At 47.4% G+C, this 144179-nt stretch overlaps 2 protein-coding genes and 1 non-coding gene across 3 annotated transcripts; 2 read left to right on the top strand and 1 right to left on the bottom strand.

The window, feature by feature from the left end:
• Window positions 1-39741: 39741 nt before the first annotated feature.
• LOC123724369 (mitochondrial import receptor subunit TOM70) lies at window positions 39742-77178 on the bottom strand. Its single transcript, XM_045687205.1, has 10 exons — window positions 76795-77178; window positions 62260-62433; window positions 61198-61324; window positions 60939-61048; window positions 53129-53277; window positions 51763-51970; window positions 42174-42308; window positions 41626-41733; window positions 40031-40147; window positions 39742-39872 (listed from the first exon to the last, which is right to left on the bottom strand). The coding sequence occupies exons 1-10, from the start codon at window positions 77038-77040 to the stop codon at window positions 39771-39773; spliced, it is 1476 nt and encodes a 491-aa protein (XP_045543161.1). The 5' UTR covers window positions 77041-77178; the 3' UTR covers window positions 39742-39770.
• Window positions 76097-76170, top strand: trnai-gau (transfer RNA isoleucine (anticodon GAU)). Its single transcript has one exon. It is a non-coding gene; the product is annotated as a tRNA-Ile (tRNA).
• A 6723-nt stretch (window positions 77179-83901) lies between the features above and the next one.
• LOC123724368 (chromodomain-helicase-DNA-binding protein 1-like) lies at window positions 83902-106616 on the top strand. The gene is made up of 10 exons (XM_045687204.1): window positions 83902-83966; window positions 86582-86694; window positions 86952-87058; window positions 90732-90843; window positions 94153-94184; window positions 94273-94354; window positions 97187-97349; window positions 100326-100481; window positions 100750-100843; window positions 106519-106616. Exons 2-9 carry the CDS (start codon window positions 86671-86673, stop codon window positions 100764-100766), a joined length of 693 nt encoding a protein of 230 aa, XP_045543160.1. The 5' UTR covers window positions 83902-83966; window positions 86582-86670; the 3' UTR covers window positions 100767-100843; window positions 106519-106616.
• The last annotated feature ends 37563 nt before the right edge of the window (window positions 106617-144179 follow it).

The raw sequence follows: 144179 nt of genomic DNA, 5'->3' as shown, positions 1-144179 counted from the left end.
GTGGACGTATGTTGTAGCGTTGTCCGACTAACTCACCCCTTGTGGGCGTTGTTGTGGTTGTCCGACTAACTCACCCCTTGTGGACGTATGTTGTAGCGTTGTCCGACTAACTCACCCCTTGTGGACAGTTGTGCGTTGTCCGACTAACTCACCCCTTGTGGGCGTATGTTGTAGCGTTGTCCGACTAACTCACCCCTTGTGGACGTATGTTGTAGCGTTGTCCGACTAACTCACCCCTTGTGGGCGTGCGTTGTCCGACTAACTCACCCCTTGTGGACGTATGTTTGTAGCGTTGTCCGACTAACTCACCCCTTGTGGACGTATGTTGTAGCGTTGTCCGACTAACTCACCCCTTGTGGGCGTGTGTTGTCCGACTAACTCAACCCTTGTGGACGTATGTTGTAGCGTTGTCCGACTAACTCACCCCTTGTGGACGTGCGTTGTCCGACTAACTCACCCCTTGTGGACGTGTGTTGTAGCGTTGTCAGACTAACTCACCCCTTGTGGACGTATGTGGTAGCGTTGTCCGACTAACTCACCCCTTGTGGACGTATGTGGCGTTGTCCGACTAACTCACCTCTTGTGGACGTATGTTGTAGCGTTGTCCGACTAACTCACCCCTTGTGGACGTATGTTGTAGCGTTGTCAGACTAACTCACCCCTTGTGGACGTGTGTTGTAGCGTTGTCCGACTAACTCACCCCTTGTGGACGTGCGTTGTCCGACTAACTCACCCCTTGTGGACGTATGTTGTAGCGTTGTCCGACTAACTCACCCCTTGTGGACGTGCGTTTGTCCGACTAACTCACCCCTTGTGGACGTATGTTGTAGCGTTGTCCGACTAACTCACCCCTTGTGGACGTGTTGTAGCGTTGTCCGACTAACTCACCCCTTGTGGACGTATGTTGTAGCGTTGTCCGACTAACTCACCCCTTGTGGACGTGTGTTGTCCGACTAACTCACCCCTTGTGGACGTATGTTGTAGCGTTGTCCGACTAACTCACCCCTTGTGGGCGTGCGTTGTCTGACTAACTCACCCCTTGTGGACGTATGTTGTAGCGTTGTCCGACTAACTCACCCCTTGTGGACGTGCGTTGTCCGACTAACTCACCCCTTTGTGGACGTGTGTTGTAGCGTTGTCCGACTAACTCACCCCTTGTGGACGTATGTTGTAGCGTTGTCAGACTAACTCACCCCTTGTGGACGTGTGTTGTAGCGTTGTCCGACTAACTCACCCCTTGTGGACGTGTAGCGTTGTCCGACTAACTCACCCCTTGTGGACGTATGTTGTAGCGTTGTCCGACTAACTCACCCCTTGTGGACGTATGTTGTAGCGTTGTCCGACTAACTCACCCCTTGTGGACGTATGTTGTAGCGTTGTCCGACTAACTCACCCCTTGTGGACGTGTGGTTGTCCGACTAACTCACCCCTTGTGGACGTATGTTGTAGCGTTGTCCGACTAACTCACCCCTTGTGGACGTATGTTGTAGCGTTGTCAGACTAACTCACCCCTTGTGGACGTATGTTGTAGCGTTGTCCGACTAACTCACCCCTTGTGGACGTGCGTTGTCCGACTAACTCACCCCTTGTGGACGTATGTTGTAGCGTTGTCCGACTAACTCACCCCTTGTGGACGTGGCGTTGTCCGACTAACTCACCCCTTGTGGACGTATGTTGTAGCGTTGTCCGACTAACTCACCCCTTGTGGGCGTTGTTGTAGCGTTGTCGGACTAACTCACCCCTTGTGGACGTATGTTGTAGCGTTGTCAGACTAACTCACCCCTTGTGGACGTATGTTGTAGCGTTGTCCGACTAACTCACCCCTTGTGGACGTGCGTTGTCCGACTAACTCACCCCTTGTGGACGTATGCTGTAGCGTTGTCCGACTAACTCACCCCTTGTGGACGTATGTTGTAGCGTTGTCCGACTAACTCACCCCTTGTGGACGTATGTTGTAGCGTTGTCCGACTAACTCACCCCTTGTGGACGTATGTTGTCCGACTAACTCACCCCGTTGTGGACGTATGTTGTAGCGTTGTCCGACTAACTCACCCCTTGTGGACGTTTGCGTTGTCCGACTAACTCACCCCCTTGTGGACGTATGTTGTAGCGTTGTCCGACTAACTCACCCCTTGTGGACGTGCGTTGTCCGACTAACTCACCCCTTGTGGACGTATGTTGTAGCGTTGTCCGACTAACTCACCCCTTGTGGACGTATGTTGCAGCGTTGTCCGACTAACTCACCCCTTGTGGACGCGATGCGTTGTCCGACTAACTCACCCCTTGTGGACGTATGTTGTAGCGTTGTCCGACTAACTCACCCCTTGTGGGTGTCGTAAGCTTTGGGCGTTGTCCGACTAACTCACCCCTTGTGGACGTGCGTTGTCCGACTAACTCGCCCCTTGTGGACGTAGCGTTGTCCGACTAACTCGCCCCTTGTGGAGCGTGCGTTGTCCGACTAACTCGCCCCTTGTGGACGCGTGCGTTGTCCGACTAACTCACCCCTTGTGGACGTATAGCGTTGTCCGACTAACTCGCCCCTTGTGGACGTGCGTTGTCCGACTAACTCACCCCTTGTGGACGTGTGTTGTCCGACTAACTCACCCCTTGTGGGCGTATGGTAGCGTTGTCCGACTAACTCACCCCTTGTGGGCGTGCGTTGTCCGACTAACTCACCCCTTGTGGACGTATGTTGTAGCGTTGTCCGACTAACTCACCCCTTGTGGACGTGCGTTGTCCGACTAACTCACCCCTTGTGGACGTATGTAGCGTTGTCCGACTAACTCACCCCTTGTGGACGTATGTTGTAGCGTTGTCCGACTAACTCACCCCTTGTGGACGTGCGTTGTAGCGTTGTCCGACTAACTCTCCCCTTGTGGACGTAGGCGTTGTCCGACTAACTCACCCCTTGTGGACGTGCGTTGTCCGACTAACTCGCCCCTTGTGGACGTGCGTTGTCCGACTAACTCGCCCCTTGTGGACGTTAGCGTTGTCCGACTAACTCACCCCTTGTGGACGTTTGTTGCGTTGTCCGACTAACTCACCCCTTGTGGACGTGTGCGTTGTCCGACTAACTCACCCCCTTGTGGACGTAAGCGTTGTCCGACTAACTCGCCCCTTGTGGACGTGGCGTTGTCCGACTAACTCGCCCCTTGTGGACGTATGTTGTAGCGTTGTCCGACTAACTCACCCCTTGTGGACGTGGCGTTGTCCGACTAACTCACCCCTTGTGGACGAATGTTGTAGCGTTGTCCGACTAACTCACCCCTTGTGGACGTATGTTGTAGCGTTGTCCGACTAACTCACCCCTTGTGGACGTATGTTGTAGCGTTGTCCGACTAACTCACCCCTTGTGGACGTGCGTTGTCCGACTAACTCACCCCCTGTGGACGTATGTTGTAGCGTTGTCCGACTAACTCACCCCTTGTGGACGTGTGTTGTCCGACTAACTCACCCCTTGTGGACGTATGTTGTAGCGTTGTCCGACTAACTCACCCCTTGTGGACGTATGTTGTAGCGTTGTCCGACTAACTCACCCCTTGTGGACGTATGTTGTCCGACTAACTCACCCCTTGTGGACGTATGTTTTAGCGTTGTCAGACTAACTCACCCCTTGTGGACGTGTGTTGTAGCGTTGTCAGACTAACTCACCCCTTGTGGACGTGCTTTGTCTGACTAACTCACCCCTTGTGGACGTATGTTGTAGCGTTGTCCGACTAACTCACCCCTTGTGGACGTATGTTGTCCGACAAACTCAACCCTTGTGGACGTATGTTGTAGCGTTGTCCGACTAACTCACCCCTTCTGGACGTATATTGTAGCGTTGTCCGACTAACTCACCCCTTGTGGACTTATGTTGTAGCGTTGTCCGACTAACTCACCCCTTGTGGAGGTGTGTTGTCCGACTAACTCACCCCTTGTGGGCGTATGTTGTAGCGTTGTCCGACTAACTCACCCCTTGTGGACGTATGTTGTAGCATTGTCCGACTAACTCACCCCTTGTGGACGTATGTTGTAGCGTTGTCCGACTAACTCACCCCTTGTGGACGTATGTTGTAGCGTTGTGCGACTAACTCACCCCTTGTGGACGTATGTTGTAGCGTTGTCCGACTAACTCACCCCTTGTGGACGTATGTTGTAGCGTTGTCCGACTAACTCAACCCCTTGTGGACGTATGTTGTAGCGTTGTCCGACTAACTCACCCCTTGTGGACGTGCGTTGTCTGACTAACTCACCCCTTGTGGACGTATGTTGAGCGTTGTCCGACTAACTCACCCCTTGTGGACGTATTTTGTAGCGTTGTCCGACTAACTCACCCCTTGTGGACGTATGTTGTAGCGTTGTCCGACTAACTCACCCCTTGTGGACGTATGTTGTCCGACTAACTCACCCCTTGTGGACGTATGTTGTAGCGTTGTCCGACTAACTCACCCCTTGTGGACGTGCGTTGTCCGACTAACTCACCCCTTGTGGACGTATATTGTAGCGTTGTCCGACTAACTCACCCCTTGTGGACGTATGTTGTAGCGTTGTCCGACTAACTCACCCCTTGTGGAGGTGTGTTGTCCGACTAACTCACCCCTTGTGGGCGTATGTTGTAGCGTTGTCCGACTAACTCACCCCTTGTGGACGTATGTTGTAGCATTGTCCGACTAACTCACCCCTTGTGGACGTATGTTGTAGCGTTGTCAGACTAACTCACCCCTTGTGGACGTGCGTTGTCCGACTAACTCACCCCTTGTGGACGTATGTTGTAGCGTTGTCCGACTAACTCACCCCTTGTGGACGTATGTTGTAGCGTTGTGTGACTAACTCACCCCTTGTGGACGTATGTTGTAGCGTTGTCCGACTAACTCACCCCTTGTGGACGTATGTTGTAGCGTTGTCCGACTAACTCACCCCTTGTGGACGTGCGTTGTCCGACTAACTCACCCCTTGTGGACGTATGTTGTAGCGTTGTCAGACTAACTCACCCCTTGTGGACGTGCGTTGTCCGACTAACTCACCCCTTGTGGACGTGCGTTGTCCGACTAACTCACCCCTTGTGGACGTGCGTTGTCCGACTAACTCACCCCTTGTGGACGTATGTTGTAGCGTTGTCCGACTAACTCACCCCTTGTAGACGTATGTTGTAGCGTTGTCCGACTAAGTCACCCCTTGTGGACGTATGTTGTCCGACTAACTCACCCCTTGTGGACGTATGTTGTAGCGTTGTCCGACTAACTCACCCCTTGTGGACGTGCGTTGTCCGACTAACTCACCCCTTCTGGACGTATATTGTAGCGTTGTCCGACTAACTCACCCCTTGTGGACGTATGTTGTAGCGTTGTCCGACTAACTCACCCCTTGTGGAGGTGTGTTGTCCGACTAACTCACCCCTTGTTGGCGTATGTTGTAGCGTTGTCCGACTAACTCACCCCTTGTGGATGTATGTTGTAGCATTGTCCGACTAACTCACCCCTTGTGGACGTATGTTGTAGCGTTGTCAGACTAACTCACCCCTTGTGGACGTGCGTTGTCCGACTAACTCACCCCTTGTGGACGTATGTTGTAGCGTTGTCTGACTAACTCACCCCTTGTGGACGTATGTTGTAGCGTTGTGTGACTAACTCACCCCTTGTGGACGTATGTTGTAGCGTTGTCCGACTAACTCACCCCTTGTGGACGTATGTTGTAGCATTGTCCGACTAACTCACCCCTTGTGGACGTGCGTTGTCCGACTAACTCACCCCTTGTGGACGTATGTTGTAGCGTTGTCAGACTAACTCACCCCTTGTGGACGTGCGTTGTCCGACTAACTCACCCCTTGTGGACGTGCGTTGTCCGACTAACTCACCCCTTGTGGACGTATGTTGTAGCGTTGTCCGACTAACTCACCCCTTGTGGACGTGCGTTGTCCGACTAACTCACCCCTTGTGGACGTATGTTGTAGCGTTGTCAGACTAACTCACCCCTTGTGGACGTGCGTTGTCCGACTAACTCACCCCTTGTGGACGGTGGCGTTGTCCGACTAACTCACCCCTTGTGGACGTGAGTTGTCCGACTAACTCACCCCTTGTGGACGTGCGTTGTCCGACTAACTCACCCCTTGTGGACGTGCGTTGTCCGACTAACTCACCCCTTGTGGACGTATGTTGTAGCGTTGTCCGACTAACTCACCCCTTGTGGACGTGTGTTGTCCGACTAACTCACCTCTTGTGGACGTATGTTGTAGCGTTGTCCGACTAACTCACCACTTGTGGACGTGCGTTGTCCGACTAACTCACCCCTTGTGGACGTACGTTGTAGCGTTGTCAGACTAACTCACCCCTTGTGGACGTATGTTGTAGCGTTGTCTGACTAACTCACCCCTTGTGAACGTGTGTTGTCCGACTAACTCACCTCTTGTGGACGTATGTTGTAGCGTTGTCCGACTAACTCACCCCTTGTGGATGTGTGTTGTAGCGTTGTCAGACTAACTCACCCCTTGTGGACGTATGTTGTAGCGTTGTCAGACTAACTCACCCCATGTGGACGTGTGTTGTAGCGTTGTCCGACTAACTCACCCCCTGTGGACGTATGTTGTAGCATTGTCCGACTAACTCACCCCTTGTGGACGTGCGTTGTCCGACTAACTCACCCCTTGTGGACGTATTTTGTAGCGTTGTCCGACTAACTCACCCCTTGTGGACGTATGTTGTAGCGTTGTCCGACTAAGTCACCCCTTGTGGACGTGTGTTGTCCGACTAACTCACCCCTTGTGGACGTATGTTGTAGCGTTGTCCGACTAACTCACCCCTTGTGGACGTGCGTTGTCCGACTAACTCACCCCTTCTGGACGTATGTTGTAGCGTTGTCCGACTAACTCACCCCTTGTGGACGTATGTTGTAGCGTTGTCCGACTAACTCACCCCTTGTGGAGCGTGTGAGCGATGTCCGACTAACTCACCCCTTGTGGGCGTATGTTGTAGCGTTGTCCGACTAACTCACCCCTTGTGGACGTATGTTGTAGCATTGTCCGACTAACTCACCCCTTGTGGACGTATGTTGTAGCGTTGTCAGACTAACTCACCCCTTGTGGACGTGCGTTGTCCGACTAACTCACCCCTTGTGGACGTATGTTGTAGCGTTGTCCGACTAACTCACCCCTTGTGGACGTATGTTGTAGCGTTGTGCGACTAACTCACCCCTTGTGGACGTATGTTGTAGCGTTGTCCGACTAACTCACCCCTTGTGGACGTATGTTGTAGCATTGTCCGACTAACTCACCCCTTGTGGACGTGCGTTGTCCGACTAACTCACCCCTTGTGGACGTATGTTGTAGCGTTGTCAGACTAACTCACCCCTTGTGGACGTGTGTTGTAGCGTTGTCCGACTAACTCACCCCTTGTGGACGTGCGTTGTCCGACTAACTCACCCCTTGTGGACGTGCGTTGTCCGACTAACTCACCCCTTGTGGACGTATGTTGTAGCGTTGTCCGACTAACTCACCCCTTGTGGACGTATGTTGTAGCGTTGTCCGACTAACTCACCCCTTGTGGACGTATGTTGTCCGACTAACTCACCCCTTGTGGACGTATGTTGTAGCGTTGTCCGACTAACTCACCCCTTGTGGACGTGCGTTGTCCGACTAACTCACCCCTTGTGGACGTATGTTGTAGCGTTGTCCGACTAACTCACCCCTTGTGGACGTATGTTGTAGCGTTGTCCGACTAACTCACCCCTTGTGGAGGTGTGTTGTCCGACTAACTCACCCCTTGTGGGCGTATGTTGTAGCGTTGTCCGACTAACTCACCCCTTGTGGATGTATGTTGTAGCATTGTCCGACTAACTCACCCCTTGTGGACGTATGTTGTAGCGTTGTCAGACTAACTCACCCCTTGTGGACGTGCGTTGTCCGACTAACTCACCCCTTGTGGACGTATGTTGTAGCGTTGTCTGACTAACTCACCCCTTGTGGACGTATGTTGTAGCGTTGTGTGACTAACTCACCCCTTGTGGACGTATGTTGTAGCGTTGTCCGACTAACTCACCCCTTGTGGACGTATGTTGTAGCATTGTCCGACTAACTCACCCCTTGTGGACGTGCGTTGTCCGACTAACTCACCCCTTGTGGACGTATGTTGTAGCGTTGTCAGACTAACTCACCCCTTGTGGACGTGGCGTTGTCCGACTAACTCACCCCTTGTGGACGTGCGTTGTCCGACTAACTCACCCCTTGTGGACGTATGTTGTAGCGTTGTCCGACTAACTCACCCCTTGTGGACGTGCGTTGTCCGACTAACTCACCCCTTGTGGACGTATGTTGTAGCGTTGTCAGACTAACTCACCCCTTGTGGGCGTGCGTTGTCCGACTAACTCACCCCTTGTGGACGTGGCGTTGTCCGACTAACTCACCCCTTGTGGACGTGCGTTGTCCGACTAACTCACCCCTTGTGGACGTGCGTTGTCCGACTAACTCACCCCTTGTGGACGTGCGTTGTCCGACTAACTCACCCCTTGTGGACGTATGTTGTAGCGTTGTCCGACTAACTCACCCCTTGTGGACGTGTGTTGTCCGACTAACTCACCCTCTTGTGGACGTATGTTGTAGCGTTGTCCGACTAACTCACCCCTTGTGGACGTGCGTTGTCCGACTAACTCACCCCTTGTGGACGTACGTTGTAGCGTTGTCAGACTAACTCACCCCTTGTGGACGTATGTTGTAGCGTTGTCCGACTAACTCACCCCTTGTGGAACGTGTGTTGTCCGACTAACTCACCTCTTGTGGACGTATGTTGTAGCGTTGTCCGACTAACTCACCCCTTGTGGATGTGTGTTGTAGCGTTGTCAGACTAACTCACCCCTTGTGGACGTATGTTGTAGCGTTGTCAGACTAACTCACCCCATGTGGACGTGTGTTGTAGCGTTGTCCGACTAACTCACCCCCTGTGGACGTATGTTGTAGCATTGTCCGACTAACTCACCCCTTGTGGACGTGCGTTGTCCGACTAACTCACCCCTTGTGGACGTATGTTGTAGCGTTGTCAGACTAACTCACCCCTTGTGGACGTGCGTTGTCCGACTAACTCACCCCTTGTGGACGTGCGTTGTCCGACTAACTCACCCCTTGTGGACGTGCGTTGTCCGACTAACTCACCCCTTGTGGACGTATGTTGTAGCGTTGTCCGACTAACTCACCCCTTGTGGACGTATGTTGTAGCGTTGTCCGACTAAGTCACCCCTTGTGGACGTATGTTGTCCGACTAACTCACCCCTTGTGGACGTATGTTGTAGCGTTGTCCGACTAACTCACCCCTTGTGGACGTGCGTTGTCCGACTAACTCACCCCTTGTGGACGTATATTGTAGCGTTGTCCGACTAACTCACCCCTTGTGGACGTATGTTGTAGCGTTGTCCGACTAACTCACCCCTTGTGGAGGTGTGTTGTCCGACTAACTCACCCCTTGTGGGCGTATGTTGTAGCGTTGTCCGACTAACTCACCCCTTGTGGATGTATGTTGTAGCATTGTCCGACTAACTCACCCCTTGTGGACGTATGTTGTAGCGTTGTCAGACTAACTCACCCCTTGTGGACGTGCGTTGTCCGACTAACTCACCCCTTGTGGACGTATGTTGTAGCGTTGTCCGACTAACTCACCCCTTGTGGACGTATGTTGTAGCGTTGTCCGACTAACTCACCCCTTGTGGACGTATGTTGTAGCGTTGTCCGACTAACTCACCCCTTGTGGACGTGCGTTGTCCGACTAACTCACCCCTTGTGGACGTATGTTGTAGCGTTGTCAGACTAACTCACCCCTTGTGGACGTGCGTTGTCCGACTAACTCACCCCTTGTGGACGTGCGTTGTCCGACTAACTCACCCCTTGTGGACGTATGTTGTAGCGTTGTCCGACTAACTCACCCCTTGTGGACGTGCGTTGTCCGACTAACTCACCCCTTGTGGACGTATGTTGTAGCGTTGTCAGACTAACTCACCCCTTGTGGACGTGCGTTGTCCGACTAACTCACCCCTTGTGGACGTGCGTTGTCCGACTAACTCACCCCTTGTGGACGTGCGTTGTCCGACTAACTCACCCCTTGTGGACGTGCATTGTCCGACTAACTCACCCCTTGTGGACGTATGTTGTAGCGTTGTCCGACTAACTCACCCCTTGTGGACGTGTGTTGTCCGACTAACTCACCTCTTGTGGACGTATGTTGTAGCGTTGTCCGACTAACTCACCACTTGTGGACGTGCGTTGTCCGACTAACTCACCCCTTGTGGACGTACGTTGTAGCGTTGTCAGACTAACTCACCCCTTGTGGACGTATGTTGTAGCGTTGTCTGACTAACTCACCCCTTGTGAACGTGTGTTGTCCGACTAACTCACCTCTTGTGGACGTATGTTGTAGCGTTGTCCGACTAACTCACCCCTTGTGGACGTGTGTTGTAGCGTTGTCAGACTAACTCACCCCTTGTGGACGTATGTTGTAGCGTTGTCAGACTAACTCACCCCATGTGGACGTGTGTTGTAGCGTTGTCCGACTAACTCACCCCCTGTGGACGTATGTTGTAGCGTTGTCAGACTAACTCACCCCTTGTGGACGTGTGTTGTAGCGTTGTCCGACTAACTCACCCCTTGTGGACGTGCGTTGTCCGACTAACTCACCCCCTGTGGACGTATGTTGTAGCGTTGTCCGACTAACTCACCCCTTGTGGACGTGTGTTGTCCGACTAACTCACCCCTTGTGGACGTATGTTGTAGCGTTGTCCGACTAACTCACCCCTTGTGGACGTATGTTGTAGCGTTGTCCGACTAACTCACCCCTTGTGGACGTATGTTGTCCGACTAACTCACCCCTTGTGGACGTATGTTTTAGCGTTGTCAGACTAACTCACCCCTTGTGGACGTGTGTTGTAGCGTTGTCAGACTAACTCACCCCTTGTGGACGTGCTTTGTCTGACTAACTCACCCCTTGTGGACGTATGTTGTAGCGTTGTCCGACTAACTCACCCCTTGTGGACGTATGTTGTCCGACAAACTCAACCCTTGTGGACGTATGTTGTAGCGTTGTCCGACTAACTCACCCCTTCTGGACGTATATTGTAGCGTTGTCCGACTAACTCACCCCTTGTGGACTTATGTTGTAGCGTTGTCCGACTAACTCACCCCTTGTGGAGGTGTGTTGTCCGACTAACTCACCCCTTGTGGGCGTATGTTGTAGCGTTGTCCGTCTAACTCACCCCTTGTGGACGTATGTTGTAGCATTGTCCGACTAACTCACCCCTTGTGGACGTATGTTGTAGCGTTGTCTGACTAACTCACCCCTTGTGGACGTATGTTGTAGCGTTGTGTGACTAACTCACCCCCTTGTGGACGTATGTTGTAGCGTTGTCCGACTAACTCACCCCTTGTGGACGTATGTTGTAGCATTGTCCGACTAACTCAACCCTTGTGGACGTATGTTGTAGCATTGTCCGACTAACTCACCCCTTGTGGACGTGCGTTGTCCGACTAACTCACCCCTTGTGGACGTATTTTGTAGCGTTGTCCGACTAACTCACCCCTTGTGGACGTATGTTGTAGCGTTGTCAGACTAACTCACCCCTTGTGGACGTGCGTTGTCCGACTAACTCACCCCTTGTGGACGTGCGTTGTCCGACTAACTCACCCCTTGTGGACGTGCGTTGTCCGACTAACTCACCCCTTGTGGACGTATGTTGTAGCATTGTCCGACTAACTCACCCCTTGTGGACGTGCGTTGTCCGACTAACTCACCCCTTGTGGACGTATATTGTAGCGTTGTCCGACTAACTCACCCCTTGTGGACGTATGTTGTAGCGTTGTCCGACTAACTCACCCCTTGTGGACGTATGTTGTAGCGTTGTCTGACTAACTCACCCCTTGTGGACGTGTGTTGTCCGACTAACTCACCTCTTGTGGACGTATGTTGTAGCGTTGTCCGACTAACTCACCCCTTGTGGACATGCGTTGTCCGACTAACTCACCCCTTGTGGACGTGTGTTGTAGCATTGTCAGACTAACTCACCCCTTGTGGACGTATGTTGTAGCGTTGTCTGACTAACTCACCCCTTGTGGACGTGTGTTGTCCGACTAACTCACCTCTTGTGGACGTATGTTGTAGCGTTGTCCGACTAACTCACCCCTTGTGGACGTGCGTTGTCCGACTAACTCACCCCTTGTGGACGTGTGTTGTAGCGTTGTCAGACTAAGTCACCCCTTGTGGACGTATGTTGTAGCATTGTCAGACTAACTCACCCCTTGTGGACGTGTGTTGTAGCGTTGTCCGACTAACTCACCCCTTGTGGACGTGCGTTGTCCGACTAACTCACCCCCTGTGGACGTATGTTGTAGCGTTGTCCGACTAACTCACCCCTTGTGGACGTATGTTGTAGCGTTGTCCGACTAACTCACCCCTTGTGGACGTATGTTGTCCGACTAACTCACCCCTTGTGGACGTATGTTTTAGCGTTGTCAGAGTAACTCACCCCTTGTGGACGTGTGTTGTCTGACTAACTCACCCCTTGTGGACGTGCGTTGTCTGACTAACTCACCCCTTGTGGACGTATGTTGTAGCGTTGTCCGACTAACTCACCCCTTGTGGACGTGCGTTGTCTGACTAACTCACCCTTTGTGGACGTGTGTTGTAGCATTGTCCGACTAACTCACCCCTTGTGGACGTGTGTTGTAGCGTTGTCAGACTAACTCACCCCTTGTGGACGTGTGTTGTAGCGTTGTCAGACTAACTCACCCCTTGTGGACGTGTGTTGTAGCATTGTCCGACTAACTCACCCCTTGTGGACGTGCGTTGTCCGACTAACTCACCCCTTGTGGACGTATGTTGTAGCGTTGTCCGACTAACTCACCCCTTGTGGAGGTGTGTTGTCCGACTAACTCACCCCTTGTGGGCGTATGTTGTAGCGTTGTCCGACTAACTCACCCCTTGTGGACGTATGTTGTAGCATTGTCCGACTAACTCACCCCTTGTGGAGGTGTGTTGTCCGACTAACTCACCCCTTGTGGGCGTATGTTGTAGCGTTGTCCGACTAACTCACCCCTTGTGGACGTATGTTGTAGCATTGTCCGACTAACTCACCCCTTGTGGACGTATGTTGTAGCGTTGTCCGACTAACTCACCCCTTGTGGACGTGCGTTGTCCGACTAACTCACCCCTTGTGGACGTATGTTGTAGCGTTGTCTGACTAACTCACCCCTTGTGGACGTATGTTGTAGCGTTGTGTGACTAACTCACCCCTTGTGGACGTATGTTGTAGCGTTGTCCGACTAACTCACACCTTGTGGACGTATGTTGTAGCATTGTCCGACTAACTCACCCCTTGTGGACGTGCGTTGTCCGACTAACTCACCCCTTGTGGACGTGCGTTGTCCGACTAACTCACCCCTTGTGCACGTATGTTGTAGCGTTGTCCGACTAACTCACCCCTTGTGGACGTGCGTTGTCCGACTAACTCACCCCTTGTGGACGTATATTGTAGCGCTGTCCGACTAACTCACCCCTTGTGGACGTATGTTGTAGCGTTGTCCGACTAACTCACCCCTTGTGGACGTATGTTGTAGCGTTGTCTGACTAACTCACCCCTTGTGGACGTGTGTTGTCCGACTAACTCACCTCTTGTGGACGTATGTTGTAGCGTTGTCCGACTAACTCACCCCTTGTGGACGTGCGTTGTCCGACTAACTCACCCCTTGTGGACGTGTGTTGTAGCGTTGTCCGACTAACTCACCCCTTGTGGACGTATGTTGTAGCGTTGTCAGACTAACTCACCCCTTGTGGACGTATGTTGTAGCGTTGTCCGACTAACTGGCCCCTTGTGGACGTGCGTTGTAGCGTTGTCCGAATAACTCGTCCCTTGTGGACGTGCGTTGTCCGACGAACTCGCCCCTTGTGGACGTGCGTTGTCCGACTAACTCACCCCTTGTGGATATATGTTGTAGCGTTGTCAGACTAACTCACCCCTTGTGGACGTATGTTGTAGCGTTGTCTGACTAACTCACCCCTTGTGGACGTGTGCTGTCCGACTAACTCACCCCTTGTGGACGTATGTTGTAGCGTTGTCCGACTAACTCACCCCTTGTGGACGTTCGTTGTCTGACTAACTCACCCCTTGTGGACGTATGTTGTAGCGTTGTCCGACTAACTCACCCCTTGTGGACGTGCGTTGTCTGACTAACTCACCCTTTGTGGACGTGTGTTGTAGCGTTGTCCGACTAACTCACCCCTTGTGGACCTGCGTTGTCCGACTAACTCACCCCTTGTGGACGTATGTTGTAGCGTTGTCCGACTAACTCACCCCTTGTGGACGTATGTTGTCCGACTAACTCACCCGTTGTGGACGTATGTTTTAGCGTTGTCCGACTAACTCACCCCTTGTGGACGTATGTTGTAGCGTTGTCAGACTAACTCACCCCTTGTGGACGTGTGTTGTAGCGTTGTCCGACTAACTCACCCCTTGTGGACGTGCGTTGTCTGACTAACTCACCCCTTGTGGACGTATGTTGTAGCGTTGTCCGACTAACTCACCCCTTGTGGACGTGCGTTGTCTGACTAACTCACCCTTTGTGGACGTGTGTTGTAGCGTTGTCCGACTAACTCACCCCTTGTGGACCTGCGTTGTCCGACTAACTCACCCCTTGTGGACGTATGTTGTAGCGTTGTCCGACTAACTCACCCCTTGTAGACGTATGTTGTAGCGTTGTCCGACTAAGTCACCCCTTGTGGACGTATGTTGTCCGACTAACTCACCCCTTGTGGACGTATGTTGTAGCGTTGTCCGACTAACTCACCCCTTGTGGACGTGCGTTGTCCGACTAACTCACCCCTTCTGGACGTATATTGTAGCGTTGTCCGACTAACTCACCCCTTGTGGACGTATGTTGTAGCGTTGTCCGACTAACTCACCCCTTGTGGAGGTGTGTTGTCCGACTAACTCACCCCTTGTGGGCGTATGTTGTAGCGTTGTCCGACTAACTCACCCCTTGTGGACGTATGTTGTAGCATTGTCCGACTAACTCACCCCTTGTGGACGTATGTTGTAGCGTTGTCAGACTAACTCACCCCTTGTGGACGTGCGTTGTCCGACTAACTCACCCCTTGTGGACGTATGTTGTAGCGTTGTCCGACTAACTGGCCCCTTGTGGACGTGCGTTGTAGCGTTGTCCGAATAACTCGTCCCTTGTGGACGTGCGTTGTCCGACGAACTCGCCCCTTGTGGACGTGCGTTGTCCGACTAACTCACCCCTTGTGGATATATGTTGTAGCGTTGTCAGACTAACTCACCCCTTGTGGACGTATGTTGTAGCGTTGTCTGACTAACTCACCCCTTGTGGACGTGTGCTGTCCGACTAACTCACCCCTTGTGGACGTATGTTGTAGCGTTGTCCGACTAACTCACCCCTTGTGGACGTTCGTTGTCTGACTAACTCACCCCTTGTGGACGTATGTTGTAGCGTTGTCCGACTAACTCACCCCTTGTGGACGTGCGTTGTCTGACTAACTCACCCTTTGTGGACGTGTGTTGTAGCGTTGTCCGACTAACTCACCCCTTGTGGACCTGCGTTGTCCGACTAACTCACCCCTTGTGGACGTATGTTGTAGCGTTGTCCGACTAACTCACCCCTTGTGGACGTATGTTGTCCGACTAACTCACCCGTTGTGGACGTATGTTTTAGCGTTGTCCGACTAACTCACCCCTTGTGGACGTATGTTGTAGCGTTGTCAGACTAACTCACCCCTTGTGGACGTGTGTTGTAGCGTTGTCCGACTAACTCACCCCTTGTGGACGTGCGTTGTCTGACTAACTCACCCCTTGTGGACGTATGTTGTAGCGTTGTCCGACTAACTCACCCCTTGTGGACGTGCGTTGTCTGACTAACTCACCCTTTGTGGACGTGTGTTGTAGCGTTGTCCGACTAACTCACCCCTTGTGGACGTGTGTTGTAGCGTTGTCTGACTAACTCACCCTTTGTGGACGTGTGTGGTAGCGTTGTCCGACTAACTCACCCCTTGTGGACGTGTGTTGTAGCGTTGTCAGACTAACTCACCCCTTGTGGACGTGTGTTGTAGCGTTGTCCGACTAACTCACCCCTTGTGGACGTGCGTTGTCCGACTAACTCACCCCTGTGGACGTATGCTGTAGCGTTGTCCAACTAACTCACCCCTTGTGGACGTATGTTGTAGCGTTGTCCGACTAACTCACCCCTTGTGGACGTATGTTGTCCGACTAACTCACCCGTTGTGGACGTATGTTTTAGCGTTGTCCGACTAACTCACCCCTTGTGGACGTATGTTGTAGCGTTGTCAGACTAACTCACCCCTTGTGGACGTGTGTTGTAGCGTTGTCCGACTAACTCACCCCTTGTGGACGTGCGTTGTCTGACTAACTCACCCCTTGTGGACGTATGTTGTAGCGTTGTCCGACTAACTCACCCCTTGTGGACGTGCGTTGTCTGACTAACTCACCCTTTGTGGACGTGTGTGGTAGCGTTGTCCGACTAACTCACCCCTTGTGGACGTGTGTTGTAGCGTTGTCAGACTAACTCACCCCTTGTGAACGTATGTTGTAGCGTTGTCAGACTAACTCACCCCTTGTGGACGTGTGTTGTAGCGTTGTCCGACTAACTCACCCCTTGTGGACGTGCGTTGTCCGACTAACTCACCCCTGTGGACGTATGCTGTAGCGTTGTCCAACTAACTCACCCCTTGTGGACGTATGTTGTAGCGTTGTCCGACTAACTCACCCCTTGTGGACGTATGTTGTAGCGTTGTCCGACTAACACACCCCTTGTGGACGTATGTTGTCCGACTAACTCACCCCTTGTGGACGTATGTTTTAGCGTTGTCAGACTAACTCACCCCTTGTGGACGTGTGTTGTAGCGTTGTCCGACTAACTCACCCCTTGTGGACGTGCGTTGTCTGACTAACTCACCCCTTGTGGACGTATGTTGTAGCATTGTCCGACTAACTCACCCCTTGTGGACGTGCGTTGTCTGACTAACTCACCCTTTGTGGACGTGTGTGGTAGCGTTGTCCGACTAACTCACCCCTTGTGGACGTGTGTTGTAGCGTTGTCAGACTAACTCACCCCTTGTGGACGTGTGTTGTAGCGTTGTCCGACTAACTCACCCCTTGTGGACGTGCGTTGTCCGACTAACTCACCCCTGTGGACGTATGCTGTAGCGTTGTCCAACTAACTCACCCCTTGTGGACGTATGTTGTAGCGTTGTCCGACTAACTCACCCCTTGTGGACGTATGTTGTAGCGTTGTCCGACTAACTCACCCCTTGTGGACGTATGTTGTCCGACTAACTCACCCGTTGTGGACGTATGTTTTAGCGTTGTCCGACTAACTCACCCCTTGTGGACGTATGTTGTAGCGTTGTCAGACTAACTCACCCCTTGTGGACGTGTGTTGTAGCGTTGTCCGACTAACTCACCCCTTGTGGACGTGCGTTGTCTGACTAACTCACCCCTTGTGGACGTATGTTGTAGCGTTGTCCGACTAACTCACCCCTTGTGGATGTGCGTTGTCTGACTAACTCACCCTTTGTGGACGTGTGTGGTAGCGTTGTCCGACTAACTCACCCCTTGTGGACGTGTGTTGTAGCGTTGTCAGACTAACTCACCCCTTGTGAACGTATGTTGTAGCGTTGTCAGACTAACTCACCCCTTGTGGACGTGTGTTGTAGCGTTGTCCGACTAACTCACCCCTTGTGGACGTGCGTTGTCCGACTAACTCACCCCTGTGGACGTATGCTGTAGCGTTGTCCAACTAACTCACCCCTTGTGGACGTATGTTGTAGCGTTGTACGACTAACTCACCCCTTGTGGACGTATGTTGTAGAGTTGTCCGACTAACTCACCCCTTGTGGACGTATGTTGTCCGACTAACTCACCCGTTGTGGACGTATGTTTTAGCGTTGTCCGACTAACTCACCCCTTGTGGACGTATGTTGTAGCGTTGTCAGACTAACTCACCCCTTGTGGACGTGTGTTGTAGCGTTGTCCGACTAACTCACCCCTTGTGGACGTGCGTTGTCCGACTAACTCACCCCTGTGGACGTATGCTGTAGCGTTGTCCAACTAACTCACCCCTTGTGGACGTATGTTGTAGCGTTGTCCGACTAACTCACCCCTTGTGGACGTATGTTGTAGCGTTGTCCGACTAACTCACCCCTTGTGGACGTATGTTGTCCGACTAACTCACCCGTTGTGGACGTATGTTTTAGCGTTGTCCGACTAACTCACCCCTTGTGGACATTCGTTGTCCGACTAACTCACCCCTTGTGGACGTATGTTGTAGCGTTGTCCGACTAACTCACCCCTTGTGGACGTGCGTTGTCCGAATAACTCACCCCTTGTGGACGTATGTTGTAGCGTTGTCCGACTAACTCACCCCTTGTGGACGTATGTTGTAGCGTTGTCCGACTAACTCACCCCTTGTGGACGTGTGTTGTCCGACTAACTCACCCCTTGTGGGCGTATGTTGTAGCGTTGTCCGACTAACTCACCCCTTCTGGACGTGCGTTGTCCGACTAACTCACCCCTTGTGGACGTATATTGTAGCGTTGTCCGACTAACTCACCCCTTGTGGACGTATGTTGTAGCGTTGTCCGACTAACTCACCCCTTGTGGACGTGCGTTGTCCGACTAACTCACCCCTTGTGGACGTGCGTTGTCCGACTAACTCGCCCCTTGTGGACGTATATTGTAGCGTTGTCCGACTAACTCGCCCCTTGTGGACGTGCGTTGTCCGACTAACTCGCCCCTTGTGGACGTGCGTTGTCCGACTAACTCGCCCCTTGTGGAAGTGCGTTGTCCGACTAACTCGCCCCTTGTGGACGTGCGTTGTCCGACTAACTTCGCCCCCTTGTGGACGTGCGTTGTCCGACTAACTTCGCCCCTTGTGGACGTGCGTTGTCCGACTAACTTCGCCCCTTGTGGACGTGCGTTGTCCGACTAACTCGCCCCTTGTGGACGTGCGTTGTCCGACTAACTTCGCCCCTTGTGGACGTGCGTTGTCCGACTAACTTCGCCCCTTGTGGACGTGCGTTGTCCGACTAACTTCGCCCCTTGTGGACGTGCGTTGTCCGACTAACTCACCCCTTGTGGACGTATATTGTAGCGTTGTCCGACTAACTCGCCCCTTGTGGACGTGCGTTGTCCGACTAACTTCGCCCCTTGTGGACGTGCGTTGTCCGACTAACTTCGCCCCCTTGTGGGCGTGCGTTGTCCGACTAACTTCGCCCCCTTGTGGACGTGCGTTGTCCGACTAACTCGCCCCTTGTGGACGTGCGTTGTCCGACTAACTTCGCCCCTTGTGGACGTGCGTTGTCCGACTAACTCGCCCCCTTGTGGACGTGCGTTGTCCGACTAACTTCGCCCCTTGTGGGCGTGCGTTGTCCGACTAACTTCGCCCCTTGTGGACGTGCGTTGTCCGACTAACTCGCCCCTTGTGGACGTGCGTTGTCCGACTAACTCGCCCCTTGTGGACGTATGTTGTAGCGTTGTCAGACTAACTCACCCCTTGTGGACGTGTGTTGTAGCGTTGTCCGACTAACTCACCCCTTGTGGACGTGCGTTGTCTGACTAACTCACCCCTTGTGGACGTATGTTGTAGCGTTGTCCGACTAACTCACCCCTTGTGGATGTGCGTTGTCTGACTAACTCACCCTTTGTGGACGTGTGTGGTAGCGTTGTCCGACTAACTCACCCCTTGTGGACGTGTGTTGTAGCGTTGTCAGACTAACTCACCCCTTGTGAACGTATGTTGTAGCGTTGTCAGACTAACTCACCCCTTGTGGACGTGTGTTGTAGCGTTGTCCGACTAACTCACCCCTCGTGGACGTGCGTTGTCCGACTAACTCACCCCTGTGGACGTATGCTGTAGCGTTGTCCAACTAACTCACCCCTTGTGGACGTATGTTGTAGCGTTGTACGACTAACTCACCCCTTGTGGACGTATGTTGTAGAGTTGTCCGACTAACTCACCCCTTGTGGACGTATGTTGTCCGACTAACTCACCCGTTGTGGACGTATGTTTTAGCGTTGTCCGACTAACTCACCCCTTGTGGACGTATGTTGTAGCGTTGTCAGACTAACTCACCCCTTGTGGACGTGTGTTGTAGCGTTGTCCGACTAACTCACCCCTTGTGGACGTGCGTTGTCCGACTAACTCACCCCTGTGGACGTATGCTGTAGCGTTGTCCAACTAACTCACCCCTTGTGGACGTATGTTGTAGCGTTGTCCGACTAACTCACCCCTTGTGGACGTATGTTGTAGCGTTGTCCGACTAACTCACCCCTTGTGGACGTATGTTGTCCGACTAACTCACCCGTTGTGGACGTATGTTTTAGCGTTGTCCGACTAACTCACCCCTTGTGGACGTTCGTTGTCCGACTAACTCACCCCTTGTGGACGTATGTTGTAGCGTTGTCCGACTAACTCACCCCTTGTGGACGTGCGTTGTCCGAATAACTCACCCCTTGTGGACGTATGTTGTAGCGTTGTCCGACTAACTCACCCCTTGTGGACGTATGTTGTAGCGTTGTCCGACTAACTCACCCCTTGTGGACGTGTGTTGTCCGACTAACTCACCCCTTGTGGGCGTATGTTGTAGCGTTGTCCGACTAACTCACCCCTTCTGGACGTGCGTTGTCCGACTAACTCACCCCTTGTGGACGTATATTGTAGCGTTGTCCGACTAACTTCGCCCCTTGTGGACGTGCGTTGTCCGACTAACTTCGCCCCTTGTGGACGTGCGTTGTCCGACTAACTTCGCCCCTTGTGGACGTGCGTTGTCCGACTAACTTCGCCCCTTGTGGACGTGCGTTGTCCGACTAACTTCGCCCCTTGTGGACGTGCGTTGTCCGACTAACTTCGCCCCTTGTGGACGTGCGTTGTCCGACTAACTTCGCCCCTTGTGGACGTGCGTTGTCCGACTAACTCGCCCCTTGTGGACGTGCGTTGTCCGACTAACTTCGCCCCTTGTGGACGTGCGTTGTCCGACTAACTTCGCCCCTTGTGGACGTGCGTTGTCCGACTAACTCGCCCCCTTGTGGACGTGCGTTGTCCGACTAACTTCGCCCCTTGTGGACGTGCGTTGTCCGACTAACTTCGCCCCTTGTGGACGTGCGTTGTCCGACTAACTTCGCCCCTTGTGGACGTGCGTTGTCCGACTAACTTCGCCCCTTGTGGACGTGCGTTGTCCGACTAACTTCGCCCCTTGTGGACGTGCGTTGTCCGACTAACTCGCCCCTTGTGGACGTGCGTTGTCCGACTAACTCGCCCCTTGTGGACGTGCGTTGTCCGACTAACTTCGCCCCTTGTGGGCGTGCGTTGTCCGACTAACTTCGCCCCTTGTGGACGTGCGTTGTCCGACTAACTTCGCCCCTTGTGGACGTGCGTTGTCCGACTAACTTCGCCCCTTGTGGACGTGCGTTGTCCGACTAACTTTCGCCCCCTTGTGGGCGTGCGTTGTCCGACTAACTTCGCCCCTTGTGGACGTGCGTTGTCCGACTAACTTCGCCCCTTGTGGACGTGCGTTGTCCGACTAACTTCGCCCCTTGTGGACGTGCGTTGTCCGACTAACTCGCCCCTTGTGGACGTGCGTTGTCCGACTAACTCAACCCTTGTGGACGTACGTTGTAGCGTTGTCCGACTAACTCACCCCTTGTGGACGTATGTTGTAGCGTTGTTCGACTAACTCACCCCTTGTGGACGTGTGTTGTCCGACTAACTCACCCCTTGTGGGCGTATGTGGTAGCGTTGTCCGACAAACTCACCCCTTGTGGACGTGCGTTGTCCGACTAACTCACCCCTTGTGGACGTATGTTGTAGCGTTGTCCCGACTAACTCACCCCTTGTGGACGTGCGTTGTCCGACTAACTCACCCCTTGTGGACGTATATTGTAGCGTTGTCCGACTAACTCACCCCTTGTGGACGTATGTTGTAGCGTTGTCCAACTAACTCACCCCTTGTGGACGTATGTTGTAGCGTTGTCCGACTAACTCACCCCTTGTGGACGTATGTTGTAGCGTTGTCCGACTAACTCACCCCTTGTGGACGTATGTTGTCCGACTAACTCACCCCTTGTGGACGTATGTTTTAGCGTTGTCAGACTAACTCACCCCTTGTGGACGTGTGTTGTAGCGTTGTCCGACTAACTCACCCCTTGTGGACGTGCGTTGTCTGACTAACTCACCCCTTGTGGACGTATGTTGTAGCGTTGTCCGACTAACTCACCCCTTGTGGACGCATGTTGTCCGACAAACTCAACCCTTGTGGACGTATGTTGTAGCGTTGTCCGACTAACTCACCCCTTGTGGAGGTGTGTTGTCCGACTAACTCACCCCTTGTGGGCGTATGTTGTAGCATTGTCCGACTAACTCACCCCTTGTGGACGTATGTTGTAGCGTTGTCCGACTAACTCACCCCTTGTGGACGTATGTTGTAGCATTGTCCGACTAACTCAACCCTTGTGGACGTATGTTGTAGCATTGTCCGACTAACTCACCCCTTGTGGACGTGCGTTGTCCGACTAACTCACCCCTTGTGGACGTATTTTGTAGCGTTGTCCGACTAACTCACCCCTTGTGGACGTATGTTGTAGCGTTGTCTGACTAACTCACCCCTTGTGGACGTGTGTTGTCCGACTAACTCAACTCTTGTGGACGTATGTTGTAGCGTTGTCCGACTAACTCACCCCTTGTGGACGTGCGTTGTCCGACTAACTCACCCCTTGTGGACGTGTGTTGTAGCATTGTCAGACTAACTCACCCCTTGTGGACGTATGTGGTAGCGTTGTCTGACTAACTCACCCCTTGTGGACGTGTGTTGTCCGACTAACTCACCTCTTGTGGACGTGTGTTGTAGCGTTGTCAGACTAACTCACCCCTTGTGGACGTATGTTGTAGCGTTGTCAGACTAACTCACCCCTTGTGGATGTGTGTTGTAGCGTTGTCCGACTAAACCACCCCTTGTGGACGTGCGTTGTCCGACTAACTCACCCCCTGTGGACGTATGTTGTAGCGTTGTCCGACTAACTCACCCCTTGTGGACGTGTTTTGTCCGACTAACTCACCCCTTGTGGACGTATGTTGTAGCGTTGTCCAACTAACTCACCCCTTGTGGACGTATGTTGTAGCGTTGTCCGACTAACTCACCCCTTGTGGACGTATGTTGTAGCGTTGTCCGACTAACTCACCCCTTGTGGACGTATGTTGTCCGACTAACTCACCCCTTGTGGACGTATGTTGTAGCATTGTCCGACTAACTCACCCCTTGTGGACGTGCGTTGTCTGACTAACTCACCCCTTGTGGACGTATGTTGTAGCATTGTCCGACTAACTCACCCCTTGTGGACATGCGTTGTCTGACTAACTCACCCTTTGTGGACGTGTGTGGTAGCGTTGTCCGACTAACTCACCCCTTGTGGACGTGTGTTGTAGAGTTGTCAGACTAACTCACCCCTTGTGGACGTGTGTTGTAGCGTTGTCCGACTAACTCACCCCTTGTGGACGTGCGTTGTCCGACTAACTCACCCCTGTGGACGTATGCTGTAGCATTGTCCAACTAACTCACCCCTTGTGGACGTATGTTGTAGCGTTGTCCGACTAACTCACCCCTTGTGGACGTATGTTGTAGCGTTGTCCGACTAACTCACCCCTTGTGGACGTATGTTGTCCGACTAACTCACCCGTTGTGGACGTATGTTTTAGCGTTGTCCGACTAACTCACCCCTTGTGGACGTATGTTGTAGCGTTGTCAGACTAACTCACCCCTTGTGGACGTGTGTTGTAGCGTTGTCCGACTAACTCACCCCTTGTGGACGTGCGTTGTCTGACTAACTCACCCCTTGTGGACGTATGTTGTAGCGTTGTCCGACTAACTCACACCTTGTGGACGTGCGTTGTCTGACTAACTCACCCTTTGTGGACGTGTGTGGTAGCGTTGTCCGACTAACTCACCCCTTGTGGACGTGTGTTGTAGCGTTGTCAGACTAACTCACCCCTTGTGAACGTATGTTGTAGCGTTGTCAGACTAACTCACCCCTTGTGGACGTGTGTTGTAGCGTTGTCCGACTAACTCACCCCTTGTGGACGTGCGTTGTCCGACTAACTCACCCCTGTGGACGTATGCTGTAGCGTTGTCCAACTAACTCACCCCTTGTGGACGTATGTTGTAGCGTTGTCCGACTAACTCACCCCTTGTGGACGTATGTTGTAGCGTTGTCCGACTAACTCACCCCTTGTGGACGTATGTTGTCCGACTAACTCACCCGTTGTGGACGTATGTTTTAGCGTTGTCCGACTAACTCACCCCTTGTGGACGTTCGTTGTCCGACTAACTCACCCCTTGTGGACGTATGTTGTAGCGTTGTCCGACTAACTCACCCCTTGTGGACGTGCGTTGTCCGAATAACTCACCCCTTGTGGACGTATATTGTAGCGTTGTCCGACTAACTCGCCCCTTGTGGACGTATGTTGTAGCGTTGTCCGACTAACTCGCCCCTTGTGGACGTGCGTTGTCCGACTAACTTCGCCCCTTGTGGACGTGCGTTGTTCGACTAACTCGCCCCTTGTGGACGTGGCGTTGTCCGACTAACTCGCCCCTTGTGGACGTGCGTTGTCCGACTAACTCGCCCCTTGTGGACGTGCGTTGTCCGACTAACTTCGCCCCTTGTGGACGTGCGTTGTCCGACTAACTTCGCCCCTTGTGGACGTGCGTTGTCCGACTAACTCGCCCCTTGTGGACGTGCGTTGTCCGACTAACTCGCCCCTTGTGGACGTGCGTTGTCCGACTAACTCGCCCCTTGTGGACGTGCGTTGTCCGACTAACTCGCCCCTTGTGGACGTGCGTTGTCCGACTAACTCGCCCCTTGTGGACGTGCGTTGTTCGACTAACTCACCCCTTGTGGACGTGTGTTGTCCGACTAACTCACCCCTTGTGGGCGTATGTGGTAGCGTTGTCCGACAAACTCACCCCTTGTGGACGTGCGTTGTCCGACTAACTCACCCCTTGTGGACGTATGTTGTAGCGTTGTCCGACTAACTCACCCCTTGTGGACGTGCGTTGTCCGACTAACTCAACCCTTGTGGACGTATATTGTAGCGTTGTCCGACTAACTCACCCCTTGTGGACGTATGTTGTAGCGTTGTCCGACTAACTCACCCCTTGTGGACGTGCGTTGTAGCGTTGTCCGACTAACTCTTCCCTTGTGGACGTGCGTTGTCCGACTAACTCGCCCCTTGTGGACGTGCGTTGTCCGACTAACTCGCCCCTTGTGGACGTGCGTTGTCCGACTAACTCGCCCCTTGTGGACGTGCGTTGTCCGACTAACTCACCCCTTGTGGACGTGCGTTGTCCGACTAACTTCGCCCCCTTGTGGACGTGCGTTGTCCGACTAACTTCGCCCCTTTTGGACGTGCGTTGTCCGACTAACTTCGCCCCCTTTTGGACGTGCGTTGTCCGACTAACTCGCCCCTTGTGGACGTGCGTTGTCCGACTAACTCGCCCCTTGTGGACGTGCGTTGTCCGACTAACTCGCCCCTTGTGGACAAATGTTGTAGCGTTGTCCGACTAACTCACCATTTGTGGGCGTATGTTGTAGCGTTGTCCGACTAACTCACCCCTTGTGGACGTATGTTGTAGCATTGTCCGACTAACTCACCCCTTGTGGACGTGCGTTGTCCGACTAACTCACCCCCTGTGGACGTATGTTGTAGCGTTGTCCGACTAACTCACCCCTTGTGGACGTGTGTTGTCCGACTAACTCACCCCTTGTGGGCGTATGTTGTAGCGTTGTCCGACAAACTCACCCCTTGTGGACGTGCGTTGTCCGACTAACTCACCCCTTGTGGACGTGCGTTGTCCGACTAACTCACCCCTTGTGGACGTGCGTTGTCCGACTAACTCACCCCTTGTGGACGTATATTGTAGCGTTGTCCGACTAACTCACCCCTTGTGGACGTATGTTGTAGCGTTGTCCGACTAACTCACCCCTTGTGGACGTATGTTGTAGCGTTGTCCGACTAACTCACCCCTTGTGGACGTGCGTTGTCCGACTAACTCACCCCTTGTGGACGTGCGTTGTCCGACTAACTCACCCCTTGTGGACGTGCGTTGTCCGACTAACTCACCCCTTGTGGAGGTGCGTTGTCCGACTAACTCACCCCTTGTGGACGTGTGTTGTAGCGTTGTCCGACTAACTCACCCCTTGTGGACGTATGTTGTAGCGTTGTCAGACTAACTCACCCCTTGTGGACCTGTGTTGTAGCGTTGTCCGACTAACTCACCCCTTGTGGACGTGCGTTGTCCGACTAACTCGCCCCTTGTGGACGTGCGTTGTCCGACTAACTCGCCCCTTGTGGACGTGCGTTGTCCGACTAACTCGCCCCTTGTGGACGTATGTTGTAGCGTTGTCCGACTAACTCACCATTTGTGGGCGTATGTTGTAGCGTTGTCCGACTAACACACCCCTCGTGGACGTATGTTGTAGCATTGTCCGACTAACACACCCCTCGTGGACGTATGTTGTAGCATTGTCCGACTAACTCACCCCTTGTGGACGTGCGTTGTCCGAATAACTCACCCCTTGTGGACGTATATTGTAGCGTTGTCCGACTAACTCACCCCTTGTGGACGTATGTTGTAGCGTTGTCCGACTAACTCACCCCTTGTGGACGTATGTTGTAGCGTTGTCCGACTAACTCACCCCTTCTGGACGTGCGTTGTCCGACTAACTCACCCCTTGTGGACGTATATTGTAGCGTTGTCCGACTAACTCACCCCTTGTGGACGTATGTTGTAGCGTTGTCCGACTAACTCACCCCTTGTGGACGTGCGTTGTCCGACTAACTCACCCCTTGTGGACGTATGTTGTAGCGTTGTCCGACTAACTCGCCCCTTGTGGACGTGCATTGTCCGACTAACTCGCCCCTTGTGGACGTGCGTTGTCCGACTAACTCGCCCCTTGTGGACGTGCGTTGTCCGACTAACTCGCCCCTTGTGGACGTGCGTTGTCCGACAAACTCGCCCCTTGTGGACGTGCGTTGTCCGACAAACTCGCCCCTTGTGGACGTGCGTTGTCCGACTAACTTCGCCCCTTGTGGACGTGCGTTGTCCGACTAACTCGCCCCTTGTGGACGTGCGTTGTCCGACTAACTTCGCCCCTTGTGGAGCGTGCGTTGTCCGACTAACTTCGCCCCTTGTGGACGTGCGTTGTCCGACTAACTCGCCCCTTGTGGACGTGCGTTGTCCGACTAACTCGCCCCTTGTGGACGTGCGTTGTCCGACTAACTTCGCCCCTTGTGGACGTGCGTTGTCCGACTAACTTCGCCCCTTGTGGACGTGCGTTGTCCGACTAACTTCGCCCCTTGTGGACGTGCGTTGTCCGACTAACTTCGCCCCTTGTGGACGTGCGTTGTCCGACTAACTCGCCCCTTGTGGACGTGCGTTGTCCGACTAACTCGCCCCTTGTGGACGTGCGTTGTCCGACTAACTCGCCCCTTGTGGACGTGCGTTGTCCGACTAACTCGCCCCTTGTGGACGTGCGTTGTCCGACTAACTTCGCCCCTTGTGGACGTGCGTTGTCCGACTAACTCGCCCCTTGTGGACGTGCGTTGTCCGACTAACTCGCCCCTTGTGGACGTGCGTTGTCCGACTAACTCACCCCTTGTGGACGTATGTTGTAGCATTGTCCGACTAACTCACCATTTGTGGGCGTATGTTGTAGCGTTGTCCGACTAACTCACCCCTTGTGGACGTGCGTTGTCCGACTAACTCAACCCTTGTGGACGTACGTTGTAGCGTTGTCCGACTAACTCACCCCTTGTGGACGTATGTTGTAGCGTTGTTCGACTAACTCACCCCTTGTGGACGTGTGTTGTCCGACTAACTCACCCCTTGTGGGCGTATGTGGTAGCGTTGTCCGACAAACTCACCCCTTGTGGACGTGCGTTGTCCGACTAACTCACCCCTTGTGGACGTGCGTTGTCCGACTAACTCACCCCTTGTGGACGTTGCGTTGTCTGACTAACTCGCCCCTTGTGGACGTGCGTTGTGCGTTGTCCGACTAACTCTTCCCTTGTGGACGTGCGTTGTCCGACTAACTCGCCCCTTGTGGACGTGCGTTGTCCGACTAACTTCGCCCCTTGTGGACGTGCGTTGTCCGACTAACTTCGCCCCTTGTGGACGTGCGTTGTCCGACTAACTCGCCCCTTGTGGACGTGCGTTGTCCGACTAACTCGCCCCTTGTGGACGTGCGTTGTCCGACTAACTCGCCCCTTGTGGACGTGCGTTGTCCGACTAACTCGCCCCTTGTGGACGTGCGTTGTCCGAATAACTCACCCCTTGTGGACGTATGTTGTAGCGTTGTCCGACTAACTCACCCCTTGTGGACGTATGTTGTAGCGTTGTCCGACTAACTCACCCCTTGTGGACGCATGTTGTAGCGTTGTCCGACTAACTCACCCCTTGTGGACGTATGTTGTCCGACTAACTCACCCCTTGTGGACGTATGTTGTAGCATTGTCCGACTAACTCACCCCTTGTGGACGTGCGTTGTCTGACTAACTCACCCCTTGTGGACGTATGTTGTAGCATTGTCCGACTAACTCACCCCTTGTGGACATGCGTTGTCTGACTAACTCACCCTTTGTGGACGTGTGTGGTAGCGTTGTCCGACTAACTCACCCCTTGTGGACGTGTGTTGTAGAGTTGTCAGACTAACTCACCCCTTGTGGACGTGTGTTGTAGCGTTGTCCGACTAACTCACCCCTTGTGGACGTGCGTTGTCCAACTAACTCACCCCTGTGGACGTATGCTGTAGCATTGTCCAACTAACTCACCCCTTGTGGACGTATGTTGTAGCGTTGTCCGACTAACTCACCCCTTGTGGACGTATGTTGTAGCGTTGTCCGACTAACTCACCCCTTGTGGACGTATGTTGTCCGACTAACTCACCCGTTGTGGACGTATGTTTTAGCGTTGTCCGACTAACTCACCCCTTGTGGACGTATGTTGTAGCGTTGTCAGACTAACTCACCCCTTGTGGACGTGTGTTGTAGCGTTGTCCGACTAACTCACCCCTTGTGGACGTGCGTTGTCTGACTAACTCACCCCTTGTGGACGTATGTTGTAGCGTTGTCCGACTAACTCACACCTTGTGGACGTGCGTTGTCTGACTAACTCACCCTTTGTGGACGTGTGTGGTAGCGTTGTCCGACTAACTCACCCCTTGTGGACGTGTGTTGTAGCGTTGTCAGACTAACTCACCCCTTGTGAACGTATGTTGTAGCGTTGTCAGACTAACTCACCCCTTGTGGACGTGTGTTGTAGCGTTGTCCGACTAACTCACCCCTTGTGGACGTGCGTTGTCCGACTAACTCACCCCTGTGGACGTATGCTGTAGCATTGTCCAACTAACTCACCCCTTGTGGACGTATGTTGTAGCGTTGTCCGACTAACTCACCCCTTGTGGACGTATGTTGTAGCGTTGTCCGACTAACTCACCCCTTGTGGACGTATGTTGTCCGACTAACTCACCCGTTGTGGACGTATGTTTTAGCGTTGTCCGACTAACTCACCCCTTGTGGACGTATCTTGTAGCGTTGTCAGACTAACTCACCCCTTGTGGACGTGTGTTGTAGCGTTGTCCGACTAACTCACCCCTTGTGGACGTGCGTTGTCCGACTAACTCACCCCTGTGGACGTATGCTGTAGCGTTGTCCAACTAACTCACCCCTTGTGGACGTATGTTGTAGCGTTGTCCGACTAACTCACCCCTTGTGGACGTATGTTGTCCGACTAACTCACCCGTTGTGGACGTATGTTTTAGCGTTGTCCGACTAACTCACCCCTTGTGGACGTTCGTTGTCCGACTAACTCACCCCTTGTGGACGTATGTTGTAGCGTTGTCCGACTAACTCACCCCTTGTGGACGTGCGTTGTCCGAATAACTCACCCCTTGTGGATGTATGTTGTAGCGTTGTCTGACTAACTCACCCCTTGTGGACGTGCGTTGTCCGATTAACTCACCCCTTGTGGACGTGTGTTGTCCGACTAACTCACCCCTTGTGGGCGTATGTTGTAGCGTTGTCCGACTAACTCACCCCTTGTGGACGTGCGTTGTCCGACTAACTCACCCCTTGTGGACGTATATTGTAGCGTTGTCCGACTAACTCGCCCCTTGTGGACGTATGTTGTAGCGTTGTCCGACTAACTTCGCCCCTTGTGGACGTGCGTTGTCCGACTAACTTCGCCCCCTTGTGGACGTGCGTTGTCCGACTAACTCGCCCCTTGTGGAGCGTGCGTTGTCCGACTAACTTCGCCCCTTGTGGACGTGCGTTGTCCGACTAACTTCGCCCCTTGTGGACGTGCGTTGTCCGACTAACTTCGCCCCTTGTGGACGTGCGTTGTCCGACTAACTTCGCCCCTTGTGGACGTGCGTTGTCCGACTAACTTCGCCCCTTGTGGACGTGCGTTGTCCGACTAACTTCGCCCCTTGTGGACGTGCGTTGTCCGACTAACTCGCCCCCTTGTGGGCGTGCGTTGTCCGACTAACTTCGCCCCTTGTGGACGTGCGTTGTCCGACTAACTTTCGCCCCTTGTGGACGTGCGTTGTCCGACTAACTTCGCCCCTTGTGGACGTGCGTTGTCCGACTAACTCGCCCCTTGTGGACGTGCGTTGTCCGACTAACTCGCCCCTTGTGGACGTGCGTTGTCCGACTAACTCACCATTTGTGGGCGTATGTTGTAGCGTTGTCCGACTAACTCACCCCTTGTGGACGTGCGTTGTCCGACTAACTCAACCCTTGTGGACGTACGTTGTAGCGTTGTCCGACTAACTCACCCCTTGTGGACGTATGTTGTAGCGTTGTTCGACTAACTCACCCCTTGTGGACGTGTGTTGTCCGACTAACTCACCCCTTGTGGGCGTATGTGGTAGCGTTGTCCGACAAACTCACCCCTTGTGGACGTGCGTTGTCCGACTAACTCACCCCTTGTGGACGTGCGTTGTCCGACTAACTCACCCCTTGTGGACGTATGTTGTAGCGTTGTCCGACTAACTCACCCCTTGTGGACGTACGTTGTAGCGTTGTCCGACTAACTCACCCCTTGTGGACGTGCGTTGTAGCGTTGTCCGACTAACTCTTCCCTTGTGGACGTGCGTTGTCCGACTAACTCGCCCCTTGTGGACGTGCGTTGTCCGACTAACTCGCCCCTTGTGGACGTGCGTTGTCCGACTAACTTCGCCCCTTGTGGACGTGCGTTGTCCGACTAACTTCGCCCCTTGTGGACGTGCGTTGTCCGACTAACTCGCCCCTTGTGGACGTGCGTTGTCCGACTAACTTCGCCCCTTGTGGACGTGCGTTGTCCGACTAACTCGCCCCCTTGTGGGCGTGCGTTGTCCGACTAACTTCGCCCCTTGTGGACGTGCGTTGTCCGACTAACTTCGCCCCTTGTGGACGTGCGTTGTCCGACTAACTTCGCCCCTTGTGGACGTGCGTTGTCCGACTAACTTCGCCCCTTGTGGACGTGCGTTGTCCGACTAACTCGCCCCTTGTGGACGTGCGTTGTCCGACTAACTCGCCCCTTGTGGACGTGCGTTGTCCGACTAACTCGCCCCTTGTGGACGTGCGTTGTCCGACTAACTCGCCCCTTGTGGACGAATGTTGTAGCGTTGTCCGACTAACTCACCCCTTGTGGACGTATGTTGTAGCATTGTCCGACTAACTCACCCCTTGTGGACGTGCGTTGTCCGACTAACTCACCCCCTGTGGACGTATGTTGTAGCGTTGTCCGACTAACTCACCCCTTGTGGACGTGTGTTGTCCGACTAACTCACCCCTTGTGGGCGTATGTTGTAGCGTTGTCCGACAAACTCACCCCTTGTGGACGTGCGTTGTCCGACTAACTCACCCCTTGTGGACGTATGTTGTAGCGTTGTCCGACTAACTCACCCCTTGTGGACGTGCGTTGTCCGACTAACTCACCCCTTGTGGACGTATATTGTAGCGTTGTCCGACTAACTCACCCCTTGTGGACGTATGTTGTAGCGTTGTCCGACTAACTCACCCCTTGTGGACGTATGTTGTAGCGTTGTCTGACTAACTCACCCCTTGTGGACGTGTGTTGTCCGACTAACTCACCCCTTGTGGACGTGCGTTGTCCGACTAACTCACCCCTTGTGGAGGTGCGTTGTCCGACTAACTCACCCCTTGTGGACGTGTGTTGTAGCGTTGTCCGACTAACTCACCCCTTGTGGACGTATGTTGTAGCGTTGTCCGACTAACTCACCCCTTCTGGACGTGTGTTGTCCGACTAACTCACCCCTTGTGGGCATATGTTGTAGCGTTGTCCGACAAACTCACCCATTGTGGACGTGCGTTGTCCGACTAACTCACCCCTTGTGGACGTATGTTGTAGCGTTGTCCGACTAACTCACCCCTTCTGGACGTGCGTTGTCCGACTAACTCACCCCTTGTGGACGTATATTGTAGCGTTGTCCGACTAACTCACCCCTTGTGGACGTATGTTGTAGCGTTGTCCGACTAACTCGCCCCTTGTGGAGCGTGCGTTGTCCGACTAACTCGCCCCTTGTGGACGTGCGTTGTCCGACTAACTTCGCCCCTTGTGGACGTGCGTTGTCCGACTAACTTCGCCCCTTGTGGACGTGCGTTGTCCGACTAACTTCGCCCCTTGTGGACGTGCGTTGTCCGACTAACTTCGCCCCTTGTGGACGTGCGTTGTCCGACTAACTTTCGCCCCTTGTGGACGTGCGTTGTCCGACTAACTTCGCCCCTTGTGGACGTGCGTTGTCCGACTAACTTCGCCCCTTGTGGACGTGCGTTGTCCGACTAACTCGCCCCTTGTGGACGTGCGTTGTCCGACTAACTTCGCCCCTTGTGGACGTGCGTTGTCCGACTAACTTCGCCCCCTTGTGGACGTGCGTTGTCCGACTAACTCGCCCCTTGTGGACGTGCGTTGTCCGACTAACTTCGCCCCTTGTGGACGTGCGTTGTCCGACTAACTTCGCCCCTTGTGGACGTGCGTTGTCCGACTAACTTCGCCCCTTGTGGGACGTGCGTTGTCCGACTAACTTCGCCCCTTGTGGACGTGCGTTGTCCGACTAACTCGCCCCTTGTGGACGTATGTTGTAGCGTTGTCCGACTAACTCACCATTTGTGGGCGTATGTTGTAGCGTTGTCCGACTAACTCACCCCCTTGTGGATGTATGTTGTAGCATTGTCCGACTAACTCACCCCCTGTGGACGTATGTTGTAGCATTGTCCGACTAACTCACCCCTTGTGGACGTGCGTTGTCCGACTAACTCACCCCTTGTGGACGTATGTTGTAGCGTTGTCCGACTAACTCACCCCTTGTGGACGTATGTTGTAACGTTGTCCGACTAACTCACCCCTTGTGGACGTGTGTTGTCCGACTAACTCACCCATTGTGTGGGTATATTGTAGCGTTGTCAGACAAACTCACCCCTTGTGGAAGTATGTTGTAGCGTTGTCCGACTAACTCACCCCTTGTGGACGTATATAGTAGCGTTTTCCGACTAACTCACCCCTTGTGGACGTATGTTGTAGCGTTGTCCGACTAACTCACCCCTTGTGGACGTGCGTTGTCCGACTAACTCACCCCTTGTGGACGTGCGTTGTCCGACTAACTCACCCCTTGTGGACGTATATTGTAGCGTTGTCCGACTAACTCACCCCTTGTGGACGTATGTTGTAGCGTTGTCCGACTAACTCACCCCTTGTGGACGTGCGTTGTCCGACTAACTCACCCTTTGTGGACGTGCGTTGTCCGACTAACTCACCCCTTGTGGACGTATATTGTAGCGTTGTCCGACTAACTCGTGCCTTGTGGACGTGCGTTGTAGCGTTGTCCGACTAACTCGCCCCTTGTGGACGTGCGTTGTCCGACTAACTCGCCCCTTGTGGACGTGCGTTGTCCGACTAACTCGCCCCTTGTGGACGTGCGTTGTCCGACTAACTCGCCCCTTGTGGACGTGCGTTGTCCGACTAACTCGCCCCTTGTGGACGTGCGTTGTCCGACTAACTCACCCCTTGTGGACGTATGTTGTAGCATTGTCCGACTAACTCACCCCTTGTGGACGTATTTTGTAGCGTTGTCCGACTAACTCACCCCTTGTGGACGTATGTTGTAGCGTTGTCAGACTAACTCACCCCTTGTGGACGTGTGTTGTAGCGTTGTCCGACTAACTCACCCCTTGTGGACGTGCGTTGTCCGACTAACTCACCCCTTGTGGACATATGTTGTAGCGTTGCCCGACTAACTCACCCCTTGTGGACGTGCGTTGTCCGACTAACTCACCCCTTGTGGACGTGCGTTGTCCGACTAACTCACCCCTTGTGGACGTATGTTGTAGCGTTGTCCGACTAACTCGCCCCTTGTGGACGTATGTTGTAGCGTTGTCCGACTAACTCGCCCCTTGTGGACGTGCGTTGTCCGACTAACTCGCCCCTTGTGGACGTGCGTTGTCCGACTAACTCGCCCCTTGTGGACGTGCGTTGTCCGACTAACTCGCCCCTTGTGGACGTGCGTTGTCCGACTAACTCGCCCCTTGTGGACGTATGTTGTAGCGTTGTCTGACTAACTCACCCCTTGTGGACGTATGTTGTAGCATTGGCCGACTAACTCACCCCTTGTGGACGTGCGTTGTCCGACTAACTCACCCCTTGTAGACGTATGTTGTAGCGTTGTCCGACTAACTCACCCCCTGAAGACGTATGTTGTAGCGTTGTCCGACTAACTCACCCCCTGAAGACGTATGTTGTAGCGTTGTCCGACTAACTCACCCCTTGTGGACGTGCGTTGTCCGACTAACTCGCCCCTTGTGGACGTGCGTTGTCCGACTAACTTCGCCCCCTTGTGGACGTGCGTTGTCCGACTAACTCGCCCCTTGTGGACGTGCGTTGTCCGACTAACTCGCCCCTTGTGGACGTGCGTTGTCCGACTAACTCGCCCCTTGTGGACGTGCGTTGTCCGACTAACTCGCCCCTTGTGGGCGTATGTTGTAGCGTTCTCCGACTAACTCACCCCTTGTGGACGTATGTTGTAGCATTGTCCGACTAACTCACCCCTTGTGGACCTGCGTTGTCCGACTAACTCACCCCTTGTGGACGTATGTTGTATCGTTGTCCGACTAACTCACCCCCTGAAGACGTATGTTGTAGCGTTGTCCGACTAACTCACCCCTTGTGGACGTATGTTGTAGCATTGTCCGACTAACTCACCCCTTGTGGACGTATGTTGTAGCATTGTCCGACTAACTCACCCCTTGTGGACGTGCGTTGTCCGACTAACTCACCACTTGTGGACGTATGTTGTAGCGTTGTCCGACTAACTCACCCCTTGTGGACGTATGTTGTAACGTTGTCCGACTAACTCACCCCTTGTGGACGTGCGTTGTCCGACTAACTCACCCCTTGTGGACGTATGTTGTAGCGTTGTCCGACTAACTCGCCCCTTGTGGACGTATGTTGTAGCGTTGTCCGACTAACTTCGCCCCTTGTGGACGTGCGTTGTCCGACTAACTTCGCCCCTTGTGGACGTGCGTTGTCCGACTAACTTCGCCCCTTGTGGACGTGCGTTGTCCGACTAACTTCGCCCCTTGTGGACGTGCGTTGTCCGACTAACTTCGCCCCTTGTGGACGTATGTTGTAGCGTTGTCTGACTAACTCACCCCTTGTGGACGTATGTTGTAGCATTGGCCGACTAACTCACCCCTTGTGGACGTGCGTTGTCCGACTAACTCACCCCTTGTAGACGTATGTTGTAGCGTTGTCCGACTAACTCACCCCCTGAAGACGTATGTTGTAGCGTTGTCCGACTAACTCACCCCCTGAAGACGTATGTTGTAGCGTTGTCCGACTAACTCACCCCTTGTGGACGTGCGTTGTCCGACTAACTCGCCCCTTGTGGACGTGCGTTGTCCGACTAACTTGCCCCTTGTGGACGTGCGTTGTCCGACTAACTCGCCCCTTGTGGACGTGCGTTGTCCGACTAACTCGCCCCTTGTGGACGTGCGTTGTCCGACTAACTCGCCCCTTGTGGACGTGCGTTGTCCGACTAACTCGCCCCTTGTGGGCGTATGTTGTAGCGTTCTCCGACTAACTCACCCCTTGTGGACGTATGTTGTAGCATTGTCCGACTAACTCACCCCTTGTGGACCTGCGTTGTCCGACTAACTCACCCCTTGTGGACGTATGTTGTATCGTTGTCCGACTAACTCACCCCCTGAAGACGTATGTTGTAGCGTTGTCCGACTAACTCACCCCTTGTGGACGTATGTTGTAGCATTGTCCGACTAACTCACCCCTTGTGGACGTATGTTGTAGCATTGTCCGACTAACTCACCCCTTGTGGACGTGCGTTGTCCGACTAACTCACCACTTGTGGACGTATGTTGTAGCGTTGTCCGACTAACTCACCCCTTGTGGACGTATGTTGTAACGTTGTCCGACTAACTCACCCCTTGTGGACGTGTGTTGTCCGACTAACTCACCCATTGTGTGGGTATATTGTAGCGTTGTCAGACAAACTCACCCCTTGTGGAAGTATGTTGTAGCGTTGTCCGACTAACTCACCCCTTGTGGACGTGCTTTGTCCGACTAACTCACCCCTTGTGGACGTGCGTTGTCCGACTAACTCACCCCTTGTGGACGTGCGTTGTCCGACTAACTCACCCCTTGTGGACGTATGTTGTTGCGTTGTCCGACTAACTCACCCCTTGTGGACGTGCGTTGTCCGACTAACTCGCCCCTTGTGGACGTGCGTTGTCCGACTAACTCGCCCCTTGTGGACGTGCGTTGTCTGACTAACTCACCCCTTGTGGACGTATGTTGTAGCATTGTCCGACTAACTCACCCCTTGTGGACGTATTTTGTAGCGTTGTCCGACTAACTCACCCCTTGTGGACGTATGTTGTAGCGTTGTCAGACTAACTCACCCCTTGTGGACGTGTGTTGTAGCGTTGTCCGACTAACTCACCCCTTGTGGACGTGCGTTGTCCGACTAACTCACCCCTTGTGGACATATGTTGTAGCGTTGCCCGACTAACTCACCCCTTGTGGACGTGCGTTGTCCGACTAACTCACCCCTTGTGGACGTGCGTTGTCCGACTAACTCACCCCTTGTGGACGTATGTTGTAGCGTTGTCCGACTAACTCACCCCTTGTGGACGTATGTTGTAGCGTTGTCTGACTAACTCGCCCCTTGTGGACGTATGTTGTCCGACTAACTCACCCCTTGTGGACGTATGTTGTAGCGTTGTCCGACTAACTCGCCCCTTGTGGACGTATGTTGTAGCGTTGTCTGACTAACTCGCCCCTTGTGGACGTGCGTTGTAGCGTTGTCCGACTAACTCGTCCCTTGTGGACGTGCGTTGTCCGACTAACTCGCCCCTTGTGGACGTGCGTTGTCCGACTAACTTCGCCCCTTGTGGACGTGCGTTGTCCGACTAACTTCGCCCCTTGTGGACGTGCGTTGTCCGACTAACTCGCCCCTTGTGGACGTATGTTGTAGCGTTGTCTGACTAACTCACCCCTTGTGGACGTATGTTGTAGCATTGTCCGACTAACTCACCCCTTGTGGACGTGCGTTGTCCGACTAACTCACCCCTTGTGGACGTATGTTGTAGCGTTGTCCGACTAACTCACCCCCTGAAGACGTATGTTGTAGCGTTGTCCGACTAACTCACCCCCTGAAGACGTATGTTGTAGCGTTGTCCGACTAACTCACCCCTTGTGGACGTGCGTTGTCCGACTAACTCACCCCTTGTGGACGTATGTTGTAGCGTTGTCCGACTAACTCGCCCCTTGTGGACGTGCGTTGTCCGACTAACTCGCCCCTTGTGGACGTGCGTTGTCCGACTAACTTCGCCCCTTGTGGACGTGCGTTGTCCGACTAACTTCGCCCCTTGTGGACGTGCGTTGTCCGACTAACTTCGCCCCTTGTGGACGTGCGTTGTCCGACAAACTCGCCCCTTGTGGACGTGCGTTGTCCGACTAACTCGCCCCTTGTGGGCGTATGTTGTAGCGTTCTCCGACTAACTCACCCCTTGTGGACGTATGTTGTAGCATTGTCCGACTAACTCACCCCTTGTGGACCTGCGTTGTCCGACTAACTCACCCCTTGTGGACGTATGTTGTATCGTTGTCCGACTAACTCACCCCCTGAAGACGTATGTTGTAGCGTTGTCCGACTAACTCACCCCTTGTGGACGTATGTTGTAGCGTTGTCCGACTAACTCACCCCTTGTGGACATGCGTTGTCCGACTAACTCACCCCTTGTGGACGTGCGTTGTAGCGTTGTCCGACTAACTCACCCCTTGTGGACGTGCGTTGTAGCGTTGTCCGACTAACTCACCCCTTGTGGACGTGCGTTGTAGCGTTGTCCGACTAACTCACCCCTTGTGGACGTGCGTTGTTGAGTTGTCCGACTAACTCACCCCTTGTGGACGTGCGTTGTAGCGTTGTCCGACTAACTCGCCCCTTGTGGACGTATGTTGTAGCGTTGTCCGACTAACTCACCCCTTGTGGACGTATGTTGTAGCATTGTCCGACTAACTCACCCCTTGAGGACGAGCGTGGTCCGACTAACTCACCCCTTGTGGACGTATGTTGTAGCGTTCTCCGACTAACTCGCCCCTTGTGGACGTATGTTGTAGCGTTGTCCGACTAACTCACCCCTTGTGGACGTGTGTTGTAGCATTGTCCGACTAACTCACCCCTTGTGGACGTGTGTTGTAGCGTTGTCAGACTAACTCACCCCTTGTGGACGTATGTTGTAGCGTTGTCCGACTAACTCACCCCTTGTGGGACGTGTGTTGTAGCGTTGTCCGACTAACTCACCCCTTGTGGACGTGCGTTGTCCGACTAACTCACCCCTTGTGGACGTATGTTGTAGCGTTGTCCGACTAACTCACCCCCTTGTGGACGTATGTTGTAGCGTTGTCCGACTAACTCACCCCTTGTGGACGTGCGTTGTAGCGTTGTCCGACTAACTCGCCCCTTGTGGACGTGTGTTGTAGCGTTGTCCGACTAACTCACCCCTTGTGGACGTGTGTTGTCCGACTAACTCACCCCTTGTGGACGTATGTTGTAGCGTTGTCAGACTAACTCACCCCTTGTGGACGTATGTTGTAGCGTTGTCCGACTAACTCACCCCTTGTGGATGTATGTTGTAGCGTTGTCAGACTAACTCGCCCCTTGTGGACGTATGTTGTAGTGTTGTCCGACTAACTCACCCCTTGTGGACGTGTGTTGTAGCATTGTCCGACTAACTCACCCCTTGTGGACGTATGTTGTAGCGTTGTCCGACTAACTCACCCCTTGTGGACGTGCGTTGTCCGACTAACTCACCCCTTGTGGACGTATGTTGTAGCGTTGTCCGACTAACTCACCCCCTGTGGACGTATGTTGTAGCGTTGTCCGACTAACTCACCCCCTGTGGACGTATGTTGTAGCGTTGTCCGACTAACTCACCCCTTGAGGACGAGCGTTGTCGACTAACTCACCCCTTGTGGACGAGCGTTGTCCGACTAACTCACCCCTTGTGGACGAGCGTTGTCCGACTAACTCACCCCTTGTGGACGTATGTTGTAGCGTTCTCCGACTAACTCACCCCTTGTGGAAGTGCGTTGTCCACCTAACTCACCCCTTGTGGACGTATGTTGTAGCGTTGTCCGACTAACTCACCCCTTGTGGACGTGTGTTGTCCGACTAACTCACCCCTTGTGGACGTATGTTGTAGCGTTGTCTGGCTCCAGGTCAATACACTTGTTGTACATCTGATCTGCCTTGCCAAACTGCTGCTGGTCAGTCAAAGCCTGAACGCAGAGACAAAGGAGAAATGGTTCAGGGTGATTCACATACTCCAGCTAGTTTTGAGACAACCAGACACGATGTACTGCAAGTGAGACATCAGGTTACGTTAGTGTGCCAGACAGGCGAGACTTGCAGTATGTGTGTGAGACGTGATGCTTACCTGAGCGTACAGAGCGTATCCCTCAGCACACTTAGGGAATCTCCTGATGACTTCCTCAAAGCCGTCCATGGCCGTCTGCACCTGGGACTGGCTGTTGCCAGTGTACGCCTGTCTGTACTGGAGGGAAATTAGCACGAGAGACTCACAGACTAGCTGGTTAAACTATAATCACCACACATTTAGTATACGCCATACTACACCAACCTTAGAGAGCTATACTCCATACTGCACCAACCTTAGCTAGGTATCCCATTTCCGATTACGGGCTCAAAATGGCCAGAAACCTAGTTTCAAACTTTTGAACGTTAGCATAGTTTACTGCAGGATATTTGGAATATGAAACAACTGAACTCGGCCTATATGAGCTTGTTGCAGATCTCTATCCCTGACCTCATCCGCCAGGCCAGGCCAGACCTCATCCGCCAGGCCAGGCCAGACCTCGTATTGTCCTAACACCGTGTAGAGCGTATTGTCCTAACACCGTGTAGAGCGTATTGTCCTAACACCGTGTAGAGCGTATTGTCCTAACAATGTGTAGAGCGTATTGTCCTAACACTGTGTAGAGCGTACCGTCCTAACACTGTGTAGAGCGTATTGTCCTAACACTGTGTAGAGCGATTGTCCTAACACTGTGTAGAGCGTATTGTCCTAACACTGTGTAGAGCGTATTGTCCTAACACTGTGTAGAGCGTATTGTCCTAACACTGTGTAGAGCGTATTGTCCTAACACTGTGTAGAGCGTATTGTCCTAACACTGTATTGTCCTAACACTGTGTAGAGCGTATTGTCCTAACACTGTATTGTCCTAACACCGTGTAGAGCGTATTGTCCTAACACCGTGTAGAGCGTACTGTCCTAACACTGTGTAGAGCGTATTGTCCTAACACCGTGTAGAGCGTATTGTCCTAACACTGTGTAGAGCGTATTGTCCTAACACTGTGTAGAGCGTATTGTCCTAACACTGTATTGTCCTAACACCGTGTAGAGCGTATTGTCCTAACACTGTATTGTCCTAACACTGTGTAGAGCGTATTGTCCTAACACCGTGTAGAGCGTATTGTCCTAACACTGTATTGTCCTAACACTGTGTAGAGCGTATTGTCCTAACACCGTGTAGAGCGTATTGTCCTAACACCGTGTAGAGCGTATTGTCCTAACACTGTGTAGAGCGTATTGTCCTAACACTGTATTGTCCTAACACTGTATTGTCCTAACACTGTGTAGAGCGTATTGTCCTAACACTGTGTAGAGCGTATTGTCCTAACACTGTATTGTCCTAACACTGTGTAGAGCGTATTGTCCTAACACCGTGTAGAGCGTATTGTCCTAACACTATGTAGAGCGTATTGTCCTAACACTATGTAGAGCGTATTGTCCTAACACTGTATTGTCCTAACACCGTGTAGAGCGTATTGTCCTAACACTGTATTGTCCTAACACTGTGTAGAGCGTATTGTCCTAACACCGTGTAGAGCGTATTGTGCGGTGTCTCAGGGTGTGTATTCCATGTACAGTGGTGGTCTCCTGATCTGTTTATAACAGATATCCATTATAGTAGTGAGCTCTAAACCTACAGTCTCCTGATCCATACTCACCAGGGCGAAGCATTTCTGAGCCTGTGCCAGAGCAGAGTCAGGTCTTAGCAGGATGCACTCATCGAAGTCCACGACGGCCTCCTCGACCTGGTCCAGAAGGATCTTCAACTGAAGGGGAAACACTTCAGTCCGTTAGGGTAAACCAATGGCAATCACCAGAGCCCTATGGGTAGTGCTCTACTTTAGACCAGAGCCCTATGGGGTAGTGCACTACTTTTGACCAGAGCCCCATGGGGTAGTGCACTACTTTAAACCAGAGCCCTATGGGGTAGTGCACTACTTTGACCAGAGCCCTATGGGTAGTGCACTACTTTAGACCAGAGCCCTATGGGTAGTGCACTACTTTAGACCAGATCCCTATGGGGTAGTGCATTACTTTAGACCAGAGCCCTATGGGTAGTACACTACTTTAGACCAGAGCCCTATGGGTAGTGCACTACTTTAGACCAGAGCCATATGGGGTAGTGCACTACTTTAGACCAGAGCCCTATGGGTAGTGCACTACTTTAGACCAGAGCCATAAGGGAGAGCGATAGAGACAGCCCTACCTGTCCCCGGTGGTGGTAGACGTCTGCGTTGCGCGTGTCAATCTCAGCCGCCATGTTGAAGTCCTGTGTTGACATCATAGGCTGCTGCTGTTGCATGTACATACTGCCACGCTTGATCAGAGCATTGGCCCTCAGCTGCAGTACCAGGACAGAGACAGGACAAAAACAGGGTTTCAGTCAAAGCATTGGCCCTCAGCTGCAGTACGAGGACAGAGACAGGACAAAAACAGGGTTTCAGTCAGAGCATTGGAGCTGCAGTCCCAGGACAGAGACAGGACAAAAACAGGGTTTCAGTCAGAGCATTGGCCCTGAGCTGCAGTACCAGGACAGAGACAGGACAAAAACAGGGTTTCAGTCAGAGCATTGGCCCTCAGCTGCAGTACCAGGACAGAGACAGGACAAAAACAGGGTTTCAGTCAGAGCATTGGGGACAGATAGACCATCTCATGGTATGTGGGGACAGACAGACCATCTCAGGGTAGGTGGGGACAGACAAACCATCTCAGGGTAGGTGGGGACAGACAGACCATCTCAGGGTAGGTGGGGACAGACAGACCATCTCAGGGTAGGTAGGGACAGACAGACCACCTCAGGGTAGGTGAGGACAGACAGACCACCTCAGGGTAGGTAGGGACAGACAGACACACAGACCATCTCAGGGTAGGTGCGGACAGACAAACCATCTCAGGGTAGGTAGGGAGAGACAGACCACCTCAGGGTAGGTAGAGACAGACAGACAGACCACCTCAGGGTAGGTGGGGACAGACAGACAGACAGACCATCTCAGCGTAAACAAGGCAGACTTGTTTACGCTGCTGTGCGTTTTGTTGCCGATCTTACTTTGCTATCTGACGGTTTTTTACTTTTTCATTACCGTATATTTTTACTTTTTCCCTCACTCAACTTTTTTCATTCATATTTTTACTTTTCCCTCACTCAACTTTTTTCATTCAACTTTTTCACCCCGGAGGTTTTATCTGGACATGGTTCGTCAGGATTTCAAACAGCCGAAGCTAAGTAACATTAACATGATGCCTTCTAATTGCAGTCGTTGTACTTATAATATACAGGAGAACGATCGCCTTACGGCAAGGATAGCTGTGCTGCAAGCCCAGCTTCAGACGCAATCGTTAGGCAAGGGTAATTTCAGTGTAGGAAAGGATGAAACAGCGTCTGTGCCACCAGTAAGTACAGATAGTAACGTTAGTATAAACCCCCTCGCACGGTCCCCGCAGCAGGACAACTTTCTCATGGCTTCTGGAGGGAAACGCTGTAGGAATGCTCAACCGGTGTCGCTTATTCAGCCGACAGAAACTTTCAACCGGTTCTCCCCATTAAGCGAGTCGGAGTCGGAGGCCGAGACTTCTCTGGTCTCTACTCCTCCCGTTGTGGGGTCTGAGATGCCGACGGCTCCCACCATTAGCTCTGACAAATTGAAAACCCTAGTCATTGGCGACTCCATTACCCGCAGTATTAGACTTAAAACTAATCATCCAGCGATCATACACTGTTTACCAGGGGGCAGGGCTACCGACGTTAAGGCTAATCTAAAGACGGTGCTGGCTAAAGCTAAAACTGGCGAGTGTAGAGAGTATAGAGATATTGTTATCCACGTCGGCACCAACGATGTTAGGATGAAACAGTCAGAGGTCACCAAGCGCAACATAGCTTCAGCGTGTAAATCAGCTAGAAAGATGTGTCGGCATCGATTAATTGTCTCTGGCCCCCTCCCAGTTAGGGGAGTGATGAGCTCTACAGCAGAGTCTCACAACTCAATCGCTGGTTGAAAACTGTTTTCTGCCCCTCCCAAAAGATAGAATTTGTAGATAATTGGCCCTCTTTCTGGGACTCACCCACAAACAGGACCAAGCCTGGCCTGTTGAGGAGTGACGGACTCCATCCTAGCTGGAGGGGTGCTCTCATCTTATCTACGAACATAGACAGGGCTCTAACTCCTCTAGCTCCACAATGAAATAGGGTGCAGGCCAGGCAGCAGGCTGTTAGCCAGCCTGCCAGCTTAGTGGAGTCTGCCACTAGCACAGTCAGCGTAGTCAGCTCAGCTTTCCCCATTGAGACCGTGTCTGTGCCTCGATCTAGGTTGGGCAAAATTAAAAAGGCGGTGTTCGCTTTAGCAATCTCACTAGTATAAAGACCTCCTCCATTCCTGCCATTATTGAAAGAGATTGTGATACCTCACATCTCAAAATTGGGTTACTTAATGTTAGATCCCTCACTTCCAAGGCAGTTATAGTCAATGAACTAATCACTGATAATAATCTTGATGTGATTGGCCTGACTGAAACATGGCTTAAGCCTGATGAATTTACTGTGTTAAATGAGGCCTCACCCCCCTGGCAAAGGCGGAGGTGTTGCTAACATTTACGATAGCAAATTTCAATTTACCCCCCCCAAAAAATGACGTTTTTCGTCTTTTGAGCTTCTAGTCATGAAATCTATGCAGCCTACTCACTCACTTTTTATAGCTACTGTTTACAGGCCTCCTGGGCCATATGCAGTGTTCCTCACTGAGTTCCCTGAATTCCTATCGGATCTTGTAGTCATAGCAGATAATATTCAAATTTTTGGTGACTTTAACATTCACATGGAAAAGTCCACAGACCCACTCCAAAAGGCTTTTGGAGCCATCATTGACTCAGTGGGTTTTGTCCAACATGTCTCTGGACCTACTCACTGCCACAGTCATACTCTGGACCTAGTTTTGTCCCATGGAATAAATGTTGTGGATCTTAATGTTTTTCCTCATAATCCTGGACTATCGGACCACCATTTTATTACGTTTGCAATTGCAACAAATAATCTGCTCAGACCCCAACTAAGGAGCATTAAAAGTCGTGCTATAAATTCTCAGACAACCCAAAGATTCCTTGATGCCCTTCCAGACTGCCTCTGCCTACCCAAGGACGTCAGAGGACAAAAATCAGTTAACCACCTAACCGAGGAACTCAATTTAACCTTGCGCAATACCCTAGATGCAGTTGCACCCCTAAAAACTAAAAACATCTGTCATAAGAAACTAGCTCCCTGGTATACAGAAAATACACGAGCTCTGAAGCAAGCTTCCAGAAAATTGGAACGGAAATGGCGCCACACCAAAGTGGAAGTCTTCCGACTAGCTTGGAAAGACAGTACCGTGCAGTATCGAAGAGCCCTCACTGCTGCTCGATCATCCTATTTTTCCAACTTAATTGAGGAAAATAAGAACAATCCGAAATTTCTTTTTGATACTGTCGCAAAGCTAACTAAAAAGCAGCCTTCGCAAATGGAGGATGGCTTTCACTTCAGCAGTAATACATTTATGAACTTCTTTGAGGAAAAGATCATGATCATTAGAAAGCAAATTACAGACTCCTCTTTAAATCTGGGTATTCCTCCAAAGCTCCATTGTCCTGAGTCTACACAACTCTGCCAGGACCTAGGATCAAGGGAGATACTAAAGTGTTTTAATACTATATCTCTTGACACAATGATGAAAATAATCATGGCCTCCAAACCCTCAAGCTGCATACTGGACACTATTCCAACTAAACTACTGAAAGAGCCGCTTCCTGTGCTTGGCCCTCCTATGTTGAACATAATAAACGGCTCTCTATCCACCGGATGTGTACCAAGCTCATGAAAAAGTGGCAGTCATAAAGCCTCTCTTGAAAAAGCCGAATCTTGATCCAGAAATTATAAAAACTATCGGCCTATATCGAATCTTCCATTCCTCTCAAAAATTTTAGAAAAAGCTGTTGCACAGCAACTCACTGCCTTCCTGAAGACAAACAATGTATACGAAACGCTTCAGTCTGGTTTTAGACCCCATCATAGCACTGAGACTGCACTTGTGAAGGTGGTAAATGGCCTTTTAATGACGTCAGACCGAGGCTCTGCATCTGTCCTCGTGCTCCTAGATCTTAGTGCCGCTTTTGATACCATCGATCACCACATTCTTTTGGAGAGATTGGAAACCCAAATTGGTCTACATGGACAAGTTCTGGCCTGGTTTAGATCTTATCTGTCGGAAAGTTATCAGTTTGTCTCTGTGAATGGTTTGTCCTCTGACAAATCAATTGTAAATTTCGGTGTTCCTCAAGGTTCCGTTTTAGGACCACTATTGTTTTCACTATATATTTTACCTCTTGGGGATGTCATTCGAAAACATACTGTTAAATTTCACTGCTATGCGGACGACACACAGCTGTACATTTCAATGAAACATGGAGAAGCCCCAAAATTGCCCTCGCTAGAAGCCTGTGTTTCAGACATAAAGAAGTGGATGGCTGCAAACGTTCTACTTTTAAACTCGGACAAAACAGAGATGCTTGTTCTAGGTCCCAAGAAACAAAGAGATCTTCTGTTGAATCTGACAACTAATCTGGATGGTTGTACAGTCGTCTCAAATAAAACTGTGAAGGACCTCGGCGTTACTCTGGACCCTGATCTCTCTTTTGAAGAACATATCAAGACTGTTTCAAGGATAGCTTTTTTCCATCTACGTAACATTGCAAAAATCAGAAACCTTCTGTCCAAAAATGACGCAGAAAAATAAATCCATGCTTTTGTTACTTCTAGGCTGGACTACTGCAATGCTCTACTTTCCGGCTACCCGGATAAAGCACTAAATAAACGTCAGTTAGTGCTAAATACGGCTGCTAGAATCCTGACTAGAACCAAAAAATATGATCATATTACTCCAGTGCTAGCCTCCCTACACTGGCTTCCTGTTAAGGCAAGGGCTGATTTCAAGGTTTTACTGCTAACCTACAAAGCATTACATGGGCTTGCTCCTACCTATCATTCCGATTTGGTCCTGCCGTACATACCTACACGTACGCTACGGTCACAAGACGCAGGCCTCCTAATTGTCCCTAGAATTTCTAAGCAAACGGCTGGAGGTAGGTAGCTCCTATAGAGCTCAATTTTTATGGAATGGTCTGCCTACCAATGTGAGAGACGCAGACTCAGTCTCAACCTTTAAGTCTTTACTGAAGACTTATCTCTTCAGTAGGTCCTATGATTAAGTATAGTTTGGCCCAGGAGTGTGAAGGTGAACGGAAAGGCTGGAGCAACGAACCGCCCTTGCTGTCTCTGCCTTGCCGGTTCCCCTCTTTCCACTGGGATTCTCTGCCTCTAACCCTTTTACAGGGGCTGAGTCACTGGCTTACTGGTGTTCTTCCATGCCGTCCATGGGAGGGGTGCGTCACTTGAGTGGGTTGAGTCACTGATGTGGTCTTCCTGTCTGGGTTGGCGCCCCCCTTGGGTTGTGCCATGGCGGAGATCGTTGTGGGCTATACTCGGCCTTGTCTTAGGACGGTAAGTTGGTGGTTGGAGACATCCCTCTAGTGGTGTGGGGGCTGTGCTTTGGCAAAGTGGGTGGGGTTATATCCTGCCTGTTTGGCCCTGTCCGGGGTATCATCGGATGGGGCCACAGTGTCTTCTGATCCCTCCTGTCTCAGCCTCCAGTATTTATGCTGCAGTAGTTTATGTGTCGGGGGCTAGGGTCAGTCTGTTACATCTGGAGTATTTCTCTTGTCTTATCCGGTGTCCTGTGTGAATTTAAATATGCTCTCTCTAATTCTCTCTTTCTCTCTTTCTCTCGGAGGACCTGAGCCCTAGGACCATGCCTCAGGACTACCTGGTATGATGACTCCTTGCTGTCCCCAGTCCACCTGGCCGTGCTGCTGCTCCAGTTTCAACTGTTCTGCCTGCGGCTATGGAACCCTGACCTGTTCACCGGACGTGCTTGTTGCACCCTCGACAACTACTATGATTATTATTATTTGACCATGCTGGTCATTTATGAACATTTTAACATTTTAACATCTTGACCATGTTCTGTTATAATATCCACCCTGCACAGCCAGAAGAGGACTGGCCACCCCTCATAGCCTGGTTCCTCTCTAGGTTTCTTCCTAGGTTTTTGGCCTTTCTAGGGAGTTTTTCCTAGGGAGTTTTTCCTAGCCACCGTGCTTCTTTCACATGCTTTGCTTGCTGTTTGGGGTTTTAGGCTGGGTTTCTGTACAGCACTTTGAGATATCAGCTGATGTACGAAGGGCTATATAAAAATAAATTTGTTTTGATTTGATATGGTAGGGGCAGACAGACAGACCATCTCAGGGTAGATAGGGACAGACAGATCCTCTCAGGGTAGGTGGGAACAGACAGACCATCTCAGGGTAGGGACAGACAGACAGACCACCTCAGGGTAGGTAGGGACAGACAGACAGACCACCTCTCAGGGTAGGTGCGGACAGACAAACCACCTCAGGGTAGGTAGGGACAGACAGACCACCTCAGGGTAGGTAGGGACAGACAGACCACCTCAGGGTAGGTAGGGACAGACAGACCTTCTCAGGGTAGGTAGGGAGAGACAGACCTTCTCAGGGTAGGTAGGGAGAGACAGACCACCTCAGGGTAGGTGGGGACAGACAGACCACCTCAGGGTAGGTGGGGACAGACAGACCACCTCAGGGTAGGTGGGGACAGACAGACCACCTCAGGGTAGGTGGGGACAGACAGACCACCTCAGGGTAGGTGGGACAGACAGACCACCTCAGGGTAGGTGGGGACAGACAGACCATCTCCAGGGTAGGTGGGGACAGACAGACCACCTCAGGGTAGGTGGGGACAGACAGACCACCTCAGGGTAGGTGGGGACAGACAGACCACCTCAGGGTAGGTGGGGACAGACAGACCACCTCAGGGTAGGTGGGACAGACAGACCACCTCAGGGTAGGTGGGGACAGACAGACCAACTCAGGGTAGGTGGGGACAGACAGACCACCTCAGGGTAGGTGGGGACAGACAGACCACCTCAGGGTAGGTGGGGACAGACAGACCACCTCAGGGTAGGTGGGGACAGACAGACCAGCTCAGGGTAGATGGGGACAGACAGACCAGCTCAGGGTAGGTGGGGACAGACAGACCATCTCAGGGTAGCTGGGGACAGACAGACAGACCACCTCAGGGTAGGTGGGACAGACAGACCCTCTCAGGGTAGATGGGGACAGACAGACAGACCACCTCAGGGTAGGTGGGGACAGACAGATCACCTCAGGGTAGGTAGGGACAGACAGACCATCTGTGTGGAGTGGAGTGCAGTTCACCATGAGATGATAGGTCTACATGCATTATGGTAACTATTTTCTTGTGACGGGTAGGTCTACATTGGCTGCCGCATAGTCTATGCTACAGTAATATAAAGACCCAAATGCTCATTTAATTCACCCATCTCCATCTGGTTTCGGGATCACCTTGTTTTTTAATTGCAACTCCAGATTACATTTTTTTGTGTACTTTTTAACCATCATTTCGTGATATCCAATTGGTAGTTACAGTCTTGTCCCATCGCTGCAACACCCGTACGGACTCGGGAGAGGCGAAGGTTGAGAGCTGTGCGTCCTCCAAAACACGACCCAGCCAAGCCGCTCTGCTTCTTGACACAATGCCCACTTAACCCGGAAGCCAGCCGCACCAACGTGTTGGAGGAAACACCGTACACCTGGCGACCGTGTCAGCGTGCACTGTTCCTGGCACCGCCACAGGAGACGGTAGAGAGCGATGGGACAAGGACATCCATGCCGGCCAAACCCTCCCCTAACCCGGACGATGCTGGGCCAAACCCTCCCCTAACCCGGACGATGCTGGGCCAATTGTGCGCCACTTAATGGGTCTCCGGGTAATGCAGTGCCTTAGACCGCTGTGCCACTCGGCTGGCCTGGCTACAGAGTTTTAAAACAATGCAGTGCCTGCCTTAGACCGCTGTGCCACTCGGCTGGCCTGGCTACAGAGTTTTAAAACAATGCAGTGCCTTTAGATCGATGTGCCACTCGGCTGGCCTGGCTACAGAGTTTTATAACAATGCAGTGCCTTTAGATCGCTGTGCCACTCGGCTGGCCTGGCTACAGAGTTTTATAACAATGCAGGCGGTAGGCTATAGCAGTTATTAATTCAGACCCATAACCATTCAGACCCATAACCATTCAGACCCATAACGATTCAGATGGTGGTAGACTATAACAGTTATTTATTCAGACCCATAACCATTCAGACCCATAACCATTCAGATGGTGGTAGACTATAGCAGTTATTAATTCAGACCCATAACCATTCAGACCCATAACCATTCAGATGGTGGTAGACTATAACAGTTATTAATTCAGACCCATAACCATTCAGACCCATAACCATTCAGATGGTGGTAGACTATAACAGTTATTAATTCAGACCCATAACCATTCAGACCCATAACCATTCAGACTCATAACCATTCAGACCCATAACCATTCAGATGGTGGTAGACTATAACAGTTATTTATTCAGACCCATAACCATTCAGACCCATAACCATTCAGACCCATAACCATTCAGACCCATAACCATTCAGATGGTGGTAGACTATAACAGTTATTAATTCAGACCCATAACCATTCAGATGGTGGTAGACTATAACAGTTATTAATTCAGACCCATAACCATTCAGATGGTGGTAGACTATAGCAGTTATTAATTCAGACCCACAACCATTCAGACCCATAACCATTCAGACCCATAACCATTCAGATGGTGGTAGACTATAACAGTTATTAATTCAGACCCATAACCATTCAGACCCATAACCATTCAGATGGTGGTAGACTATAACAGTTATTAATTCAGACCCATAACCATTCAGACCCATAACCATTCAGATGGTGGTAGACTATAACAGTTATTAATTCAGACCCATAACCATTCAGACCCATAACCATTCAGATGGTGGTAGACTATAGCAGTTATTAATTCAGACCCATAACCATTCAGACCCATAACCATTCAGATGGTGGTAGACTATAGCAGTTATTAATTCAGACCCATAACCATTCAGAGCCATAACCCTTCAGACCCATAACCCTTCAGACCCATAACCCTTCAGACCCATAACCCTTCAGACCCATAACCCTTCAGACCCATAACCCTTCAGACCCATAACCCTTCAGACCCATAACCCTTCAGACCACCCGGTGAGCCCAGAACGGGCAACAAAACAAAAACTTGGTCACTCACATCGAAAGTACGAATCGGGCTTTTCATTCGTACCAAACTTAGATTTTAGTTTGAGCCTCAAACTCAAAAGGCGCGTTGCAATCTGTATCGAAATGCGTTAGCGTGCTCCAATAAATTTGTTTTTGTGTTTAAGGTGTTGCCCTGCATAACATGTACGACAGCATGTTCCAGTTCCCGGCAATATTCAGCAACTTCGCACAGCCATTGAAGAGTAGTGGGACAACATTCCACAGGCCACAAATCAACAGCCTGATCAAATCTATGTGAAGGAGATGTGTCCCGCTGCATGAGACAAATGGTGGTCACACCAGATACTGACCACCAGTCATGTGAAATCCATAGATTAGGACCTAATGAATTTATTTCAATTGACTGATTTCCTTCTATGAACTGTAAGTCAGAATAACCTTTGAAATTGTAGCGTTTATATTTTTATTCAGTGTAGTTTTATACTATTTTGATATTGACTACTGTACTGTTGGGTAGGGCTAGTATTTCATTGTACTTGTGCATGTGACAAATTAAAATGGAAAAACACTACCTTGATGTTGGCGTCCTCCATGTTAATGACCCGGTCCAGGTCGGGCTGGGCGCCGGTGGCGTTGCCAATCAGGAGGTAGAAGGTTGCCCGTAGCAACAGGGCCTCAGCAATGTACCGGCCCCCAGACTCCACCTCCTTAGTGCACTCACTGATGATCTTATCATAGTTCTCCTCCTCCATGTACTGCTTGGCCTTCAAGTAACCAGAACTATGGACAGGACAGAGGTTAGAGGTTAAGGACAGGGTTAACGTACTGGTTGGCCTTCAGGTAACCAGAACTATGGACAGGACAGAGGTTAGAGGTTAAGGACAGGGTTAATGTACTGGTTGGCCTTCAGGTAACCAGGGCTATGGACAGGACAGAGGTTAGAGGTTAAGGACAGGGTTAATGTACTGGTTGGCCTTCAGGTAACCAGGGCTATGGACAGGATAGAGGTTAGAGGTTAAGGACAGGGTTAATGTACTGGTTGGCCTTCAGGTAACCAGAACTATGGACAGGATAGAGGTTAGAGGTTAAGGACAGGGTTAACGTACTGGTTGGCCTTCAGGTAACCAGAACTATGGACAGGATAGAGGTTAGAGGTTAAGGACAGGGTTAATGTACTGGTTGGCCTTCAGGTAACCAGAACTATGGACAGGATAGAGGTTAGAGGTTAGAGGTTAAGGACAGGGTTAATGTACTGGTTGGCCTTCAGGTAACCAGAACTATGGACAGGACAGAGGTTAGAGGTTAAGGACAGGGTTAATGTACTGGTTGGCCTTCAGGTAACCAGGGCTATGGACAGGACAGAGGTTAGAGGTTAAGGACAGGGTTAATGTACTGGTTGGCCTTCAGGTAACCAGGGCTATGGACAGGACAGAGGTTAGAGGTTAAGGACAGGGTTAATGTACTGGTTGGCCTTCAGGTAACCAGAACTATGGACAGGACAGGGTTAATGTACTGGTTGGCCTTCAGGTAACCAGAACTATGGACAGGACAGGGTTAATGTACTGGTTGGCCTTCAGGTAACCAGGGCTATGGACAGGACAGGGTTAATGTACTGGTTGGCCTTCAGGTAACCAGGGCTATGGACAGAGGGAGAACAGGGGGACAGTAGAACAGGGGGGAAAGAGGGATAGGGGGACAGGTGTGACATATTAGCATCTTTCCTCAATTCCTATCAATCCTCGGTCCTCACGTTCTCAAAACCCATTGGACAAGAAGGCCTGAGGAGAGGGACCGTGGACCTTCTCCTCCAATACGGTTGACAAGCAGCCGAGTAGACAGGATGAATCGTACGAATTGAGATCGATCCCTAGTAGTTAGGCAGGCCTTTTTTTATCCAGAGCAACATACAGGAAGTGACATCACACAGTGACTTCTGACCTTTCTGTGACCTCTGCGGCCTCGCCCTCGTTGTCCTTGTCCTCGTCCTTCTTCTCGCCCTTCTGAAGCGGCTGGCTGATTACGTCATCGGTGAAAGAGCTGAAGTAGGACTTGATGAACTGAGGAGACGGCATTAGGGGGTCACGGTTCTGGAGAGAGAGAGAGAGAGAGAGAGATGGAAAGTCAAAACTGTTCGCTGCTCTGGCACCCGATGGTGGAACAACTCCCTCACGACGCCAGGACAGCGGAGTCAATCACCACCTTCCGTAGACACCTGAAACCCCACCTCTTTAAGGAATACCTGGGATAGGATAAAGTAATCCTTCTAACCCCCCCCTAAAAGATATAGATGTACTATTGTAAAGTGGTTGTTCCACTGGATATCATAAGGTGAATGCACCAATTTGTAAGTCGCTCTGGATAAGAGCGTCTGCTAAATGACGTAAATGTAAATGAAAGAGAGGGAGGAGACTTGTTCTGCTTTCAAAGTATTTACGGTATTTTTTAAATATTTTTTTTTAAAAAGAGGCCATTGTTTATATGACCCCCTTACAAACAGGCCCACCTCTTTGACCTCTGGTATACATGCCGGGGGATAAAGTGGTAGTAAATGTGGTTGGCTGTCTATTTTAATAAATCCAGAATATACACCATCCAAACTTAATCCATTATTCATTCATTCATTTAGGCAAGAATTATATATATATATATATTTTTTATGTTTTTTTCAAAAGACTAGAACAGAATATGGTCCCGTGTGGCTCAGTTAGTAGAGCATGGTGTTTGCAACGCCAGGGTTGTGGGTTCGATTCCCATGGGGGACCAGTGCGGGAAATTTTTTTTTGAAATGTATTCACTACTGTAAGTCGCTCTGGATAAGAGTGTCTGCTAAATGACTAAAATGTAATATTTTTAGTTGAATTAGGCCCATGGTACGGGTCTGTGCAGCCATTGCTGCGCCATCCAAATCAAATCAACAGTTTGTTATTTTGTTCATTGAACAGAACCGACACACCAACCCGATCACGGTCAACGTACATATATTTTATAGTAAGAATATAATGGAATATAACAGAACAAAATACATCAAATATTCTGTCCACACAACTTGTGTCATGGGAATGTGTGGAACCGCTGTCATATATTAAAAAAAAAAGAAGTGGTATTTAGAAACAGAGCCCAAGCCCATGCTTTGATATCCACGTTTCATCTCTTTCCTACCCCATTTTATCCCTTTCCTACCCCCATTTAATCTCTTTCCTACCCCCATTTCATCTCTTTCCTACCCCCATTTTATCCCTTTCCTACCCCCATTTCACCTCTCTCCTACCCCCATTTCATCTCTTTCCTACCCCCATTTTATCCCTTTCCTACCCCATTTAATCTCTTTCCTACCCCCATTTAATCTCTTTCCTACCCCCATTTTATCCCTTTCCTACCCCCATTTTATCCCTTTCCTACCCCCATTTCATCTCTTTCCTACCCCCATTTTATCCCTTTCCTACCCCCATTTAATCTCTTTCCTACCCCCATTTTATCCCTTTCCTACCCCATTTAATCTCTTTCCTACCCCCATTTAATCTCTTTCCTACCCCCATTTAATCTCTTTCCTACCCCCATTTTATCCCTTTCCTACCCCCATTTTATCCCTTTCCTACCCCCATTTCATCTCTTTCCTACCCCCATTTTATCCCTTTCCTACCCCCATTTAATCTCTTTCCTACCCCCATTTAATCTCTTTCCTACCCCCATTTTATCCCTTTCCTACCCCCATTTTATCCCTTTCCTACCCCCATTTCACCTCTCTCCTACCCCCATTTCATCCCTTTCCTACCCCCATTTCATCTCTTTCCTACCCCCATTTCATCTCTCTCCTACCCCCCATTTCATCTCTCTCCTACCCCCATTTCATCTCTCTCCTACCCCCACTCTGCTTCGTTATCCTCGTTTCACCTCTTTCCTACCCCCATTTCATCTCTTTCCTACCCCCATTTCATCTCTTTCCTACCCCCACTCTGCTTCCCTACCCCCATTTCATCTCTTTCCTACCCCCATTTCATCTCTCTCCTACCCCCATTTCACCTCTCTCCTACCCCCTCTGCTTTCCTAATCCCATTTCATCTCTTTCCTACCCCCACTCTGCTTTGTTATCCACATTTCATCTCTCTCCTACCCCCATTTCATCTCTCTCCTACCCCCATTTCATCTCTCTCCTACCCCCATTTCATCTCTCTCCTACCCCCATTTCATCTCACCTCTCTCCTACCCCCACTCTGCTTTCCTACCCCCATTTCACCTCTTTCCTACCCCCACTCTTCTTTGTTATCCACATTTCATCTCTCCTACCCCCATTTCATCTCTCTCCTACCCCCATTTCATCTCTCTCCTAACCCCATTTCATCTCTCTCCTACCCCCATTTCACCTCTCTCCTACCCCCATTTCATCTCATTTCACCTCTCTCCTACCCCCATTTCACCTCGCTCCTACCCCCATTTCACCTCGCTCCTACCCCCATTTCATCTCACTCCTACCCCCCATTTTACCTCTCTCCTACCCCCATTTCACCTCTCTCCTACCCCCCACTCTGCTGTGTTAGGGAACAGGCATAGGGTCTTACCTTCATGATACAAATAGAAAATATTCATCCTATTTTCAAAAGCATGTCTCGTTCATATTTCACAACCTCCGTGGGTTTTTGGAGTTGCCTTTACGGGATCTAGCAAAATTATAGGCCTACACTTGATTTGGGCTACATTCTATCATCCTAAATGTTTCTGATCAGTACTAGATTAGCTGTTCCACCTACACTTATTTGCCCAAACAGAAACCAATGAACCAAATAGCCTATACAGACAGAGATTCAGTGAATCAAAATCCCATAGATTAAGACAAGTCAGAGGCTTGTGGTAGGGAGTAGGCCTGGGCTACTAAGCGACCGGTAGGGAGTAGGCCTGGGCTACTAAGCGACCGGTAGGGGAGTAGGCCTGGGCTACTAAGCGACCGGTAGGGAGTAGGCCTGGGCTACTAAGCGACCGGTAGGGAGTAGGCCTGGGCTACTAAGCGACCGGTAGGGAGTAGGCCTGGGCTACTAAGCGACCGGTAGGGAGTAGGCCGGTGCTACTAAGCGACCGGTAGTGAGTAGGCCTGGGCTACTAAGCGACCGGTAGTGAGTAGGCCTGGGCTACTAAGCGACCGGTAGTGAGTAGGCCTGGGCTACTAAGCGACCGGTAGGGAGTAGGCCTGGGCTACTAAGCGACCGGTAGGGGAGTAGGCCTGGGCTACTAAGCGACCGGTAGGGGAGTAGGCCTGGGCTACTAAGCGACCGGTAGGGAGTAGGCCTGGGCTACTAAGCGACCGGTAGGGGAGTAGGCCTGGGCTACTAAGCGACCGGTAGGGAGTAGGCCTGGGCTACTAAGCGACCGGTAGGGAGTAGGCCTGGGCTACTAAGCGACCGGTAGGGGAGTAGGCCTGGGCTACTAAGCGACCGGTAGGGAGTAGGCCTGTACTACTAAGCGACCGGTAGGGAGTAGGCCTGGGCTACTAAGCGACCGGTAGGGAGTAGGCCTGGGCTAAGTGACTGGTAGGGAGTAGGCCTGGGCTACTAAGTGACTGCAAGTGAAGAGCAACATAATCCACTTGATAAACTACACAACATGCTGACACAATGTTCTGATCAGGGCTAATGAATGAGCCAACTAGACATGTCGAGCCAGAGCATCCCAAACATGCTCAATGGGTGACATGTCTGGTGAGTATGTAGACCATGGAAGAACTGGGACACCACACACACTACGCTGTCTGCTCAGTACAGTACATCTGCTCAGTACAGTACATCTGCTCAGTACAGTACATCTGCTCAGTACCGTACATCTGCTCAGTACAGTACATCTGCTCAGTACAGTACATCTGCTCAGTAGTGTACATCTGCTCAGTAGTGTACATCTGCTCAGTAGTGTACATCTACTCAGTACAGTACATCTGCTCAGTACAGTACATCTGCTCAGTACCGTACATCTGCTCAGTACCGTACATCTGCTCAGTACCGTACATCTGCTCAGTACCGTACATCTGCTCAGTACCGTACATCTGCTCAGTACCGTACATCTGCTCAGTACCGTACATCTACTCAGTACAGTACATCTACTCAGTACAGTACATCTACTCAGTACAGTACATCTACTCAGTACATCTGCTCAGTACAGTACATCTGCTCAGTACAGCTACATCTGCTCAGTACATCTACATCTACATCTACTCAGTACATCTACATCTACTCAGTACAGTACATCTACTCAGTACAGTACATCTGCTCAGTACATCTGCTCAGTACAGTACATCTGCTCAGTACAGTACATCTGCTCAGTACATCTACATCTGCTCAGTACATCTACATCTGCTCAGTACATCTGCTCAGTACATCTGCTCAGTACAGTACATCTGCTCAGTACATCTGCTCAGTACATCTGCTCAGTACATCTGCTCAGTACAGTACATCTGCTCAGTACAGTACATCTGCTCAGTACAGTACATCTGCTCAGTACATCTGCTCAGTACAGTACATCTACTCAGTACATCTACTCAGTACATCTGCTCAGTACATCTGCTCAGTACAGTACATCTGCTCAGTACAGTACATCTGCTCAGTACAGTACATCTACTCAGTACATCTGCTCAGTACAGTACATCTGCTCAGTACATCTACTCAGTACATCTACTCAGTACATCTACTCAGTACATCTGCTCAGTACATCTGCTCAGTACAGTACATCTGCTCAGTACAGTACATCTGCTCAGTACAGTACATCTGCTCAGTACAGTACATCTGCTCAGTAAATCTGCTCAGTACAGTACATCTGCTCAGTAAATCTGCTCAGTACATCTACATCTGCTCAGTACATCTGCTCAGTACATCTGCTCAGTACATCTGCTCAGTACATCTGCTCAGTACATCTGCTCAGTACATCTGCTCAGTACATCTACTCAGTACATCTACTCAGTACATCTACTCAGTACATCTACTCAGTACAGTTGGAGCTGTGATTAATCCGTGAAGAGCACACAAGTATTTCCCCACTGAAGTCGGTTACGACGCCAAACTTGATGATGAGCATGCAGATGAGCTTCCATGAGCCGGACTGTGTTTGGTGTGGTGCATTACCACTGTCAGGCTTTGTGTTTGGTGCATTACCCCTGTCAGGCTTTGTGTTTGGTGTGGTGCATTACCACTGTCAGGCTGTGTGTTTGGTGCATTACCACTGTCAGGCTTTGTGTTTGGTGTGGTGCATTACCACTGTCAGGCTGTGTGTTTGGTGCATTACCACTGTCAGGCTTTGTGTTTGGTGTGGTGCATTACCACTGTCAGGCTGTGTGTTTGGTGCATTACCACTGTCAAGCTGTGTGTTTGGTGTGGTGCATTACCACTGTCAGGCTGTGTGTTTGGTGCATTACCACTGTCAGGCTTTGTGTTTGGTGCATTACCACTGTCAGGCTTTGTGTTTGGTGCATTACCACTGTCAGGCTGTGCGTTTGGTGCATTACCACTGTCAGGCTGTGCGTTTGGTGTGGTGCATTACCACTGTCAGGCTGTGCGTTTGGTGTGGTGCATTACCACTGTCAGGCTGTGCGTTTGGTGTGGTGCATTACCACTGTCAGGCTGTGCGTTTGGTGTGGTGCATTACCACTGTCAGGCTGTGCGTTTGGTGTGGTGCATTACCACTGTCAGGCTGTGCGTTTGGTGTGGTGCATTACCACTGTCAGGCTGTGCGTTTGGTGTGGTGCATTACCACTGTCAGGCTGTGCGTTTGGTGTGGTGCATTACCACTGTCAGGCTGTGCGTTTGGTGTGGTGCATTACCACTGTCAGGCTGTGTGTTTGGTGTGGTGCATTACCACTGTCAGGCTGTGTGTTTGGTGTGGTGCATTACCACTGTCAGGCTGTATGTTTGGTGTGGTGCATTACCACTGTCAGGCTGTGTGTTTGGTGTGGTGCATTACCACTGTCAGGCTGTGTGTTTGGTGTGGTGCATTACCACTGTCAGGCTGTATGTTTGGTGTGGTGCATTACCACTGTCAGGCTGTGTGTTTGGTGTGGTGCATTACCACTGTCAGGCTGTGTGTTTGGTGCATTACCCCTGTCAGGCTTTGTGTTTGGTGCATTACCACTGTCAGGCTTTGTGTTTGGTGCATTACCACTGTCAGGCTTTGTGTTTGGTGCATTACCACTGTCAGGCTTTGTGTTTGGTGTGGTGCATTACCACTGTCAGGCTTTGTGTTTGGTGTGGTGCATTACCACTGTCAGGCTTTGTGTTTGGTGTGGTGCATTACCACTGTCAGGCTTTGTGTTTGGTGTATTACCACTAAGCCTGACAGTGGTAATGCACCAACATTTAATTAAACTCAGCAAAAAAAGAAACGTCCCTTTTTCAGGACCCTGTCTATCAAAGATAATTTGTAAAAATCCAAATAACTTTACAGATCTTCATTGTAAAGGGTTTAAACACAGTTTCCCATGCATGAACAATTAATGAACATGCACTTGTGGAACGATCGTTAAGAAACTAACAGCTTAAAGACAGTAGGCAATTAAAGTCACAGTTATGAAAACTCTGAATGAAGAGGTCTTTCTACTGACTCTGAAAAACACTAAAAGAAAGATGTCCAGGGTCCCTGCTCATCTGCGTGAACGTGCCTTAGGCATGCTGCAAGGAGGCATGAGGACTGCAGATGTGGCCAGGGAAATAAATTGCAATGTCCGTACTGTGAGACGCCTAAGACAGCGCGGACAGTGGCAGACCACGTGTAACAACACCTGCACAGGATCGGTACATCCGAACATCACACCTGCGGGACAGGTACAGGATGGCAACACGCACAATCCCTCATCAGTGCTCAGACTGTCTGCAATAGGCTGAGAGAGGCTGGACTGAGGGCTTGTAGGCCTGTTGTAAGGCAGATCCTCACCAGACATTACCGGCAACAACGTCGCCTATGGGCACAAACCAGACAGGACTGGCAAAAAGTGCTCTTCACTAACGAGTCGCGGTTTTGTCTCACCAGGGGTGATGGTCGGATTCGCGTTTATCGTAGAAGGAATGAGCGTTACACCGAGGCCTGTACTCTGGAGCGGGATCGATTTGGAGGTGGAGGGTCCGGCATGGTCTGGGGCGATGTGTCACAGCATCATCGGACTGAGCTTGTTGTCATTGCAGGCAATCTCAACGCTGTGCGTTACAGGGAAGACATCCTCCTCCCTTATGTGGTACCCTTCCTGCAGGCTCATCCTGACATGACCCTCCAGCATGACAATGCCACCAGCCATTCAGCTCGTTCTGCGCGTGATTTCCTGCAAGACAGGAATGTCAGTGTTCTGCCATGGCCAGCGAAGAGCCCGGATCTCAATCCCATTCAGCACATCTGGGACCTGTTGGATCGGAGGGTGAGGGCTGGGGCCATTCCACCCAGAAATGTCCTATAACTTGCACGTGCCTTGGTGGAAGAGTGGGGTAACATCTCACAGCAAGAACTGGCAAATCTGGTGCAGTCCATGAGGAGGAGATGCACTGCAGTACTTAATGCAGCTGTTCAGGGACACATTATTCAATTTCTGTTAGTCACATGTCTGTGGAACTTGTTCAGTTTATGTCTCAGTTGTTGAATCTTATGTTCATACAAATATTTACACATGTTAAGTTTGCTGAAAATAAACGCAGTTGACAGTGAGAGGACGTTTCTTTCTTTGCTGAGTTTAGTTGTAATCAAACAGCATCTAAGTTCAGTAAAGAGCAGCAGGAGAGCTGGGACATCCTCTCACCTTGTATTTGTCTTTGGCCTTTTCCTTCCCTAGCAGTTTGAGGACTTTGTCTGCTAGCAGCATACTCTGCTGGTTCTGGAAGGCCTCCAGGATACACACCGCCGTCACATCTACAGGAACAAAACAGAACAGTTCCCTAGTCACTTCTATTATCCTTGTTGTGGTATCATAAGCCTTTAAAATGACATCTGTTATCTGAGCCCTATCCTCCAGGCACTCCTTCTTGTTGTCCAGTGTGTGTGTGTGTGTGTGTGTGTACCTTCCAGGCACTCCTTCTTGTTGTCCAGTCTCTCCAGGGCCTTGGCCCTCCTGAACAGGGCTTTGATGTATCGTGGGTTCATCTCTACAGCCTGGGTACAGTCCTGCACCACCTCTGTCCACATCATCTGGAAACACAGACAGTTGATGTTAACACAGCACCACATGATGAAACCCTAACCCTGGGTACAGCACCACATGATGAAACCCTAACCCTGGGTACAGCACCACATGATGAAACCCTAACCCTGGGTACAGCACCACATGATGAAACCCTAACCCTGGGTACAGCACCACATGATGAAACCCTAACCCTGGGTACAGCACCACATGATGAAACCCTAACCCTGGGTACAGCACCACATGATGAAACCCTAACCCTGGGTACAGCACCACATGATGAAACCCTAACCCTGGTTACAGCACCACATGTAACCCTAACCCTGGGTACAGCACCACATGTAACCCTAACCCTGGGTACAGCACCACATGTAACCCTAACCCTGGGTACAGCACCACATGTAACCCTAACCCTGGGTACATCACCACATGTAACCCTAACCCTGGGTACAGCACCACATGTAACCCTAACCCTGGGTACAGCACCACATGTAACCCTAACCCTGGGTACAGCACCACATGTAACCCTAACCCTGGGTACAGCACCACATGTAACCCTAACCCTGGGTACAACACCACATGTAACCCTAAACCTAACCCTGGGTACAGCACCACATTAAACCCTAAACCTGGGTACAGTACAGTCCTGCACCACCTCTGTCCACTTCACCTGGAGGTCACAACCAATGTTGTTAATGTTGGACGCACGGGGACGCACGGGGACGCACTAGCTGTCCAGTGTAAACCAGTGTTGGCTGATGACACCTTCAAATCAGAAGACGGGCTCATTGTAATGGCTGGTATGGAATGAATGAAACAGCAATCCATTCCAGCTATTACTATGAGCTGTCCTCCCCTCACCAGCCTCCTCTGCAATAAACCCACGCGAACACATACAGAGCATCATTAATGAATGGTTGCCATGGTGATAGTTGTCACTCACCTGCTGTTCGTAGGCAGCAGCTCTGTTCTGGTAGAAGGTGGACAGGTCTGTCTGGTTTTCTCTAGGACACAGACCGATGGCCTCTGTGTAACAATGGATGGCCTGCTCATACTTCCCAGCCTTGAAGTACTTGTTGCCCTTGTTCTTAGCACCCTGGGCCCGGTCCAGAGGACTCTACAGGATGGAAGGGAGGGAGACAGAGTTAGTAGCACCCTGGGCCCGGTCCAGAGGACTCTACAGGACGGAAGGGAGGGAGACAGAGTTAGTAACACCCTGGGCCCGGTCCAGAGGACTCTACAGGACGGAAGGGAGGGAGACAGAGTTAGTAGCACCCTGGGCCCGGTCCAGAGGACTCTACAGGATGGAAGGGAGAGAGACAGAGTTAGTAGCACCCTGGGCCCGGTCCAGAGGACTCTACAGGACGGAAGGGAGGGAGACAGAGTTAGTAGCACCCTGGGCCCGGTCCAGAGGACTCTACAGGATGGAAGGGAGAGAGACAGAGTTAGTAGCACCCTGGGCCCGGTCCAGAGGACTCTACAGGATGGAAGGGAGGGAGACAGAGTTAGTAACACCCTGGGCCCGGTCCAGAGGACTCTACAGGACGGAAGGGAGGGAGACAGAGTTAGTAACACCCTGGGCCCGGTCCAGAGGACTCTACAGGATGGAAGGGAGGGAGACAGAGTTAGTAACACCCTGGGCCCGGTCCAGAGGACTCTACAGGATGGATCCAGAGTCAGAGTAACAGAGGGATGTTGTGGTGTGATAGCCCCCACCAGCATAATGCTTAGCCTTCCCTGTAGCTCAGTTGGTAGAGCATGGTGTTTGCAACGCCAGGGTTGTGGGTTTGATTCCCACGGAGGGTCAGTACAACATTTTTTATAATAATAATACAAAATAATAATAATAAATGCATGAAATGAAATGTATGCATTCACTACTGTAAGTCGCTCTGGATATGAGCGTCTGCTAAATGACTAAAATGTCAAATGTAAATAATGGGTGGACTGGCGGCCATTGCCGGTGTTACCATAGAAGCAAAGCAGGAAGTGTACCCATCAATATGTGCTGTGATTTGTTGATTCAACTCAACTGACAATTCAAAAAATACGTTCCGTTGCATGAGCCACGTCAGTTATCGTTTGAACGAACATTCTGCATTACCATGGACATGACTGCATGTGTATTCACGAGTTACCAGTCAAACTCCCAGGGTAAGAGGCATCGTCTTTCAGATCGCGTCACTCCGACGCCACGCTCATCCCTCAACCGATCTGTCTTGTAGGACGTGGAACTCAAAAAAAAAAAAAAAAAAAATATGGAGATTTTGCTCATCTGACTAACTAATTCCTAATTCTGAAAATAACTCTGCTCTCGGTAGCTATGAGGCACTAAGGCAAACCATGCTCCAGCTAGCCTGTTTGAATGGCCATACGGCCAGTGCTAGCCTGTTTGAGTGGCCATACGGCCAGTGCTAGCCTGTTTGAGTGGCCATACAGACAGTGCTAGCCTGTCTGAATGGCCATACGGCCAGTGCTAGCCTGTCTGAATGGCCATACGGCCAGTGCTAGCCTGTCTGAATGGCCATACGGCCAGTGCTAGCCTGTCTGAATGGCCATACGGCCAGTGCTAGCCTGTCTGAATGGCCATACGGCCAGTGCTAGCCTGTCTGAATGGCCATACGGCCAGTGCTAGCCTGTCTGAATGGCCATACGGCCAGTGCTAGCCTGTCTGAATGGCCATACGGCCAGTGCTAGCCTGTCTGAATGGCCATACGGCCAGTGCTAGCCTGTCTGAATGGCCATACGGCTAGTGCTAGCCTGTTTGAACGGCCAGTGCTAGCCTGTTTGAACGGCCAGTGCTAGCCTGTTTGAACGGCCATGCGGCCAGTGCTAGCCTGTTTGAACGGCCATGCCGCCAGTGCTAGCCTGTTTGAACGGCCATGCCGCCAGTGCTAGCCTGTTTGAACGGCCATGCCGCCAGTGCTAGCCTGTCTGAGCGGCCATGCCGCCAGTGCTAGCCTGTCTGAGCGGCCATGCCGCCAGTGCTAGCCTGTCTGAGCGGCCATGCCGCCAGTGCTAGCCTGTCTGAGCGGCCATGCGGCCAGTGCTAGCCTGTCTGAGCGGCCATGCGGCCAGTGCTAGCCTGTCTGAGCGGCCATGCGGCCAGTGCTAGCCTGTCTGAGCGGCCATGCGGCCAGTGCTAGCCTGTCTGAGCGGCCATGCGGCCAGTGCTAGCCTGTCTGAGCGGCCATGCGGCCAGTGCTAGCCTGTCTGAGCGGCCATGCGGCCAGTGCTAGCCTGTCTGAGCGGCCATGCGGCCAGTGCTAGCCTGTCTGAGCGGCCATGCGGCCAGTGCTAGCCTGTCTGAGCGGCCATGCGGCCAGTGCTAGCCTGTCTGAGCGGCCATGCGGCCAGTGCTAGCCTGTCTGAGCGGCCATGCGGCCAGTGCTAGCCTGTTTGAGCGGCCATGCGGCCAGTGCTAGCCTGTTTGAACGGCCATGCGGCCAGTGCTAGCCTGTTTGAACGGCCATGCGGCCAGTGCTAGCCTGTCTGAACGGCCATGCGGCCAGTGCTAGCCTGTCTGAACGGCCATCCGGCCAGTGCTAGCCTGTCTGAACGGCCATACGGCCAGTGCTAGCCTGTCTGAACGGCCATACGGCCAGTGCTAGCCTGTCTGAACGGCCATAAGGCCAGTGCTAGCCTGTTTGAACGGCCAGTGCTAGCCTGTTTGAACGGCCAGTGCTAGCCTGTTTGAACGGCCAGTGCTAGCCTGTTTGAACGGCCAGTGCTAGCCTGTTTGAACGGCCAGTGCTAGCCTGTTTGAACGGCCATACGGCCAGTGCTAACCTGTCTGAACGGCCATACGGCCAGTGCTAACCTGTCTGAACGGCCATACGGCCAGTGCTAACCTGTCTGAATGGCCATACGGCCAGTGCTAGCCTGTCTGAATGGCCATACGGCCAGTGCTAGCCTGTCTGAATGGCCATACGGCCAGTGCTAGCCTGTCTGAATGGCCATACGGCTAGTGCTAGCCTGTTTGAACCCGCCAGTGCTAGCCTGTTTGAACGGCCAGTGCTAGCCTGTTTGAACGGCCATACGGCCAGTGCTAACCTGTTTGAACGGCCAGTGCTAGCCTGTCTGAACGGCCATACGGCCAGTGCTAGCCTGTCTGAACGGCCATACGGCCAGTGCTAGCCTGTCTGAACGGCCATACGGCCAGTGCTAGCCTGTCTGAACGGCCATACGGCCAGTGCTAGCCTGTTTGAACGGCCATACGGCCAGTGCTAGCCTGTTTGAACGGCCAGTGCTAGCCTGTCTGAACGGCCATACGGCCAGTGCTAGCCTGTCTGAACGGCCATACGGCCAGTGCTAGCCTGTCTGAACGGCCAGTGCTAGCCTGTCTGAACGGCCAGTGCTAGCCTGTCTGAACGGCCAGTGCTAGCCTGTCTGAACGGCCAGTGCTAGCCTGTCTGAAAGGCCAGTGCTAGCCTGTCTGAACGGCCAGTGCTAGCCTGTCTGAACGGCCAGTGCTAGCCTGTCTGAACGGCCAGTGCTAGCCTGTCTGAACGGCCAGTGCTAGCCTGTCTGAACGGCCAGTGCTAGCCTGTCTGAACGGCCAGTGCTAGCCTGTCTGAACGGCCAGTGCTAGCCTGTTTGAACGGCCAGTGCTAGCCTGTTTGAACGGCCAGTGCTAGCCTGTTTGAACGGCCAGTGCTAGCCTGTTTGAACGGCCATACGGCCAGTGCTAACCTGTCTGAACGGCCATACGGCCAGTGCTAACCTGTCTGAATGGCCATACGGCCAGTGCTAACCTGTCTGAATGGCCATACGGCCAGTGCTAACCTGTCTGAATGGCCATACGGCCAGTGCTAGCCTGTCTGAATGGCCATACGGCGAGTGCTAGCCTGTCTGAATGGCCATACGGCTAGTGCTAGCCTGTTTGAACCCGCCAGTGCTAGCCTGTTTGAACGGCCAGTGCTAGCCTGTTTGAAAGGCCATACGGCCAGTGCTAACCTGTTTGAACGGCCAGTGCTAGCCTGTCTGAACGGCCATACGGCCAGTGCTAGCCTGTCTGAACGGCCATACGGCCAGTGCTAGCCTGTCTGAACGGCCATACGGCCAGTGCTAGCCTGTTTGAACGGCCATACGGCCAGTGCTAGCCTGTCTGAACGGCCATACGGCCAGTGCTAGCCTGTTTGAACGGCCAGTGCTAGCCTGTTTGAACGGCCAGTGCTAGCCTGTTTGAACGGCCAGTGCTAGCCTGTTTGAACGGCCATACGGCCAGTGCTAGCCTGTCTGAACGGCCATACGGCCAGTGCTAGCCTGTCTGAACGGCCATACGGCCAGTGCTAGCCTGTCTGAACGGCCATACGGCCAGTGCTAGCCTGTCTGAACGGCCATACGGCCAGTGCTAGCCTGTCTGAACGGCCATACGGCTAGTGCTAGCCTGTTTGAACGGCCAGTGCTAGCCTGTTTGAACGGCCAGTGCTAGCCTGTTTGAACGGCCAGTGCTAGCCTGTTTGAACGGCCAGTGCTAGCCTGTTTGAACGGCCAGTGCTAGCCTGTTTGAACGGCCAGTGCTAGCCTGTCTGAACGGCCATACGGCCAGCGCTAGCCTGTCTGAGCGGCCATACGGCCAGCGCTAGCCTGTCTGAACGGCCATACGGCCAGCGCTAGCCTGTTTGAACGGCCATACGGCCAGCGCTAGCCTGTTTGAACGGCCAGCGCTAGCCTGTTTGAACGGCCAGCGCTAGCCTGTTTGAACGGCCAGCGCTAGCCTGTTTGAACGGCCAGCGCTAGCCTGTTTGAACGGCCAGCGCTAGCCTGTTTGAACGGCCAGCGCTAGCCTGTTTGAACGGCCAGCGCTAGCCTGTTTGAACGGCCAGCGCTAGCCTGTTTGAACGGCCAGCGCTAGCCTGTCTGAACGGCCATACGGCCAGCGCTAGCCTGTCTGAGCGGCCATACGGCCAGCGCTAGCCTGTTTGAACGGCCATACGGCCAGCGCTAGCCTGTTTGAACGGCCAGCGCTAGCCCGTTTGAACGGCCAGCGCTAGCCCGTTTGAACGGCCAGCGCTAGCCTGTTTGAACGGCCAGCGCTAGCCTGTTTGAACGGCCAGCGCTAGCCTGTTTGAACGGCCAGCGCTAGCCTGTTTGAACGGCCAGCGCTAGCCTGTTTGAACGGCCAGCGCTAGCCCGTTTGAACGGCCAGCGCTAGCCCGTTTGAACGGCCAGCGCTAGCCCGTTTGAACGGCCAGCGCTAGCCCGTCTGAACGGCCAGCGCTAGCCCGTCTGAACGGCCAGCGCTAGCCCGTCTGAACGGCCAGCGCTAGCCCGTCTGAACGGCCAGCGCTAGCCCGTCTGAACGGCCAGCGCTAGCCCGTCTGAACGGCCAGCGCTAGCCCGTCTGAACGGCCAGTGCTAGCCCGTCTGAACGGCCATGCGGCCAGTGCTAGCCCGTCTGAACGGCCATGCGGCCAGTGCTAGCCCGTCTGAACGGCCATGCGGCCAGTGCTAGCCCGTCTGAACGGCCATGCGGCCAGTGCTAGCCCGTCTGAACGGCCATGCGGCCAGTGCTAGCCCGTCTGAACGGCCATGCGGCCAGTGCTAGCCCGTCTGAACGGCCATGCGGCCAGTGCTAGCCCGTCTGAACGGCCATGCGGCCAGTGCTAGCCCGTCTGAACGCGGGCCCGCCAGTGCTAGCCCGTCTGAACGGCCATGCGGCCAGTGCTAGCCCGTCTGAACGGCCATGCGGCCAGTGCTAGCCCGTCTGAACGGCCATGCGGCCAGTGCTAGCCCGTCTGAACGGCCATGCGGCCAGTGCTAGCCCGTCTGAACGGCCATGCGGCCAGTGCTAGCCCGTCTGAACGGCCATGCGGCCAGTGCTAGCCCGTCTGAACGGCCATGCGGCCAGTGCTAGCCCGTCTGAACGGCCATGCGGCCAGTGCTAGCCCGTCTGAACGGCCATGCGGCCAGTGCTAGCCCGTCTGAACGGCCATGCGGCCAGTGCTAGCCCGTCTGAACGGCCATGCGCGCCAGTGCTAGCCCGTCTGAACGGCCATGCGGCCAGTGCTAGCCCGTCTGAACGGCCATGCGGCCAGTGCTAGCCCGTCTGAACGGCCTTGCGGCCAGTGCTAGCCCGTCTGAACGGCCTTGCGGCCAGTGCTAGCCCGTCTGAACGGCCTTGCGGCCAGTGCTAGCCCGTCTGAACGGCCATACGGCCAGTGCTAGCCCGTCTGAACGGCCATACGGCCAGTGCTAGCCCGTCTGAACGGCCATACGGCCAGTGCTAGCCCGTCTGAACGGCCATACGGCCAGTGCTAGCCCGTCTGAACGGCCATACGGCCAGTGCTAGCCCGTCTGAACGGCCATACGGCCAGTGCTAGCCCGTCTGAACGGCCATACGGCCAGTGCTAGCCTGTCTGAACGGCCAGTGCTAGCCTGTTTGAACGGCCAGTGCTAGCCTGTTTGAACGGCCAGTGCTAGCCTGTTTGAACGGCCAGTGCTAGCCTGTTTGAACGGCCAGTGCTAGCCTGTCTGAACGGCCAGTGCTAGCCTGTCTGAACGGCCCTACGGCCAGTGCTAGCCTGTCTGAACGGCCCTACGGCCAGTGCTAGCCCGTCTGAACGGCCCTACGGCCAGTGCTAGCCCGTCTGAACGGCCATACGGCCAGTGCTAGCCCGTCTGAACGGCCAGTGCTAGCCCGTCTGAACGGCCTTGCGGCCAGTGCTAGCCCGTCTGAACGGCCTTGCGGCCAGTGCTAGCCCGTCTGAACGGCCTTGCGGCCAGTGCTAGCCCGTCTGAACGGCCTTGCGGCCAGTGCTAGCCCGTCTGAACGTCCATACGGCCAGTGCTAGCCCGTCTGAACGGCCATACGGCCAGTGCTAGCCCGTCTGAACGGCCATACGGCCAGTGCTAGCCTGTCTGAACGGCCATACGGCCAGTGCTAGCCTGTCTGAACGGCCATACGGCCAGTGCTAGCCTGTCTGAACGGCCAGTGCTAGCCTGTTTGAACGGCCAGTGCTAGCCTGTTTGAACGGCCAGTGCTAGCCTGTTTGAACGGCCAGTGCTAGCCTGTCTGAACGGCCCTACGGCCAGTGCTAGCCTGTCTGAACGGCCATACGGCCAGTGCTAGCCTGTCTGAACGGCCATACGGCCAGTGCTAGCCTGTCTGAACGGCCATACGGCCAGTGCTAGCCTGTCTGAACGGCCAGTGCTAGCCTGTCTGAACGGCCAGTGCTAGCCTGTCTGAACGGCCAGTGCTAGCCTGTCTGAACCGCCAGTGCTAGCCTGTCTGAACCGCCACGCAGCCAGTGCTAAACGGCCAGTGCAAGCCTGTCTGAACGGCCAGTGCTAGCCTGTCTGAACGGCCAGTGCTAGCCTGTCTGAACGGCCAGTGCTAGCCTGTCTGAACGGCCAGTGCTAGCCTGTCTGAACGGCCAGTGCTAGCCTGTCTGAACGGCCAGTGCTAGCCTGTCTGAACGGCCAGTGCTAGCCTGTCTGAACGGCCAGTGCTAGCCTGTTTGAACGGCCAGTGCTAGCCTGTTTGAACGGCCATACGGCCAGCGCTAGCCTGTTTGAATGGCCAGTGCTACCCTGTTTGAACGGCCAGCGCTAGCCTGTTTGAACGGCCATACGGCCAGTGCAAGCCTGTTTGAACGGCCAGTGCTAGCCTGTCTGAACGGCCATACGGCCAGTGCTAGCCTGTCTGAACGGCCATGCGGCCAGTGCTAGCCTGTCTGAACGGCCATGCGGCCAGTGCTAGCCTGTTTGAATGGCCAGTGCTACCCTGTTTGAACGGCCAGTGCTAGCCTGTTTGAACGGCCATACGGCCAGTGCAAGCCTGTTTGAACGGCCAGCGCTAGCCTGTCTGAACGGCCATGCGGCCAGCGCTAGCCTGTCTGAACGGCCATGCGGCCAGCGCTAGCCTGTCTGAACGGCCATGCGGCCAGCGCTAGCCTGTCTGAACGGCCATGCGGCCAGCGCTAGCCTGTCTGAACGGCCATGCGGCCAGCGCTAGCCTGTCTGAACGGCCATGCGGCCAGCGCTAGCCTGTCTGAACGGCCATGCGGCCAGCGCTAGCCTGTCTGAACGGCCATGCGGCCAGCGCTAGCCTGTCTGAACGGCCATACGGCCAGCGCTAGCCTGTCTGAACGGCCATACGGCCAGCGCTAGCCTGTCTGAACGGCCATACGGCCAGCGCTAGCCTGTCTGAACGGCCATACGGCCAGCGCTAGCCTGTCTGAACGGCCATACGGTAGCTAGTTTTCCAGTTTGTTCATGAAGTTGTATGGCACCAAAGTTCCGGGACAGTTCTCAAACTCAGCAGGTATTTGACAGCTTGCACGGTGCTTCGCTTCTTTGGAAAATTTGGCCAATGTGATGTTAGATTTTACTCTGTTTTTTTTAAATCTAACAGACAACTAGGAAAAGCTCAAACCAAGTTTATTCACCCAATGGGTCAGCTGAACAGACAAAGACATGTTCCCAAGTATATAAACCCCCCTTTAGGCGGAGTCTCCTCCTTCTCACTAAACATAACTTCCTGCCTAGCAACAAAGATATAAAGTGATGTTGTCGTTAATAAACGGTTCCTTCTCCCTTAACGTGACCTGACCTCAGCCCCCGATTCCTCACTAATCCACAGCTTTCCAACCTTATCAGTGACCACAGCCATGCGATTGCCTTTCCCTTACTCGGTAACATTCCAAGGCGCTGGCTCATATCCAACCTTAATTGACCCCACCTACAGATAACCATTAACCTGTGGTGTAGCAAGTATTTCAAATCACAACAACTGAAACCAGACTGACAATAACGTGTTCTGCGTTCCCCTCTCTCCCTCAGGACCACGAACAAGGATATTTCAAGTTCAGAAGTCAGAACCCATCAGCGATAACGTCACAGCGAGCAGTAAGCTAAAGAACATATCATGAAAACGAATTAGTGCATTAGCTACAACTTCACTACACTAGCCAGCTAGAGGGAGTATTCAGCATGGAGTGTGTCAACTAGCGCTGTTAGCATCCCTGCCTTTCCCGTCATACGGATTGGTTTGACACATGTTCAGCCAGCGAGCAGACGCTAGCTAGCTAACGCGTTAACTAGCTAATTTGTGCACATATTGAATTTCATAAATACTGATTCTACCACCACAGAAAAACCTTAGCTATATGTAGAATGAGGTAGTGAAGACTTGCTCATGAACAAAAAGTTGAATATTAGCTACAGGGCAATTGTTTTTGGTAAGATTAAGTGATTAATTTGAGGATGAAAAAGGGGGTTCAGTGGACAATGTCTGCTCGTTCCGTGGGTAAGAGAATGCTCCTACCACTGTCTCTCCCATGCATCTTCCACCAGTGTTTTGGGTTACTGTCCCAGAAACGGCTTGTACTGCCCCAGAAACGGCGAACGGCGTGTACTGCCCCAGAAACTGCTTGTACCCACAGCACTAACTTTCTAGTTGGTGATCTCCTGCTCGTTTAGTACAGTGCAGTCAGGATTCACACAGCGAGTTAGTTCTCTGTCTTCTCTCTGTTTATCGTACTGGTTCATGTGTCATCAAGTCTGTTGTCTGCCTTCTCTCTGTTTATCATACTGGTTCATGTGTCATCAAGTCTGTGTTGTCTGCCTTCTCTCTGTTTATCGTACTGGTTCATGTGTCATCAAGTCTGTGTTGTCTGCCTTCTCTCTGTTTATCATACTGGTTCATGTGTCATCAAGTCTGTGTTGTCTGCCTTCTCTCTGTTTATCATACTGGTTCATGTGTCATCAAGTCTGTGTTGTCTGCCTTCTCTCTGTTTATCATACTGGTTCATGTGTCATCAAGTCTGTGTTGTCTGCCTTCTCTCTGTTTATCATACTGGTTCATGTGTCATCAAGTCTGTGTTGTCTGCCTTCTCTCTGTTTATCGTACTGGTTCATGTGTCATCAAGTCTGTGTTGTCTGCCTTCTCTCTGTTTATCATACTGGTTCATGTGTCATCAAGTCTGTGTTGTCTGCCTTCTCTCTGTTTATCATACTGGTTCATGTTGTGTCATCAAGTCTGTGTTGTCTGCCTTCTCTCTGTTTATCATACTGGTTCATGTTGTGTCATCAAGTCTGTGTTGTCTGCCTTCCCTCTGTTTATCGTACTGGTTCATGTGTCATCAAGTCTGTGTTGTCTGCCTTCTCTCTGTTTATCGTACTGGTTCATGTGTCATCAAGTCTGTGTTGTCTGCCTTCTCTCTGTTTATCGTACTGGTTCATGTGTCATCAAGTCTGTGTTGTCTGCCTTCTCTCTGTTTATCGTACTGGTTCATGTGTCATCAAGTCTGTGTTGTCTGCCTTCTATCTGTTTATCGTACTGGTTCATGTGTCATCAAGTCTGTGTTGTCTGCCTTCTCTCTGTTTATCATACTGGTTCATGTGTCATCAAGTCTGTGTTGTCTGCCTTCTCTCTGTTTATCGTACTGGTTCATGTGTCATAAAGTCTGTGTTGCTTGTGTGTGCCATTTCACTGGTGGAGCGCGTATTCAGGAAGCGGGGTGTGGGTTGTGTTTGTGAACTCATTTTAGCTCACAACAAGCTTGTAGCGTGGCTAATACTAGACCGAAAAACACTGCAAAGCCCAATGTGGAAGAGTATGTATCAAGACTACACTCCATGGACTACCGGGTCAACACTACACTCCATGGACTACCGGGTCAACACTACACTCCATGGACTACCGGGTCAACACTACACTCCATGGACTACCGGGTCAACACTACACTCCATGGACTACCGGGTCAACACTACACTCCATGGACTACCGGGTCAACACTACACTCCATGAACTACCGGGTCAATACTACAGTCCACGTCCCTAATCATCCATCCAGCCTGACTATCCCCCCTACTCCATCCTAACCATTCATCCTGACTGTCCCCCCTACTCCGTCCTAACCATCCAGCCAGACTGTCCCCCCTACTCCGTCCTAACCATTCATCCAGCCTGACTGTCCCCCTACTCCATCCTAACCATTCATCCTGACTGTCCCCCTACTCCGTCCTAACCATCCAGCCAGACTGTCCCCCCTACTCCGTCCTAACCATTCATCCAGCCTGACTGTCCCCCCTACTCCATCCTAACCATTCATCCTGACTGTCCCCCTACTCCGTCCTAACCATTCATCCTGACTATCCCCCCTACTCCGTCCTAACCATCCAGCCAGACTGTCCCCCCTACTCCGTCCTAACCATTCATCCAGCCTGACTGTCCCCCCTACTCCATCCTAACCATTCATCCTGACTGTCCCCCTACTCCGTCCTAACCATCCAGCCAGACTGTCCCCCCCTACTCCGTCCTAACCATTCATCCAGCCTGACTGTCCCCCCTACTCCATCCTAACCATTCATCCTGACTGTCCCCCTACTCCATCCTAACCATCCATCCTGACTGTCCCCCTACTCCATCCTAACCATTCATCCAGCCCGACTGTCCCCCCTACTCCGTCCTAACCATCAATCCAGCCTGACTGTCCCCCTACTCCATCCTAACCATCCATCCTGTCCCCCTACTCCATCCTAACCATTCATCCAGCCAGGCTGAGTGGTTCTTGTTGGCTTGAAAATAAGCCTAAAGACATTAGGGAGGAGTGGGCTTCATGGTGCTGACTTGTGTAAACTGAGCCCCCTGCTGACCTGCAGCCCAGACATTCTTATGGTAGTAGTAATTTAAAATCAGCGTAGGTTAATAATCCAAGTAAACATACGCTGATTAAAACACCTGGTTTTCTGGGAAATGTAATGATTAGGACAAGTTAACCTCTTAATAGGCGTTCCAGAGGTGTGTTTGATCTGCGCATGTGCCAGCACCAGCCGAGTGGGCCTCCCTCTTTAGGGCGAGCGGGCCTCTTGGGCCTCCCTCTTTAGGGCAAGTGAGGTTATGCATTTTAGTAAACATACACATTTTATCAAATCAAACAGGCTTCCCAAAAAGAACATGGTCGCTGTGGTAGAACGTTTATTTTGGTTGACGAAGTCCCATCAGGTAGCCTGATTTCTGTCCATGTAAACAGGATTATTAGGGAAATCGTTCTTGCAAACCACGCAAATGTTTTATTCAAACTATTATATTAATCTGACAATCCACAGTAATGGTATGATTGTGTGCCTTTCTCATTGGCAGCTCACCTGGATAGCTAGACGTTAGGCTCGTCACAGACAGATCACTTCTGTGGGTGAATTCATTCAAATGAGGAGAGACTTTGAACTGTGGACTCATGTTGGGTGTAGCTAACAGGTTACAAATTACCTCAAAATGGAGTGAGGCAGTGCATTGGGAGGTTTCTATACAACACTGACTGTGGACTTGTCACATTGATTGGGTTGTGTGAATGTGTACAAACAAGTAACACAACAACAAGTCAGGACTATGTAGCTACCCTTAAATGCAGATTCGGGATCAGACTTTTTGTTCGACAGGCAAACCCTTCCCTGTCTGAACCAATTAAGATCTGTCCCCCCTTTACCAACTATGGGAACAAGGGCAATCCCAGAGACCAATCAATGAGCTACAACGAACAGGAGTTCTGACCATGCGTAGTGTGTGGTGATTGACTTGTTAGCTAACGAGTAAACGAAAGGAAAAGCAAGGTGACTCAATGCCTTCAGAAAATATTCACACCCTTTGACCTTTTCCACATTTTGTTGTTACAGCCTGAATTTAAAAAAGAGACACAATTGAGATTGTTTTGGTCACTGGCCTACACACACAATACCCCATAATGTCAAAGAGGAATTATGTTTTTTGAAATTGTTACAAATTAATTAAAAAAATGTAAAATGTATATGTCTTGAACCGCTAAATAAGTTCAGGGGTAAAAATGTGCTTAACAAGTTTTAAAAGTTGCATGGAGTCACTGTGTGCAGTAATAGTGTTTAACAGTACAACAACAAAAAAATGCATGAAATGAAAATGAAATGTATGCATTCACTACTGTAAGTCGCTCTGGATAAGAGCGTCTGCTAAATGACTAAAATGTAATGTAACATGATTTTGAATGACTACATCTGTCAGGTCCCTCAGTCGAGCAGTGAATTTCAAAACAGATTCAACCAAAGACCAGGGAGGTTTTCCAACGCCTCGCAAAGAAGGGCACCTATTGGTAGATGGGTAAAATGTAAAAAAAAATAAAGATATTGAATATCCCTTTGAGCATGGTGAAGTTATTAATTACACTTTGGATGGTGTATCAATACACCCAGTCACTACAAAGATACAGGCGTCCTTCCTAACTCAGTTGCCGGAGAAGAAGGAAACCGCTCAGGGATTTCACTACGAGGCTAATGGTGACTTTAAAACAGTTACAGAGTTTAATGGCTGTGATAGGAGAAAACTGAAAACATTCTAGTTACTCCACAATACTAACCTAAATGACAGAGTGAAAAGAAGGAAGCCTGTACAGAATAAAAAATATTCAAAACCATGTATCCTGTTTGCAACAAGGCAATAAAGTAATACTGTAAAAGATTTGGCAAAGTAATTAACTTTTTGCAGTTGTAAATGAGAACTTGTTCTCAACTGGCCTACCTGGTTTAAATAAAGGACTTGTTCTCAACTGGCCTACCTGGTTAAATAAAGGACTTGTTCCCCAACTGGCCTACCTGGTTAAATAAAGGACTTGTTCTCAACTGGCCTACCTGGTTTAAATAAAGGACTTGTTCTCAACTGGCCTACCTGGTTTAAATAAAGGACTTGTTCTCAACTGGCCTACCTGGTTTAAATAAAGGACTTGTTCTCAACTGGCCTACCTGGTTTAAATAAAGGACTTGTTCTCAACTGGCCTACCTGGTTAAATAAAGGGGAAATGAAAAAAGGCCGGTTAGTTCAGTTGGTCAGAGCATCATGCTGATAACGCGAAGGTCGCGGGTTTGATACCCGTACTGACCAGGATCTATTTTGGGGGCGGCAGGTAGTCTAGTGGTTCGAGAGTTGGACCGGAAGGTTGCTGGATTGAATCCCCGAGCTGACAAGGTAAAAATATGTCGTTCTGTCCCTGAACAAGGCAGTTAACCCACTGTTCCTAGGCCCTCATTGTAAATAAGAATTTGTTCTTACATGACTTGCCTAGTTAAATAAAGGTTAAATAAAGATAAAATAGTCAAAGGGTATGAATACTTATTGATGGCTCTATAGCATAGCATTAGTAAAACATGTGCTTGGCTCTCAGTTCACCCAACTAGCTAGTTAGCTACACGTTTTTCTCAATACCACGTTAAATATGACTTAGTGTAACCCCATTAGTTTACTGTATTTTAAAATAGTTATTTAGGCACATAGTTAACGTTAGTTAACGTTAGTTAGCGTGTTTTTTTTAACCATTCTAGGTAACTACCTAGCTAGTTAGCGGCTAACTGTAGGTGGGATTCATTGACAGTCTGTCCTTGAATGTATTTCCGTACTGAACAAATGATCCTCAAGGAACAAGGGTGTAGTGTTATAGTTAGTACCAGTCTGGGCAGGAAAAGTGAAATAAATCAAGAGTTATATCTCAGGAGAAACAGACATTCATACCATGTCCTCTAGTTCGCGATTAGCTCGGTTAGCTGCTCCGTCTTGGCCCTGGACGGGACTGGCGCTGCCTTCTGGAGTTGTCCGTTCTCCGTTCCGTTTCCCCGGTGAGTCCTTCGTCTTGTTACGGTTCCACAGGTAAACGGCTCCTACACCCAGCACTATAGGGGTTCCGATCAGGAGGGCCAGCTGCCAGCGGGGGAGACTGCTCCCGGACTGCGGCTCAACGGGCTTTGAAGCGGCCATCATCCACCATGCAATGAGAGAGAGAGCACACACACACACCGCTTACACGACCCACTCCGTTAACCGAGAGGTTATAGCAGAAACACTGGGATCTTGGGATACTGGCGGGGCGCTGTTCAACTGCAACCGGGGTTGGGGTACTCTGTACTTCCGGACTACACAGGACAACAACAATAAAAAACACCACTACAAAATGACATGAGGTGCCAAGGACTCCATCTAGTGTACGTTGTATGTAATGGAGGCTGTAACAAATTCATATCAACAGACCTACCTTGACTATGAGAGCGATACATTAGGTCTGTATTTGTTGTGCTTTACTACCTGTGCTTTACCACCTGATAAATACGGTCGTTATTTAACACTCACATAAACTGTTCATGTTATTAACCTTTATTTTAACAAGGTGTCATATTGACACCAAAGCTGTGTTCGAATACCCATACTAACATACTGTATACTACATACTTAATGAGTATACACTTAATACTATATACTCTTTTTTCCATTTTAGTATACTGTCAACGAAAGGTATCCTTTCAGTTGAGCTTACGGCTCTTCGCCTGTCTACAGGAAGTTGATACTGTTGCTATGCAACCTCTTGCTAGCTAGTTAGCAAAACAAATGACTAGTTATACATTTTACAACTTCGGGTGCGTTCTTAAATTCAATCTGGAGTGCCAGAGTGGGCTGATAAATTCAGAGGGTTGTCAGATTGTCCGTTTGTAAATTCAGAGGGTTGTCAGATTGTCCGTTTGTAAATTCAGAGCGTTGTCAGATTGTTCGTTTGTAAATTCAGAGCATTGTCAGATTGTCTGTTTGTAAATTCAGAGTGTTGTCAGATTGTCTGTTTGTAAATTCAGAGTGTTGTCAGATTATCCGTTTGTAAATTCAGAGTGTTGTCAGATTGTCCGTTTGTATATTCAGAGCGTTGCCAGATTGTCCGTTTGTAAATTCAGAGCGTTGTCAGATTGTCCGTTTGTAAATTCAGAGGGTTGTCAGATTGTCCGTTTGTAAATTCAGAGTGTTGTCAGATTGTCCGTTTGTAAATTCAGAGGGTTGTCAGATTGTCCGTTTGTAAATTCAGAGGGTTGTCAGATTGTCCGTTTGTAAATTCAGAGGGTTGTCAGATTGTCCGTTTGTAAATTCAGAGGGTTGTCAGATTGTCCGTTTGTAAATTCAGAGCGTTGTCAGATTGTCCGTTTGTAAATTCAGAGCGTTGTCAGATTGTCCGTTTGTAAATTCAGAGCGTTGTCAGATTGTCCGTTTGTAAATTCAGAGGGTTGTCAGATTGTCCGTTTGTAAATTCAGAGTGTTGTCAGATTGTTGTCAGATTGTCCGTTTGTAAATTCAGAGTGTTGTCAGATTGTCCGTTTGTAAATTCAGAGGGTTGTCAGATTGTCCGTTTGTAAATTCAGAGTGTTGTCAGATTGTCTGTTTGTAAATTCAGAGTGTTGTCAGATTATTCGTTTGTAAATTCAGAGTGTTTCGCTCTCGGAGAGCACACTGGACAGGAGTTGGGTTGATTTGAGCATTCTGACCTTACAACGGCAGTCAAGCTAACATTGGCTAGCTTGCTAGCTACTTCCAGACATAAATGAGACCACTCTGACCATTTTACTCTCCCCCTAGCAGAGCTGGTTAGGCAGTTTTCATGTTATCCAGAGCGTTGGTGAATGTAACTGTGCTGCTGGCAACAATTTTATTACGCTTTTTTTGCTAAGTTTACTGACACCGGACATATTGTAAATTCATCAGTTATTCTGCGCTCTGGTAACGTCGGAGTAGATAGCCAGAGCGAAGTTACCAAAGCACTCGAATGTCCATTGAGAACGAACGCACAAACTATACCCTTTAGCTAAGCTAACAATGACGGGAATAATCAAGTCAATAAACGTTGGGTAGTTAGTTAGCCTATAGTTAATATACTGGCAAGTTTGATGTATAAGTAGCCAACTAGCTAGCTAGTTAGTTAGCTAGCTAACATACCGGTACGTACTGCTGTAATGATATGCTATGTGGTTCATAAGGACAGCGTAGCTAACAAATTGTCAGCCAACATAACGTGTAAGGTAATTTATTTGAAAAGTCGTTACTTTATTACATTTTCTCAACATTTCTCATAATTAGTTAAAGCATTGAATTTGTATCCTCTCTCGTTGGACTTCGGCTGAATATTTTCCGCCATTTTCTTCAAATATGAAAACGCTATGAAGCCACGCCCATTTCCTGAAGAATTGCATTATGGGCCCTAAAAGTACATAAATAGTGTCGACTGCTTGTATACTTGGTATTTTGGTGAATGTAGTCCGACATCCACGAACTGGATATAAACTCTCTATATATACTGCAAAAAAAAAATAAAGGGAACACTTAAACAACACATCCTAGATCTGAATGAAAGAAATAATCTTATTAAATATTTTTTTCTTTACATAGTTGAATGTGCTGACAACAAAATCACACAAAAATAATCAATGGAAATCCAATTTATCAACCCATGGAGGTCTGGATTTGGAGTCACACTCAAAATTAAAGTGGAAAACCACACTACAGGCTGATTCAACTTTGATGTAATGTCCTTAAAACAAGTCAAAATGAGGCTCAGTAGTGTGTGTGGCCTCCACGTGCCTGTATGACCTCCCTACAACGCCTGGGCATGCTCCTGATGAGGTGGCGGATGGTCTCCTGAGGGATCTCCTCCCAGACCTGGACTAAAGCATCCGCCAACTCCTGGACAGTCTGTGGTGCAACGTGGCGTTGGTGGATGGAGCGAGACATGATGTCCCAGATGTGCTCAATTGGATTCAGGTCTGGGGAACGGGCGGGCCAGTCCATAACATCAATGCCTTCCTCTTGCAGGAACTGCTGACACACTCCAGCCACATGAGGTCTAGCATTGTCTTGCATTAGGAGGAACCCAGGGCCAACCGCACCAGCATATGGTCTCACAAGGGGTCTGAGGATCTCATCTCGGTACCTAATGGCAGTCAGGCTACCTCTGGCGAGCACATGGAGGGCTGTGCGGCCCCCCCAAAGAAATGCCACCCCACACCATGACTGACCCACCACCAAACCGGTCATGCTGGAGGATGTTGCAGGCAGCAGAACGTTCTCCACGGCGTCTCCAGACTCTGTCACGTCTGTCACGTGCTCAGTGTGAACCTGCTTTCATCTGTGAAGAGCACAGGGCGCCAGTGGCGAATTTGCCAATCTTGGTGTTCTCTGACAAATGCCAAACGTCCTGCACGGTGTTGGGCAGTAAGCACAACCCCCACCTGTGGACGTCGGGCCCTCATACCACCCTCATGGAGTCTGTTTCTGATCGTTTAAGCAGACACATGCACATTTGTGGCCTGCTGGAGGTCATTTTGCAAGGCTCTGGCAGTGCTTCTCCTGCTCCTCCTTGCACAAAGGCAGAGGTAGCGGTCCTGCTGCTGGGTTGTTGCCCTCCTACGGCCTCCTCCACGTCTCCTGATGTACTGGCCTGTCTCCTGGTAGCGCCTCCATGCTCTGGATACTACGCTGACTGACACAGCAAACCTTCTTGCCACAGCTCGTATTGAAGTGCCATCCTGGATGAGCTGCACTACCTGAGCCACTTGTGTGGGTTGTAGACTCCGTCTCATGCTACCACTAGAGTGAAAGCACCGCCAGCATTCAAAAGTGACCAAAACATCAGCCAGGAAGCATAGGAACTGAGAAGTGGTCTGTGGTCCCCACCTGCAGAACCACTCCTTTATTGGGGGTGTCTTGCTAATTGCCTATAATTTCCACCTGTTGTCTATTCCACTTGCACAACAGCATGTGAAATGTATTGTCAATCAGTGTTGCTTCCTAAGTGGACAGTTTGATTTCACAGAAGTTTGATTGACTAGGAGTTACATTGTGTTGTTTAAGTGTTACCTTTATTTTTTTGAGCAGTGTATATAAACTCTCTATATACAAACTCTATATATAAACTCTATATATATAAACTCTCTATATATAAACTCTATATATATAAACTCTCTATATATAAACTCTCTATATATAAACTCTATATATACAAACTCTCTCTATATAAACTCTATATATACAAACTCTATAGATAAACTCGATATATATAAACTCTATATATACAAACTCTATATATAAACTCTCTCTATATATATATATATATATATATATATATATATAAACTCTATATATATAAACTCTATATATAAACTCTATATATATAAACTCTCTATATATAAATTCTATATATAGACTCTCTATATATAAACTATATATAAACTCTAAATATACAAACTTTCTATATACAAACTTTCTATATATAAACTCTATATATAAACTCTATATATACATTACATTTACATTTACATTACATTTAAGTCATTTAGCAGACGCTCTTATCCAGAGCGACTTACAAATTGGTGCATTCACCTTATGATATCCAGTGGAACAACCACTTTACAATAGTGCATCTAAATCTTTTAAGGGGGGGTTAGAAGGATTACTTTATCCTATCCTAGGTATTCCTTAAAGAGGTGGGGTTTCAGGTGTCTCCGGAAATATATACATATATATCCCATATACAAACTCTCTATATATACAAACTCTCTATATAAACTCTCAATGTATAAACTCTATATATACAAACTCTCTATATATACAAACTCTCTCTATATATATAAACTCTCTATATATAAACTCTCTATATATAAACTCTATATATAAACTCTATATATACAAACTCTATATATAAACTCTCTATATATAAACTCTCAGTAGTCTATTGGGTAAAACACCAACGTTTCTGCATCACTGTGCCTTCTTCACTGACCTATTTGATAAGCGACACATAATCCACAGCTGCATTATAATAAATAAATGCCTATTCCTGTTGTAGTATTCTGAAATATTTCATTTATTTCTGAACAGACAGCAGTAACTCTATAACTTTGGCCAAATGTATTTCAATTTATCAGGGATGTGTTAGCTCCACCGAGACCCTTCCCATGGCTATGATTCTATCAGGTAATAAATGATGAAGGACCCTTCCTTCCCATGGCTATGATTCTATCAGGTAATAAATGATGAAGGACCCTTCCTTCCCATGGCTATGATTCTATCAGGTAATAAATGATGAAGGACCCTTCCTTCCCATGGCTATGATTCTATCAGGTAATAAATGATGAAGGGCCCTTCCTTCCCATGGCTATGATTCTATCAGGTAATAAATGATGAAGGGCCCTTCCTTCCCATGGCTATGATTCTATCAGGTAATAAATGATGAAGGGCCCTTCCTTCCCATGGCTATGATTCTATCAGGTAATAAATGATGAAGGACCCTTCCTTCCCATGGCTATGATTCTATCAGGTAATAAATGATGAAGGACCCTTCCTTCCCATGGCTATGATTCTATCAGGTAATAAATGATGAAGGACCCTTCCTTCCCATGGCTAGGATTCTATCAGGTAACAAATGATGAAGGACCCTTCCCATGGCTATGATTCTATCAGGTAATAAATGATGAAGGACCCTTCCCATGGCTATGATTCTATCAGGTAATAAATGATGAAGGGCCCTTCCTTCCCATGGGTAGGATTCTATCAGGTAATAAATGATGAAGGACCCTTCCTTCCCATGGCTAGGATTCTATCAGGTAATAAATGATGAAGGACCCTTCCTTCCCATGGCTAGGATTCTATCAGGTAATAAATGATGAAGGACCCTTCCTTCCCATGGCTATGATTCTATCAGGTAATAAATGATGAAGGACCCTTCCTTCCCATGGCTATGATTCTATCAGGTAATAAATGATGAAGGACCCTTCCTTCCCATGGCTATGATTCTATCAGGTAATAAATGATGAAGGGCCCTTCCTTCCCATGGCTATGATTCTATCAGGTAATAAATGATGAAGGACCCTTCCCATGGCTAGGATTCTATCAGGTAATAAATGATGAAGGACCCTTCCTTCCCATGGCTATGATTCTATCAGGTAATAAATGATGAAGGACCCTTCCCATGGCTATGATTCTATCAGGTAATAAATTATGAAGGACCCATCCCATGGCTATGATTCTATCAGGTAATAAATTATGAAGGGCCCTTCCTTCCCATGGCTATGATTCTATCAGGTAATACATGAAGGACAACACTGGAGAGATGGTAGTTGCAGACTCATGTCTATCAGAGCAGAGAGAGGGAAATGGATCACAGAAAGGGAATCTCATTCTGGTTCTGTAAGAAATACAGTCAAGCTTCTCTCTCTCATCTCACACCACAGCAACTACCATGAGTTGGTCTCTCGGTTACAATAAACCAGAGCTAGGCCCAGCCCGAATACATTCTTAGAAAATCAGGTGCGGGCTGAAAATCTACATTTTCACATTAGGCTATGTTTTTTTAGGGGGGGCAGGAGAATTAATGAGGAGGCAACTCGAATTAACACTGACTGCTTTTATTCGAATTTGTACGTTGCAAACGTTGGGAAAAAAATGTCATGCCACGAAAGGTACTAGATCCTCACAAATAGGTTCCTGAATGAAACAGACCAAAACTTAGAGGTGCCGAATCCTATTATTGCCGGATCACATTAAGCACTGGATGGTAGGGAATTTCTTGATTTATTTTCCTTTTTTCATGCAAATTAAAAAGGACTTATACTCCAGTATAGTTGGTGGCGGTAATGCAACGTTTATTGGAGGCCAACAGCCGTTAAACCTCATCAAAGGAGGAGAAGAAGAAGAAGCAGCCGCTCATCTGATCAGGAAGTAAACAATGTTTGGCGCTAAACTTCCTTCCTTGTTGTTTCTCTACAACTTTCCTCTGCTTTTGGAAATATGGCGAGTTTCCCACAGAAAATAAAAAACGAGCATACCGGAAGAAACCAAGAACAGTCTGACTGAAAAAGATTTGCAGAAGTGGGGTTTGCAAGGTTTGTGGTGGGGAATGGTGGCCAAAGTTAATGTAAGTTAATGGTTAGCCTACGACAGAGACTGGTTCTGGTATTTACCGCCATGCCCAACACACTGGATCTGTAGTAGCTAGCTAGCAGTCTAACTTTAATTTTTTTTAAAATTTAGCTAGCAACCTAACGTGTTAGTAAGCACTGGCAGTGTTCAACTAGTAATTAAACGACATTTGCCGTAGCTTGGTGGTATTAGTTGAACTCAATCAATTTTTATTTGTCACATGCGCCGAATATAATGCTTAATTACAAGCTTTTAACCAACAATGTCGTTTTAAGAAAATACCTTAAAAAAAAAAGTAAGAGATAAGAAGAGCAGCATTAAATAACAATAGCGAGGCTATATACAGGGTGTTACGGTACAGAGTCAATGTGGAGGCTATATACAGGGTATTACGGTACAGAGTCAATGTGGGGGCTATATACAGGGGGTACCGGTACAGAGTCAATGTGGGGGCTATATACAGGGTGTTACGGTACAGAGTCAATGTGGAGGCTATATACAGGGGGGTACCGGTACAGAGTCAATGTGGAGGCTATATACAGGGGGTACCGGTACAGAGTCAATGTGGAGGCTATATACAGGGGGGGTACCGGTACAGAGTCAATGTGGAGGCTATATACAGGGGATACCGGTACAGAGTCAATGTGGAGGCTATATACAGGGGGTACCGGTACAGAGTCAATGTGGAGGCTATATACAGGGGGGTACCGGTACAGAGTCAATGTGGAGGCTATATACAGGGGGGTACCGGTACAGAGTCAATGTGGAGGCTATATACAGGGGGGTACCGGTACAGAGTCAATGTGGAGGCTATATACAGGGGGGTACCGGTACAGAGTCTATGTGGAGGCTATATACAGGGGGTACCGGTACAGAGTCAATGTGTAGGCTATATACAGGGGGTACCGGTACAGAGTCAATGTGAGGGGGCACCGGTGACGAGGTAATTGAGATAATATGTACATGTAGGTAGATTTATTAAAGTGACTTACGCATCGATAATAACAGAGAGTAGCAGCAGTGTAGAGGGGGGGAGGGGGCAATGCAAATAGTCTGGGTAGCCATTTGATTAGCTGTTCAGGAGTCCTATGGCTTGGGGATGGAAGCTGTTTAGAAGCCTCTTGGACCTAGACTTGGAGCTCTGGTACCGCTTGCCGTGCGGTAGCAGAGAGAACAGTCTATGATTAGGGTGGCTGGAGTGATTGACAATTTTTAGTGCCTTCCTCTGACACCGCCTGGTATAAAGGTCCTGGATGGCAGGAAGCTTGGCCCAGTGATGTACTGGGCTGTACGCACTACTCTCTGTAGTGCCTTGCTGTCATTCGCTAGAGAAAGAAATCACATCTTTGGTGGTGTTTTCAGTAGTTAGATTAATTAGCTACTTTTTTTGTGTGCCTTGTAGCAGTGTAGCTAACTACTGGAACTACACTACATTTTCTGCAAAAAAGAAGAAATATGGCAGAAAATGCAATCATTTCCTTTCTTTTTTGAAATCAGACCATGCCAAACTCTGAAATAGGATAAACTACACATTCTGTTAACTGGCTCTAGAGCGATGAACTGGCTCTAGAGCGATGATCTAGAGCGATGAACTGAGTCTAGAGCGATGAACTGGGTCTAGAGCGATGAACTGGGTCTAGAGCGATGAACTGGGTCTAGAGCGATGAACTGGGTCTAGCGCGATGAACTGGGTCTAGAGCGATGATCTAGAGCGATGAACTGGGTCTAGAGCGATGAACTGGGTCTAGAGCGATGAACTGGGTCTAGAGCGATGAACTGGGTCTAGAGCGATGAACTGGCTCTAGAGCGATGAACTGGGTCTAGAGCGATGAACTGGCTCTAGAGCGATGAACTGGCTCTAGAGCGATGAACTGGCTCTAGAGCGATGAACTGGCTCTAGAGCGATGAACTGGGTCTAGAGCGATCTCCATTGCCATTTGTGTTCTATGACATTTCATATTTAGAATAATTTTCAAATTAACTTTAGTTCAGTAAACTTTATTAACTTTAGTTCAGTAAACTTTATTAACTTTAGTTCAGTAAACTTTATTAACTTTAGTTCAGTAATTTATATTAACTTTAGTTCAGTAAACTATATTAACTTTAGTTCAGTAATTTATATTAACTTTAGTTAATTAAACGATATTTTTAAAGGGTATATTTAGTGTTAACTTCTAGTGTGAAGTAACTGATAACTTGGTAAACTCTATTTTCAGAATAGCATCCCCAACTCTGTCGGTAGCGTCACTACTTAACGTAAAAGTGTAACAGAATTCTTCAGGAATGTGCCAGATGAATATGATGTCCTAAAGAGTCTTGCTAACTACATTTTACATTTTAGTCATTTAGCAGACGCTCTTATCCAGAGCGACTTACAGTAGTGAATACATTCATTTCATTTCATGCATTTTTTTGTACTGGCCCCCAGTGGGAATCGAACCCACAACCCTGGCGTTGCACACACCATGCTCTACCAACTGAGCCACAACTACTTGGACTTATCTCTCCCAATAGCATTTTTGTTCCGAAATTAGACTCAGACTTGCGTCCAGCCAATCAATGTTGTTGCTTCCTTCAGGGATTCAGTTGCGAGCCTATCAGCTGGACGGAGTGCAGTGGCTCACTCAGTGCCTGGCCAACCAGCAGGGATGTATCCTAGGAGATGAGATGGGCCTGGGCAAGACCTGCCAGGTGAGAGGTTGTTTTCTTCCCCTAAATGGCAGCCTAGAGCTAGGGCTCTGTCCAAAAGTAGTACACTATATAGGGAATAGGTTGCCATTTGGGATACATTCATATTAGTTCTGGAGGACATCCATATAGATACTATCACCTTTTAATACTTATTGGAATTAAAGGTTCAGGTGTATTTTCTTTACTATATTCCAAGGCAATAATATGGATTCTTCTGATGTTGTTCTGTTGTCTTGTCTGTTTTGCCCTTCACTCAGACCATCTCTCTGCTATTGTACATGAGAGGGGCCCTGCGGCAGGACGGCCCGTTCCTGGTCCTCAGCCCACTGTCTGTCATGGACAACTGGAGGAGCGAGATGAAATGGTGAGGAGAACAACCATTTGTCTTATGTCAGATAACGCAACAGCCTTATTAGGCTTCACTGCAGATGTCCACCGTTCCCTATTTAGCGCACTACTGTTGACCAGATCCCTGTAAACTAATGGTGCCCAGGTCATAGGGGGAATTAGTGTCATGCTACGTAATGACTTGGTGTCATGTTACGTAATGACTTGGTGTCATGTTACGTAATGACTTGGTGTCATGTTACGTAATGACTTGGTGTCATGTTACGTAATGACTTGGTGTCATGTTACGTAATGACTTGGTGTCATGCTACGTAATGACTTGGTGTCATGCTACGTAATGACTTGGTGTCATGCTACGTAATGACTTGGTGTCATGTTACGTAATGACTTGGTGTCATGTTACGTAATGACTTGGTGTCATGTTACGTAATGACTTGGTGTCATGTTACGTAATGACTTGGTGTCATGTTACGTAATGACTTGGTGTCATGTTACGTAATGACTTGGTGTCATGCTACGTAATGACTTAGTGTCATGTTAAGTAATGACTTGGTGTCATGTTACGTAATGACTTGGTGTCATGTTACGTAATGACTTGGTGTCATGTTACGTAATGACTTGGTGTCATGTTACGTAATGACTTGGTGTCATGCTACGTAATCACTTGGTGTCATGTTACGTAATGACTTGGTGTCATGTTACGTAATGACTTGGTGTCATGTTACGTAATGACTTGGTGTCATGCTACGTAATGACTTGGTGTCATGCTACGTAATGACTTGGTGTCATGCTACGTAATGACTTAGTGTCATGTTAAGTAATGACTTGGTGTCATGTTACGTAATGACTTGGTGTCATGTTATGTAATGACTTGGTGTCATGCTACGTAATGACTTGGTGTCATGTTAAGTAATGACTTGGTGTCATGCTACGTAATGACTTGGTGTCATGTTACGTAATGACTTGGTGTCATGTTACGTAATGACTTGGTGTCATGTTACGTAATGACTTGGTGTCATGTTACGTAATGACTTGGTGTCATGTTACGTAATGACTTGGTGTCATGCTACGTAATGACTTGGTGTCATGCTACGTAATGACTTGGTGTCACGCTACGTAATGACTTGGTGTCACGTTGCGTAAATGACTTGGTGTCACGCTACGTAAATGACTTGGTGTCACGCTATGTAATGACTTGGTGCCACGCTATGTAATGACTTGGTGCCACGCTAGGTAATGACTTGGTGCCATGCTAGGTAATGACTTGGTGCCATGCTAGGTAATGACTTGGTGCCATGCTACGTAATGACTTGGTGCCATGCTACGTAATGACTTGGTGTCATGCTACGTAATGACTTGGTGTCATGTTCCACAATGACTTGGTGTCATGTTACGTAATGACTTGGTGTCATGCTACGTAATGACTTGGTGTCATGCTACGTAATGACTTGGTGTCATGCTACGTAATGACTTGGTGTCATGCTACGTAATGACTTGGTGTCATGCTACGTAATGACTTGGTGTCATGCTACGTAATGACTTGGTGTCATGTTACGTAATGACTTGGTGTCATGCTACGTAATGACTTGGTGTCATGTTCCACAATGACTTGGTGTCATGTTCCACAATGACTTGGTGTCATGCTACGTAATGACTTGGTGTCATGCTACGTAATGACTTGGTGTCACGCTACGTAATGACTTGGTGTCATGTTACGTAAATGACTTGGTGTCATGTTACGTAAATGACTTGGTGTCACGCTATGTAATGACTTGGTGTCACGTTACGTAATGACTTGGTGTCATGCTACGTAATGACGTGGTGTCATGTTACGTAATGACTTGGTGTCACGCTATGTAATGACTTGGTGTCACGCTATGTAATGACTTGGTGTCACGTTACGTAATGACTTGGTGTCATGCTACGTAATGACTTGGTGTCATGCTACGTAATGACTTGGTGTCATGCTACGTAATGACTTGGTGTCATGCTACGTAATGACTTGGTGTCATGTTACGTAATGACTTGGTGTCATGTTACGTAATGACTTGGTGTCATGTTACGTAATGACTTGGTGTCATGCTACGTAATGACTTAGTGTCATGTTAAGTAATGACTTGGTGTCATGTTACGTAATGACTTGGTGTCATGTTACGTAATGACTTGGTGTCATGTTACGTAATGACTTGGTGTCATGTTACGTAATGACTTGGTGTCATGTTACGTAATGACTTGGTGTCATGCTACGTAATGACTTGGTGTCATGCTACGTAATGACTTGGTGTCATGCTACGTAATGACTTGGTGTCATGCTACGTAATGACTTGGTGTCATGCTACGTAATGACTTGGTGTCATGCTACGTAATGACTTGGTGTCATGCTACGTAATGACTTGGTGTCATGTTACGTAATGACTTGGTGTCATGCTACGTAATGACTTGGTGTCATGTTCCACAATGACTTGGTGTCATGTTCCACAATGACTTGGTGTCATGCTACGTAATGACTTGGTGTCATGCTACGTAATGACTTGGTGTCATGCTACGTAATGACTTGGTGTCACGCTACGTAATGACTTGGTGTCACGCTACGTAATGACTTGGTGTCACGCTACGTAATGACTTGGTGTCACGTTCCGCAATGACTTGGTGTCATGCTACGTAATGACTTGGTGTCATGCTACGTAATGACTTGGTGTCACGCTACGTAATGACTTGGTGTCACGCTACGTAATGACTTGGTGTCACGCTACGTAATGACTTGGTGTCACGCTACGTAATGACTTGGTGTCACGCTACGTAATGACTTGGTGTCACGCTACGTAATGACTTGGTGTCACGCTACGTAATGACTTGGTGTCACGCTACGTAATGACTTGGTGTCACGTTACGTAATGACTTGGTGTCACGCTACGTAATGACTTGGTGTCACGCTACGTAATGACTTGGTGTCACGCTACGTAATGACTTGGTGTCACGCTACGTAAATGACTTGGTGTCACGTTACGTAAATGACTTGGTGTCACGCTATGTAATGACTTGGTGTCACGTTACGTAAATGACTTGGTGTCATGTTACGTAAATGACTTGGTGTCATGTTACGTAAATGACTTGGTGTCATGTTACGTAAATGACTTGGTGTCACGCTATGTAATGACTTGGTGTCACTTTACGTAATGACTTGGTGTCACGTTACGTAATGACTTGGTGTCATGCTACGTAATGACTTGGTGTCATGTTACGTAATGACTTGGTGTCACGCTATGTAATGACTTGGTGTCACGCTATGTAATGACTTGGTGTCACGCTATGTAATGACTTGGTGCCATGCTAGGTAATGACTTGGTGCCATGCTAGGTAATGACTTGGTGCCATGCTAGGTAATGACTTGGTGCCATGCTAGGTAATGACTTGGTGCCATGCTACATAATGTACTGTACACTTTTCTCCGACAATGCAACTGTTTCCTGTTCTTACCATGGTTTCATTTAACCACCAGGCAGAGAGACTCTCACTCTCCACGTTGTGGATACATTGCCTCCTCACTATTGGTCTAATCGTGAGAGTTCAGACATTTTAGTCTGTACGTGTTGTTATGGAAAGCAAAACACGAATGTCCCGCTAATGCAGAATGAGTGCAGAGAGCTAGACCTGCTGTCCTGGTTTGTTACTGTCTGTTGTCTTCCCAGCTTATCCCCCTGTCTCAAGGTGCTGTGTTACTCTGGAGACAAAGACAAGAGAGCAGAGCTGCAAAGGGACATGAACAACACGCACTACCATGTTTTGCTAACTACATATGAGGTACAACACACTACCATGTCCTGCTAACTACATATGAGGTACAACAACACACTACCATGTTCTGCTAACTACATATGAGGTACAACACACTACCATGTTCTGCTAACTACATATGAGGTACAACACATTACCATGTTCTGCTAACTACATATGAGGTACAACAACACACTACCGTGTTCTGCTAACTACATATGAGGTACAACACACTACCATGTTTTGCTAACTACATATGAGGTACAACACACTACCATGTTCTGCTAACTACATATGAAGTACAACAACACACTACCGTGTTCTGCTAACTACATATGAGGTACAACAACACACTACCATGTTCTGCTAACTACATATGAGGTACAACAACAGACTACCGTGTTCTGCTAACTACATATGAGGTACAACACACTACCATGTTCTGCTAACTACATATGAGGTACAACACACTACCATGTTCTGCTAACTACATATGAGGTACAACACACTACCATGTTCTGCTAACTACATATGAGGTACAACAACACACTACCATGTTCTGCTAACTACATATGAGGTACAACAACAGACTACCGTGTTCTGCTAACTACATATGAGGTACAACACACTACCATGTTCTGCTAACTACATATGAGGTACAACAACACACTACCATGTTCTGCTAACTACATATGAGGTACAACAACACACTACCATGTCCTGCTAACTACATATGAGGTACAACACACTACCATGTTCTGCTAACTACATATGAGGTACAACACACTACCATGTTCTGCTAACTACATATGAGGTACAACAACACACTACCGTGTTCTGCTAACTACATATGAGGTACAACACACTACCATGTTCTGCTAACTACATATGAGGTACAACACACTACCATGTTCTGCTAACTACATATGAGGTACGACACACTACCATGTTCTGCTAACTACATATGAGGTACGACACACTACCATGTCCTTCTAACTACATATGAGGTACAACACACTACCGTGTTCTGCTAACTACATATGAGGTACAACACACTACCATGTTCTGCTAACTACATATGAGGTACAACACTACCATGTTCTGCTAACTACATATGAGGTACAACACACACCATGTTCTGCTAACTACATATGAGGTACAACACACTACCATGTTCTGCTAACTACATATGAGGTACAACACATTACCATGTTCTGCTAACTACATATGAGGTACAACAACACACTACCGTGTTCTGCTAACTACATATGAGGTACAACACACTACCATGTTTTGCTAACTACATATGAGGTACAACACACTACCATGTTCTGCTAACTACATATGAGGTACAACACACGACCATGTTCTGCTAACTACATATGAGGTACAACACACGACCATGTTCTGCTAACTACATATGAGGTACAACAACACACTACCATGTTCTGCTAACTACATATGAGGTACAACAACAGACTACCGTGTTCTGCTAACTACATATGAGGTACAACACACTACCATGTTCTGCTAACTACATATGAGGTACAACACACTACCATGTTCTGCTAACTACATATGAGGTACAACAACACACTACCATGTTCTGCTAACTACATATGAGGTACAACAACAGATTACCGTGTTCTGCTAACTACATATGAGGTACAACACACTACCATGTTCTGCTAACTACATATGAGGTACAACAACACACTACCATGTTCTGCTAACTACATATGAGGTACAACAACACACTACCATGTCCTGCTAACTACATATGAGGTACAACACACTACCATGTTCTGCTAACTACATATGAGGTACAAAACACTACCATGTTCTGCTAACTACATATGAAGTACAACACACACCATGTTCTGCTAACTACATATGAGGTACAACACACACCATGTTCTGCTAACTACATATGAGGTACAACACACTACTGTGTTCTGCTAACTACATATGAGGTACAACACACTACCATGTCCTGCTAACTACATATGAGGTACAACACACTACCATGTTCTGCTAACTACATATGAGGTACAACAACACACTACCATGTTCTGCTAACTACATATGAGGTACAACAACACACTACCGTGTTCTGCTAACTACATATGAGGTACAACACACTACCATGTTCTGCTAACTACATATGAGGTACGACACACTACCATGTCCTTCTAACTACATATGAGGTACAACACACTACCGTGTTCTGCTAACTACATATGAGGTACAACAACACACTACCGTGTTCTGCTAACTACATATGAGGTACAACACACTACCATGTTCTGCTAACTACATATGAGGTACAACTTACATCATGTTCTGCTAACTACATATGAGGTACAACACACACCATGTTCTGCTAACTACATATGAGGTACAACACACTACTGTGTTCTGCTAACTACATATGAGGTACAACACACTACCATGTTCTGCTAACTACATATGAGGTACAACAACACACTACCATGTTCTGCTAACTACATATGAGGTACAACAACACACTACCATGTTCTGCTAACTACATATGAAGTACAACACACACCATGTTCTGCTAACTACATATGAGGTACAACACACACCATGTTCTGCTAACTACATATGAGGTACAACACACACCATGTTCTGCTAACTACATATGAGGTACAACACACTACCGTGTTCTGCTAACTACATATGAGGTACAACACACTACCGTGTCCTGCTAACTACATATGAGGTACAACAACACACTACCATGTTCTGCTAACTACATATGAGGTACAACAACACACTACCATGTTCTGCTAACTACATATGAGGTACAACAACACACTACCGTGTTCTGCTAACTACATATGAGGTACAACACACTACCATGTTCTGCTAACTACATATGAGGTACGACACACTACCGTGTCCTTCTAACTACATATGAGGTACAACACACTACCGTGTTCTGCTAACTACATATGAGGTACAACAACACACTACCGTGTTCTGCTAACTACATATGAGGTACAACACACTACCATGTTCTGCTAACTACATATGAGGTACGACACACTACCATGTCCTTCTAACTACATATGAGGTACAACACACTACCGTGTTCTGCTAACTACATATGAGGTACAAAAACACACTACCGTGTTCTGCTAACTACATATGAGGTACAACACACTGCCATGTTCTGCTAACTACATATGAGGTGATGATAATTGATTGGAAATGCTGTCTAAAGTCTGTAGCAAGTCGATACACTTTTCCCTATGTTATCCATTATTGACATTCTCAACACTGAACATGTTTTCTAATTTCTCTCATCGTCAGCTCTGTATCAAAGATGCCTCATTCCTGAAAAGGTGAGTCTGCAATCACTATTCCACTACTGTCAGCATTTCAAACCACAGTCAGTCAAGCATCCAGAACTAACTCGTCTCTGTTCTGCAGGAGGAAGTGGAAAATCTTGGTAGTTGATGAGGCTCACAGATTGAAGAACCAAAACTCCCTGTTGCACAAAATCCTGATGGAGGTATGACTACTACTACTACTACTACCACTACTACTACTACTACTACTGCTACTGCTACTGCTGATACTACTGCTGCTACTACTACTACTACTGCTACACCTACTACATCTACTACTACTGCTACTACTGCTGATACTACTACTACTGCTACACCTGCTACACCTACTACTGATACTACTGCTACTACTACAACTACTACTACTGCTGATACTACTGCTGCTATTACTACTACTGCTGATACTACTACTGCTACTGCTGATACTACTGCTGATACTACTGCTGCTACTACTACTGCTGCTACTACTGCTGCTACTACTACTACTACTGCTACTGCTACTGCTGATACTACTGATACTACTACTGCTACTGCTACTGCTGATACTACTGCTACTGCTGATACTACTGCTGCTACTACTACTACTACTACTGCTGCTACTGCTCCTACTGCTGCTACTGCTCCTACTACTGCTACTGCTACTACTGCTGCCACTGCTGCCACTGCTACTACTGCTGCTACTACTGCTACTCCTACTACTACTACTACTGATACTGCTACTGCTACTACTTTTGATACTGCTACTACTTTTGATACTGCTACTGCTGCTACTACTACTGCTACCACTACTGCTGCTGCTACTACTGCTACTACTACTACTACTACTGATACTGCTACTACTACTACTACTACTACTGCTGCTGCTACAACTACTACTACTACTGCTGCTACAACTACTACTGATACTGCTGCTACTGATACTGCTTCTACTACTGCTGCCACTGCTACTACTGCTGCTACTACTACTACTGCTCCAACTACTACTACTGCTGCTACTACTGCTGCTACTGCTGCCACTGCTACTACTGCTGCTACTACTGCTACTCCTACTACTACTACTACTACTACTACTACTACTTTTGATACTGCTACTACTTTTGATACTGCTACTGCTGCTACTACTACTGCTACCACTACTGCTGCTACTACTGCTGCTACTACTGCTACTGCTACTACTACTACTACTACTACTACTACTACTGCTGCTACTACTACTACTACTGCTGCTACTACTACTACTACCGCTGCTGCTACTACTACTACTACTGCTGCTGCTACTGCTGCTACTGCTGCTTCTCCAACCGTCACCCAGTCTACGTTCCTTCTCCTACCGTCACCCAGTCTACGTTCCTTCTCCTACCGTCACCCAGTCTACGTTCTTTCTCCTACCGTCACCCAGTCTACGTTCCTTCTCCTACCGTCTCCCAGTCTACGTTCCTTCTCCTACCGTCACCCAGTCTACGTTCCTTCTCCTACCGTCTCCCAGTCTACGTTCTTTCTCCTACCGTCACCCAGTCTACGTTCTTTCTCCTACCGTCACCCAGTCTACGTTCCTTCTCCTACCGTCACCCAGTCTACGTTCCTTCTCCTACCGTCACCCAGTCTACGTTCCTTCTCCTACCGTCTCCCAGTCTACGTTCCTTCTCCTACCGTCTCCCAGTCTACGTTCCTTCTCCTACCGTCTCCCAGTCTACGTTCCTTCTCCTACCGTCACCCAGTCTACGATCCTTCTCCTACCGTCACCCAGTCTACGTTCCTTCTCCTACCGTCACCCAGTCTACGTTCCTTCTCCTACCGTCACCCAGTCTACGTTCCTTCTCCTACCGTCACCCAGTCTACGTTCCTTCTCCTACCGTCTCCCAGTCTACGTTCCTTCTCCTACCGTCTCCCAGTCTACGTTCCTTCTCCTACCGTCTCCCAGTCTACGTTCCTTCTCCTACCGTCACCCAGTCTACGTTCCTTCTCCTACCGTCACCCAGTCTACGTTCCTTCTCCTACCGTCTCCCAGTCTACGTTCCTTCTCCTACCGTCTCCCAGTCTACGTTCCTTCTCCTACCGTCTCCCAGTCTACGTTCCTTCTCCTACCGTCTCCCAGTCTACGTTCCTTCTCCTACCGTCTCCCAGTCTACGTTCCTTCTCCTGCCGTCTCCCAGTCTACGTTCCTTCTCCTACCGTCTCCCAGTCTACGTTCCTTCTCCTACCGTCACCCAGTCTACGTTCCTTCTCCAACTGTCACCCAGTCTACGTTCTTTCTCCTACCGTCACCCAGTCTACGTTCCTTCTCCTACCGTCTCCCAGTCTTTGTTCCTTCTCCTACCGTCTCCCAGTCTACGTTCCTTCTCCTACCGTCTCCCAGTCTTTGTTCCTTCTCCAACCGTCTCCCAGTCTACGTTCTTTCTCCTACCGTCTCCCAGTCTACGTTCCTTCTCCTACCGTCACCCAGTCTACGTTCCTTCTCCTACCGTCACCCAGTCTACGTTCCTTCTCTTACCGTCACCCAGTCTACGTTCCTTCTCCAACCGTCACCCAGTCTACGTTCCTTCTCCTACCGTCTCCCAGTCTTTGTTCCTTCTCCAACCGTCTCCCAGTCTTTGTTCCTTCTCCAACCGTCACCCAGTCTTTGTTCCTTCTCCTACCGTCTCCCAGTCTACGTTCCTTCTCCAACCGTCTCCCAGTCTTTGTTCCTTCTCCTGCCGTCTCCCAGTCTACGTTCCTTCTCCTACCGTCTCCCAGTCTACGTTCCTTCTCCTGCCGTCACCCAGTCTACGTTCCTTCTCCTGCCGTCACCCAGTCTACGTTCCTTCTCCTACCGTCACCCAGTCTACGTTCCTTCTCCTACCGTCACCCAGTCTACGTTCCTTCTCCTACCGTCTCCCAGTCTACGTTCCTTCTCCAACTGTCACCCAGTCTACGTTCCTTCTCCTGCCGTCTCTCAGTCTACGTTCCTTCTCCTGCCGTCACCTGGTCTACCACCGGTTTCACTGTTTCTCTTGTAGTTCTCTCTGGATTTCAGAGTGCTGCTGACAGGAACTCCTATCCAGAACAACCTGACGGAGCTTTACAGCCTCCTGTCGTTCGTCCAGCCCAGTCTCTTCCCCATAGACCAGACCGAGGACTTCACTAACACTTACAACCAGGTCCAGACACAACCGACTCTAGGTAGGACACTACACGAGTGTGTGTGAGATAACATGCTAGATAGGATGACACTCCTACACAACTCGAGATTGCAACACCTGGAGGCTAAGCTTCCCCTAAAGTAAATGGTAAAAATGATATAGTCTAATTAGACTTCTCCTGTCTATACATAAATAAATACAATCATTCAAAATAGCATAACCTACAGTCGATATTGGCCTGCAGTTTGGGCAGCGCTGAAAATACCACGGGAAAAACATAGCCATTAGCTTTCCAAACTATTTCTATTAAAAACAAGAATATAGACTCTAATCAATTCTTTAGTTCTCAACTTTGTTGAGTGAACAGTATAGCCCATCTTATTGGCACCAACGGAGAGCATCGGCCATATCCCCGGTGAAGTGCCCACATTCACTCTATCATTGTTGTGTCAGAAGCCCCATGAAAGTTTTGTTTTTGGACGATTTACCTCCTCCAGATCAGATGGGCGTCTCCCCTTCTCATAGGCCTATTATATGGACCAATGTCGTTTTTATTGATTGTTTGTCAGTGTCAGTAGAGTAGGCTACCCTGTGATTTTGTAGATTAAAAAAAAAGTTATTAGCCTAAAGTATGACTATCCAATTTACTCAGCACACTTTTTGATAATGTGATATCTTACACGCAGTACAGTGTTAGAACACCTGCTTTTTCCATGACATAGACTGACCAGGTGAATCCAGGTGAAAGCTATGATCCCTTATTGATGTCCACTTGTTAAATCCACTACAATCAGTGTAGATGAAGGGGAGGAGGCAGGTTAAAGAAGGATTTTTAAGCTTCGAGACAATTGAAATATGGATTCGGAAAGTATTCAGACACCTTGACCTTTTCCACATTATGTTACGTTACAGCCTTTTTCTAAAATGTATTAAATCATTTTTTCCCTCATCAATCTACACACAATACCCCATAATGACAAAGCAAAAACAGGTTTTTAGACATTTTTGCATATTTATAAAAAAAATCTAAAACTGAAAAATCACATTTACATAAGTATTCAGACCCTTTACTCAGTACTTTGTTTAAACACTTTTGGCAGTGATTACAGCCTGGATTATTCTTGGGTATGACGCTACAAGCTTGGCACACCTTTATTTGGGGAGTTTCTCCCATTCTTCTCTGCAGATCCTCTCAAGCTCTGTCAGGTTGGATGGGGAGCGTCGCTGCACAGCTATTTTCAGGTCTCAAGAGATGTTCGATCGGGTTCAAATCCGGGCTCTGGATGGGCCACTCAAGGACATTCAGAGACTTGTCCCTAAGCCATTCCTGTGTTGTCTTTGCTGTGTGCTTAGGGTCGTTGTCCTGTTGGAAGGTGAACCTTTACCCCAGTCTAAGGTCCTGAGCGCTCTGGAGCAGGTTTTCATCAAGGATCTCACTGTACAATGCGCCGTTCATCTTTCTCTCGATCCTGACTAGTCTCTCAGTCCCTGCCGCTGAAAAACATCCCCACAGCATGATGCTGCCACCACCATGCTTCACCGTAGGGATGGTGCCAGGTTTCCTTCAGACAAGACGCCAAAAAGTTCAATCTTGGTTTCATCAGACCACAGAATCTTGTCTTTAATTGCCTTTTGGCAAACTCCAGGCTGTCTGTCATGTGCCTTTTACTGAGGAGTGGTTTCCGTCTGGCCACTGTACCATAAAGGCCTGATAGGTGGCGTACTGCAGAGATGGTTGTCCTTCTGGAAGATTCTCCACAGAGGAGCTCTGGAGCTCTGTCAGTGACCATTGGGTTCTTGGTCACCTCCCTGACCATGGCCCTTCTCCTCCGATTGCTCAGTTTGGCCGGTCGGCCAGCTCTAGGAAAAGTCTTGGTGGTTCCAAACTTCATCCATTTAAGAATGATGGAGGCCACTGTGTTCTTGGGATCTTCAATGCTGCAGAAATGTTTTGGTATCCTTCCCCAGATCTGTGCCTCGACACAATCCTGTCTCAGAGCTCTAAGGACAATTCCTTTGACCTCATGGCTTGGTTTTTGCTCTGACATGAACTGTCAACTGTGGGACCTTATATAGACAAGTGTGTACCTTTCCAAATCATGTCCAATCAATTGAATTTACCACAGGTGGATTCCAATCAAGTTGTAGAAACATCTCAAGGATGATCAATGGAAACGGGATGCACCTGAGCTCAATTTCGAGTCTCATAGCAAAGGGTCTGAATACTTATGTAAATGAGGTATTTATGTTTTAAATTTGTAAAAAATGTCTAAGACTGTTTTCACTTTGTCATTATGGGGTATTGTGTGTAGATTGATGAGGAAAATAATTAACTCAATCAATTTTAGAATAAGGCTGTAACGTCAAAAAATGAGGAAAAAGTCAAAGGGTAAAAATGTATGTCCAATTGAACAGGGTATAGTAGTAGGTGCCAGGCGCACCGGTCTGTGTGTCAAGAACTGTAACACTACGGGGTTTTTCACACTCAACACTTTCCGCGTTTATCAAGAATGGCCCACCACCTCAAAGGATATCCAGCCAAGTTGACACAACTGTGGGAAGCATTGGAGTCAACGTGTTCCCAGCATCCCTGTGGAAACGCTGTTGAAAGCTTGTAGAGTCCGTACCCTGACGAATCGAGGCTGTTCTGAGGGCACAAAAGGTGGTGCGAGTCAATATTCGGAAGGTGTTCCTTTTTGTACACTCAGTGTCTTTGTTGGCAGGTTGTTATGGTACAGAAGTACAGTATGGAACAGGAACACGGTTTTTAGTGCCGTCCCAAATGACACCCTATTCCCTATATAGTGAGCTACTTTTGACCAGTCCAGGTGTCCAGACCGGTTGGCCACTGCCATATGTGTACTTTTTTTTTTTAATTATTTGATGGAACCTTTTTTATTTATCCAGGAAGTCCCATTTTTGAAACCAAGAGGGCAGCTCCATCATTGTGATAAATACTGAATCTCTGTGAACCCTACATGTCTAACAGCAGTATTCTCTGTATATCTCTCTCCAGCCAGTGATCTCCAGAGAGTGCTGCAGCCCTTCCTGCTGAGGAGGGTAAAGGCTGAGGTAGCAGCTGACCTCCCCGTGAAGACAGAGATCCTGATGTACCACGGCCTGTCTGCCCTGCAGAAGAGATATTATAAAGCTATACTCATGAAAGACCTGTGTGAGACTAACATGAACCTGATCTAAAATTTAAGTTAGGAAATTCTAGCCCTGATCGACTGTCCGTTTCTGCTCTCTTGCCAACTTGTCTTTATGGAATGGTCAAAGCTAAACAGTTTTAGGTTTGGCTTGCCAGTGACGGCAATGGAGTTGGTAAGAGCACAAACAGATGAGCAACCAAAGAAAAAGATAATACTTTTATTCAACTTAAACTAAACCCTTTCCATTGGGAAACAACTGACAGTCGCTAACTGTTGTTGTGTTTCTAGATGCCTTCGGGGAATGAGCAGGGCAACAAGACCAGACTGCTTAATATACTGATGCAGCTCCGGAAGTGTGTGGACCACCCCTACCTGTTTAATGGTGAGATCCTATTGGTTTAGAACTGTGTGGACCACCCTTACCTGTTTGATGGTGAGATCCTATTGGTTTAGAGCTGTGTGGACAACCCTTACCTGTTTGATGGTGAGATCCTATTGGTTTAGAGCTGTGTGGACCACCCCTACCTGTTTCATGGTGATATCCTATTGGTTTAGAGCTGTGTGGACCACCCTTACATGTTTGATGGTGAGATCCTATTGGTTTAGAGCTGTGTGGACCACCCCTACCTGTTTGATGGTGAGATCCTATTGGTTTAGAGCTGTGTGGACCACCCCTACCTGTGTGATGGTGAGATCCTATTGGGTTAGAGCTGTGTGGACCACCCCTACCTGTTTGATGGTGAGATCCTATTGGTTTAGAGCTGTGTGGACCACCCCTACCTGTTTCATGGTGATATCCTATTGGTTTAGAGCTGTGTGGACCACCCTTACATGTTTGATGGTGAGATCCTATTGGTTTAGAGCTGTGTGGACCACCCCTACCTGTTTGATGGTGAGATCCTATTGGGTTAGAGCTGTGTGGACCACCCCTACCTGTTTGATGGTGAGATCCTATTGGTTTAGAGCTGTGTGGACCACCCCTACCTGTTTGATGGTGAGATCCTATTGGTTTAGAGCTGTGTGGACCACCCCTACCTGTTTGATGGTGAGATCCTATTGGTTTAGAGCTGTGTGGACCACCACTACCTGTTTGATGGTGAGATCCTATTGGTTTAGAGCTGTGTGAACAAGCCCTACCTGTTTGATGGTGAGATCCTATTGGTTTAGAGCTGTGTGGACCACCCCTACCTGTTTGATGGTGAGATCCTATTGGTTTAGAGCTGTGTGGACCACCCTACCTGTGTGATGGCGAGATCCTATTGGTTTAGAGCTGTGTGGACCACCCCTACCTGTGTGATGGCGAGATCCTATTGGGTTAGAGCTGTGTGGACCACCCCTACCTGTTTGATGGTGAGATCCTATTGGTTTAGAGCTGTGTGGACCACCCCTACCTGTTTGATGGTGAGATCCTATTGGTTTAGAGCTGTGTGAACCACCCCTACCTGTTTGATGGTGAGATCCTATTTGTTTAGAGCTGTGTGGACCACCCCTATCTGTTTGATGGTGAGATCCTATTGGTTTAGAGCTGTGTGGACCACCCCTACCTGTTTGATGGTGAGATCCTATTGGTTTAGAGCTGTGTGGACCACCCCTACCTGTTTGATGGTGAGATCCTATTGGTTTAGAGCTGTGTGGACCACCCCTACCTGTTTGATGGTGAGATCCTATTGGTTTAGAGCTGTGTGGACCACCCCTACCTGTTTTATGGTGAGATCCTATTGGTTTAGAGCTGTGTGGACCACCCCTACCTGTTTAATGGTGTGATCCTATTGGTTTAGAGCTGTGTGGACCACCCCTACCTGTTTGATGGTGAGATCCTATTGGTTTAGAGCTGTGTGGACCACCCCTACCTGTTTGATGGTGAGATCCTATTGGTTTAGAGCTGTGTGGACCACCCCTACCTGTTTGATGGTGAGATCCTATTGGTTTAGAGCTGTGTGGACCACCCCTACCTGTTTGATGCTATCTTGTAGGCAGCACTGAGCATTAACCCTAACCTTTACTACTGGAGATGGAGGGACTGTGTCAAGCTTTCATCTCCTCTCCTTTCAGGGCTCCAGACTGCAACCGTTCAGTCACATTTTGCAACCCTTTTGACTTGGCTGTACGCGTAAAAGAAATGTGTTGGTTGGCTCAGTACAGAGCTGCACGTTCTACATGGTCACCTCACTCAAAACCAGGATTTGGTCAAACAGTAAAGCACATTATCCTCATGATTCCTGTAATGAAAATGGCTGCCTGCCTGCCCCTCTATCTGTTTCGCTGTGGCCTACTGCTATGTCGAGCCATTCTCTCTCCTTTAGATTAATACATGGCTACTAGCAGTGGCTGTATTTAGCGATCTAGCTACTGTTAGATTAATACATGGCAACTAGCAGTGGCTGTATTTAGCAATAGCGATCTAGCTACTGTTAGATTAATACATGGCTACTAGCAGTGGCTGTATTTAGCGATCTAGCTACTGTTAGATTAATACATGGCTACTAGCAGTGGCTGTATTTAGCAATAGCGATCTAGCTACTGTTAGATTAATACATGGCTACTAGCAGTGGCTGTATTTAGCGATAGCGATCTAGCTACTGTTAGATTAATACATGGCTACTAGCAGTGGCTGTATTTAGTGATAGCGATCTAGCTACTGTTAGATTAATACGTGGCTGTATTTAGCGATAGCGATCTAGCTACTGTTAGATTAATACATGGCTACTAGCAGTGGCTGTATATAGCGATCTAGCTACTGTTAGATTAATACGTGGCTATATTTAGAGAGAGCGATCTAGCTACTGTTAGATTAATACATGGCTACTAGCAGTGGCTGTATTTAGCGATAGCGATCTAGCTACTGTTAGATTAATACATGGCTACTAGCAGTGGCTGTATTTAGAGAGAGCGATCTAGCTACTGTTAGATTAATACATGGCTACTAGCAGTGGCTGTATTTAGCGATAGCGATCTAGCTACTGTTAGATTAATACGTGGCTATATTTAGAGAGAGCGATCTAGCTACTGTTAGATTAATACATGGCTACTAGCAGTGGCTGTATTTAGCGATAGCGATCTAGCTACTGTTAGATTAATACATGGCTACTAGCAGTGGCTGTATTTAGCGATAGCGATCTAGCTACTGTCAGATTAATACATGGCTACTATCAGTGGCTGTATTTAGCGTTAGCGATCTAGCTACTGTTAGATTAATACATGGCTACTAGCAGTGGCTGTATTTAGAGATAGCGATCTAGCTACTGTTTTTTGAGTTTCCACTCACGCGATGAATTAGCCCAAAATAAATTAGCTTATGGTATTAATTTGGTGCACATAAAGGTGCAGGCACTTCACTTATATACACTACCGTTCAAAAGTTTGGGGTCACTTGGAAATGTCCTTGTTTTTGAAAGAAAAGCAAAAAAAAAAACATTTTTTCATCCATTTTTTAAATTACTTCAAATTGATCAGAAATACAGTGTAGACATTGTTAATATTGTAAATGACTTTTGTAGCTGGAAACGGCAGATTTTTAATGGAATATCTACACAGGCGTACAGAGGCCCATTATCAGCAACCATCACTCCTGTGTTCCAATGGCACGTTGTGTTAGCTAATCCAAGTTTATCTTTTTAAAAGGCTAATTGATCATTAGAAAACCCTTTTGCAATTATGTTAGCACAGCTGAAAACTGTTGTTCTGATTAAAGAAGCAATACAACTGGCCTTCTTTAGACTAGTTGAGTATCTGGAGCATCAGCATTTGTGGGTTTGATTACAGGCTCAAAATGGCCAGAAACAAAGCCCTTTCTTCTGAAACTCGACAGTCTATTCTTGTTCTGAGATATGAAGGCTATTCTATGCAGAAATTGCCAAGAAACTGAAGATCTGGTACCACGCTGTGTACTACTCCCTTCACAGAACAACGCAAACTGGCTCTAACCAGAATAGAAAGAGGAGTGGGAGGCCCCGGTGCACAACTGAGCAAGAGGACAAGTACATTAGAGTGTCTAGTTGGAGAAACAGGCGCCTCACAAGTCCTCAACTGGCAGCTTCATTAAATAGTACCCGCAAAACACCAGTCTCAACGTCAACAGCGAAGAGGCGACTTCAGGATGCTGGCCTTCTAGGCAGAGTTGCAAAGAAAAGCCATATCTCAGACTGGCCAATAAAAATAAAAGATTAAGATGGGCAAAATAACACAGACATTGGACAGAGGAACTCTGCCTAAAAGGCCAGCATCCCGGAGTCGCCTCTTCACTGTTGACGTTGAGACTGGTGGTAGACAAATGAAAATGTAATTTTCTGGCAACAGCTCTGGTGGACATTCATGCAGTCAGCATGCCATTTGCACGCTCCCTAAAAACTTGAGACAACTGTGGCATTGTGTTGTGTGACAACTGCACATTTTAGAATGGCCTTTTTATTATCATGCTGCTTAATCAGCTTCATATGCCACACCTGTCAGGTGGATGGAAATGCTCACTAACAGGGATGTAAACAAATTTGTGCATAAAATTTGAGCGAAATAAGCTTTTTGTGCGTATGGAAAATATCTGGGATCGGTCACACCCTGATCTGTTTAACCTGTCTTTGTGCTTGTCTCAACTCCCCTGCAGGTGTCGCCCATCTCAGTGGGCTCCCGAGTGGTGCAGAGTGGTGCAGAGTGGTACAGCCTGGATTCGAACCAGGGTGTCTGTAGTGACGCCTCAAGCACTGAGATGCAGTGTCTTAGACCGCTGCACCACTCGGGGAGCCCACTGAGATGCAGTGCCTTGGACCGCTGCACCACTCGGGAGCCCACTGAGATGCAGTGCCTTAGACCGCTGCATCTCAGTGGGCTCCTGAGTGGTGCAGCGGTCTAAGGCACTGCATCTCAGTGGGCTCCCGAGTGGTGCAGCGGTCTAAGACACTGCATCTCAGTGGGCTCCCTAGTGGTGCAGCGGTCTAAGGCACTGCATCTCAGTGGGCTCCCGAGTGGTGCAGCGGTCTAAGACACTGCATCTCAGTGGGCTCCCTAGTGGTGCAGCGGTCTAAGGCACTGCATCTCAGTGGGCTCCCGAGTGGTGCAGCGGTCTAAGACACTGCATCTCAGTGCTTGAGGCGTCACTACAGACACCCTGGTTCGAATCCAGGCTGTATCACAACTGGCCGTGATTGGGAGCCCCATAGGGCGGCGCACAATTGGCCCAGCGTCGTCTGGGTTTGGTTGGTGTAGGCGTTCATTGTAAATAAAAATTAGTTCTTAACTGACTTGCCCTAGTTAAATAAAGGTTAAATAAATATAAGTATGATCATTTTATTTGTATACAACAAATAGTGTCTCATAAGCCTGTGTGGGCTGGGCATCTTGAAGATCCATGACACTATAATAAAATAAGTCAATCAAATCTATTGAAACAAATCAAAACATTCTGGAGCCCTATTTTAACAGTAAAATATAACAGCAGTAGGTTAATGGTCAACCCAACATGCATGACAATCACTGGATTATGTTGCACATTCAAATATGTTGAATCACAGACTGAATGATGAAACAACATTTTTCTACCATCTCAGTAGTATATTACACGTTTTAATAAAGCTCCGTGAATTACTTTATAAGACGACACAGAATTGATCAAAATGTATTTTGGTCCGACCAAATCATGGGCTGGTGCCGCTAATTGAAAAAGGTGAATGGCGCCAGGGGGAAATGTTTAACTGGAGACGCTAATTGAAAAAGGTGAATGGCGCCAGGGGGAAATGTTTAACTGGAGACGCTAATTGAAAAAGGTGAATGGCGCCAGGGGGAAATGTTTAACTGGAGACGCTAATTGAAAAAGGTGAATGGCGCCAGGGGGAAATGTTTAACTGGAGCCGCTAATTGAAAAAGGTGAATGGCACCAGGGGGAAATGTTTAACTGGAGACGCTAATTGAAAAGGTGAATGGCGCCAGGGGGAAATGTTTAACTGGAGCCGCTAATTAAAAAAGGTGAATGGCGCCAGGGGGAAATGTTTAACTGGAGCCGCTAATTGAAAAGGTGAATGGCGCCAGGGGGAAATGTTTAACTGGAGTCCTGCCTTTCCTCTCTAGGTGTGGAACCAGAGCCGTTTGAGATGGGAGAGCATCTGATCCAGGCTAGTGGGAAACTCTGTCTGCTGGACAGCATGCTTGCATACCTGCACCAAGGGTCAGTCTCTCTCTCAGGGAGATATAACACTGAGCACTGAGGGAGAACTATAACACTGAGCACTGAGGGAGAACTATAACACTGAGCACTAAGGGAGAACTATAACACTGAGCACTAAGGGAGAACTATAACACTGAGCACTAAGGGAGAACTATAACACTGAGCACTAAGGGAGAACTATAACACTGAGCACTAAGGGAGAACTATAACACTGAGCACTAAGGGAGAACTATAACACTGAGCACTAAGGGAGAACTATAACACTGAGCACTAAGGGAGAACTATAACACTGAGCACTAAGGGAGAACTATAACACTGAGCACTAAGGGAGAACTATAACACTGAGCACTAAGGGAGAACTATAACACTGAGCACTAAGGGGAAGAACTATAACACTGAGCACTAAGGGAGAACTATAACACTGAGCACTAAGGGAGAACTATAACACTGAGCACTAAGGGAGAACTATAACACTGAGCACTAAGGGAGTATAACTATAACACTGAGCACTAAGGGAGAAACTATAACACTGAGCACTAAGGGAGAACTATAACACTGAGCACTAAGGGAGAACTATAACACTGAGCACTAAGGGGAGATCTATAACACTGAGCGCTAAGGGAGATCTATAACACTGAGCACTAAGGGGAGAACTATAACACTGAGCACTAAGGGAGAAGAACTATAACACTGAGCACTAAGGGAATGGAACTATAACACTGAGCACTAAGGGAGAGAACTATAACACTGAGCACTAAGGGAGAACTATAACACTGAGCACTAAGGGAGAACTATAACACTGAGCACTAAGGGAGAACTATAACACTGAGCACTAAGGGAGAACTATAACACTGAGCACTAAGGGAGAACTATAACACTGAGCACTAAGGGAGAACTATAACACTGAGCACTAAGGGAGAACTATAACACTGAGCACTAAGGGAGAACTATAACACTGAGCACTAAGGGAGAACTATAACACTGAGCACTAAGGGAGAACTATAACACTGAGCACTAAGGGAGAACTATAACACTGAGCACTAAGGGAGAACTATAACACTGAGCACTAAGGGAGAACTATAACACTGAGCACTAAGGGAGAACTATAACACTGAGCACTAAGGGAGAACTATAACACTGAGCACTATGGGAGAACTATAACACTGAGCACTATGGGAGAACTATAACACTGAGCACTAAGGGAGAACTATAACACTGAGCACTAAAGGAGATAGATCTATAACACTGAGCACTAAAGGAGATAGATCTATAACACTGAGCACTAAGGGAGAACTATAACACTGAGCACTAAGGGAGAACTATAACACTGAGCACTAAGGGAGAACTATAACACTGAGCACTAAGGGAGAACTATAACACTGAGCACTAAGGGAGAACTATAACACTGAGCACTAAGGGAGAACTATAACACTGAGCACTAAGGGAGAACTATAACACTGAGCACTAAGGGAGAACTATAACACTGAGCACTAAGGGAGAACTATAACACTGAGCACTAAGGGAGAACTATAACACTGAGCACTAAGGGAGAACTATAACACTGAGCACTAAGGGAGAACTATAACACTGAGCACTAAGGGAGAACTATAACACTGAGCACTAAGGGAGAACTATAACACTGAGCACTATGGGAGAACTATAACACTGAGCACTATGGGAGAACTATAACACTGAGCACTATGGGAGAACTATAACACTGAGCACTAAGGGAGAACTATAACACTGAGCACTAAAGGAGATAGATCTATAACACTGAGCACTAAAGGAGATAGATCTATAACACTGAGCACTAAGGGAGAACTATAACACTGAGCACTATGGGAGAACTATAACACTGAGCACTAAGGGAGATGGAACTATAACACTGAGCACTAAGGGAGATGGAACTATAACACTGAGCACTAAGGGAGATGGAACTATAACACTGAGCACTAAGGGAGAACTATAACACTGAGCACTAAGGGAGATACTGTCTAATACTGAGCACTAAGGGAGATAGATCTATAACACTGAGCACTAAGGGAGATAGATCTATAACACTGAGCACTAAGGGAGAACTATAACACTGAGCACTAAGGGAGATAGAACTATAACACTGAACACTGAGGGAGACCTGTAACACTGAGCACCGAGGGAGAAAGAACTATAACACTGAGCACTAAGGGAGAGGGATCTATAACACTGAGCACTAAGGGAGATGGAACTATAACACCGAGCACTAAGGGAGATATATCTATAACACTGAGCACTAAGGGAGATATATCTATAACACTGAGCACTAAGGGAGATATATCTATAACACTGAGCACTAAGGGAGATATATCTATAACACTGAGCACTAAGGGAGATTGATGTATAACACTGAGCACTAAGGGAGATACTGTCTAATACTGAGCGCTAAGGGAGATAGATCTATAACGCTGAGCGCTAAGGGAGATCTATAACACTGAGCACTAAGGGAGATGGAACTATAACACTGAGCACTAAGGGAGATGGAACTATAACACTGAGCACTAAGGGAGATGGAACTATAACACTGAGCACTAAGGGAGATGGAACTATAACACTGAGCACTAAGGGAGATCTATAACACTGAGCACTAAGGGAGATCTATAACACTGAGCACTAAGGGAGAACTATAACACTGAGCACTAAGGGAGAACTATAACACTGAGCACTAAGGGAGAACTATAACACTGAGCACTAAGGGAGAACTATAATACTGAGCACTAAGGGAGATATATCTATAACACTGAGCACTAAGGGAGAGTGATGTATAACACTGAGCACTAAGGGAGATATTGTCTAATACTGAGCGCTAAGGGAGATAGATCTATAACACTGAGCACTAAGGGAGAACTATAATGCTGAGCACTAAGGGAGATCTATAACGCTGAGCACTAAGGGAGATACTGTCTAATACTGAGCACTAAGGGAGAACTATAACACTGAGCACTAAGGGAGATACTGTCTAATACTGAGCACTAAGGGAGAACTATAACACTGAGCACTAAGTGAGATAGATCTATAACACTGAGCACTAAGGGAGATAGATCTATAACACTGAGCACTAAGGGAGATAGATCTATAACACTGAGCACTAAGGGAGATGGATCTATAACACTGAGCACTAAGGGAGATGGATCTATAACACTGAGCACTAAGGGAGATGGATCTATAACACTGAGCACTAAGGGAGATGGATCTATAACACTGAGCACTAAGGGAGATGGATCTATAACACTGAGCACTAAGGGAGATGGATCTATAACACTGAGCACTAAGGGAGATGGATCTATAACACTGAGCACTAAGGGAGATGGATCTATAACACTGAGCACTAAGGGAGATGGATCTATAACACTGAGCACTAAGGGAGATGGATCTATAACACTGAGCACTAAGGGAGATGGATCTATAACACTGAGCACTAAGGGAGATGGATCTATAACACTGAGCACTAAGGGAGATGGATCTATAACACTGAGCACTAAGGGAGATGGATCTATAACACTGAGCACTAAGGGAGATGGATCTATAACACTGAGCACTAAGGGAGATCTATAACACTGAGCACTAAGGGAGATCTATAACACTGAGCACTAAGGGAGATCTATAACACTGAGCACTAAGGGAGAACTATAACACTGAGCACTAAGGGAGATCTATAACACTGAGCACTAAGGGAGATCTATAACACTGAGCACTAAGGGAGAACTATAACACTGAGCACTAAGGGAGATCTATAACACTGAGCACTAAGGGAGAACTATAACACTGAGCACTAAGGGAGAACTATAACACTGAGCACTAAGGGAGAACTATAACACTGAGCACTAAGGGAGAACTATAACACTGAGCACTAAGGGAGAACTATAACACTGAGCACTAAGGGAGAACTATAACACTGAGCACTAAGGGAGAACTATAACACTGAGCACTAAGGGAGATAGATCTATAACACTGAGCACTAAGGGAGATAGATGTATAACACTGAGCACTAAGGGAGATAGATGTATAACACTGAGCACTAAGGGAGATGGAACTATAACACTGAGCACTAAGATATATCTATAACACTGAGCACTAAGGGAGATATAACTATAACACTGAGCACTAAGGGAGATATAACTATAACACTGAGCACTAAGGGAGATTGAACTATAACACTGAGCACTAAGGGAGATTGAACTATAACACTGAGCACTAAGGGAGATACTGTCTAATACTGAGCGCTAAGGGAGGTAGATCCAGAACGCTGAGCACTAAGGGAGATCTATAACACTGAGCACTAAGGGAGATGGAACTATAACACTGAGCACAAAGGGAGATCTATAACACTGAGCACTAAGGGAGATCTATAACACTGAGCACTAAGGGAGATCTATAACACTGAGCACTAAGGGAGATCTATAACACTGAGCACTAAGGGAGATACTGTCTAATACTGAGCACTAAGTGAGAACTATAACACTGAGCACTAAGGGAGAACTATAATACTGAGCACTAAGGGAGATAGATCTATAACACTGAGCACTAAGGGAGATGGATCTATAACACTTAGCACTAAGGGAGAACTATAACACTGAGCACTAAGGGAGATCTATAACACTGAGCACTAAGGGAGATACTGTCTAATACTGAGCACTAAGGGAGAACTATAACACTGAGCACTAAGGGAGATACTGTCTAATACTGAGCACTAAGGGAGAACTATAACACTGAGCACTAAGGGAGATAGATCTATAACACTGAGCACTAAGGGAGATAGATCTATAACACTGAGCACTAAGGGAGATAGATCTATAACACTGAGCACTAAGGGAGATAGATCTATAACACTGAGCACTAAGGGAGATAGATCTATAACACTGAGCACTAAGGGAGATAGATCTATAACACTGAGCACTAAGGGAGATCTATAACACTGAGCATTGAGGGAGATGGATCTATAACACTGAGCACTAAGGGAGATAGATCTATAACACAGAGCACTAAGGGAGATAGATCTATAACACAGAGCACTAAGGGAGATAGATCTATAACACTGAGCACTAAGGGAGAACTATAACACTGAGCACTAAGGGAGAACTATAACACTGAGCACTAAGGGAGAACTATAACACTGAGCACTAAGGGAGAACTATAACACTGAGCACTAAGGGAGAACTATAACACTGAGCACTAAGGGAGAACTATAACACTGAGCACTAAGGGAGAACTATAACACTGAGCACTAAGGGAGAACTATAACACTGAGCACTAAGGGAGAACTATAACACTGAGCACTAAGGGAGAACTATAACACTGAGCACTAAGGGAGAACTATAACACTGAGCACTAAGGGAGAACTATAACACTGAGCACTAAGGGAGAACTATAACACTGAGCACTAAGGGAGAACTATAACACTGAGCACTAAGGGAGAACTATAACACTGAGCACTAAGGGAGAACTATAACACTGAGCACTATGGGAGAACTATAACACTGAGCACTATGGGAGAACTATAACACTGAGCACTATGGGAGAACTATAACACTGAGCACTATGGGAGAACTATAACACTGAGCACTATGGGAGAACTATAACACTGAGCACTAAAGGAGATAGATCTATAACACTGAGCACTAAAGGAGATAGATCTATAACACTGAGCACTAAGGGAGAACTATAACACTGAGCACTAAGGGAGATGGAACTATAACACTGAGCACTAAGGGAGATGGAACTATAACACTGAGCACTAAGGGAGATGGAACTATAACACTGAGCACTAAGGGAGATACTGTCTAATACTGAGCACTAAGGGAGATAGATCTATAACACTGAGCACTAAGGGAGATAGATCTATAACACTGAGCACTAAGGGAGAACTATAACACTGAGCACTAAGGGAGATAGAACTATAACACTGAACACTGAGGGAGACCTGTAACACTGAGCACCGAGGGAGAAAGAACTATAACACTGAGCACTAAGGGAGATAGATCTATAACACTGAGCACTAAGGGAGATGGAACTATAACACTGAGCACTAAGGGAGATATATCTATAACACTGAGCACTAAGGGAGATATATCTATAACACTGAGCACTAAGGGAGATATATCTATAACACTGAGCACTAAGGGAGATATATCTATAACACTGAGCACTAAGGGAGATTGATGTATAACACTGAGCACTAAGGGAGATGCTGTCTAATACTGAGCGCTAAGGGAGATAGATCTATAACGCTGAGCGCTAAGGGAGATCTATAACACTGAGCACTAAGGGAGATGGAACTATAACACTGAGCACTAAGGGAGATGGAACTATAACACTGAGCACTAAGGGAGATGGAACTATAACACTGAGCACTAAGGGAGATGGAACTATAACACTGAGCACTAAGGGAGATCTATAACACTGAGCACTAAGGGAGATCTATAACACTGAGCACTAAGGGAGAACTATAACACTGAGCACTAAGGGAGAACTATAACACTGAGCACTAAGGGAGAACTATAACACTGAGCACTAAGGGAGAACTATAATACTGAGCACTAAGGGAGATATATCTATAACACTGAGCACTAAGGGAGAGTGATGTATAACACTGAGCACTAAGGGAGATATTGTCTAATACTGAGCGCTAAGGGAGATAGATCTATAACACTGAGCACTAAGGGAGAACTATAATGCTGAGCACTAAGGGAGATCTATAACGCTGAGCACTAAGGGAGATACTGTCTAATACTGAGCACTAAGGGAGAACTATAACACTGAGCACTAAGGGAGATACTGTCTAATACTGAGCACTAAGGGAGAACTATAACACTGAGCACTAAGGGAGATAGATCTATAACACTGAGCACTAAGGGAGATAGATCTATAACACTGAGCACTAAGGGAGATAGATCTATAACACTGAGCACTAAGGGAGATAGATCTATAACACTGAGCACTAAGGGAGATGGATCTATAACACTGAGCACTAAGGGAGATGGATCTATAACACTGAGCACTAAGGGAGATGGATCTATAACACTGAGCACTAAGGGAGATGGATCTATAACACTGAGCACTAAGGGAGATAGATCTATAACACTGAGCACTAAGGGAGATGGATCTATAACACTGAGCACTAAGGGAGATGGATCTATAACACTGAGCACTAAGGGAGATGGATCTATAACACTGAGCACTAAGGGAGATGGATCTATAACACTGAGCACTAAGGGAGATGGATCTATAACACTGAGCACTAAGGGAGATGGATCTATAACACTGAGCACTAAGGGAGATGGATCTATAACACTGAGCACTAAGGGAGATGGATCTATAACACTGAGCACTAAGGGAGATGGATCTATAACACTGAGCACTAAGGGAGATGGATCTATAACACTGAGCACTAAGGGAGATCTATAACACTGAGCACTAAGGGAGAACTATAACACTGAGCACAAAGGGAGATCTATAACACTGAGCACTAAGGGAGATCTATAACACTGAGCACTAAGGGAGATCTATAACACTGAGCACTAAGGGAGATCTATAACACTGAGCACTAAGGGAGATACTGTCTAATACTGAGCACTAAGTGAGAACTATAACACTGAGCACTAAGGGAGAACTATAATACTGAGCACTAAGGGAGATAGATCTATAACACTGAGCACTAAGGGAGATGGATCTATAACACTTAGCACTAAGGGAGAACTATAACACTGAGCACTAAGGGAGATCTATAACACTGAGCACTAAGGGAGATACTGTCTAATACTGAGCACTAAGGGAGAACTATAACACTGAGCACTAAGGGAGATACTGTCTAATACTGAGCACTAAGGGAGAACTATAACACTGAGCACTAAGGGAGATAGATCTATAACACTGAGCACTAAGGGAGATAGATCTATAACACTGAGCACTAAGGGAGATAGATCTATAACACTGAGCACTAAGGGAGATAGATCTATAACACTGAGCACTAAGGGAGATGGATCTATAACACTGAGCACTAAGGGAGATGGATCTATAACACTGAGCACTAAGGGAGATGGATCTATAACACTGAGCACTAAGGGAGATGGATCTATAACACTGAGCACTAAGGGAGATAGATCTATAACACTGAGCACTAAGGGAGATGGATCTATAACACTGAGCACTAAGGGAGATGGATCTATAACACTGAGCACTAAGGGAGATGGATCTATAACACTGAGCACTAAGGGAGATGGATCTATAACACTGAGCACTAAGGGAGATGGATCTATAACACTGAGCACTAAGGGAGATGGATCTATAACACTGAGCACTAAGGGAGATGGATCTATAACACTGAGCACTAAGGGAGATGGATCTATAACACTGAGCACTAAGGGAGATGGATCTATAACACTGAGCACTAAGGGAGATGGATCTATAACACTGAGCACTAAGGGAGATCTATAACACTGAGCACTAAGGGAGAACTATAACACTGAGCACAAAGGGAGATCTATAACACTGAGCACTAAGGGAGATCTATAACACTGAGCACTAAGGGAGATCTATAACACTGAGCACTAAGGGAGATCTATAACACTGAGCACTAAGGGAGATACTGTCTAATACTGAGCACTAAGTGAGAACTATAACACTGAGCACTAAGGGAGAACTATAATACTGAGCACTAAGGGAGATAGATCTATAACACTGAGCACTAAGGGAGATGGATCTATAACACTTAGCACTAAGGGAGAACTATAACACTGAGCACTAAGGGAGATCTATAACACTGAGCACTAAGGGAGATACTGTCTAATACTGAGCACTAAGGGAGAACTATAACACTGAGCACTAAGGGAGATACTGTCTAATACTGAGCACTAAGGGAGAACTATAACACTGAGCACTAAGGGAGATAGATCTATAACACTGAGCACTAAGGGAGATAGATCTATAACACTGAGCACTAAGGGAGATAGATCTATAACACTGAGCACTAAGGGAGATAGATCTATAACACTGAGCACTAAGGGAGATAGATCTATAACACTGAGCACTAAGGGAGATAGATCTATAACACTGAGCACTAAGGGAGATCTATAACACTGAGCATTGAGGGAGATGGATCTATAACACTGAGCACTAAGGGAGATAGATCTATAACACAGAGCACTAAGGGAGATAGATCTATAACACAGAGCACTAAGGGAGATAGATCTATAACACTGAGCACTAAGGGAGAACTATAACACTGAGCACTAAGGGAGAACTATAACACTGAGCACTAAGGGAGAACTATAACACTGAGCACTAAGGGAGAACTATAACACTGAGCACTAAGGGAGAACTATAACACTGAGCACTAAGGGAGAACTATAACACTGAGCACTAAGGGAGAACTATAACACTGAGCACTAAGGGAGAACTATAACACTGAGCACTAAGGGAGAACTATAACACTGAGCACTAAGGGAGAACTATAACACTGAGCACTAAGGGAGAACTATAACACTGAGCACTAAGGGAGAACTATAACACTGAGCACTAAGGGAGAACTATAACACTGAGCACTAAGGGAGAACTATAACACTGAGCACTAAGGGAGAACTATAACACTGAGCACTATGGGAGAACTATAACACTGAGCACTATGGGAGAACTATAACACTGAGCACTATGGGAGAACTATAACACTGAGCACTATGGGAGAACTATAACACTGAGCACTAAAGGAGATAGATCTATAACACTGAGCACTAAAGGAGATAGATCTATAACACTGAGCACTAAGGGAGAACTATAACACTGAGCACTAAGGGAGATGGAACTATAACACTGAGCACTAAGGGAGATGGAACTATAACACTGAGCACTAAGGGAGATGGAACTATAACACTGAGCACTAAGGGAGATACTGTCTAATACTGAGCACTAAGGGAGATAGATCTATAACACTGAGCACTAAGGGAGATAGATCTATAACACTGAGCACTAAGGGAGAACTATAACACTGAGCACTAAGGGAGATAGAACTATAACACTGAACACTGAGGGAGACCTGTAACACTGAGCACCGAGGGAGAAAGAACTATAACACTGAGCACTAAGGGAGATAGATCTATAACACTGAGCACTAAGGGAGATGGAACTATAACACTGAGCACTAAGGGAGATATATCTATAACACTGAGCACTAAGGGAGATATATCTATAACACTGAGCACTAAGGGAGATATATCTATAACACTGAGCACTAAGGGAGATATATCTATAACACTGAGCACTAAGGGAGATTGATGTATAACACTGAGCACTAAGGGAGATGCTGTCTAATACTGAGCGCTAAGGGAGATAGATCTATAACGCTGAGCGCTAAGGGAGATCTATAACACTGAGCACTAAGGGAGATGGAACTATAACACTGAGCACTAAGGGAGATGGAACTATAACACTGAGCACTAAGGGAGATGGAACTATAACACTGAGCACTAAGGGAGATGGAACTATAACACTGAGCACTAAGGGAGATCTATAACACTGAGCACTAAGGGAGATCTATAACACTGAGCACTAAGGGAGAACTATAACACTGAGCACTAAGGGAGAACTATAACACTGAGCACTAAGGGAGAACTATAACACTGAGCACTAAGGGAGAACTATAATACTGAGCACTAAGGGAGATATATCTATAACACTGAGCACTAAGGGAGAGTGATGTATAACACTGAGCACTAAGGGAGATATTGTCTAATACTGAGCGCTAAGGGAGATAGATCTATAACACTGAGCACTAAGGGAGAACTATAATGCTGAGCACTAAGGGAGATCTATAACGCTGAGCACTAAGGGAGATACTGTCTAATACTGAGCACTAAGGGAGAACTATAACACTGAGCACTAAGGGAGATACTGTCTAATACTGAGCACTAAGGGAGAACTATAACACTGAGCACTAAGGGAGATAGATCTATAACACTGAGCACTAAGGGAGATAGATCTATAACACTGAGCACTAAGGGAGATAGATCTATAACACTGAGCACTAAGGGAGATGGATCTATAACACTGAGCACTAAGGGAGATGGATCTATAACACTGAGCACTAAGGGAGATGGATCTATAACACTGAGCACTAAGGGAGATGGATCTATAACACTGAGCACTAAGGGAGATAGATCTATAACACTGAGCACTAAGGGAGATGGATCTATAACACTGAGCACTAAGGGAGATGGATCTATAACACTGAGCACTAAGGGAGATGGATCTATAACACTGAGCACTAAGGGAGATGGATCTATAACACTGAGCACTAAGGGAGATGGATCTATAACACTGAGCACTAAGGGAGATGGATCTATAACACTGAGCACTAAGGGAGATGGATCTATAACACTGAGCACTAAGGGAGATGGATCTATAACACTGAGCACTAAGGGAGATGGATCTATAACACTGAGCACTAAGGGAGATGGATCTATAACACTGAGCACTAAGGGAGATGGATCTATAACACTGAGCACTAAGGGAGATGGATCTATAACACTGAGCACTAAGGGAGATCTATAACACTGAGCACTAAGGGAGAACTATAACACTGAGCACTAAGGGAGATCTATAACACTGAGCACTAAGGGAGATCTATAACACTGAGCACTAAGGGAGAACTATAACACTGAGCACTAAGGGAGATCTATAACACTGAGCACTAAGGGAGAACTATAACACTGAGCACTAAGGGAGAACTATAACACTGAGCACTAAGGGAGAACTATAACACTGAGCACTAAGGGAGAACTATAACACTGAGCACTAAGGGAGAACTATAACACTGAGCACTAAGGGAGAACTATAACACTGAGCACTAAGGGAGAACTATAACACTGAGCACTAAGGGAGAACTATAACACTGAGCACTAAGGGAGAACTATAACACTGAGCACTAAGGGAGATAGATCTATAACACTGAGCACTAAGGGAGATAGATCTATAACACTGAGCACTAAGGGAGATAGATGTATAACACTGAGCACTAAGGGAGATAGATGTATAACACTGAGCACTAAGGGAGATGGAACTATAACACTGAGCACTAAGATATATCTATAACACTGAGCACTAAGGGAGATATAACTATAACACTGAGCACTAAGGGAGATATAACTATAACACTGAGCACTAAGGGAGATTGAACTATAACACTGAGCACTAAGGGAGAACTATAACACTGAGCACTAAGGGAGATAGATCTATAACACTGAGCACTAAGGGAGATAGATCTATAACACTGAGCACTAAGGGAGATAGATGTATAACACTGAGCACTAAGGGAGATAGATGTATAACACTGAGCACTAAGGGAGATGGAACTATAACACTGAGCACTAAGATATATCTATAACACTGAGCACTAAGGGAGATATAACTATAACACTGAGCACTAAGGGAGATATAACTATAACACTGAGCACTAAGGGAGATTGAACTATAACACTGAGCACTAAGGGAGATTGAACTATAACACTGAGCACTAAGGGAGATACTGTCTAATACTGAGCGCTAAGGGAGGTAGATCCAGAACGCTGAGCACTAAGGGAGATCTATAACACTGAGCACTAAGGGAGATGGAACTATAACACTGAGCACAAAGGGAGATCTATAACACTGAGCACTAAGGGAGATCTATAACACTGAGCACTAAGGGAGATCTATAACACTGAGCACTAAGGGAGATCTATAACACTGAGCACTAAGGGAGATACTGTCTAATACTGAGCACTAAGTGAGAACTATAACACTGAGCACTAAGGGAGAACTATAATACTGAGCACTAAGGGAGATAGATCTATAACACTGAGCACTAAGGGAGATGGATCTATAACACTTAGCACTAAGGGAGAACTATAACACTGAGCACTAAGGGAGATCTATAACACTGAGCACTAAGGGAGATACTGTCTAATACTGAGCACTAAGGGAGAACTATAACACTGAGCACTAAGGGAGATACTGTCTAATACTGAGCACTAAGGGAGAACTATAACACTGAGCACTAAGGGAGATAGATCTATAACACTGAGCACTAAGGGAGATAGATCTATAACACTGAGCACTAAGGGAGAACTATAACACTGAGCACTAAGGGAGAACTATAACACTGAGCACTAAGGGAGAACTATAACACTGAGCACTAAGGGAGAACTATAACACTGAGCACTAAGGGAGAACTATAACACTGAGCACTAAGGGAGAACTATAACACTGAGCACTATGGGAGAACTATAACACTGAGCACTATGGGAGAACTATAACACTGAGCACTATGGGAGAACTATAACACTGAGCACTAAGGGAGAACTATAACACTGAGCACTAAAGGAGATAGATCTATAACACTGAGCACTAAAGGAGATAGATCTATAACACTGAGCACTAAGGGAGAACTATAACACTGAGCACTATGGGAGAACTATAACACTGAGCACTAAGGGAGATGGAACTATAACACTGAGCACTAAGGGAGATGGAACTATAACACTGAGCACTAAGGGAGATGGAACTATAACACTGAGCACTAAGGGAGAACTATAACACTGAGCACTAAGGGAGATACTGTCTAATACTGAGCACTAAGGGAGATAGATCTATAACACTGAGCACTAAGGGAGATAGATCTATAACACTGAGCACTAAGGGAGAACTATAACACTGAGCACTAAGGGAGATAGAACTATAACACTGAACACTGAGGGAGACCTGTAACACTGAGCACCGAGGGAGAAAGATCTATAACACTGAGCACTAAGGGAGATGGAACTATAACACCGAGCACTAAGGGAGATATATCTATAACACTGAGCACTAAGGGAGATATATCTATAACACTGAGCACTAAGGGAGATATATCTATAACACTGAGCACTAAGGGAGATATATCTATAACACTGAGCACTAAGGGAGATTGATGTATAACACTGAGCACTAAGGGAGATACTGTCTAATACTGAGCGCTAAGGGAGATAGATCTATAACGCTGAGCGCTAAGGGAGATCTATAACACTGAGCACTAAGGGAGATGGAACTATAACACTGAGCACTAAGGGAGATGGAACTATAACACTGAGCACTAAGGGAGATGGAACTATAACACTGAGCACTAAGGGAGATGGAACTATAACACTGAGCACTAAGGGAGATCTATAACACTGAGCACTAAGGGAGATCTATAACACTGAGCACTAAGGGAGAACTATAACACTGAGCACTAAGGGAGAACTATAACACTGAGCACTAAGGGAGAACTATAACACTGAGCACTAAGGGAGAACTATAATACTGAGCACTAAGGGAGATATATCTATAACACTGAGCACTAAGGGAGAGTGATGTATAACACTGAGCACTAAGGGAGATATTGTCTAATACTGAGCGCTAAGGGAGATAGATCTATAACACTGAGCACTAAGGGAGAACTATAATGCTGAGCACTAAGGGAGATCTATAACGCTGAGCACTAAGGGAGATACTGTCTAATACTGAGCACTAAGGGAGAACTATAACACTGAGCACTAAGGGAGATACTGTCTAATACTGAGCACTAAGGGAGAACTATAACACTGAGCACTAAGGGAGATAGATCTATAACACTGAGCACTAAGGGAGATAGATCTATAACACTGAGCACTAAGGGAGATAGATCTATAACACTGAGCACTAAGGGAGATGGATCTATAACACTGAGCACTAAGGGAGATGGATCTATAACACTGAGCACTAAGGGAGATGGATCTATAACACTGAGCACTAAGGGAGATGGATCTATAACACTGAGCACTAAGGGAGATGGATCTATAACACTGAGCACTAAGGGAGATGGATCTATAACACTGAGCACTAAGGGAGATGGATCTATAACACTGAGCACTAAGGGAGATGGATCTATAACACTGAGCACTAAGGGAGATGGATCTATAACACTGAGCACTAAGGGAGATGGATCTATAACACTGAGCACTAAGGGAGATGGATCTATAACACTGAGCACTAAGGGAGATGGATCTATAACACTGAGCACTAAGGGAGATGGATCTATAACACTGAGCACTAAGGGAGATCTATAACACTGAGCACTAAGGGAGATCTATAACACTGAGCACTAAGGGAGATCTATAACACTGAGCACTAAGGGAGAACTATAACACTGAGCACTAAGGGAGATCTATAACACTGAGCACTAAGGGAGATCTATAACACTGAGCACTAAGGGAGAACTATAACACTGAGCACTAAGGGAGATCTATAACACTGAGCACTAAGGGAGAACTATAACACTGAGCACTAAGGGAGAACTATAACACTGAGCACTAAGGGAGAACTATAACACTGAGCACTAAGGGAGAACTATAACACTGAGCACTAAGGGAGAACTATAACACTGAGCACTAAGGGAGAACTATAACACTGAGCACTAAGGGAGAACTATAACACTGAGCACTAAGGGAGATAGATCTATAACACTGAGCACTAAGGGAGATAGATGTATAACACTGAGCACTAAGGGAGATAGATGTATAACACTGAGCACTAAGGGAGATGGAACTATAACACTGAGCACTAAGATATATCTATAACACTGAGCACTAAGGGAGATATAACTATAACACTGAGCACTAAGGGAGATATAACTATAACACTGAGCACTAAGGGAGATTGAACTATAACACTGAGCACTAAGGGAGATTGAACTATAACACTGAGCACTAAGGGAGATACTGTCTAATACTGAGCGCTAAGGGAGGTAGATCCAGAACGCTGAGCACTAAGGGAGATCTATAACACTGAGCACTAAGGGAGATGGAACTATAACACTGAGCACAAAGGGAGATCTATAACACTGAGCACTAAGGGAGATCTATAACACTGAGCACTAAGGGAGATCTATAACACTGAGCACTAAGGGAGATCTATAACACTGAGCACTAAGGGAGATACTGTCTAATACTGAGCACTAAGTGAGAACTATAACACTGAGCACTAAGGGAGAACTATAATACTGAGCACTAAGGGAGATAGATCTATAACACTGAGCACTAAGGGAGATGGATCTATAACACTTAGCACTAAGGGAGAACTATAACACTGAGCACTAAGGGAGATCTATAACACTGAGCACTAAGGGAGATACTGTCTAATACTGAGCACTAAGGGAGAACTATAACACTGAGCACTAAGGGAGATACTGTCTAATACTGAGCACTAAGGGAGAACTATAACACTGAGCACTAAGGGAGATAGATCTATAACACTGAGCACTAAGGGAGATAGATCTATAACACTGAGCACTAAGGGAGATAGATCTATAACACTGAGCACTAAGGGAGATAGATCTATAACACTGAGCACTAAGGGAGATAGATCTATAACACTGAGCACTAAGGGAGATAGATCTATAACACTGAGCACTAAGGGAGATCTATAACACTGAGCATTGAGGGAGATGGATCTATAACACTGAGCACTAAGGGAGATAGATCTATAACACAGAGCACTAAGGGAGATAGATCTATAACACAGAGCACTAAGGGAGATAGATCTATAACACTGAGCACTAAGGGAGAACTATAACACTGAGCACTAAGGGAGAACTATAACACTGAGCACTAAGGGAGAACTATAACACTGAGCACTAAGGGAGAACTATAACACTGAGCACTAAGGGAGAACTATAACACTGAGCACTAAGGGAGAACTATAACACTGAGCACTAAGGGAGAACTATAACACTGAGCACTAAGGGAGAACTATAACACTGAGCACTAAGGGAGAACTATAACACTGAGCACTAAGGGAGAACTATAACACTGAGCACTAAGGGAGAACTATAACACTGAGCACTAAGGGAGAACTATAACACTGAGCACTAAGGGAGAACTATAACACTGAGCACTAAGGGAGAACTATAACACTGAGCACTATGGGAGAACTATAACACTGAGCACTATGGGAGAACTATAACACTGAGCACTATGGGAGAACTATAACACTGAGCACTATGGGAGAACTATAACACTGAGCACTAAAGGAGATAGATCTATAACACTGAGCACTAAAGGAGATAGATCTATAACACTGAGCACTAAGGGAGAACTATAACACTGAGCACTAAGGGAGATGGAACTATAACACTGAGCACTAAGGGAGATGGAACTATAACACTGAGCACTAAGGGAGATGGAACTATAACACTGAGCACTAAGGGAGATACTGTCTAATACTGAGCACTAAGGGAGATAGATCTATAACACTGAGCACTAAGGGAGATAGATCTATAACACTGAGCACTAAGGGAGAACTATAACACTGAGCACTAAGGGAGATAGAACTATAACACTGAACACTGAGGGAGACCTGTAACACTGAGCACCGAGGGAGAAAGAACTATAACACTGAGCACTAAGGGAGATAGATCTATAACACTGAGCACTAAGGGAGATGGAACTATAACACTGAGCACTAAGGGAGATATATCTATAACACTGAGCACTAAGGGAGATATATCTATAACACTGAGCACTAAGGGAGATATATCTATAACACTGAGCACTAAGGGAGATATATCTATAACACTGAGCACTAAGGGAGATTGATGTATAACACTGAGCACTAAGGGAGATGCTGTCTAATACTGAGCGCTAAGGGAGATAGATCTATAACGCTGAGCGCTAAGGGAGATCTATAACACTGAGCACTAAGGGAGATGGAACTATAACACTGAGCACTAAGGGAGATGGAACTATAACACTGAGCACTAAGGGAGATGGAACTATAACACTGAGCACTAAGGGAGATGGAACTATAACACTGAGCACTAAGGGAGATCTATAACACTGAGCACTAAGGGAGATCTATAACACTGAGCACTAAGGGAGAACTATAACACTGAGCACTAAGGGAGAACTATAACACTGAGCACTAAGGGAGAACTATAACACTGAGCACTAAGGGAGAACTATAATACTGAGCACTAAGGGAGATATATCTATAACACTGAGCACTAAGGGAGAGTGATGTATAACACTGAGCACTAAGGGAGATATTGTCTAATACTGAGCGCTAAGGGAGATAGATCTATAACACTGAGCACTAAGGGAGAACTATAATGCTGAGCACTAAGGGAGATCTATAACGCTGAGCACTAAGGGAGATACTGTCTAATACTGAGCACTAAGGGAGAACTATAACACTGAGCACTAAGGGAGATACTGTCTAATACTGAGCACTAAGGGAGAACTATAACACTGAGCACTAAGGGAGATAGATCTATAACACTGAGCACTAAGGGAGATAGATCTATAACACTGAGCACTAAGGGAGATAGATCTATAACACTGAGCACTAAGGGAGATGGATCTATAACACTGAGCACTAAGGGAGATGGATCTATAACACTGAGCACTAAGGGAGATGGATCTATAACACTGAGCACTAAGGGAGATGGATCTATAACACTGAGCACTAATGGAGATGGATCTATAACACTGAGCACTAAGGGAGATATATCTATAACACTGAGCACTAAGGGAGATATATCTATAACACTGAGCACTAAGGGAGATTGATGTATAACACTGAGCACTAAGGGAGATGCTGTCTAATACTGAGCGCTAAGGGAGATAGATCTATAACGCTGAGCGCTAAGGGAGATCTATAACACTGAGCACTAAGGGAGATGGAACTATAACACTGAGCACTAAGGGAGATGGAACTATAACACTGAGCACTAAGGGAGATGGAACTATAACACTGAGCACTAAGGGAGATGGAACTATAACACTGAGCACTAAGGGAGATCTATAACACTGAGCACTAAGGGAGATCTATAACACTGAGCACTAAGGGAGAACTATAACACTGAGCACTAAGGGAGAACTATAACACTGAGCACTAAGGGAGAACTATAACACTGAGCACTAGGGAGAACTATAATACTGAGCACTAAGGGAGATATATCTATAACACTGAGCACTAAGGGAGAGTGATGTATAACACTGAGCACTAAGGGAGATATTGTCTAATACTGAGCGCTAAGGGAGATAGATCTATAACACTGAGCACTAAGGGAGAACTATAATGCTGAGCACTAAGGGAGATCTATAACGCTGAGCACTAAGGGAGATACTGTCTAATACTGAGCACTAAGGGAGAACTATAACACTGAGCACTAAGGGAGATACTGTCTAATACTGAGCACTAAGGGAGAACTATAACACTGAGCACTAAGGGAGATAGATCTATAACACTGAGCACTAAGGGAGATAGATCTATAACACTGAGCACTAAGGGAGATAGATCTATAACACTGAGCACTAAGGGAGATGGATCTATAACACTGAGCACTAAGGGAGATGGATCTATAACACTGAGCACTAAGGGAGATGGATCTATAACACTGAGCACTAAGGGAGATAGATCTATAACACTGAGCACTAAGGGAGATGGATCTATAACACTGAGCACTAAGGGAGATGGATCTATAACACTGAGCACTAAGGGAGATGGATCTATAACACTGAGCACTAAGGGAGATGGATCTATAACACTGAGCACTAAGGGAGATGGATCTATAACACTGAGCACTAAGGGAGATGGATCTATAACACTGAGCACTAAGGGAGATGGATCTATAACACTGAGCACTAAGGGAGATGGATCTATAACACTGAGCACTAAGGGAGATGGATCTATAACACTGAGCACTAAGGGAGATGGATCTATAACACTGAGCACTAAGGGAGATGGATCTATAACACTGAGCACTAAGGGAGATGGATCTATAACACTGAGCACTAAGGGAGATCTATAACACTGAGCACTAAGGGAGAACTATAACACTGAGCACTAAGGGAGATCTATAACACTGAGCACTAAGGGAGATCTATAACACTGAGCACTAAGGGAGAACTATAACACTGAGCACTAAGGGAGATCTATAACACTGAGCACTAAGGGAGAACTATAACACTGAGCACTAAGGGAGAACTATAACACTGAGCACTAAGGGAGAACTATAACACTGAGCACTAAGGGAGAACTATAACACTGAGCACTAAGGGAGAACTATAACACTGAGCACTAAGGGAGAACTATAACACTGAGCACTAAGGGAGAACTATAACACTGAGCACTAAGGGAGAACTATAACACTGAGCACTAAGGGAGATAGATCTATAACACTGAGCACTAAGGGAGATAGATCTATAACACTGAGCACTAAGGGAGATAGATGTATAACACTGAGCACTAAGGGAGATAGATGTATAACACTGAGCACTAAGGGAGATATAACTATAACACTGAGCACTAAGGGAGATTGAACTATAACACTGAGCACTAAGGGAGATTGAACTATAACACTGAGCACTAAGGGAGATACTGTCTAATACTGAGCGCTAAGGGAGGTAGATCCAGAACGCTGAGCACTAAGGGAGATCTATAACACTGAGCACTAAGGGAGATGGAACTATAACACTGAGCACAAAGGGAGATCTATAACACTGAGCACTAAGGGAGATCTATAACACTGAGCACTAAGGGAGATCTATAACACTGAGCACTAAGGGAGATCTATAACACTGAGCACTAAGGGAGATACTGTCTAATACTGAGCACTAAGTGAGAACTATAACACTGAGCACTAAGGGAGAACTATAATACTGAGCACTAAGGGAGATAGATCTATAACACTGAGCACTAAGGGAGATGGATCTATAACACTTAGCACTAAGGGAGAACTATAACACTGAGCACTAAGGGAGATCTATAACACTGAGCACTAAGGGAGATACTGTCTAATACTGAGCACTAAGGGAGAACTATAACACTGAGCACTAAGGGAGATACTGTCTAATACTGAGCACTAAGGGAGAACTATAACACTGAGCACTAAGGGAGATAGATCTATAACACTGAGCACTAAGGGAGATAGATCTATAACACTGAGCACTAAGGGAGATAGATCTATAACACTGAGCACTAAGGGAGATAGATCTATAACACTGAGCACTAAGGGAGATAGATCTATAACACTGAGCACTAAGGGAGATAGATCTATAACACTGAGCACTAAGGGAGATAGATCTATAACACTGAGCACTAAGGGAGATAGATCTATAACACTGAGCATTGAGGGAGATGGATCTATAACACTGAGCACTAAGGGAGATAGATCTATAACACAGAGCACTAAGGGAGATAGATCTATAACACAGAGCACTAAGGGAGATAGATCTATAACACTGAGCACTAAGGGAGATAGATCTATAACACTGAGCACTAAGGGAGATAGATGTATAACACTGAGCACTAAGGGAGATGGAACTATAACACTGAGCACTAAGATATATCTATAACACTGAGCACTAAGGGAGATATATCTATAACACTGAGCACTAAGGGAGATATATCTATAACACTGAGCACTAAGGGAGATTGAACTATAACACTGAGCACTAAGGGAGATCGATGTATAACACTGAGCACTAAGGGAGATACTGTCTAATACTGAGCGCTAAGGGAGATAGATCCAGAACGCTGAGCACTAAGGGAGATCTATAACACTGAGCACTAAGGGAGATGGAACTATAACACTGAGCACAAAGGGAGATCTATAACACTGAGCACTAAGGGAGATAGATCTATAACACTGAGCACTAAGGGAGATCTATAACACTGAGCATTGAGGGAGATGGATCTATAACACTGAGCACTAAGGGAGATAGATCTATAACACAGAGCACTAAGGGAGATAGATCTATAACACAGAGCACTAAGGGAGATAGATCTATAACACTGAGCACTAAGGGAGATAGATCTATAACACTGAGCACTAAGGGAGATAGATGTATAACACTGAGCACTAAGGGAGATGGAACTATAACACTGAGCACTAAGATATATCTATAACACTGAGCACTAAGGGAGATATATCTATAACACTGAGCACTAAGGGAGATATATCTATAACACTGAGCACTAAGGGAGATTGAACTATAACACTGAGCACTAAGGGAGATCGATGTATAACACTGAGCACTAAGGGAGATACTGTCTAATACTGAGCGCTAAGGGAGATAGATCCAGAACGCTGAGCACTAAGGGAGATCTATAACACTGAGCACTAAGGGAGATGGAACTATAACACTGAGCACACAGGGAGATGGAACTATAACACTGAGCACAAAGGGAGATCTATAACACTGAGCACTAAGGGAGATCTATAACACTGAGCACTAAGGGAGAACTATAACACTGAGCACTAAGGGAGAACTATAACACTGAGCACTAAGGGAGAACTATAACACTGAGCACTAAGGGAGAACTATAATACTGAGCACTAAGGGAGATAGATCTATAACACTGAGCACTAAGGGAGATAGATCTATAACACTGAGCACTAAGGGAGATAGATCTATAACACTGAGCACTAAGGGAGATAGATCTATAACACTGAGCACTAAGGGAGATCTATAACACTGAGCATTGAGGGAGATGGATCTATAACACTGAGCACTAAGGGAGATAGATCTATAACACAGAGCACTAAGGGAGATAGATCTATAACACAGAGCACTAAGGGAGATAGATCTATAACACTGAGCACTAAGGGAGATAGATCTATAACACTGAGCACTAAGGGAGATTGATCTATAACACTGAGCACTAAGGGAGATAGATGTATAACACTGAGCACTAAGGGAGATGGAACTATAACACTGAGCACTAAGATATATCTATAACACTGAGCACTAAGGGAGATATATCTATAACACTGAGCACTAAGGGAGATATATCTATAACACTGAGCACTAAGGGAGATATATCTATAACACTGAGCACTAAGGGAGATTGAACTATAACACTGAGCACTAAGGGAGATACTGTCTAATACTGAGCGCTAAGGGAGATAGATCCAGAATGCTGAGCACTAAGGGAGATCTATAACACTGAGCACTAAGGGAGATGGAACTATAACACTGAGCACAAAGGGAGATCTATAACACTGAGCACTAAGGGGGATCTATAACACTGAGCACTAAGGGAGATCTATAACACTGAGCACTAAGGGAGATACTGTCTAATACTGAGCACTAAGGGAGAACTATAACACTGAGCACTAAGGGAGAACTATAATACTGAGCACTAAGGGAGATAGATCTATAACACTGAGCACTAAGGGAGATGGATCTATAACACTGAGCACTAAGGGAGATGGATCTATAACACTTAGCACTAAGGGAGAACTATAACACTGAGCACTAAGGGAGATCTATAACACTGAGCACTAAGGGAGATACTGTCTAATACTGAGCACTAAGGGAGAACTATAACACTGAGCACTAAGGGAGATAGATCTATAACACTGAGCACTAAGGGAGATAGATCTATAACACTGAGCACTAAGGGAGATAGATCTATAACACTGAGCACTAAGGGAGATAGATCTATAACACTGAGCACTAAGGGAGATCTATAACACTGAGCACTAAGGGAGATAGATCTATAACACAGAGCACTAAGGGAGATAGATCTATAACACAGAGCACTAAGGGAGATAGATCTATAACACTGAGCACTAAGGGAGATAGATCTATAACACTGAGCACTAAGGGAGATCTATAACATTGAGCACTAAGGGAGATGGAACTATAACACTGAGCATTAAGGGAGATCTATAACATTGAGCACTAAGGGAGATGGAACTATAACACTGAGCACTAAGGGAGATGGAACTATAACACTGAGCACTAAGGGAGATGGAACTATAACACTGAGCACTAAGGGAGATCTATAACACTGAGCACTAAGGGAGCTGGAACTATAACACTGAGCACTAAGGGAGATGGAACTATAACACTGAGCACTAAGGGAGATTGAACTATAACACTGAGCACTAAGGGAGATTGATGTATAACACTGAGCACTAAGGGAGATGGATCTATAACACTGAGCACTAAGGGAGATGGATCTATAACACTGAGCACTAAGGGAGATGGATCTATAACACTGAGCACTAAGGGAGATGGATCTATAACACTGAGCACTAAGGGAGATGGATCTATAACACTGAGCACTAAGGGAGATGGATCTATAACACTGAGCACTAAGGGAGATGGATCTATAACACTGAGCACTAAGGGAGATGGATCTATAACACTGAGCACTAAGGGAGATGGATCTATAACACTGAGCACTAAGGGAGATCTATAACACTGAGCACTAAGGGAGAACTATAACACTGAGCACTAAGGGAGATCTATAACACTGAGCACTAAGGGAGATCTATAACACTGAGCACTAAGGGAGAACTATAACACTGAGCACTAAGGGAGATCTATAACACTGAGCACTAAGGGAGAACTATAACACTGAGCACTAAGGGAGAACTATAACACTGAGCACTAAGGGAGAACTATAACACTGAGCACTAAGGGAGAACTATAACACTGAGCACTAAGGGAGAACTATAACACTGAGCACTAAGGGAGATAGATCTATAACACTGAGCACTAAGGGAGATAGATCTATAACACTGAGCACTAAGGGAGATAGATATATAACACTGAGCACTAAGGGAGATAGATGTATAACACTGAGCACTAAGGGAGATGGAACTATAACACTGAGCACTAAGATATATCTATAACACTGAGCACTAAGGGAGATATAACTATAACACTGAGCACTAAGGGAGATTGAACTATAACACTGAGCACTAAGGGAGATGGAACTATAACACTGAGCACTAAGGGAGATTGAACTATAACACTGAGCACTAAGGGAGATTGATGTATAACACTGAGCACTAAGGGAGATGGATCTATAACACTGAGCACTAAGGGAGATGGATCTATAACACTGAGCACTAAGGGAGATGGATCTATAACACTGAGCACTAAGGGAGATGGATCTATAACACTGAGCACTAAGGGAGATGGATCTATAACACTGAGCACTAAGGGAGATGGATCTATAACACTGAGCACTAAGGGAGATGGATCTATAACACTGAGCACTAAGGGAGATGGATCTATAACACTGAGCACTAAGGGAGATGGATCTATAACACTGAGCACTAAGGGAGATCTATAACACTGAGCACTAAGGGAGAACTATAACACTGAGCACTAAGGGAGATCTATAACACTGAGCACTAAGGGAGATCTATAACACTGAGCACTAAGGGAGAACTATAACACTGAGCACTAAGGGAGAACTATAACACTGAGCACTAAGGGAGATCTATAACACTGAGCACTAAGGGAGAACTATAACACTGAGCACTAAGGGAGAACTATAACACTGAGCACTAAGGGAGAACTATAACACTGAGCACTAAGGGAGAACTATAACACTGAGCACTAAGGGAGAACTATAACACTGAGCACTAAGGGAGAACTATAACACTGAGCACTAAGGGAGAACTATAACACTGAGCACTAAGGGAGATAGATCTATAACACTGAGCACTAAGGGAGATAGATCTATAACACTGAGCACTAAGGGAGATAGATGTATAACACTGAGCACTAAGGGAGATAGATGTATAACACTGAGCACTAAGGGAGATGGAACTATAACACTGAGCACTAAGATATATCTATAACACTGAGCACTAAGGGAGATATAACTATAACACTGAGCACTAAGGGAGATATAACTATAACACTGAGCACTAAGGGAGATGGATCTATAACACTGAGCACTAAGGGAGAACTATAACACTGAGCACTAAGGGAGAACTATAACACTGAGCACTAAGGGAGAACTATAACACTGAGCACTAAGGGAGAACTATAACACTGAGCACTAAGGGAGATAGATCTATAACACTGAGCACTAAGGGAGATAGATCTATAACACTGAGCACTAAGGGAGATAGATGTATAACACTGAGCACTAAGGGAGATAGATGTATAACACTGAGCACTAAGGGAGATGGAACTATAACACTGAGCACTAAGATATATCTATAACACTGAGCACTAAGGGAGATATAACTATAACACTGAGCACTAAGGGAGATATAACTATAACACTGAGCACTAAGGGAGATTGAACTATAACACTGAGCACTAAGGGAGATTGAACTATAACACTGAGCACTAAGGGAGATACTGTCTAATACTGAGCGCTAAGGGAGGTAGATCCAGAACGCTGAGCACTAAGGGAGATCTATAACACTGAGCACAAAGGGAGATGGAACTATAACACTGAGCACAAAGGGAGATCTATAACACTGAGCACTAAGGGAGATCTATAACACTGAGCACTAAGGGAGATCTATAACACTGAGCACTAAGGGAGATCTATAACACTGAGCACTAAGGGAGATACTGTCTAATACTGAGCACTAAGTGAGAACTATAACACTGAGCACTAAGGGAGAACTATAATACTGAGCACTAAGGGAGATAGATCTATAACACTGAGCACTAAGGGAGATGGATCTATAACACTTAGCACTAAGGGAGAACTATAACACTGAGCACTAAGGGAGATCTATAACACTGAGCACTAAGGGAGATACTGTCTAATACTGAGCACTAAGGGAGAACTATAACACTGAGCACTAAGGGAGATACTGTCTAATACTGAGCACTAAGGGAGAACTATAACACTGAGCACTAAGGGAGATAGATCTATAACACTGAGCACTAAGGGAGATAGATCTATAACACTGAGCACTAAGGGAGATAGATCTATAACACTGAGCACTAAGGGAGATAGATCTATAACACTGAGCACTAAGGGAGATAGATCTATAACACTGAGCACTAAGGGAGATAGATCTATAACACTGAGCACTAAGGGAGATAGATCTATAACACTGAGCATTGAGGGAGATGGATCTATAACACTGAGCACTGAGGGAGATAGATCTATAACACAGAGCACTAAGGGAGATAGATCTATAACACAGAGCACTAAGGGAGATAGATCTATAACACTGAGCACTAAGGGAGATAGATCTATAACACTGAGCACTAAGGGAGATAGATGTATAACACTGAGCACTAAGGGAGATGGAACTATAACACTGAGCACTAAGATATATCTATAACACTGAGCACTAAGGGAGATATATCTATAACACTGAGCACTAAGGGAGATATATCTATAACACTGAGCACTAAGGGAGATTGAACTATAACACTGAGCACTAAGGGAGATCGATGTATAACACTGAGCACTAAGGGAGATACTGTCTAATACTGAGCGCTAAGGGAGATAGATCCAGAACGCTGAGCACTAAGGGAGATCTATAACACTGAGCACTAAGGGAGATGGAACTATAACACTGAGCACAAAGGGAGATCTATAACACTGAGCACTAAGGGAGATAGATCTATAACACTGAACACTAAGGGAGATCTATAACACTGAGCATTGAGGGAGATGGATCTATAACACTGAGCACTAAGGGAGATAGATCTATAACACAGAGCACTAAGGGAGATAGATCTATAACACAGAGCACTAAGGGAGATAGATCTATAACACTGAGCACTAAGGGAGATAGATCTATAACACTGAGCACTAAGGGAGATAGATGTATAACACTGAGCACTAAGGGAGATGGAACTATAACACTGAGCACTAAGATATATCTATAACACTGAGCACTAAGGGAGATATATCTATAACACTGAGCACTAAGGGAGATATATCTATAACACTGAGCACTAAGGGAGATTGAACTATAACACTGAGCACTAAGGGAGATCGATGTATAACACTGAGCACTAAGGGAGATACTGTCTAATACTGAGCGCTAAGGGAGATAGATCCAGAACTCTGAGCACTAAGGGAGATCTATAACACTGAGCACTAAGGGAGATGGAACTATAACACTGAGCACAAAGGGAGATGGAACTATAACACTGAGCACAAAGGGAGATCTATAACACTGAGCACTAAGGGAGATCTATAACACTGAGCACTAAGGGAGAACTATAACACTGAGCACTAAGGGAGAACTATAACACTGAGCACTAAGGGAGAACTATAATACTGAGCACTAAGGGAGATAGATCTATAACACTGAGCACTAAGGGAGATAGATCTATAACACTGAGCACTAAGGGAGATAGATCTATAACACTGAGCACTAAGGGAGATAGATCTATAACACTGAGCACTAAGGGAGATCTATAACACTGAGCATTGAGGGAGATGGATCTATAACACTGAGCACAAAGGGAGATCTATAACACTGAGCACTAAGGGGGATCTATAACACTGAGCACTAAGGGAGATCTATAACACTGAGCACTAAGGGAGATACTGTCTAATACTGAGCACTAAGGGAGAACTATAACACTGAGCACTAAGGGAGAACTATAATACTGAGCACTAAGGGAGATAGATCTGTAACACTGAGCACTAAGGGAGATGGATCTATAACACTGAGCACTAAGGGAGATGGATCTATAACACTTAGCACTAAGGGAGAACTATAACACTGAGCACTAAGGGAGATCTATAACACTGAGCACTAAGGGAGATACTGTCTAATACTGAGCACTAAGGGAGAACTATAACACTGAGCACTAAGGGAGATAGATCTATAACACTGAGCACTAAGGGAGATAGATCTATAACACTGAGCACTAAGGGAGATAGATCTATAACACTGAGCACTAAGGGAGATAGATCTATAACACTGAGCACTAAGGGAGATCTATAACACTGAGCACTAAGGGAGATAGATCTATAACACAGAGCACTAAGGGAGATAGATCTATAACACAGAGCACTAAGGGAGATAGATCTATAACACTGAGCACTAAGGGAGATAGATCTATAACACTGAGCACTAAGGGAGATCTATAACATTGAGCACTAAGGGAGATGGAACTATAACACTGAGCATTAAGGGAGATCTATAACATTGAGCACTAAGGGAGATGGAACTATAACACTGAGCACTAAGGGAGATGGAACTATAACACTGAGCACTAAGGGAGATGGAACTATAACACTGAGCACTAAGGGAGATCTATAACACTGAGCACTAAGGGAGCTGGAACTATAACACTGAGCACTAAGGGAGATGGAACTATAACACTGAGCACTAAGGGAGATTGAACTATAACACTGAGCACTAAGGGAGATTGATGTATAACACTGAGCACTAAGGGAGATCGATGTATAACACTGAGCACTAAGGGAGATACTGTCTAATACTGAGCGCTAAGGGAGATAGATCTATAACGCTGAGCACTAAGGGAGATCTATAACACTGAGCACTAAGGGAGATCTATAACACTGAGCACTAAGGGAGATCTATAACACTGAGCACTAAGGGAGATCTATAACACTGAGCACTAAGGGAGATGGAACTATAACACAGAGCACTAAGGGAGATGGAACTATAACACAGAGCACTAAGGGAGATAGATCTATAACACTTAGCACTAAGGGAGAACTATAACACTGAGCACTAAGGGAGATCTATAACACTGAGCACTAAGGGAGATACTGTCTAATACTGAGCACTAAGGGAGAACTATAACACTGAGCACTAAGGGAGATAGATCTATAACACTGAGCACTAAGGGAGATAGATCTATAACACTGAGCACTAAGGGAGATAGATCTATAACACTGAGCACTAAGGGAGATAGATCTATAACACTGAGCACTAAGGGAGATCTATAACACTGAGCACTAAGGGAGATAGATCTATAACACAGAGCACTAAGGGAGATAGATCTATAACACTGAGCACTAAGGGAGATAGATCTATAACACTGAGCACTAAGGGAGGTCTATAACATTGAGCACTAAGGGAGATGGAACTATAACACTGAGCATTAAGGGAGATCTATAACATTGAGCACTAAGGGAGATGGAACTATAACACTGAGCACTAAGGGAGATGGAACTATAACACTGAGCACTAAGGGAGATGGAACTATAACACAGAGCACTAAGGGAGATAGATCTATAACACTGAGCACTAAGGGAGATCTATAACACTGAGCACTAAGGGAGATAGATCTATAACACTGAGCACTAAGGGAGAACTATAACACTGAGCACTAAGGGAGAACTATAACATTGAGCACTAAGGGAGATGGAACTATAACACTGAGCACTAAGGGAGATGGAACTATAACACTGAGCACTAAGGGAGATGGAACTATAACACTGAGCACTAAGGGAGATGGAACTATAACACTGAGCACTAAGGGAGATCTATAACACTGAGCACTAAGGGAGCTGGAACTATAACACTGAGCACTAAGGGAGATGGAACTATAACACTGAGCACTAAGGGAGATTGAACTATAACACTGAGCACTAAGGGAGATTGATGTATAACACTGAGCACTAAGGGAGATCGATGTATAACACTGAGCACTAAGGGAGATACTGTCTAATACTGAGCGCTAAGGGAGATTGAACTATAACACTGAGCACTAAGGGAGACAGATCTATAACACTGAGCACTAAGGGAGACAGATCTATAACACTGAGCACTAAGGGAGATGGAACTATAACACTGAGCACTAAGGGAGATCTATAACGCTGAGCACTAAGGGAGATCTATAACACTGAGCACTAAGGGAGATCTATAACACTGAGCACTAAGGGAGATCTATAACACTGAGCACTAAGGGAGATGGAACTATAACACAGAGCACTAAGGGAGATGGAACTATAACACAGAGCACTAAGGGAGATAGATCTATAACACTGAGCACTATGGGAGATAGATCTATAACACAGAGCACTAAGGGAGATAGATCTATAACACAGAGCACTAAGGGAGATAGATCTATAACACAGAGCACTAAGGGAGATAGATCTATAACACTGAGCACTAAGGGAGATCTATAACATTGAGCACTAAGGGAGATAGATCTATAACACTGAGCACTAAGGGAGATAGATCTATAACACTGAGCACTAAGGGAGATAGATCTATAACACTGAGCACTAATGGAGATATATCTATAACACTGAGCACTAAGGGAGATATATCTATAACACTGAGCACTAAGGGAGATATATCTATAACACTGAGCACTAAGGGAGATCGATGTATAACACTGAGCGCTAAGGGAGATACTGTCTAATACTGTGCGCTAAGGGAGATAGATCTATATCGCTGAGCACTAAGGGAGATCTATAACACTGAGCACAAAGGGAGATCTATAACACTGAGCACAAAGGGAGATCTATAACACTGAGCACTAAGGGAGATCTATAACACTGAGCACTAAGGGAGATCTATAACACTGAGCACTAAGGGAGATCTATAAGCCTGAGCACTAAGGGAGATGGATCTATAAGCCTGAGCACTAAGGGAGATGGATCTATAAGCCTGAGCACTAAGGGAGATGGATCTATAACACTGAGCACTAAGTGAGATCTATAACACTGAGCACTAAGGGAGATACTGTCTAATACTGAGCACTAAGGGAGAACTATAACACTGAGCACTAAGGGAGATATATCTATAACACTGAGCACTAAGGGAGAAAGATATATAACACTGAGCACTAAGGGAGATAGATCTATAACACTGAGCACTAAGGGAGATATATCTATAACACTGAGCACTAAGAGAGACAGATCTATAACACTGAGCACTAAGGGAGACAGATCTATAACACTGAGCACTAAGGGAGATGGAACTATAACACTGAGCACTAAGGGAGATCTATAACACTGAGCACTAAGGGAGAACTATAACACTGAGCACTAAGGGAGAACTATAACACTGAGCACTAAGGGAGAACTATAACATTGAGCACTAAGGGAGAACTATAATACTGAGCACTAAGGGAGAACTATAACATTGAGCACTAAGGGAGATGGAACTATAACACTGAGCACTAAAGGAGATAGAACTATAACACTGAGCACTAAGGGAGATATATCTATAACACTGAGCACTAAGGGAGACAGATCTATAACACTGAGCACTAAGGGAGACGGATCTATAACACTGAGCACTAAGGGAGATGGATCTATAACACTGAGCACTAAGGGAGATGGATCTATAACACTGAGCACTAAGGGAGAACTATAACACTGAGCACTAAGGGAGAACTATAACACTGAGCACTAAGGGAGAACTATAACACTGAGCACTAAGGGAGAACTATAACACTGAGCACTAAGGGAGAACTATAACACTGAGCACTAAGGGAGAACTATAACACTGAGCACTAAGGGAGAACTATAACACTGAGCACTAAGGGAGAACTATAACACTGAGCACTAAGGGAGAACTATAACACTGAGCACTAAGGGAGAACTATAACACTGAGCACTAAGGGAGAACTATAACACTGAGCACTAAGGGAGAACTATAACACTGAGCACTATGGGAGATGGAACTATAACACTGAGCACTAAGGGAGGTCTATAACATTGAGCACTAAGGGAGATGGAACTATAACACTGAGCACTAAGGGATATGGAACTATAACACTGAGCACTAAGGAAGATAGATCTATTACACTGAGCACTAAGGGAGAACTATAACACTGAGCACTAAGGGAGATATATCTATAACACTGAGCACTAAGGGAGATGGAACTATAACACTGAGCACTAAGGGAGATCGATGTATAACACTGAGCACTAAGGGAGATCGATGTATAACACTGAGCGCTAAGGGAGATAGATCTATAACGCTGAGCACTAAGGGAGATTTATAACACTGAGCACTAAGGGAGATCTATAACACTGAGCACTAAGGGAGATGGAACTATAACACTGAGCACTAAGGGAGATCTATAACACAGCACTAAGGGAGATCTATAACACTGAGCACTAAGGGAGATCTATAACACTGAGCACTAAGGGAGATGGATCTATAAGACTGAGCACTAAGGGAGATGGATCTATAAGACTGAGCACTAAGGGAGATGGATCTATAACACTGAGCACTAAGGGAGATGGATCTATAACACTGAGCACTAAGGGAGAACTATAACACTGAGCACTAAGGATGATCTTTAACACTGAGCACTAAGGGAGATACTGTCTAATACTGAGCACTAAGGGAGAACTATAACACTGAGCACTAAGGGAGATAGATCTATAACACTGAGCACTAAGGGAGATAGATCTATAACACTGAGCACTAAGGGAGATCTATAACATTGAGCACTAAGGGAGATGGAACTATAACACTGAGCACTAAGGGAGATCTATAACACTGAGCACTAAGGGAGCTGGAACTATAACACTGAGCACTAAGGGAGATGGAACTATAACACTGAGCACTAAGGGAGATTGAACTATAACACTGAGCACTAAGGGAGATTGATGTATAACACTGAGCACTAAGGGAGATCGATGTATAACACTGAGCACTAAGGGAGATACTGTCTAATACTGAGCGCTAAGGGAGATCTATAACACTGAGCACTAAGGGAGGTCTTTAACACTGAGCACTAAGGGAGATCTATAACACTGAGCACTAAGGGAGATCTATAACACTGAGCACTAAGGGAGATGGATCTATAACACAGAGCACTAAGGGAGATAGATCTATAACACTGAGCACTAAGGGAGATCTATAACACTGAGCACTAAGGGAGATAGATCTATAACACAGAGCACTAAGGGAGATAGATCTATAACACTGAGCACTAAGGGAGATAGATCTATAACACTGAGCACTAAGGGAGATGGATCTATAACACTGAGCACTAAGGGAGATAGATCTATAACACTGAGCACTAAGGGAGATAGATCTATAACACTGAGCACTAAGGGAGATAGATCTATAACACTGAGCACTAATGGAGATAGATCTATAACACTGAGCACTAAGGGAGATATATCTATAACACTGAGCACTAAGGGAGATATATCTATAACACTGAGCACTAAGGGAGATCGATGTATAACACTGAGCGCTAAGGGAGATACTGTCTAATACTGAGCGCTAAGGGAGATAGATCTATATCGCTGAGCACTAAGGGAGATCTATAACACTGAGCACAAAGGGAGATCTATAACACTGAGCACAAAGGGAGATCTATAACACTGAGCACTAAGGGAGATCTATAACACTGAGCACTAAGGGAGATCTATAACACTGAGCACTAAGGGAGATGGATCTATAAGCCTGAGCACTAAGGGAGATGGATCTATAAGCCTGAGCACTAAGGGAGATGAATCTATAAGCCTGAGCACTAAGGGAGATGGATCTATAACACTGAGCACTAAGGGAGATCTATAACACTGAGCACTAAGGGAGATACTGTCTAATACTGAGCACTAAGGGAGAACTATAACACTGAGCACTATGGAGATATATCTATAACACTGAGCACTAAGGGAGAAAGATCTATAACACTGAGCACTAAGGGAGATATATCTATAACACTGAGCACTAAGGGAGACAGATCTATAACACTGAGCACTAAGGGAGACAGATCTATAACACTGAGCACTAAGGGAGATGGAACTATAACACTGAGCACTAAGGGAGATCTATAACACTGAGCACTAAGGGAGAACTATAACACTGAGCACTAAGGGAGAACTATAACACTGAGCACTAAGGGAGAACTATAACATTGAGCACTAAGGGAGAACTATAATACTGAGCACTAAGGGAGAACTATAACATTGAGCACTAAGGGAGATGGAACTATAACACTGAGCACTAAGGGAGATGGAACTATAACACTGAGCACTAAGGGAGATAGAACTATAACACTGAGCACTAAGGGAGATAGAACTATAACACTGAGCACTAAGGGAGACAGATCTATAACACTGAGCACTAAGGGAGATGGATCTATAACACTGAGCACTAAGGGAGATGGATCTATAACACTGAGCACTAAGGGAGATGGATCTATAACACTGAGCACTAAGGGAGATGGATCTATAACACTGAGCACTAAGGGAGATGGATCTATAACACTGAGCACTAAGGGAGATGGATCTATAACACTGAGCACTAAGGGAGAACTATAACACTGAGCACTAAGGGAGAACTATAACACTGAGCACTAAGGGAGAACTATAACACTGAGCACTAAGGGAGAACTATAACACTGAGCACTAAGGGAGAACTATAACACTGAGCACTAAGGGAGAACTATAACACTGAGCACTAAGGGAGAACTATAACACTGAGCACTAAGGGAGAACTATAACACTGAGCACTAAGGGAGATCTATAACACTGAGCACTATGGGAGATGGAACTATAACACTGAGCACTAAGGGAGGTCTATAACATTGAGCACTAAGGGAGATGGAACTATAACACTGAGCACTAAGGGAGATGGAACTATAACACTGAGCACTAAGGGAGATGGAACTATAACACTGAGCACTAAGGGAGATAGATCTATTACACTGAGCACTAAGGGAGAACTATAACACTGAGCACTAAGGGAGATATATCTATAACACTGAGCACTAAGGGAGCTGGAACTATAACACTGAGCACTAAGGGAGATCGATGTATAACACTGAGCACTAAGGGAGATCGATGTATAACACTGAGCGCTAAGGGAGATAGATCTATAACGCTGAGCACTAAGGGAGATTTATAACACTGAGCACTAAGGGAGATCTATAACACTGAGCACTAAGGGAGATGGAACTATAACACTGAGCACTAAGGGAGATCTATAACACAGCACTAAGGGAGATCTATAACACTGAGCACTAAGGGAGATCTATAACACTGAGCACTAAGGGAGATGGATCTATAAGACTGAGCACTAAGGGAGATGGATCTATAAGACTGAGCACTAAGGGAGATGGATCTATAACACTGAGCACTAAGGGAGATGGATCTATAACACTGAGCACTAAGGGAGAACTATAACACTGAGCACTAAGGATGATCTTTAACACTGAGCACTAAGGGAGATACTGTCTAATACTGAGCACTAAGTGCTCAGTGTTATAGTTCTCCCTTAGTGCTCAGTATTAGACAGTATCTCCCTTAGTGCTCAGTGTTATAGTTCTCCCTAAGGGAGATACTGTCTAATACTGAGCACTAAGGGAGAACTATAACACTGAGCACTAAGGGAGATATATCTATAACACTGAGCACTAAGGGAGATAGATCTATAACACTGAGCACTAAGGCAGATAGATCTATAACACTGAGCACTAAGGGAGATCTATAACACTGAGCACTGAGGGAGATGGATCTATAACACTGAGCACTAAGGGAGATAGATCTATAACACTGAGCACTAAGGGAGATAGATCTATAACACTGAGCACTAAGGGAGATGGAACTATAACACTGAGCACTAAGGGAGATGGAACTATAACACTGAGCACTAAGGGAGATGGAACTATAACACTGAGCACTAAGGGAGATGGAACTATAACACTGAGCACTAAGGGAGATATATCTATAACACTGAGCACTAAGGGAGACAGATCTATAACACTGAGCACTAAGGGAGACAGATCTATAACACTGAGCACTAAGGGAGACAGATCTATAACACTGAGCACTAAGGGAGATGGAACTATAACACTGTGCACTAAGGGAGATCTATAACACTGAGCACTAAGGGAGAACTATAACACTGAGCACTAAGGGAGAACTATAACACTGAGCACTAAGGGAGAACTATAACTCTGAGCACTAAGGGAGAACTATAATACTGAGCACTAAGGGAGAACGATAACACTGAGCACTAAGGGAGATAGATTTATAACACTGAGCACTAAGGGAGATACTGTCTAATACTGAGCACTAAGGGAGATATATCTATAACACTGAGCACTAAGGGAGAGCGATGTATAACACTGAGCACTAAGGGAGATACTGTCTAATACTGAGCGCTAAGGGAGATAGATCTATAACACTGAGCACTAAGGGAGAACTATAACGCTGAGCACTAAGGGAGATCTATAACACTGAGCACTAAGGGAGATCTATAACACTGAGCACTAAGGGAGATGGAACTATAACACTGAGCACTAAGGGAGATGGAACTATAACACTGAGCACTAAGGGAGATAGATCTATAACACTGAGCACTAAGGGAGATATATCTATAACACTGAGCACTAAGGGAGATAGATCTATAACACTGAGCACTAAGGGAGATAGATCTATAACACTGAGCACTAAGGGAGATACTGTCTAATACTGAGCACTAAGGGAGATAGATCTATAACACTGAGCACTAAGGGAGAACTATAACACTGAGCACTAAGGGAGATATATCTATAACACTGAGCACTAAGGGAGATAGAACTATAACACTGAGCACTAAGGGAGATAGAACTATAACACTGAGCACTAAGGGAGATATATCTATAACACTGAGCACTAAGGGAGAACTATAACGCTGAGCACTAAGGGAGATCTATAACACTGAGCACTAAGGGAGATGTATAACACTGAGCACTAAGGGAGATCTATAACATTGAGCACTAAGGGAGATCTATAACATTGAGCACTAAGGGAGATGGAACTATAACACTGAGCACTAAGGGAGACAGATCTATAACACTGAGCACTAAGGGAGATGGAT

The sequence above is a fragment of the Salmo salar genome, chromosome ssa10, assembly GCF_905237065.1.
Source record: "Salmo salar chromosome ssa10, Ssal_v3.1, whole genome shotgun sequence".
NCBI classification, from domain to species: domain Eukaryota; kingdom Metazoa; phylum Chordata; class Actinopteri; order Salmoniformes; family Salmonidae; genus Salmo; species Salmo salar.
This window is presented reverse-complemented; position numbering and strand designations above follow the sequence as displayed.

Bases quoted from the DNA above. Each gene is read 5' to 3' on its own strand.
- LOC123724369 (XM_045687205.1), bottom strand. From the start codon at position 77,040: ATGATGGCCGCTTCAAAGCCCGTTGAGCCGCAGTCCGGGAGCAGTCTC. The intron at 62,434-76,794 runs GTATGAATGTCT...TCCATCCTGTAG, and splicing joins ATCGCGAACTAGAGGACATG to AGTCCTCTGGACCGGGCCCA. The intron at 53,278-60,938 runs GTGAGAGGATGT...CTCTCTCTCCAG, and splicing joins AGGCCAAAGACAAATACAAG to AACCGTGACCCCCTAATGCC.
- LOC123724368 (XM_045687204.1), top strand. From the start codon at position 86,671: ATGGGCCTGGGCAAGACCTGCCAG. The intron at 86,695-86,951 runs GTGAGAGGTTGT...CCCTTCACTCAG, and splicing joins GCCTGGGCAAGACCTGCCAG to ACCATCTCTCTGCTATTGTA. The intron at 94,185-94,272 runs GTGAGTCTGCAA...TCTGTTCTGCAG, and splicing joins GATGCCTCATTCCTGAAAAG to GAGGAAGTGGAAAATCTTGG.